At 37.7% G+C, this 131,241-nt stretch overlaps 2 protein-coding genes across 3 annotated transcripts; both read left to right on the top strand.

Annotated features, from left to right (window-relative positions):
- Positions 1–36,861: 36,861 nt before the first annotated feature.
- On the top strand, positions 36,862–43,603 carry LOC105226895 (protein unc-119 homolog). The gene is made up of 3 exons (XM_049454733.1): positions 36,862–37,441; positions 43,019–43,191; positions 43,336–43,603. Exons 1-3 carry the CDS (start codon positions 37,041–37,043, stop codon positions 43,452–43,454), a joined length of 693 nt encoding a protein of 230 aa, XP_049310690.1. The 5' UTR covers positions 36,862–37,040; the 3' UTR covers positions 43,455–43,603.
- A 22,160-nt stretch (positions 43,604–65,763) lies between these two features.
- Positions 65,764–128,960, top strand: LOC109580045 (protein ABHD11). 2 transcript variants are annotated; one of them, XM_049454720.1, is made up of 5 exons: positions 65,764–66,446; positions 123,437–123,610; positions 123,694–123,923; positions 128,266–128,398; positions 128,466–128,603. In XM_049454720.1, the coding sequence occupies exons 1-5, from the start codon at positions 66,225–66,227 to the stop codon at positions 128,469–128,471; spliced, it is 765 nt and encodes a 254-aa protein (XP_049310677.1). In that variant the 5' UTR covers positions 65,764–66,224; the 3' UTR covers positions 128,472–128,603. The 2 variants fall into 2 exon arrangements, with proteins under 2 accessions (XP_049310677.1, XP_049310676.1); XM_049454719.1 differs by having other exon boundaries at positions 65,779–66,446; positions 128,266–128,403; positions 128,466–128,960.
- Positions 128,961–131,241: the final 2,281 nt, after the last annotated feature.

Below are 131,241 nucleotides of genomic sequence, written 5' to 3'. Positions count from 1 at the left end.
GGCTCGGTTTTAGGCCCGCTGCTATGAAACCTGATGTACGACGAAGTGTTAAGAATACCGCAACCAAAAAATGTTAAAACAATCGCTTATGCGGATGATCTCATAGTGGTAGTTGTATCTAAACATCTGGATGACCTATGGATCAAATGCAATGACAGCATAAGTGGTCTGCGCCGATGGTTTGCTACCATGAGTCTAGAGCTGGCTGAGCAGCAAACAGAAGTCCTGCTCATAAGCTCAAGGAAAATTGAGGAGAAAATATCGCTGACCATAGGAGAGTGTGAGATTACTTCCAGCCGCAGTTGAAGTATCTTGGAGTAATAGTGGACTCAAGTACAAGGACCATTTGGAAAATTCGACAAGTAAAGCAAATAAAATATATAATGCGTTATCTAGAATGATGGCAAATAAAGGCTGTGTGCGTTCCAGCCGACGTTGTTTAATTGCTAAGGAAATAAGTTCGTTGATCCTGTATGCAGCTCCAATATGGATACAAGCGCTAGAAACAAAATCATATGCTAGAACAGAGACTTTCAGCAATACGTGTGATAAGTGGTTTCCGAACCATTTCAAATAACGCTGCTGAGGTATTAGCCAGTATGGCGCCGATTGACATTCAGGGAGACGAATTCGCGCGAATATATAACTTATCAGAGACGTCTACCACAGCAAAAAGAGAAGAGAGAATAAAAAGCATTATAATGTGGCAGGAACGGTGGCAAACTTCATGCAAAGGACGGTGGATAGGTAGACAACATGGAAACCTGGATTTCCACCTTATCCAAATACTCAGTATTGCTGCAGAAGCTTCGTATTCAAATATCGTCATGACTTTAGTCAATACTGTCCGACGTGTACAGAGTGTATAGAAGACTCTGAACACGTGTTCTTTTATTGCCGTAGGTTTTCAAGTATAAGGGAAAAGCGGAAAACCACCCTTGGAGGTAGTATCACGGTGGAAAATTTGACAGCACTTATGTGCGAGTCCTCTGTAAAGTGGAAAGCTGTCAGCGAAGCGGCAAATCTCATTATGACAAAATTGAGACATTAAGAACAGATGAAGCGTCAGTCAGTCCGTGCAATAGTAGAGACTTAAACGTCTTCGTCTAATGAAGTAATACGAGAACGTGAGAGCCAAGTCGCGAGTCCAACGACGGTTTGTTTGATGACAGGAGATATTTCGCCTTGCCCTCGTTCACTGCCAGGCCCATTTGCTTTGCTTCCTTGTCCAGTTTGAAGAAAGCAGAAGTAACGGCGCGGGTGTTAAGGCCGTTGATATCAATATCAGCAGCATATTGAAGAAGTAGCATGATTGGGAGTCGCCTCCTCTGAAACCTCGTTTCACGCATTTCGGCCTTTTTCTATCACAATATGATCGATCTGGTTGGTGGTTTTTCGATCCGGATACAGTGAGGTAACTTGATGAATCGTCTTACTTTGGAATCTAGTACTACAGATAACCATATTTCGGGCCCAGGCGAAGTCGATCAGCCTCAACCCATTCGGGGATGTTTCCTCGTGGAGGCTGAATTTACCGACCGTAGTACTCTGCGTCTCTTTCCCACCACAAATCCCACACCAAACTTGCGCTCCTTTATATGGCCACTGTAGTAAATGCCACAAGGACCTTCTCGTCTCTGTCCTTGTCCCGTCCATCGCATTTCTTGGACGGCGGTGTTGTCAGCCTTTATTTTCACGAGGACATCAACCAGCTGAACAGCGGCACCTTCCCAATTAAGGGACCGGACAATCCAGGTGCATTCCCTCAATTCGTAGTCCTCATTTGGGGTGTTTTTTTACCATGCCATGCCAAAATCCAATCGTGATAAATATGGTGATGACAGCTCGGCCTCTCCTGACATTAACTCGTTCCGAGTTATTCGTCATTAATAGCATCTTCAGGATCACCATCATCGTCTATCTGGAAACAAGGCACACCACGGTTTCATCTTGTCGGATATTGCAATTTGACTGTAGTGACGTGCATACATACCTTCGATATCTTCAACGACGTAACGATCGAACATCAATACTTTCTTAACCACGTAGGGGCCTTTGTATTTCGGGTGTAACTTCTTCGACTCGCCCGTGTTTGGAGGAGGAGCTTCGACCAGCACCAGCGCTCCCTCTTCGTATCTTACTGGTTTGGTGTGACGTGTATCAAACTTGGCCTTCCACTTAACTAGTGCCAATTTGATGTTTCGTATAGCTTCACTTCGTCGACTGCTTGATTAACCCTTTCTGCCAAACCATTCGAACGCCTTAATATGTTGTATCTTGTTTGCCTCGCAATAGTTACCAAATGCTGCGGACGTAAATGCGGTACCTCTATCTGTTCCAATTCGTTGCGGTAAACCGAAGAATAGAGTCAAATGATTCAATGCATCTACGACCGGTTTGGTTTTCGTAGATCAAGTTGGGACAACTACCGAATACCTGGTGAGTGCGTCCACGATGACCAGAACGTACTCATAACCACGTCGACTTTTCACAAAAGACCCAAGAAAATCCAAGTGTAAAGTGTGAAACGGTAATTTTGGAACCTTCATGCCATAGAGTTCGCATTCCTTGCGAATCGGTTCGCGACTGTAAAAGCATTCAATACACGACTTGATAAAGCCCTTTGTAAAGTTCCTCATGCGCGGAAACCAAAAATGTTGCATGATCCTTTTCAAAGTACCGTCGACACCGGGATGACCCACATCGTCATGGCAGAGTTTAAGTATCCGCCATCGCATGCCTTTTGGAACAACTAACAAATTACTCCAATTCTTAATTATTCGGAACAACCGGTGATTCTTCAAACAGAAACTTTTCCTTATGTCACTGCGTTGATTGTCATTGTCTTTACCCTCGATTACGCGTATAATTTCATTCAGCTTGCTATCTTGCCTCCCAATCGTCAACTGTCAGCGTCAAATCTTACTAGATACGTCTTCTACCTGTTCGTCCCCTCTTATTGGTGCACGACTTAGAGCATCAACGTGACTCATCGTTGACCCGGCCCGATGTATTATGTCATAGTCGTATTCCAACAATCGTAGTAGCCAATGCGCTACTTTTGTAATCACAGGTTTTGACATCTTTGCAGTCGTCATCGTCTGACAATCTGTTACGATGGTAAAACGTTTATCGAGCAAGAACAATCTGAAACGCGGCGTTGGAAAATGTTCAATCTCCGATGTCTTTACAATACCCGGTCTAATACCATTTTTATCTTCCTGATGCCCTAGAAAAGTAACCTCACTTTTCATGAATGAACACTTTGATAATCTTAGCATTAACCCTTCTTTCTGAACGATTTTTAAAAACTCTTCTAAGTAAAATAAATTTTCTTCTTCCGTATCAGTAGCTATAATCACCTCATCTACATAGCTTACAACTGCTTTATTCAACGGTGCAATCAGCTGAGTCATCATTTTTTGGAATGTACACGGAGCTTTCCGAAAACAGAATGGCATTCTATTGAACTCAGAATGGTAATTGTGCGTTACAAAGGCGGTAAACGGTTTTGCTTCTTCCTCTAACTCAATCCGGACATTAAATCCAACGTGGTAAAAAAATTTTTACCAGACAGTGTCGCCAAAACGCCATCAACTGTCGGCATTAACCACGGTTGTTTTTCAGTTACAGCATTTAACTCACGGAAATCGACGCACAACCTATCCTCCCCATATTTCTTACGCACCATAACTACTGGTGATGCATATGTGGATTCAGAACTACGCACAATACCCAACTGCATTAACTTATCTACGATTTCCTCAACAACACGCTGTTTAGGAATTGGAATACTATATGGTTTCTTATAAATTGGTTTCGTCACCAATTTGATATTCATTCTAAATCGCTTTGATATACCCAGTTCAGGTAACTTTTCACCGAAACAATTCGCATATACATTCACCATTTCAACTAATTTTTGCTCCATCCCTACCCTTAACTCAGCACCTACATATATCTAAGACATACTTTTTAATTTGCATGATTGTGCACATGTCTTCTTCAATGGCTACAGTCCTTTTGGATAGGACATCAATACCAACAATTGCTTCGTAAGTCATCACTGAGTCGTCTATTACCCATAATTCGACAGACCGTGCAGCTTTATTCATTCTAATATGCGCTAACATTTTTCCGTGGCAGGTAATCTGACTCTTAATCTTTCATCGCACTCAGTGATACACAAACCTCACTTTGTTGCTATTGATTTCCTAACCAGTGATCTGCAACTGCCTGAATCAATTAGTGCCTCGCACCTTACATTTTCGTTGCCAAAAATTTCAATGTCCATGCACAACTCTTTGCACTGATTTCTTTCTATTTCTCTTCAACTTCTACTCTTTTAGCACTTTCCTCACTTTCACTATCTTTTATTCGATGCACTCGCTCATTCTGTTTAACCTCTCTTTTTTCCGAGGCTTCACACAATTCCTTGCAATATGCCCTCTTTCCTGACAATTAAAACATATAGGGCCATTTACACTCTTGCTTACCCTACTTGCCACTTCTGGCGTTTGCTGTTGTTTGTAGTGAAATTCATTTAGCTTAAATTTATTATCCCCGCTCGGTGGTATACTCAACAGCGATTGTAATAAATCAGAACACTTAGTAAACTTCATTGCATTTAAAACCCTACTCAAATTATCGTACATTAATCCATTAATAATATATCGTATTATAGACATATCGTCAATATTATCTCGTCGGCCTATTGCTAGCATTTTATAATAAAATTCATCAATTTTCTCACCCTTACTCCTTTTTGTATTCATCATTCTTATATGTGTGTCTACAGAATTTCTAACGCACGGAAAATCTACCAAAAAGAAACTGCAAAATCACTCCACTCACGATAAACTGGCTGTGCATCAGCCCATCGCTTAGCCACTCCCCGCAGCCTACTGAGAACAAAGAATATGACGAAAGTGTCTTCCCAATGATATGCTGCTCTCAATTGCTCAACTCACTCTATAAATTGTATAGACGTATACATGTTGTCAATGGGGTTGAACTCAAGCAGAATCGCTGCTATTTCACTTGGTGTATAACATCTGCCTCTTGTTGCTTGTGCTCTCTCTCCCGCTCTCTGTATGCGTTTTTGTTTGTGGCGTAGTTAGCAAGTGCGCATTTGACGCATTAATTTCTTGTGTCGCAATTACTGATAACGGTTGTTGCATAATGAACGATTGATTCGGATGCCACGACGTAGGTGGTTGCTGCGTACTTCGCTGCGTTGTAGCGCGTGACCGCTCGTACATATGCAGATATGACGACGGTTGCATATATGCGTGCGGCTGTGCGTATCCATACGGCTGCGCAATTAAATTGCGTTCTTCTTGCGACGCAAATGATGCTGACGACGTTGGTATCGGCGCTCGCGTAACTGGGTGCACTGTTTCCCGAATGTCCGGCCCTGTTGAACGTAGGGTATGCAGTTGTGCAGTTAGCATTTCCACTGCGCCACATAACGCACTAACCTGCACCTCCAACTGCGTCCTTACCCGATCGTTGTTCAATGAAGGCCCACCATTCTCCTCCTGCGCTAACTCTGCGCCACATGATTCACCTGACGCCATAACTTGCTTTAGCAAATCTGTATTGACGTCTTGGCGTCGGCTTATTAATTCGGCTTTTGTCCCGCTGGTCTTTAAATTTAACTTTTTTAACACTTCTTTCAGTTGCACTACCGTTGAATTATTTAGTCCATCCCACTTCTGAAGTCTGTCCTTCAAGACAGAGTCAGATGACCGTTCTTTATTGAATTTAAAATGCGACTGACTCTTACATGTTAAAATGAACTTATTCAAAGTAAAAATGAATATACAGTAGAACAAATAAAAATGAATGTGTATTCTAATAAATTGCAGAGATGCCAATCGTGACAAATATGGTGATGAAACACACGATATTTTAAAAAGTATCTCTTTCTTCCGTAGTGTAGTCCGTACTATTTTGCCTGAACGGTGTCAATAAAAATTGCTGGAGTGGATAGGCGCTATCTCCAGCAGTCCACTGAGAGTTAGATAAACATCGTTGTGGATGTTTTGCAAGAGTGTTATTCAAGAAGATTTTGGCGTCATGAACACTTCCATGATATCCTATTGTGACTTGTTTAATTCGTAGCCTATAGTCACAAGCAGCTTGCATTTTAATAGCATATTGGCGTTTTCGTGAATAAAAAAGTTCATGTTTTTTAGCTGGCGCTTCAGCCAACTTTAATTCGGATCCTTCAATATATCCTATAAACCTGGCATCTCTTTCCACGTTGCAGTAACAATTTCCAACCGTTCACTTTCATTTGACCAAAACAGAAACTTCTATTGTAACCTCAATATTGTTTAGTTATATTTTGAATAGTGCCACCATCGCCCACGCCAAATAATAAAGCCACCTTTCGTATAGATAATATATCTTCGGAAGGTCCCAACCTAAATAGCACAATTTTTAATAGTAAATCTACAGAAAGTTGTGCTCCATTATCGTCCTTTATATAATCTAGGATGCGGCGAAATTCGTCCGGGCGAACACGAATCATTTCATTTAAACGGCTGTCTTCAAAGTTCCTAAGTACATCATGTCGCCATTGGGATGACTTTGGTATTCCCAGATAAATATTTAATCAGCAAATTAAGCTCAATGAGAAATTTTCAAACATTTCGTCCGACTGGAAAGCAATTTTTACGTAAATAAATATCAAAGTGAGACTTGCTTATAATAGTAAAACTTACTTGATCTTTACTATTTCTTGCATTATTGAGTGTACATTTTATGGTTGAGTGATAGCGATCATTATAGTTACCTATAAGGATCTGTACCTCATTTCTGTTGAAAGGCTTGGATCATCAACAAGGTTGAGTGCAGCCTCTCAAGGTCTGCATTACATGTATGAAGTTTGGTTTTGTTAAGTATATTTCGACTCCTTCTGTATTTAAGAACCGAATCAGTTGTTCGACCCTGAATTCGTTGTCCATGATGATCTTCTTTGGTTTCCCAAATTTCGTGAAATGTTCAATTATGATGGCCTTCTTTGCTTTCCAATTTCTGTCAGTTATATTGTATGCTCCTGCAAATTTTGTTAGTTTATCAATTACTATGACAAATGACCGTTTTTTTAAATGAAAAATGTTCACATGTATTACGAGTATTTCATTTTTATCTGAAGGTGTCTCTGTTAGTTTAAACTTCGGCTTTATCGGTTTCCTGCCATATTTAATTTGCTTGCATTTTTCGCAATTACCTATAATTAGCAATATGTTCTCCGCGTCTTGATCTCGATTACTTTCTTTCCAAATGTTATTTAAACTTCAGTTTGGGAATTATATGCTATTATAATTTGGGTCTTATACTTGTTGACAATTTCTTCTTTTATGAAGAAATGTTCTAACAGTTTCTCTTCTGCGGAATGTATTGTATCTGGCATTTCTAAATTGGATTCTTTATCATTGCTTTCGTCGATTTTTGGAGTGTTTTCAATCCGGCTTAAAAAATATGCTACTACATTATTTTTCCCTTTCTGATATTCCATTTCATAATTGAACTCTTGCAGTTTTAACAGTGTGTGTTTTGGCCGAGCTCTTTATCCGGCTCGAAGGACCAAAAAATGTTAATACCTCAATATAGCTTCTAACAATCCTTACCGCTGGTGGGGGGAATTGAAAGTCTTACATTGAGGGAGAATCTATTCATTCTGATTTTTATTTTGTATTTTTCTTGCTTATATACAATTTTTAAAACTATCTTAAATAACTAAATATATTTGTATGTGTGTATGTTTTTATGTATTGCAGCATATTATTATTGCTGCTTGACATGGGGTTGATTTCAAGTGTATAATTTATTGTAAGTGTGCGTGTGTGTGTTTAATGTTATCTCTGCTGTATATTTATGATTTTTGTCCCATGCATTTTTATTATTATTACTCGTAGATGTGCATTGCATGTAAATGCATTATGTCTATACATATGTATGTATGTATATTAATATATAAATAGATATTTCTATTTAGTAGAATTTCGGCTATGCTGATAAATAAGCATGTTCAATGATATTTGAACATATTGCCGAGGGAAAGAAATGATTATTTAAATCTAGTGGACTGTATTTTTTATGTTATTAATATTCTATCGGTTGGGAATATTGACAATGATTCTATCAGCATTATTCGCTTTACATTTATAACGGAAATATAGTATTAAAAGGCATAATATTACAATTACTACTAACACTAAAGATAAATGTCCGCTATGGTTTCTTAAATTTAACTCACTTAATTTTAATTCGTTGTTGCTGATCTTGTCAATGCCTTCTCGTAGCTTTCTCTGCTCTTCGTTGTCGTCTTTTGGTTTTTAGCTTGTCCGTTTGTTAGCTGCCATGGTATTAGTAACTCCCAAATGACTGTTACTACGTCCACTTTTCCAACTGGATCTATTTCGGTTCTCTCTTGCAATGTTCCGTCAGCGCATGCGCAACTGCCAACCAATTTGCATGTAGTATCACCGATGCAGGGCTGAAGTGTACAATTCGTCTCCTCCTCGTTGCTGGGAAAAAGTACAATATCGTCATCATCACCATCATCACTAACTGTGTTGTTGAAAGCTGGATTACCAGTGATGGCATTTTCGTCACTGCCAGTAGCTATCAGCTCAGCTTCGGTCGTGACCTCGTTTATATTCAGCGCAGTTACATTATTTATGGCGCCCTCACCGCTGTCGCTGCGCTCAGTACTGTTAGCCGTTTCTTTTATGTGGTTTAGTGAAGTAGTAAAATCTTCCTTCTTATATTCTTCAGCATCTTCTTCCAAAATGTGGTTTATTTCTTGAGCTTCGTTCTCATCTTCCATCGATTTATCTTGGACTTCACTGTCCCACATTTCTCCAAAATGTGAGCCTGCCGGAAGAGATATGAGATTGTGAGATTCCTCAGTTTTTGAAGGCTTACGAAGTTCTTCAAGTGATTCTTCTTCAGCTTCATTTTTTGGTTTATTGCCTTCCTCTATTGCTTCTGCTGTTTCTTCCTCAGCAGAAGATAGATATATACAAGGCAGATAAAAGATAGGAACTTTTGTACATTTTAAATCCGAGTCAAAACGGTACAAAATTTCTGGTTCTTCTTCTATCGTAAAATCTTCTAACAGCACATCACGCTGTAGAGAACTGTAAGTTATTTCGGGCTCTCCTTCTTGTAATCTCGCTTTACAAAGTTTGAGATTTTGGAAATACTCCGCCGTTATTTCAAAATACAAATTTTCAACTTCAACAAAAATGCTCGAAAAGTACTTTGTGTGAAAATTGTGCATTTGAAGAAATACAATTTTCAATTGTTTAATATGATCACTTTTTATTGTAGTGATTTTGTGGAGATCTTTCATTACTTTCCTGAGGAGTTCAATTTTCCTCTTGAATATGAAGATTCCAAGATCCAAATCACATGTATTTGATTTGACTTTATTTGTCATGATATTAATATGCGGAATATACACCCGTCTTACAATTATTTTGGTTTTAATTTGCTAATATGCGGGAATATACACCCGTCTTACAATTTAATTTTGCCTGTATATATATTAATTACAGGGCTTACTTTATTTTATTTGCCTGTATAATATCAGGGCCTTTTTTTTTAATTTGGCTGAGCTCTTTTTTTTAGGCTCGATAGGACCAAAAAATGTTAAATTTGTGTTGCTAATATGCGGGAATATACACCCGTCTTACAATTTAATTTTGCCTGTTTTGCAAGTACAGGACTTTTTAATTTTGGCCGATCACTAATCCGGCTCGAAGGACCAAAAAATGTTAATACCTCAATATAGCTTCTAACAATCCTTACCGCTGGTGGGGGGAATTGAAAGTCTTACATTGAGGGAGAATATATTCATTCTAATTTTTATTAAGTATTTTCTTGCTTATATACAATTTTTAAAACTATCTTAAATAACTAACTATATTTGTACGTGTGTATGTGTGTATGTTTTTATGTATTGCAGCATATTATTATTGCTGCTTGACATGGGGTTGATTTCAAGTGTATAATTTATTGTAAGTGTGCGTGTGTGTGTTTAATGTTATCTCTGCTGTATATTTATGATTTTTGTCCGATGCATTTTTATTATTATTACTCGTAGATGTGCATTGCATGTAAATGCATTATGTCTATACATATGTATGTATGTATATTAATATATAAATAGATTCTATATTAGTAGAATTTTGGAGCATGTTCAATGATATTTGAACAAAATATGCTACTACATTATTTTTCCCTTTCTGATATTCCATTTCATAATTGAACTCTTGCAGTTTTAACAGTGTGTGTTTTGGTGACGTTGTGAAACCTCCCTACCTTTATATTTATTATTTAAAAACACTATCGGGCTATTATCAGTTATAATTTTAAATATTGTGCCATATATGTACGGCCTGAAATAGGTTATTGAACATATAATGACTAGAAATTCTTTATCTGTTGTAGCATATTTCTGTTCATGTTCATATATGCTAATGTAACACACTGGCTGACCTTGAAAGCACTGCGCCTATTGCGTAATCACTTGCATCCGTTGTAATACAGTACACTCCGCGTATAAGAAACCCGCTTATAAGAAAAGTCCGTTTATAAGAAACAATTTTGAAACACCTTGGACCACTTAAGTATTTTCATCTAAATAAGACCGCTTAAAAGAAAAACCGCTTACAAGAAAAAACCGGATAAAAGAAATTTTTTCCCTCACGAAATTTATCTGCCCATACAAAAAAAAACCTCTTAAAAGAAATAATTTTCAAAACTTTGTGCTGGCAATGTTATATCTTAAATGTATTAAAATTTGTATCTGGCAACGCTAAAATTTGCTTCACAGCTGTTTTTAAAAAAAGAATATAATCGAAAAAGCAAGAAATAAAAATGGAAAAAGTTAAAAGAAACGCTTTGCCAATTAAAACAAAAATCAAAATTGTGGAAGAAGCAAAAAGCGGCAAAGCCCGAAGAGAAATCTCCAAAATTATAATATTGCAAGCAGCACGATTTCGAAAATTTTGAAACAATCGAAAGAACTCAGTGAAAAAAGGTATACCTGCCGGAACTTAGAGAAAAAGAGGACACGCACATCAAAATATGAAGCGCTAACAAATCAATGTCCATTTGGTTCAGGCAAATGATGGAGGCAAACGCTCGTGTAACCGGCCCATTGATCTTTGAAAAAGCGCAGCAATTTGCAATCAAATTAGGCATCCTTAATTTTAAGCCTAGCCCAGGCTGGCTGCAAAGATTGAAGAAAAACGAAAATGTGCGTTTCAAAAAACATCACGGCGAAGCTGCTTCCGGCTTTCGGCTTTAAACTTCAAACAAAATGTTCTTCCAGTTTTACTACAGAAATATTCATTAGAAGATATTTATAACGCCGACGAGGCAGGTCTATTTTATAAAAGTCTTCCGACTGGTTCATATGTCGCGGGAAGCCAAGCCGTAAGTGGACTTAAGACATCAAAAGAAAGAATCACATTGCTCTTTATAACCAATGCGACTGGTACAGACAAATATGCGTATGCCATCGGAAAATATAAAAACCCAAGGTGTTTTCGAGGAAAGACCATTCCTATCCCATATAAATTTAACAAAAAGGCGTGGATGACTGGTTGCATCTGGAGAGAAATTATAAAAGAGTTTGATGATAAACTGGCAGCAAAAAATAAAAAGATTCTACTCCTTGTTGATAACGCTTCATGCCACAAATTGGATTTCACACCAAAAAGCATTGAAATTGTATTTTTACCACCGTGTACTACAAGTCTAATTCAACCTTTGGACCAAGGTTTGCTATACCAGCATTTGCCACTTTTAAGTTTCATGTCTTTTTATTTGTTATAGGTATTATTCAGTCTTTCAAATCACATTATAGAAAGTGTCTAGTACGTGAACAGATACTAGCAGCAGAAGGTGGATTTATGGCTAATTTCTTAAAAAGCGTGACTCAAATGATGAGATTCAAGACAATAACTCTTTTTTCGAAAATTTAGCTGATTTGGAAAAGGAGAACTGTTTTGGGGCTATAAACGAAAATGATATAATAGTCGAAATACTAGAAGATGAGAGTGGAGATATTATAGAAGACTCTGCAGATAGTGCAGTGCCACCTAGCAGAGAGGAAGCGCTACAAGCCTTGTTTGTATTGAAGCAATATTTAAATGATGATGACAACATAGTAAATATTGAAAAAATTCTCTTTAATGAACCTGACAAATCTCTTGTTCAAAAAAAAAAAATAAATGACTACTTTTCAACGTCAAAAAAATGATAAATTTATATGTAAATAAACAAAACATGCAATATTTATTATAGAAAGTAACTGTAGCAAAGTGCCGACTTTTTAAGTTCCTATACATGTAATACAATTTGAATTTTCTATGAATCTAAAGTTTTGTTAATTTTCGTTAATGTTTATTGTTTTTTTTATTAAAAATATTGAATGAAATAAATGAAATCAAATAAAAGATTTGTTTTCGTGCAACATAACGCGATGTACGGTTATAAGAAGTTTATGCATGAAATTTGTAAGATATCCGCATATAAGAAACTTTTTCTTATATACGGACTCCGCCTAAAAGAAAAAACCGGATATAAGAAAAATTTTAGTGGCATTTTCAAAGTTTCTTATATGCGGACTATACTGTAGTAAACTCCTTATCATATTCAGGGAATTTTAAAATGGGGTGTGATGAAATTAATGTTTTCAAATTTTCAAAACTAGCTATGAACTGCGGCTCTCTTGGATTTATTTTATAACCTTTTTTTAAGTAATTTATCATTGGATAGGCTACTTTCGAATAGTCTTCAATAAATTTCCTATAATACCCTGTAGCTCCAAAAAACCTTTAAGCTGTCTCTTTGTTTTCAGAAGTTCCAACTCTTTTATTGCCGTAATGTTTTCTGTATTATGTTTAATTCCATCTTTTGTTAATGTATGTTTTAAAAATTTCGTTTCTTTTTTTAGAAAGCTACATTTGCTTGCTTGAGATCTTAAATTGTGATTCGCTAAAACCGCGAAAATGTTTTCAAGTGATAGAATATGCTCTTGTAAGGACGTGGAAAAGACCAAAATATCATCCAGATAGACAACACAAAGTTTATTTATGAATTCTCTTAAAATCTCGTTCATCATTCTTTGGAACATGGCTGGGGCATTTTTAAGCCCAAAAGGCATACGGACGTACTCATACAGTCCTGCCGGAGTAACGAAAGCTGTCTTTTCGATGCCCCTTTCTGCCATTAATATATGGTGATAGCTAAATCAATGGTGCTAAAGTATTGCGCTTTGCTCAATTTATCCAAAATCCCATCAATATTTGGCAGAGGGTACTTATAATCGACATTCAGTTCAACCACTAATCTCTATTTTTGAATATTTGAACCCTCCGTTTTCTTTGGTACAATTAAAATAGGTGAGCTATATCTGCTCCTACTGTTTCGGATTATTCCCTAACTAACTCATAAATTTGCTTTCTTCTTCATGTTTTGGAGGTAGTCTATAGATTCTTGAATTTATCTGTTGGTTGCTTGTGGTCTTAATTTCATGTACCACAGTCTTTGTGTTGGTGAGATTATCTCCCTCTTTGTAAAATAATTTGTAGAATCGGTTTAATAGAATTACAATCTTGCTTCTTTCATCTGATTTTAGATGATCAAGTGCAATATTTTTTTCTTCACTCACTTCCAATGAATAAACCTGTTCCTGAACAGTTTTTATATGAAAATGAATCATTGTTCCACTTTTCAAAGTTATATTCATTTTTTCTATATCAATAATTTTTAAATTTTTGAAAATAAAATCATTTCCTAATAACAAATCATACGGCTTGTCGAAATCTAACAATAGACATCTAATCATTCGATTTTTTTCGTAATTAAATTCCGCAGGGCAAGAAGTTTTTACTTTAATATTTCTCAATATTGTCCTTTAATGTACTTATAACCGTACTCTCTCGCTCTACAGTGGGTAAATTCAAATTTTCAAAGCTCTTTTTTTCATTATACTAATAGTGGAACCTGGGCCCGAATCGCGGCAATCGAGAGCGAGCGAGTAATAGTATCGAGTGAAATTTCGTAATGTGTCAAGTGTGCGGACCGTCGCACTCGATACGTAACGAATAGAAATTTTATGAAATAACTTCATTTTCGAATACATTGAAATACGAAACAAAACGAAATAAAAAGTATTTGAATTGGAATTGAACGTAAATATTCAATATATCGTCATCTGAAATGCAAAATAACGTATCATCAAAAAATTCGAAATTGAGTGTCTTATTGATTACGCTTCACTACTTCAAATTATATACATAATATCAAATATGTTCAACATTTTCTGGTTCTGCGGTCATATATAAACCAGTTTCAACCAATATTAATATTTTGTTTCACTCATGTTCCATTTTATTCCGTGTTTCATTCATGCCACTGTAAATTTCTGAAAATGTTGTTACGTTAATTTGCATTTCAGGTGACGATATGTATGTTTATATATAAATTTACTACATTTAGTTTTTGCATTTAATAAAATGAACCCTAACGTGATTTTTTATACAAGCTCATCTGATTCAGATGAAAAACATCACCAGATGGCATTAAGGTTCAGGATTCGTAATAAAAGTAATCCCATGGCTTTACCTGAAGCAGCGTTAGAAAATTTTTAATTATACCGTTTAACTTAGTATAGATCTTATTATTTTAACTCATTTACAGATTCAGGAAGCGGTTCAGAGTAACCAAAGACGCATTTACTTTCATCCGATCAATAATAAAATTTAACGAGCAATCGCAGTACCACCAATTCTTCAATTAGCAGCGACTTTGTCCCTTTTGGCGAGTGGAGGCTATCAACTCTAAGTTGAAAACGACTTTTTAATTGGAATGTGTCAAAGCACAAATGTAAAATTGTAGGGGACATAGTTAAAAAAATGGAAATAAAACTTTGTCCACATTTCATTAAGTTTTCGCCAAACCGTTTATCTAAGTGCACAGAATACTTTGTTGAAAAATACAAAGTTCCAGGAGGTAATCGTATGTTTGTCGACTAAATAAAGATGCTAAAAATAACCGTGCGATTCTGTAACTTGAGACAGTCTCAAGTCTCTAAATTTGAGATTTCAAGTTAGAGACAATTTTTGAGACTTGAGATAATATTGCTATTCTGTAAGTGACAGTCACAAAATCTATTACATTTCATTATTCAGAGATGTTTTTACACTTGAATGAAAATAAATATGTCGATAACAAATATTAAATTTTCTATAACATAGTCAAAAAACATAATTATCAATAAAAATAAAAATATATGTTGACTTTGTTTCATAATATTTACGAAATTTATGTAAAATTGATTTATTTTTCATGTTTTCGTGTTTGAGTTGCTTACAAAATATTGTTACAAAAGTAGTATTAAGTTGTATTTGTATTACTATATGCATCCCTGATTATGAACAATAGCTGTAGGTATATGGAATAACATTTGTCTTGTTGTAGACATCTGGCGCCACGGCTGTCTGCTTGTCGAAACATTAGACATCTGGCGCCGCACTGTCTGCTTGTCTAGTTAAACATTTGCTGAGTCTGGCGCCGCGACTGTCTGCTTGCGTCTGGCGCCGTATAGCCGTATGTTCTGGTAATTTCCAGACGCGATATTCTAGAAGGACACGTCGGCATCAGCGAGAAGTGCGTGGCTATATAAGCCGTGGCAGCGCCAACGTAATCAATCAGTGCTAAGAGTAAACTGTTATAGTGTAGACGAGTTGTGAAATAAAGAGTTGTTGAATTAAATTAAACAGTGTTGATTTTATTTGTCAATCCAGAGATACGAACCTAACAAAGTAAACTAGCAAGAGTAAATTCGTAACAATTGGTGTCAGAAGTGGGATTGTCAAATAATCCAAATTCAAGATGGTTAAATTCGGAGAATTGAGAATTCAGCAATTAAAAAAGGAACTGGAGGAGCGTAATTTGCCGATAAGCGGGCAAAAGGCGGATCTGCAGGCACGATTACGTGAAGCAATGGAAGCGGATGGAATTAATGTCGACGAATTCGAATTTGATGGGCCAGAAACTTCTACAAAGGTAGAAGAAAAAGTAGAAGAACAACGAACATCATCAAGTGTGGACATGAACATGCTGTTAGTGGCTATTAAGCAAATGGCGGAGAATGCAGTGCAAACAGAAAATCGTCTGGCACAGCAAATAGCACAAAATACATCACAAATAGCAGACAATGCAGTGCAAACCGAAAATCGTCTGGCACAGCAAATAGCTGAAAATACATCACAGTTAGAGTCTCGCCTTACACAACAACATCGTTTGGTACAACAGATTACGGAAAATACTACACAACTACAAAAACAAGTGCAAGAGAAAATTTCAAAATTTGAAGACGAATTAAGCACTTTAAAAAATGACGAAGAAAATTTAAAAGCAGAAGTTCTTCAATTAAGTAATCGTGTGCGAGAACTGCAACTGCATGGCCCTGCACCATCAACAAATAATCAAAGATTGAAGGCACCCACATTCGATGGAAGTATTCCATTTCAAATTTTCAAACTTCAGTTTGAAAAGACAGCAACGGCCAATAACTGGAATGCAGCGGACAAAGTGGCGTCCTTGTTTGTATCATTGAAAGGACCGGCAGCAGAAATCCTTCAGACTATTCCAGACTGTGAACGGGACAACTATGAGGCATTGATGAGTGCGATAGAAAGACGATATGGTAGTGAGCACCGGAAACAAATATACCAGATCGAACTGCAAAATAGGGGTCAGAAGATGAACGAGTCATTGCAAGAGTTCGCAACTGAAATAGAACGACTGGCTCATTTGGCAAATGCAGATGCACCTGTGGATTACATTGAGAGGGTAAAAATTCAATGTTTCATAAATGGAATTCGTGATGTGGACACCAAACGCGCCACATATGCAATGCCAAAAAGAACGTTTGCTGAAACGGTTTCGCACGCCCTCACACAGGAAACAGCTTCCCTACTAAGTAAACCAGCACCCAAAGTACAAAGGGTTGAAATGGAACAACCGGCGCTGATGGAGGAAATATTGAAGACTCTGAAGACAATTGCTGCACCGCGAGTAAATACAACAGGCAGATGTTTCAACTGTGGAAAAGCGGGTCACTTTGCCCGAAATTGCAATATAAAAGTAAACCCATCAAAACGGAAACAACCAACAGATAACGAGGACGGAGCATCCACATCCCACAAGTCGTTAAACTAAAACGGAACAGTTCAAAGGGGCGTGAGCTGGTTCCCACAACTATTTGCCCCGCCATCTCGATATCACAAATAGGTCGCCATGACAACAATCTTACTATCAACGGCATCGTAAATGGACGACTGTCAACGCTTACTTTGGATACTGGTGCCACACATTCAATTATCCGACCGGATGTGGTAAGAGGAACAGTTGAACCATTAGTCGGTTGCAAGCTTCGAACGGCCACCAGAGAGGAAGCAGCTGTCGCGGGAAAAGTGTTTTGCGAAGTAATGATTGGTACCCTGGAAGTTAATCACACCTTCATCGTAGCAGAAATCACGGATGAAATTATAATGGGAGTAGATTTCATGATTGATCACGGGGTTACTTTGGATTTAAACAAGCAAATGCTGTTTTGCCAGAACATGGAGATGCCTATAAACACCGGATATGTGACCAACGTTGAAAGTAAGAGGGTGATTGTTGATGATAATCAGAGTATTCCACCAAAATCTGAGGCGATTGTATGGGCTAAAGTGAATGGAGCAGGTGGGACTGAAGAATTGTGGATTGTGGAACCAACAAAAATAGATACACCCATATTGGTAGGAAGAACGCTTGTGAAAACTAGAGAAGACGCCACCATTCCGGTCAGAGTAGTGAATGAATTCAACACGCCTATAAGGCTGAAGAAAGGAGCAGTAATTGGACAGTGCCAGAATATAAGTGCAATAGCACGATGCGAACGGTCAGAACAGAAGCCTACCATTGAGCCACAGCAGATAAGTCCTACACTCCTAAACAATTTGCTGAACGAACTGCATGGAAATGAAAAATTAAAAGCAGAAAAACTATTAGAAAAATACGCATCCATATTTGCAAACGAAGGAAACACAGGAAGAACCGGCATTGTCAAACATCGCATAAATACTGGAGACGCTAAACCAATCCGACAAGCTCCGCGAAGGGTTCCATTAGCAAAACGTGAGGATGCTAACAAAATTATTGAAGACATGCACAAAAACGGTGTAATCGAACCTTCAATAAGTCCATGGAGCTCACCTATCGTCTTAGTTAAAAAGAAAGATGGTAGCACCCGTTTCTGCGTAGATTATAGGAAGTTGAATGATGTCACAAAGAAAGACAGTTATCCTCTACCAAGAATCGACGATACCTTAGACACCTTGTCTGGAGCGAAATGGTTTTCTACATTAGATCTACAAAGTGGATATTGGCAAGTCGAGATTGATGAACGTGACCGTGAAAAGACCGCTTTCAGTATGGGCGACGGGCTATGGGAATTCTCGGTGATGCCATTTGGGTTATGTAATGCGCCTGCAACGTTCGAGCGACTGATGGAACATGTGTTAAAAGGACTCAACTGGAAGACATGTTTGGTGTATCTTGATGACATTATCATCATGGGAAAAAGTTTTGATGATCATCTGAAAAATCTAGAGGAAGTCTTTCAGCGAATAGCATCAGCCGGATTACGCTTGAATCCCAAAAAGTGTTCATTATGGAAGAAGCAGGTCACATATCTCGGACATAAAGTGTCAACTGAGGGGATTCACACCGAGGAGGGAAAAATAAAAGCAGTTAAAGATTGGCCTCAACCCACCAACATACATGAACTCCGCAGCTTCCTCGGCTTATGCACGTATTACCGCCGTTTTGTACCTGGATTTGCGAACGTGGCTAGAAGTTTACATGATTTAACAAAGAAGAATCGCCCGTTTGTATGGCAGTTGGAACAAGAAAAAGCGTTTGAGCAGCTTAAAGAACTACTTTGTACGGCGCCGATGTTAGCTTATCCAATACCTGGAAAGAAATTCATCCTGGATACAGATGCGAGCGCTTATGGAATTGGAGGTGTCCTGTCTCAGTTCATCGACGGACAAGAAAGAGTAATTGGGTATTACAGCAGAGTGCTCGGGAAACCAGAGAAAAACTACTGTGTGACGCGAAAAGAACTACTAGCTGTGGTGGAATGTGTAAAACATTTCCACAAGTATTTGTATGGACAACGATTCTTGCTGAGGACTGATCATGCAGCATTAAAATGGTTATTACAGTTTAGGAATCCGGAAGGCCAAATTGCACGATGGATCGAAAGATTACAGAATTACGACTTCGAAACGGAACATCGAAAGGGGATTCACCACAAAAATGCGGATGCATTATCACGTCGCCCTTGTCCACTGGAATGTAAACATTGCTCCAAATCAGAAGGAAAAGAAGGTATAATCGACGTGCGATTACTGAATATAGAACCTGAAGATGATTGGACTCCTCACCGCATCAGAATCAATCAGCTGGAGGACCCTGATCTTGCAAAGCTGATAATAGCCAAAGAAAATGGGGTACGACCACCAAAGGAACAAATAAGTAGCGAGAGTCCAACGGCAAAAGCATATTGGGCCCAATGGAACAGCATAAACCTCGTTAATGGATACCTTCATCGTACCTGGGAAAGCGAAGATGGCAAACAGTCTCGTCTGCTGATCATAGTACCGAAGTCCATGATCCCGAAAGTATTGAAAGAATACCACAATGGACCTAGTGGAGGGCACCTTGGGATTACAAAAACTATAGAGAAGATTAAACAACGGTTCTACTGGATCGGTTGTCGAGATTCCATAGCAGAATGGATAAGTAATTGCGTAGAGTGCATGGCAGCTAAAGGTCCTAAAGCCAAAAGTCGCGGTAGGCTACAACAGTACAACGTGGGATCACCATTTGAACGAGTCGCAATGGATGTTGCAGGTCCGTTCCCAACCAGTACGGCCGGAAACAAATATCTACTGGTTGTCATGGACTATTTCAGTAAATGGCCAGAAGTATATGCCTTACCAAACCAGGAAGCGAAGACAGTAGCCGAAGCGTTTGTAGAAAATTGGATAACAAGGTTCGGAGTGCCCGTCGAATTACACTCAGATCAAGGCAGAAATTTCGAATCTTCCATTTTCCAAGAAGCCTGTACATTATTGGGCATCCACAAGACACGGACAACAGCGTTACATCCACAATCAGATGGAATGGTGGAGAGATTCAACCGAACGCTCAAAGAACATCTGCGGAAAATCGTTGATAAAGATCAACGGAATTGGGACAAGTGCATCCAGATGTTCCTGCTGGCGTATCGTTCAGCGAAGCACGAGACAACTGGTTACACGCCAGCAAAGATTATTTTCGGATCTGATCTGCGACTCCCTGCTGATCTTAAGTTTGGAACGAATCCTACAGCTGTAAGAAATGATGGAGATTATTGTTCTGCCTTAAAGGAAGAAATGAATGAATTGCATCTAATGGTAAGACAGCATACGCATCTGATGAGCAATAAGATGAAGGACCGGTTCGATCAAGCGGCAAATTCAAAAGGTTTCGAAGAAGGTGATCTGGTCCTGTTGTACAATCCACTTCGAAAGAAAGGCTTGTCCCCGAAACTGCAGACAGCCTGGGAAGGACCCTATATGGTAATGAAACGACTTAATGACGTGGTATACCGCATACAAAGAAATGGAAAAGCACGATGTAAAATGAAAGTAGTACATTTGGAGAGGCTCGCCCCATTTGGTTCAAGAGGATTTGTGCCTAACCGGGACGATTAGGCTTTAGCGGAGGGCAGTGTTACAAAAGTAGTATTAAGTTGTATTTGTATTACTATATGCATCCCTGATTATGAACAATAGCTGTAGGTATATGGAATAACATTTGTCTTGTTGTAGACATCTGGCGCCACGGCTGTCTGCTTGTCGAAACATTAGACATCTGGCGCCGCACTGTCTGCTTGTCTAGTTAAACATTTGCTGAGTCTGGCGCCGCGACTGTCTGCTTGCGTCTGGCGCCGTATAGCCGTATGTTCTGGTAATTTCCAGACGCGATATTCTAGAAGGACACGTCGGCATCAGCGAGAAGTGCGTGGCTATATAAGCCGTGGCAGCGCCAACGTAATCAATCAGTGCTAAGAGTAAACTGTTATAGTGTAGACGAGTTGTGAAATAAAGAGTTGTTGAATTAAATTAAACAGTGTTGATTTTATTTGTCAATCCAGAGATACGAACCTAACAAAGTAAACTAGCAAGAGTAAATTCGTAACAATATAAAGAAACGACAATCGATTAATATCTATGATGATCTCTATTCAGTATATTCAAAATGGCAGACAAGAGCTCTTTTTAGTTTTGTGACCTGCTAACTACCAGGTCTCAATATTTTGAGACTAACGCTAGAGACTGTCAAAATGTCTCAAATAGAGACTAGAGACTGGTTACAGAATCCCGCTATAAATATACAAATGTTTAGTTATCGGATGTATTGATGGTACACATTTTGGCCTTCAAAAACCAACTGTGAATGGACATATGCTTTTCAACAGAAAAAGATACGACAGTTTTATAGCGCGATTCTGTAACCAGTCTCTAGTCTCTATTTGAGACATTTTGAGGCAAGTCTCAATTTGAGACTAGTCTCTAGCGTTAGTCTCAAAATATTGAGACTTGTTAGTTAGCAGGTCACAAAACTAAAAAGAGCTCTTCTCTGCCATTTTGAATATACTGAATAGAGATCATCATAGATATTAATCGATTGTCGTTTCTTTATATTTTGTAAGCAACTCAAACACGAAAAGATGAAAAATAAATCAATTTTACATAAATTTCGTAAATATTATGAAACAAAGTCAACATATATTTTTATTTTTATTAATAATTATGTTTTTTGACTATGTTATAGGAAATTTAATATTTGTTATCGACATATTTATTTTCATTCAAGTGTAAAAACATCTCTGAATAATGAAATGTACTAGATTTTGTGACTGTCATTTACAGAATAGCAATATCGTCTCAAGTATCAAAAATTGTCTCTAACTTAAAATCTCAAATTTAGGGACTTGAGATTGTCTCAAGTTACAGAATCGCACGGTTAATTCAATGATAGTATGTCGCATATACGCATGTATGTATTCATAAATACATAACATATGCATTTTTATATTTGGATTTGTATACTAAATTCTTACGAATATGTATGTATATACAGTGGCGGACAAAAGTCTACATACACCCCCTGTTTTTTTCGATGTGAGAGTACAAAAACTTTTTAGAAGAATGTGTTGATACAGTTTTATTCTAATCTTCTTTCTAATAACAACAAACTTAAAAAATCCATTAATTAATATAAAACTACAAATTTATGGAATAAAAACTCAGATATTGTGTTGACAAAAGTCTACATACAGTACAAAAATATCTTAGTTCAGTGCGAAAAACTTTACAAAATGCTAGTTATTAAGACGTTTTAGTATTTAGTTGGGTCCCCATTGGTATCTATAACTGCTTGAAGATGCCGTGGCATTGATTCTGCTAAATTTGTCAACGCTGCAGATGTTATGCTGTTCCAAGGTCCCAATATGCGCTCTTAGAGTATAGCAGAGGTAGAAACTTCGTGCTTTCTAATTCTACGCTCCAAAATCTCCCAGACATGTTCAATAATATTCATATTTGGACTTTGAGGTGGTGTATTTAATTGCCTTGGAGTATAATAAAGCAAGCAGTCCTTAACAATTTGCGCCGCATGCATCGGATCGTTATCTTGTTGAAATATCCAACTGGAACCCAGCCCTAAATTATCCACCAAAGGCTTCAAATTAGGTTCCAACAGAGACTTATTCTTATAACCGTCCATTTCAACTTCAATAAAGTCCGAATTTCTAACTCCAGAGGCCGCAACAGCTCCCCAAACCATTACGCTGCCATCACCGAGCTTCACAATTGATACTATGTTCTTCGGTTCAAGCGTGGCGTTAGTTTTCCTTCAAATTTTAGTCCTTTCATCACTACCAAAAAGGGTGACTTTAGAATCATCTGTTAATGAAACTTTTTTCCAAAAATCCATTTCCTTTTCTTTGTGTTTTTTGGCGAACTTTAAACGAAGTTTCCGGTTTTTTCAGAAATAAAAGGTTTCTTCTGTGGTGTTCTACTGTGGAATCCGTTACCGTTTAGAGTTTTTTTTTTATAGTTCTTGGTTGAATACTCATTTGTGACGTACTTACTATGCGTTCGGCTATATTTGGAGCATTTACTTTTGGATTTTGGTCTACTTCGTTGAGAATCAGGCTGACGTCTCTACGAGATTGTTTTTTTGGGCGTCCACTGTGCGGTTTATTTTCGTTGGAACCATTATTTTTAAAGTTTTTTAGAATTGTCTGTACTGTTGCTCGACTCAAGTTTAAAATTTTAGAAATTTCACCATATGATTTTTTTTCTTTTCTTTCTTTTATCACCAAATTTCTTACAGCAATTGATATTTCATTTCGCGGAGCCATTATAGCTATTGAAATGTTTAAACCACAACTAAATTCAATAAATATCAAACAATAATCATATTAAAATGAAAGAAAAAGGCTAACGTTACCTTACTGTTAATATTACAATGTAAAAAGTAGGAGATTTGAACTGTATGTAGACTTTTGTCAAAGCAATTTTTGAGTTTTTCTTCCATGAATTTGTTGTTTTATGTTAAATAATGAATTTTTTTAGTTAATTGTTATTATAATAAATATTAGAATAAAACTGTATAAATACATTTTTCTAAAAACTTTTTGCACTCTCATATCAATGGAAATAGGGGGTGTATGTAGACTTTTGTCCGCCACTGTACATATATTTGCAGATTTGTGATTACGAACATCGAATTTTAGCTATTGATTCAAAATATGGTGGAGCCGCTCACGATTCCTTTGTATGGAAGCATTCTGCGCAGGGCAGATTTTTGGAGGAAGCATATAATCAAAACAATATGAGAAATTTCTGACTTTTGAGTAATACATACATATATGTTTCTTTTCCGATTATATATTGCATTTAATTCTAACAATTGTGTAATTGCAACTACACAATTTCCTAAATCCCTATTATTATGAGTCATTTTATTTAAATTGGTTTATCTTTCTTTTGTTTAATAAACATTAAAATATAATTATTTTCAGTTATTTTCACGTTTTTGTTTTGTGTTTTCGTTTTTTTTTATAATACTTTCTTTTTACATTTAGACCACACTTTTAGTGTCTTTATCTAAATTTCAGTATGTATCTTATTCCTACAGTTTTACTTTCACTGGGAGTACAAGATCTATCAAAGACTTGCTCCTACAATTTTGTACTCACTAGGAATTTAAGATTTACTCCATTTTTTACAATTTTAGTATTACTGGTTTTTAGTCTTCGATGACTTATCTTATTTTATATATGCATATATAATATAATATTATGTTTCAATATTTAATTTAATCTTACATTACTTCTACAAGTTTGAAAAGCCAACTTTATGAATATGTGATGGCTAATTCTGAGAAACGAAAATTAGTTGGTGAAATTTTAGTTTGAATGAAAAAACGAAAATTCCTACGTAAAATGTATGGGAACCTAAAAAAAAATAGCGACCCCTTAGAGTTAAGCTACAGCCCCTGGTTTGAGGGAGGATTTTTTGTTTGTCAATCACTAACATTTTAAGGGGTAAGAATTGAAAAAAAAAATTCAAAATTTTTGTTTGAAGTGCATTTTATTTATTTTTTGTTTTTTGTATAACTGCAGTTTTGTTGTGGTTCGCTTCGACTGCGCCAGTTATGTTTGTAAAGCTGGAAGCAAATTTTGTGTTCCAAATTAAATGTTATTGAAAAAAATTACTACACTGTTTGAACTCTGTTTAACAACTGTTTTATTAAAATCAAACTTAAGTCTTCTTAAGGTACATATTATTCTATACCTATTATTGTTTACATTAAAAAATGTTGACTCTTGACATTCCTTCACATTCAGCTTCTGATCCATGCCTCTGTGGGATGGTTGGTTTCAACGTACAACTATTAGGGAGGTCATACATGACTTGTACGTCACAGTCAAAGTGAGCTATGTAATTTTGTTGTTTTTTAAGTAGCGGTACTTTTTTATATTGAATTTGTATTTTTGCATATCTGTGCTTGTTTATGGATTAGTTTTGTTTCGGAAACCAATTCGTGAAGATGGGTCGGCAAACAAGTGTGGAAATTAGGCAGCGAGTGATAGAACTGTACCAAGTTGGCAAATCTCAAAGGGATATAGTGGAATATGTCAATAAAAGTCGGGGAACTGTGCAGCACATAATTCATCGCTTTGTTAGAGAAGATAGAATTGAAAATAAGCAGAAAATGAGCAGAAGGAAATCATTTACCGAAGTACGGTTTTAATGGTCGGGTGGCTCGTAACAAACCATTAATTCCAGAAAAACCGTAAGAAGCGTCTGGAGTTTGCGAATTAGTGTGTTCTAAAGGATATGAGTTAAATAATATCAATAACAAATAATAATAAAAAAATATACAATTTTTAGTGATATTTTCAAAGTTTCCGATAACACCATTATGTGGCTTACTTTCACTGTGACTCACTGTATATATTTTACTATGTCGGAGTCTTTTTGTTTTCCATTGGAGCGAAGTGCTTTTCGAAGGTTACAGAGGCGAGTACTTCAAACAACTAAACTCTCGATCGTCTTACTGCTTATGCCTGTACTCTCGAACCACACTCGGCGACAAGACGCTGTCGCCTAGCAATGTGTATTATTACACGAGGCGACAAAAGTTGCTAATTCTCGGGCGATTCTCTTTTGCTGTCGCCCATTACCTTCACACGAGCAACTTGTGTTGCGCAACTCTGTTCGAGTTTTTTTCTCATTCTCTTTCACTTTACTTTAACCCATTGTCTACTCTTTACTTTAACCCATTGTCGTTTCTTTTTCCTTATGGCTATTTGGGCCACTCTATCACATATATTAATCAGTTCTGACAATTAAGAAATACATTTTATTTATAATTCAAAATGAAAACAAAGATTATATGACAGAATTTCACATACATATGTCACCCTTTTCACTATCGTCTGAATCAATTTGTATGGCTTTCTCCATACATTTCACAATATCTTTAATTAATTTGATTTTTTCGTCATACTCCATTTTCTAAAATATTTAAATTATATTATGTATATTTGTATACATATTTGCAAATTACTTGCCAAAAGATGAAATTAAATTTTTTAAATATATTCAAAATATTAATTTCAAAAAATATACTCAAATGCAACTATGTACTACGAAAGAAAGAACACGAATGCCGAAAAACGTCGCAGCGAACTGCTACGAATAAGAACACAAAGCGAGTTGCTGAACACTGGAAACTCGGCACGATTCTCCTCTCCTCGTCGCCCCCTCGCCTATAAACCAAGAGTTACCGAGACAAAAGTTGCTGCGTGTAATAAGCGAGAATAACGGTTCTTCTTGAAGCGACAAAATAGAAACAACCAATCACAACACATTTAGAGGCTGATGCAACATTACCATAATGATAAAATTAGTTTTCTGGTGAAATACCCGGAACTGTACACTCACACATGCACACTCCCACTACGCTAAATGTGCCGACATATACATACATACGTATATAACAACTCAAATTGCATTTTTGATCAATTCATTTTATACAATTTTCATCATCACATCTTTGAAAATACACAATTCACCACGCATTATCTCACTCTATATGAGATACAAAATAATAGTGTAACGGATTTCTCGATAAATCGTCTACCTTGTAACTCAGTTTTCAATTCGATCACAGGACTGTTTAATAAAAGTCCCAAATTAATGGCTATAAACTTTTCTTTATTTCTAATTGCAGCCACTTAACGCTTTATTACTCATTATCCGAATTTAAAACTTGTTACTTATATCTCAATTACTCTTTACAAGACAGCACTCTAACTAACTATGTAACTGTCAGCTGCACAATCCGGCATTCTTTATATAATATATGCAGTAGATCTTAACAAAACTCGCCTCTCGAAAATTATGGCAACTAGAAATTTTGCTGTCTGGTTGATTTTGGCAATTTATTTTCGATTTAATTTTATTGGTAGGATATTCAATTGAGGTAGAGTTGTATTGGGGTTTTTCAAACCTTGCTTGATTCATCGTCTTTTCGTTTTGTTGTAAAAAATAACATATGTAGTTCGAACAGTCTGCCGGCTTTTTGAAATATACAATCCAAAAGTTTAAACCCAAATGTTTGCTAAGTATTCTTTGGTTTTTAGAACATTTCAGATGTTTTCGTGGTACACCGTCTTTCCACATTTCACTTACTATACATTTACGAACTTTTTAAAACATTTTTTGGATTGTCGTTAATATTTCCAAGTATTTTTTATTGGTTAAATTTTCCGTCACTTAAGTGCTTTAATTCTAAGCGATTTTATTTTTCAGTGCAGTTAATTAGATACCATACTTTTTATTTTTAACCGAGACTTTTCAGATAATTTTTTAGAGATGTTCTTTGGTGTGGTTAAAATAAACCAAGTGAATGAGATGTTAAATTCTTCCTAAGCATTTTTATTAAGATGATTTATTGACGATGTTAGCTGCAAAGAATGAAAACAATTTGTCTATTAATAAGAAAGACGCACACGCTTTATAATGTCGCTGTTCTATTAGCTTGTTTCGTCTCCCTTTTCAACAAAAGTTAGCATTTCAAAAAAATTTTACTTCAATGTTTTTAATGTCATTTGATTTGTTTCAAATTATGCTTTGGCTTTTGAAACCTTTTCTTTTAATACAGTAAAAGCTTTTTATTCGCGGGGTATATGTATGTTCCACAAATATGCCGCGAATACAGAAACCGTGAATACGGGATGGTAATATATATGGGATTATAGGGGATATGTTCCTAGGTGACAAAAAAAAAACAAATAGGTATATAAAAAAATGATTTAATTGAAGTTTTTAAACATTTTCATTAATTATCTTAAGGCTTAGGCAATGGTTTGAAGAATTTTATAACTTTTTCTTGTTTAGCAGTTTTCAAAAGCTCCTTCAATTCAGACTGATACACAGCAGTCGCATTAGCAATTTGTCTCTTAAAAATTAGACTTCGTTCCATAGACGGATCAATGCTTATAAAGAAATCGCAGAGCTCATTTGAAATTCTTAAACCTTCACTAAGATTTTTCAAAATGAATGTCACGTTTCCAGTGCTTCCATTCGCAATTTCGGCTACGTTTGCCGTCAAAATTTGAGCTTGCACAGTTTCTTCGTCATTTTCTGCAGTCGGAGCAGGCCACAGTTTTTTCCAGCATGACTTCAATGTATGTGGCTTCAGTTCTTCCATTGATTCTTTTATGTTTACGATGCATTTTGCTACGTCAAATTTCTTCCAGCATTTCATAACATTCATATCAGGATTACATTCCAGATTATCCAAAATGATTTTGAAGGTTCGTCTAATGTAATAGAGCTTAAAGGCCTGGATTATTCCTTGGTCCATAGGTTGAAGCAAAGCCGTCGTGTTGGGAGGTAAAAATGTCACTTTTATATTTGGATGCATAGTTTCAAGTTTGCGAGGATGACCTGGTGCATTGTCCAAAACTAGGAGCGCTTTAAAGTCTAAATTCTGTTTTTTTTTTTAAATAAGTTTCAACTTCAGAAACAAAACAATTCCGGAACCAGTCACAAAAAATAGCGCTTGTAACCCACGCTTTTTATTAGCACGCCAAAACACTGGCAGGTTGTCTTTGTTTTGATTTTTTAAAGCCCGAGGATTAAACGATCTGTAAAGCATCAGTGGCTTAATGACACAATCTCCAGATGCATTAGAAGATAGCAGCAGTGTAACTCTATCCTTTGCTGCCTTAAATCCAGGAGCAGACTTTTCGCTTTTAGAAATGAATGTTTTGTTTGGCATTCTCTACTAAAACAGTGCAGTTTCGTCTGCATTAAATACTTGCTCAAGTTTGTATCCTCCATCGGCTACTAGGTTTGCAAATTCTTCTGGATATCGTCCGGCTGCAGCAGTGTCTGCAGATCCTGCTTCTCCAGTTATTTTGATGTTATGCAATGATTGTCTCACCTTAAATTTATTGAACCAACCTTCTGATGCTTGAAATCCTCCATCTGTACATTCACCACTAAAACTACCATAGGTTCTTTAAAATGAGCGTAAAGACGCTTTGCCTTCTCCCGGACCATTGGACCACTCAGGGGCGGTTGGTTGCGGTATTCGACCTATAATGACAACGCCACTTCCATATTTTCTATTACTGGATCACGAACAATTTTAGCTGACAGTGAAGTTGAAACTACAGACGACCTTATTTTATCTTCGGACTTTTTTATCGATCGTACAGTTGATTCGTTGACATTGAATGAGCGTGATATGGATGCAATTGACTCTCCAAGGCGTAAACGATCAAGCATTTCTATGTTCACTTTAAGCGGTAACACAATTTTTTTTCGTGTCGAAACTCGTTTCTCATTTTTTTTAGTTGACATTATGAACTAGGAAGAGTGCTTTAGAGACGTGTTACTCGTTCACAATTTTGTAACTAATGTGAAAGACAAAACAATAAAACACGCAAAGCGGCTTTTACTATAAACGGATCAACAACATTTAAAAATATACATACATATGTACTTTATTTAGTGAGGTATAAGGTTGCTTTCATTCAAACGATCACGGCGAAGGCGGCTTGTATCAAAGTCCTCGGCGATATCATTTAACAACATTACTTTAGGCTAACTTGTAATAAGATCTATTTGACTTTTTTATTAGTCCATTTGACAAGCATATTGGGTTGGATACCTATTGGAATAATTCTTTATTATTATGTACTCAGTCATCGACTAAACCCCGCCGTGTGCATACGTTTGCTCTCTTTCGCGGATCTCGTCTGACTTTCTCACCCGCTTCAGTGCAGTTATCTTTAATTATTCTTCTTTTGCGCTCTATCCCACGTGTTTTTTTTGTTTGTGCGAACAAAGGTATACTCTACCAAGTGACAAGTGACTAATAACCTAGAAGTGCAACATGCACCCCGGGGCTACTAACCTTGGGGAAAACAGGTTTGCCCTGCTTTCCTCTAGTCCACAATCAAAAAGGAAAAAAGGCAACAAATCTGTTGAAAAGTTTCCTGATCTCCCTCTTGTAAACATTACAAAGAACGACGATCCTAAGTTCATTGTATTAAAATCGTGCGACAACAACAAGCCCCTATCACGTTTTTCATGTTTTTTGGTACATAAAGCCCTTAACGCCATAAGTAAATATGTGAAAATCACAGAGATGAGTGATGGAAATCTCTTGCTACTTGCAAAAAATAAAAAAATTGCCGAAAAGTTCATCAACATCAAAAACCATGAGCAACTCAATAGTGTCAAAGGCACAATTTTCGCTCCGTTCCTCAATCACGTCCCAGACAACGAAATTGTGGAAGGCTTAGAAGCATATGGTGTAATATCCATTTACAGATTTCAGAGAAAAACTAAAGGAGTTCTAACACCAACAAGTGCGTTACTTTTAAGCTTTGAAAGCTACAAACTTCCGGAAAAAATAGATGTTGCATGGAAGAAATGTGTATGCGCGAAGCAGCAAAGAAATACAGAGCGCAAGCTCCCTCCCCCACTCCTCTTCAATCATTCTCTGAAATTACTAAGCGACCTCCTCCCATAGCAACCAACAATATCAATATACCCACTGAAAAAACTACAACAACAAACAATAAAGCAAACATCATTCCTATATCTCCACCAATCTATACACCATCCACCTCTTCATTAAAATCAAATGCAATAAGCCTTACCGCTTTATCCCCATCCCCCCAAAGTACTAATACCAATCTTCCCACCTTTCTAAACTCTCAGCTCAGCGAAGCAATGAAATCCACCTTAGCAAGCGCTAAGTTAAATGACATTGCGCAATCCGCTAATAGCTCAAGTCTTAAACATTCGTCTTCACGCGACTAGACGCGCTATGCCAAGCATAGTTTACTCATAGTTGCCAAGATTCAATTTTCTCTCCCCACTCACTAACTATTTATATTTCTCCCTTCGCTGTTTCTTGTCTTTACTTTTTTCGGTATGCTGTCGATCATACAATGGAATATGAACGGTTATGCCAACAATTATCACGAACTAGAAATTCTTATCAATTCTTACACTCCATCCATGATCTTCCTTAATGAAACTCATATTCCACATAATCAACCTGCTCACACGCCAAAATCCTACGTAGGTTATTTTAACAATCTCCCGCACGTAACAACAAAAAAAACAAGGCGCTGCTATTTTAATAAGAAGAAGCATACCCCACAAAGTACTACCTGTTCAGTCTAATCTCTCAGTAGTTGCCATTGAAATTAATGCACCAACAAAACTAGCAGCAGCTTGCATCTACATTCCACCCACACAAGATTTTGCTTCTTCTGATATTCTGCAATTGATAAACCAATTAAATAAACCAGTTATTTTAGGAGGAGATATAAACGCCTGGAGTACAATATGGGGATCTACGCACACAAACTCAAGAGTCGAAAAAGTTGAAGATGGATCCGCCATACATTTTTCCACCCACAACACCTTCTCCAATATTGATGTCACGTTTTGCTCTACTAATATAGCGCCCCAATGCACATGGCAAGTGCTAAATTCTTTGTTTAGCAGCGACCACTTCCCAATATTCATACAAACAAATCCGCGCAACAATCAAAATACGAGTACATTTAAATTTACATCTAAATTCAAAACTGATGAGGCTGATTGGAAAAAGTTCAGACAAATATGCAACAATCTTTGTGAGACCACGCAAGTTTCCTTCAAATCGAACCAGGAGTCTGCTAAAATTTCGAGAATCATACGTACCGCTTCTCACTTTTCCATCTCTCGAACGCTTCCCAACAAAAGTAGGAAAAATATTCCTTGGTGGAACGCTGACTTGTCCAGACTACGGCTCACCAAGCAGAATTTATGGTATGAATACAAGCGTACACGCTCAGCTGAAAACCTGCTCCTTTACAAAAAGGCAAATGCGTTATTCCGACGTTCTGCCAAACATTATAAAAAGAAAAAGTTTGAAGAACTCACTGAGACCATATACCCCCGCACTAGCCCAAAGAAAGTATGGGATCATATCAAAATGCTAACCGGATCTCCTAAACAGCCTCTATTTTCCTACATTCAAACACAAAGCGGTCCATTAACGGCTCCGCAGATATTGCCAACCATTTTGTTTCTTTCCCGTCACTCTCTTCTTCCGATGCAAGCTTCTCAGACACGTTCCGCAACCTAAAATCTCAACGAATAAGTATTGAACCACCTATTTTGTACCGTTTATCGCCTCCCGCTAAGCAACTAGAGTCTGAAATTCTACTAACCGAACTCGAATTCGCCCTTTCGTCCGTTAAAGGCAAAACCCCTGGTCTTGACAAAATTACCTATCCAATCATTCAAAACTTGCCTATCCAGGCTAAGCATCGTTTACTCAACCTCTATAACAATAGGATGCTATTCTCATGCCTGGAAAACTTCGTGTATAGTTCCTATCCTGAAGCCCAATAAGTCAGCGCTTGATGTCAACAACTATAGGCCGATATCGCTCTTACCCTGTTTGGGAAAACTTCTTGAAAAAGTTATAGTTAACCGGCTGATGTGGTATGGCAACAAAAGAAAACTCATAAATTTGTCAAGAACTTCCTAGGTCACAGGCAATGCAAAGTAAAAATAAATGGTTTCCTGTCCTCCATAGCTTCACTTGACAACGGAACCTCGCAAGGGTCTCCATTATCCGCCTTCCTTTTTATAATAGCTTTCGAAGAGATTACTCAACTCACTTACAACCATCGCGGCATCGAGTGCCAGCTTTATGCTGACGATGTAATTTTCTACACAAAGAATGCAAACCTCACCAATACAGCCCAACTGTTTGAGAATATCTTATCCGAAATTTCGACATGGTCCCTATCATCAGGAACTACTATCTCTTACGAAAAATCAAAAACATTACACATTTGTAAAAAACGAACATGCTCAGGTTTACTAACCTATTCTAACAAGATTAATATTAGTATGGTAAATGAACTTAAAATCTTAGGGCTAGTACTAGACTCTAAATATAGCTTTAAGGCCCATTGTAAGCATATTAAGGACTGCCTTTTAACGTGACTAAATATAATCACATATCTAACGTCGAAAAAAAGTTTAATTCATCCATTAACGCTTATCAATGTCACCAAGGCTCTAGTGATTTCCAAGATCGACTACGCTCTACCTATCTTCGGCAACTGCCCGGTTTCTACAATGAAAATACTCTCCTCCCCTTACCATGTGGCCATGCGCAGAAGCATTAGAGCATTTCCAACAACACCACTAAAGAATCTCTTTGCTGAAACTGGCCTGCCAACTATAACAGACAGGAATATCAACTGCACCAGACGTTTACTACCAAAGCTTCTGTTCACGACCAACACTATTCTCGCCAAAGACGTCCACAATGCTCTCTCGAGGAAACGGAAACCTAAGTGCTTGTCCGCCATCGCGCGATGCGTTAACTTCGCCAGGCAACTTGAGTTACCTTCCTATAAATGTTCTCTTGGACCTGAAACTCGTCCACAATGGATGATAAAAAATTTTTCCTTTGCTATTAAGACCCTGCAACTGCCGAAGGATAAGACCTCAAGCGAAAAATACAGGCAACTCTTCGCTTCGGAGAAGTCAAAATACTCCAGCTACGGTTGGAACTTTATATACACCGACGGCTCAAAAACAGCAAACAGCTGACGTTCGCAGTCACAAAAGAAAATGGTGACTTGATTCGACACGGCACTCTCCACACAATATGTTCATCATTTACGGCCGAAGTCGTCGCTTTATTAGAAGCAGTTACTTATGTAAATTACACCAGGGGAAAGTATATCGTATGCACCGATAGCAAATCTTGCATCGAAGCCATAGAATCGCCGGAAAATACACAAAATGAAATAGTCGCCATACGCAACTATTTTTTGAAATATCCAAACAAACTGAAACTGATGTGGATCCCGGGGCACACAGCGATATCCGGTAATGAAAAAGCAGACGCAGCTGCGAAAAATGCAGCAAATACACCAACCATAACTTTCGGTTATTTCACAAAACAAGACATTATAACTGATATTACACGCCTAAGGAAAAAATCAGCAAAAGATAATTGGAGTGGATATATTCATCACTATTCTAAAATCAACCCGTCCAGAATTCAGCCGACCTACAGTGCCGACATCACCTTTCGCGCCATCAGGCCCTTTACCCGCTTACGTCTGGGACACACCATAATTACACACGCTTATTTATTGCAACGTGCCCCTCATGGAAACTGCCCATTCTGCGACGAAAACGCAACGTTAGAACACATATTAACCGCTTGCCCTATAACTGCAACAATCAGACATGAGATTTTTAATTCGGCCGATCCATTCCAGCTTCTGAATGAGCCCACCGCTAAAAATGTGAATATGATTTATAATTTTCTTAAGGAAACAGATCTAATTCGACGAATATAAAGATTTATAGCTACTCTAATTAACTCACTAACTCTACTTCCTAAGTACTAATCTATCCTTTCACTTCTGTTTTAATATTACATTAAACATACATATGTACGTACATATGTAGAAAAATCTATTATTGTTAATAATATAAACCTAAATCTGAATTTCCGTGTTATTTTTCTTATCTCAAAAATTAACTGACATATGGCACCCTGAGGCTATGTGCCAAAAGGTAGACAAAATTAAAGTTCCGACAGATAAAAGCGAAATTTTGACGTTTTTCGGGGTAAATTCGAATATAAGAACTTTACCCGTACTAGGTAGACTTACAAATATGAATACAGATATGCATTCAGGAATAAACGAATTTAAAGGTTCCACTTGTTATGTATGCACAAGTATATATGTTATTAATTCGCAATTATTAATTTGTTATGTTATTATTTATTTCAATAAATACAGATATGATACTCTAATTATAAAAAACAGTTATTGACTCCTTTTGAATTTTTATTATTTTGCCGAAATATTTATAACTAAAACAGACAGAATTAAGTAAAAATAATATTTTTGTAGTTGATTAAGAGATGTAAATGTATTTATATATACATAGGTATGTGTACCGAAGCTAAGTAGTACCTACAAGATGGAGAAAAGTTAAGTAACTGGTTACAGATAGGTTATCAGTAATTAATGCATTCGTTACCCGATAGATTACTTTTGTTCTAGCCTCGAGAAAAAAGTAACTATTTCTCCTCTTTCACTACACGTCGGTGTGATTAGCTTACTCGCTCTCTCTTTGATTTTGCGCAAATCTCCTTTACTGGCGCAGAAATCGCTTACGTGATTATAACCGAGTTAACAACAGCGCTCCAGTCGTTTCTTCTTTTCGCAAGGTGGAGATTCCAGGCGAAGCCTGCACCTATACAGCGTAGCCGCTGTCTCTTGATTCGCTGAACTATGTCAATGTCGTCGTTTATCTCATAAAGCTCATCGTTCCATCGATTGCAATATTCGCCGGGGCTAACGTGCAAAGGATCATAAATCTTTCGCAGGACCTTTCTCTCGAAAACTCGTAACTACGACTCATCAGATGTTGTCATCGTCCATGCCTATGCACCATATAGTAGGACGGGAATAATGAGTGACTTATAGAGTTTGGGTTTTGTTCGTCGAGAGAGGATCTTACTTCTCAATTGTCTACTTAGTCCGAAGTAGCACCTATTGGCAAGAGATATTCTGCGTTGGATTTCGAGGCTGACGTTGTTGTTGTTGGTGTTGGTTCCCATATAGACGAAGTCATCTACGACTTCAAAGTTCTTATATATCGTTTTGCCCTCATTCACCACTAGACCCATTTGCGTTGCGTTGCGGATGTTAAGGAAAAAGGGTGACATCAATATCATCGGCGTTCGCCAGCAGCTATACACTCTTATAGAAGATTGTACCAGCTCGAATTATTTTTTCCAAGAGCAGATTGAAAAAGTCGCACGAAAGGGAGTCGACTTGTCTGAAACCTCGTTTGGTATCGAACGGCTCGGAGACGTCCTTCTCGATCCTGACGGAGCTTTTGGTATTGCTCAACGTCAGTTTACACAGCCATATTAGTTTTGTGAGAATAACAAATTCAGATATCGTGGCATAAAGGCAGCTCATTTTCATGCTATCAAAAGCAGCTTTGAAATCGACGAAAATGTGGTGTGTGTCACAATGATAAGGTCCATTCAGATTGTTAACGGTTTGCTTTCATCTTTCACACAATACGCTCGATAGAACCTTATATGCGAAATTTAGGAGACTTATCCTGCGGTAGTTGGCGGAGATTGTGAGATCCTTTTGCTGGTTTTGCCATCGTTTGGAAAAATACAATTTTGAAAAAAAAAGCATTCGATTTCTCCGAAAATAATCTACTTTTGAAAAATCGTTTTCTACACATATTCTTGAATAGTTAAACTTTACTATTTTTTTATTTCAGAACCAAATTTGGTACATAAGACGCTGGCCTGGCCTCAAGCTAGAATTATACAGGTTTCCAACGGCTCAGTGAAACAATTAAGAAAAAAGATGGGTTATGTTAAAAAAAAACATAATGATAATAGATAGTACTTTGGTCCATGAGTAAATAATTACCGCTATACCTTCCACCTGCATATCGATAGTAAAAAAGCAACTGAATGGATACCTACATATATACATATGAACAATTCAGTTATGCGCATGGGCATACAAAAATATCTGTAAGTTTGCATGTATAAATAAATACCAAAATCAATTGGGACTATTATCTAAAATTTGTGTAAGGGGCAATATTCAAACTCCAACATCTATGATTTAATTTTGAAAATTGGCCAGTACAAGCCGATTTATCACCAAAGTTTTAAGTGTTAAATAAAAAAGTTTATACTTTTACACTATTTGTATAATGAGTGTCGTTGGTAAACAACTTAATACCTTATCAACTAATAATGATATAAATGCAAAAGATGTGCGAGAAACAAGCGGAAAAACATCGATGCTGGCGAAGTTTATATCACCAAGTGATGTACTTAATTTAAATGAAATAACAGAAAACTACTTATGTTCTATCCATGACAACATCTACGATATTGATTTTACACGATTTAAAATACGTGACCTGGATTCAGGTGCAATATTATTTGAGATAGCTAAGCCAAGTAATCGATTTTCTCCTAATTTGGAGGACAAATTAATTGAAGCGGCTGGAAGCATGTCCATTGATGATTCAGTAGATGCTAATGCTGGGCGATATGTCCGATATCAATTTACTCCAGCTTTTCTGGGATTAAAAAATGTTGGTGCAACGTAAGTACCTATGCACACATGCATGTAATATATAGTATAGTATACTCGTAGACATACATGCACAACCTTAATTAATTTTTGAAGTAGTGTTAAGGAGAATCGACTTAACATAATTATTCAAAATGAGATCCACATCAGAAAGAACTGGACTTAAAGTAGCATTGAACCATAGTAATTACATTTAGGTTACGGAATACAATCCCTTTCTGAATCTGAATACTTTTATTACTTGTGAATGAAGCCTCGCAGCATAGTATAGGAGTGCTATGCCGTCCCAAAATAAAAGCGCCAGCGTCAAATTACTGTCAAAAATTCCTTATACTCATAAATTTTATATGGCGCATACCCAAATAAACGCGGCGGTAAGGGTAAAGGTTAAAAACTTTCCTTAAAAATTTCTTGACACGCGTTGTTTAATGTTTGCACAGGCACGATTTGGCGCCGCGATTTGAAGGCACCGTTGGAAAAAGGAAGTCCTCCTGATTAAAAAATATACAAGGTTATAGGTACCGCAAACGCTTAGTTTACGAGATATTCGACCTTAAAGTTCAAAAATTCCCAAAATACGAACATTTCAACAAGCTATTTTACCACATTAAACACACTTTACTCACATTTTTCACTTCAAAATAATTAAATTGAACTATAAACTTTTAAATAAATCTACATACATTTTACACTTTCAGCAGTTTTTTTTACCTAAGAAATCTTTATTTTAAAAATTACATTTTACACTCGTAGTGATAAGCTGCCATGTGATAATAAGAAATTCGCTGAAATTCCTTTTTTCCCAAAAATTCCTCTATCCATGCATATGGGTACATACATCACATATTACACATATAGACATATAGAAAGTATCTTTTATTATAGTTAATATAGAAAAAAGAATCACGCGAAAAAACAAACAAATAAAAATCGTTAAAAATCCTACATATTTGCTGTTTAAGATGTGGCAACGCTCGTTTTCCTCATAATTGTAAATAATCTAACCTTTTCAACGATAAGGGTGCTAAGTGATTTTTAAATTAATAAGTTTAGGTAAAATATAGCAAAATAAAAGTGAAATGTGAACTTATTTCAATGTTTAGAGTGTATATTTAAATATGTATACAGAGCGAAAAACGTGAAAAAAATTTAGTGAAACATAGAGAAATACCATGTGTTATTTGTGCAAATTTTTGAACTTTTAATCGTGAATATTTTAAAAAATAAAAGTTATTTTTATATTATTTTTGGATATTCCTTCTCTGAAGAAGCTCCCTTATCTGCATAAATAGGGTATATACGAAAATTCGGGTTTTTTATCCCTCCACCAAAGTAATCGGAATCGTGCCTTTGTACAAATGAATAAAAGCATTATTAATAAATTAATTCGTTTTGCGTTTTATTTCGTTTGTAGTAATTTAAGTGAAAAAATTTATTTAGGCATGCCGAGTCAACGTTAACGCTGCTCAATTATTTATTTAAGTATGCCAGCAAAGTGTCAAAAATGTGAGAAAGGCTTTCAAAAAGATTCATAAGCTGGACGCTAATAAAAAAGCAATTAACAAGCAAACGCCATGATTTTTTTTTTTTTTTAACAGGAAACAATGTTTTATCAAAACACGTATTTTACTTCTACGAAAATATGCGGCGACTAACAGAAGGTTTCAAGATCGGAGCACAGTCTTGTAGAGCCCCAAAGGTCCAGACTGTTGCATGGCAGTAAAAATATAACGCCAGGAGAAGGCGAACCCGATTCCGCAATCGTTGACGATGAAGCAGAGGTTCCACTGCCTGACCAAGAAGAAGTTCGAATAGCAATTACCCGTGCTATTCAAACATGGCGGCAAAGAACTGTTAAGGAACAAGCATCATCTTCTTTGTAAAATATGGTCGGAATAAGCGTCCTCAACATCGCGTATAAGATTCTATCGAGCGTATTGTGTGAAAATTAAAGCTTACACGCACCACCTCTTCGTCGATTTCAAAACTGCTTTTGACAGCACGAAAAGAAACTGCCTTATGCCACGATGTCTGAATTTGGTATTCCCGCAAAACTAATATGACTGTGTAAACTGACGTTGAGCAACACCATAAGCGCCGTCAGGATCGAGAAGGACCTCTCCGAGCCGTTCGATACCAAACGAAGTTTTAGACAGGTTAGGTTTCGACTCCCTTTTGTGCGACTTCTTCAATCTGCTCTTGGAGAAAATAATTCGAGCTGTAGAACATAATCGAGCAAGTACAATCTTCTATAAGAGTGTACAGCTACTGGTGTATGCTGATGATATTGATGGCTTTAACACCAGTGACTGGCTTTAACACCAGTGACTGCTTTCTCTAGAATGGATAAGCAGCAACGCAAATGGGTCTAGTGGTGAACGAGGGCAAGACGAAATATCTCCTGTCATCAGTCAAACTCTCACGTCACTGCTGACAGTCATAATTCTGAAGTCGTAGATGACTTCGTCAATCTTGGAATCAGCGCCAACAACAACAACGTCAGCCTCGAAATCCAACGCAGAATATCTCCTGCCAACAGGTGCTACTTCGGACTAAGTAGACAATTGAGAAGTAAAATATTCTCTCGACGAACAAAAACTGAACTCTATAAGTCACTCATTATTCCCGTCCTACTTTATGGTGCATGAGTCGTCGTTACGAGTTTTCGAAAGAAAGGTTCTGCGAAAGACTTATGGTCCTTTGCACGTTGGCCGCGGTGAATATCGCGTTCGATGGAACGATAAGCTGTACTACATATACGACGAAATTGAAATAGTTCAGCGAATTAAAAGACAGCAGCTACGCTGGCTAAGTCAAATCGACTTAAATACTCCAGCTCTGAAAGTATTCGATGCAGTACCCGCCGGGGGAAGCAGAGGAAGAGGAACACCTCGACTCCGTTGGAAAGACCAGGTGGAAAAGTAACAGGAAACGACTGGCTATAACCGCGTAAGCGGTTTTTATGCTAGTAAGGAAGAAGAAAACTGTGAAATTAACATTAATTGAAGAAGAAGAACCCTATATAAATAAATAACTTTTTACTTTAACTAATTTAATAAACTACAAATATATATAAAAATTCTTGGCCTCAACAATAAATTATGTACATTTTATTTCCTCTAAACAAACACCCTTTAAATTGCCAATTTAACTGTGGAATTTAATGTAATAAAACCGTATCTTTGTGTTGTATTAAATTAAAAATGCAAAACGAAGTAAATAACACTCAATGCAGTACAGGAAACCGATAAGTTGGCGTCTTCGGGCAATTTCGAAGGGATATCAAGGTTGACATGCATAATTGGATGGATTGGTTTTCCTATAAAATTATTGATTTATGTTTCTTTTTAATATGTTTGGTATTATGTTATGTTTGCAAGGGCTATAAAATATGTTAGACCAAAACCCATGTTTATTTGCGTGCAATGTCACGCAAAAATATAATTGCAACCCTGTTTTAGCTGTCATTTTACATAAAGACATATTTTGACGTTAAAGTGTTGAGGAAGGTAAATTTAAAATAGATTTTATAATTTCTATTTAAATTATAAAGATTTGTTACTGTTTTTTTTTTTAAATGAATGCAGAAGGTATGCCAATTCCCAATAGTCTTTTACAATAAATTGGCCGAATCAGCCGTTCATATATCACTAGATTCTGCAATGGGTGCTCTCGAGCCCTTATGTATATATTTCGGTATGGGATTTTTGCAATTTGCAATCTTGCAAGAGCGGATTCTCTTGCTCTTGCAAGATTGCAAATTGCAAAAATCCCATACCGAAATATATACATAAGGGCACTAGAGCACCCATTGCAGAATCTAGTGATATATATATATATTATACTCTTTCCGTGATCCCGCCTACTAATAGATTTATTGTATATATCTCCCAAACCATTCTAGTTGTATCACCCAAATTTGCACAGGACAAATCCTTTCTCTACCTCTTACGACAATGGGAAAATAGGTGAAATCGGATAATAACCCCGTTCCTGCCGATATAACGGTTTGGTTAAAAGTAGAAATAAATATACATATCGCTCATTTGCTGCAAGACCGGCATAATTCAAAAAACGTGATTTTGGAGTTAATGCTGCAGAATTGTTCGTTATATCATACTTCATGTTGAGTGAAAAATTCATATGAATACCTCTTATATGCTCCGCTTGAGAAGAGGTGTAAGGTTGGAGTCACCGTGTAAGGTTGTAGTAAGTTGAAAACTTTAAACGCGTTTTCTGCCGGTCTTGCAGCAAATGAGCGATATGTAGCTATAAAACTGAATGAATTTATGACCTATAATATAATTAAAAAAAAAATACCAATTTTGATTGTAATCTATTCACGATCTCGTTGAATAATGAATTTTGAATTCTTCGCAACATATTTTAATATAAAATATTGCCATTACACGAAATTATTTCCCTTTGCGAGAGTATAAAATGCTCGGTTACACCCGAACTTATCCCGTTTCTACTTATTTTTATTATTAATAATGCCAAAGAACCCAAATATCATCATCAAGAGATCTTACTTTTACTTTAATTATCGCCATTATGATCCTAAGGAAGGACAACAACATAAATATCAAAGTTATAACATCATATGTAGTTCTCAGATTGACAAAAAATAAGTCGAATTAAAACTATATTTGTACTGTTCTAACAAAAAAGTAATATTTGCAATAGCTAAGTAAATGTAAGCCAATGTCAACCACTGTTGAATGAGTGACGATTATCTAATTAATTTCGCGCAAGCTATCGCGAGCCAAACGCCGCCAGCGCAAGTGAACTTGCTTGCTGCAATTATTTTGCGTGGTGTTGTTAAAAATGCTGTGTTTGTTGGAAAATATTTTTTTCGAAGCCAAAAATATCTTTTATTAGCTTTAGGTATTCACACAAACGGTAGGTGATGCAAATGGTCTTGCATCTTTGCAATTGCAAATTAGCAAGCATATTTTTACATTTACACTAACAAAATGTATAGCGGTGTACCTGCTACACCCTTGCAAATAAGCAACACTAAAACGCCATTGTATTATTTGCAATACTGGTTTGCAACTTATTAGCTGCTGTCAAAAATAAAAACATTGTAAATAAAGAGAAGAAATTGAGAAATTTTTGTAAATTAAAAATAAAAAAACTTGAAATTTGAAATTTGTGCTATGTGCCGCATATAAATATTTCTTACCATCAATGTCCATAATTTCTTCAGCAGCTTCATCAAATAAAGTGTCAGTTAATTTTTCCCTAAAACTTTTTTTGGGCATATTTTCCAATTTGTGTGAAAAATTTGTTTACATAAAAATGTTTTTTTCACTGATCAGCTGTGAATTAATGGTATTTGCAGGGGTTGTACGGAAATCACAAAAAATACGTTCATTGTTGACGGTAAATATTTGCAATTGCATAATTTTGCAAACTCATATGCACAAGATTCTGAATTGCCCTAGTATATTGTACTTCATACTATATGTTGCGTGAGGGTCATATCAAATTGGTAAAAGCAACTTTAACCCTGAAGGACGAAAACTATTTAATTGTTAGGCATATAAACATTTGAAAATATTTATCGATTCTCTTAAATTTCAGGGTTGAATTTACCGTTGGTGGTAAGCCTGTTAATAATTTTCGAATGATTGAACGACACTTCTTTCGGGAACGGCTATTGAAAACATTTGATTTTGAATTTGGATACTGCATTCCCTACTCAAGAAACTCCTGTGAACATATCTATGAGTTTCCTAATCTACCCTCCGAATTAGGTAATGTAATCAATATAATATAATATAAGAATAATTAAAGAGTGAAGAAAAAGTATTAAAACCAAGTTATTAATATTTTTTTAAATGTTTTATATTTCATATTTGATATAAAAAATTTGATAAGTAACAAATTTTTCTGTATAGTTTCAGAAATGATCGCTTGCCCATTCCAAACTCGTTCAGATAGTTTCTATTTTGTCGAAAATCGTCTCATTATGCATAACAAAGCCGATTATGCCTACGATGGAGGTTTGCTTTTATAAATGCATAGAAAATTGCAATTAATTCTCACCAGAAGCCACATAAGCCTTATTATTATTATTATTATATTCGTATAATTAACTGTTAATTTATGTATAAGAAACTATAGCTAATAAACATGTTTTAATTGCGGTTTATTTATTATTTATAATGAGTGCATTTCATTCCTCTAAAGCATTTCTATGTAAATGTGTACTTATGATATATCGTATTAAGAAAATATTATTCTTCACATCCAGAAGCATCTTCAAAAATATATACATATATAAATATATTTTTAACTATTGATCGAAGATTTTTATAATTATTAAGCTTACAATTTGAATTTATTTTAATTTTAAAGTTATTGAATAAATAGAGAGCCTGAAGTAATTTTTACTTATATACACATGTATGTTATGTATGTAAATGAAATGAAGATTATCAAATAAGAAAGATTTGCACTAATAATATTGTTGTCGTTTTGGAACACGACTTATAGGGGGATTCTGTAACCAGTCTCTAGTCTCTATTTAAGACATTTCGAGTAAAGTGTAAAAACATCTCTGAATAATGAAATTTAATAGATTTAATGATTCTCACTTACGGAATAGCAAAATCATCTCAAGCCTCAAAAATTGTCTCTAACTTAAAATCTCAAATTGTATCAAAGTACAGTATCGCACGGTTAGTGCGACATGAAGAGATAAGTACATATGTACATATGTTTCACAGTTGCTAAAGCCGTTATCTAAGTAATATATTATAACTTGGATGACCAATTACTTTTCTGTTATTTGGAAGCAAATTCACAATTGTTTCTTTATATAATTTATTCAATTTTGAAATTTATTTAACAAAATTTTAATTGCAATTTCTTGAGTTGAAATTTATTACATTGAATGTATATAATTGCAAAATCCACAGTGATTTTGCAAACAAGTTTTCTATATAACGAAATAGCGTTTAATTTTTATATACATACATATAAAAAGGATGATGAGGTCATGTGTTGAAGTTCACACAAGTGAGGAAAGTTCTCTAATCGCCATTCACTTGGGAGTGGCCAGAAACGATTCTTTTACATATGGCTCAAGCAGCTCACGACTTCTGGTCTTTGATCAAGTATCCTTTGGGTAGCCTAAGAACATCCGTTAGAAGGCGAACTAAAGTGAGAAAGCGAAATATCCCCTCCGCAGGGTTGTGTGCTGAGTTTGGGACCCCCCACGTAAACAACGCACCCAATGAAAAGAAACAACAGTCCTCGGATGAGTGACCCCCCTCTTGATGACGTCCATGGCAAAAGAATTAAGGACTATGATTTGAGGGCATGCACCAGGAATATCCGGTCTCTTAATTGGGAACGTGCCGCTGCCCAGCTGGTAGGTCCTTGTGGCATTTACTACAGCGTTCATATAAAAGAGTTCAAATTGGATGTGAGATTCGTCGAGTACTGTCATTCACCCCGGTGGATGAACTTCTAGCCACAATCCACATCAAAGCGAAGTTCTCAACATATCGCTGATTTGCGCCCATGATCTGAGGGTAGAGAAGAACGATGTGACCAAAGATGCCTTCTATGAGCGCTTGGAGCGCACCTGTTAGAGTTGCCCCCGCCACGATATCAAAATCGTGTACTGGCGATTTTTACGCCAGGGTGAGCAAAGAAGGTATCTTTGGCACTACGGTCGGTAAATTAAGCCTCCATGTTGAAATATCATCAAATGCCACCTGGCTGTCTCCGGATCGAAAAACCACCAACAAGATCGATCATGTTCGGATAGACGGAAGACACGTCTCCAGTTTTTTTGATGAGCGTGCGCTCCAAAGTCCTAACATCGACTCGTACCACTATCTTGTTGCAGCCAAGAATCGCACCCGCCTCTGTGCACCAAAAAACGCAGGTCAAAAAACACAAAGAAGGTTGGACGTCGAGACGCTGCAATTACAACAGATAGCCGAACGATTTTCTACTTGACTTGCGCTCCTGCTTTCTGAGAGCACTCGTCAACAACTAAGGGAACTGCAGTACGGCATTTCAAGCTCCTTACGCTCAGTTGCAACCGAAACCATTGGTTTTCGGAAAATGTAAAAGAACAGCTGGTACGACGAGGAGTGCCGTGTTGCAGCGGAGAAAAAACAGGCTGCCTACCTCGCAACGTTACAATCGACCACAACACGTGCGGAATAGGATGGATACCGAGAGTTGAAGAGGAAAGCAAGACGCATTTGCAGACAAAAAGAAGAAAGAGGCCGAAAGGCGTGAGTACGAAGAGCTTGATAAGCTGACCGACAGGGGTAATGCTCAAAAATTCTACGAAAAAATGCGGCAGCTAACAGGAGCATACTCTTGTAGAACCCCCAAAGGTGATCTTTACAAATTATGGAGGGAACACTTCTCCAGCCTGCTGAATGGCAGTGAACGCACAACACCAGGAGAAGGCGAACCCGATACCCCAATCGATGACGCTGGAGCAGACGTTCCATTGCCCGACCATGAAGAAGTTCGAATAGCAATTGCCCGTCTGAAAAATAACAAAGCGGCAGGGGCCGACGGATTGCCGGCCGAGCTATTCAAACACGGCGGCGAAGAACTGATAAGGTGCATGCATCAGCTTCTTTGCAAAATATGGTCGGACAAAAGTATGCCCAACGATTGGAATTTAAGTGTGATATGCCTAATCCATAAAAAAGGAAACCCCACAATCGGCGCCAACTACCTTGGGATTAGCCTCCTCAACATCGCGTATAAGGTACTGTCGAGCGTATTTGGTGAAAGATTAAAGCCCACCGTCAGCAAACTGATTGGACCTTATCAGTGTGGCTTTAGACCTGGCAAATCAACAACCGACCAAATATTCACCATGCGCCAAATCTTGGAAAAGACCCGTGAAAGGAGAATCGACACACCCCACCTCTTCGTCGATTTCAAAGCTGCTTTCGACAGCACGAAAAGGAGCTGTCTTTATGCCGCGATGCCTGAATTTGGTAAGCAAAACTAATATGGCTGTGTAAACTGACGTTGAGCAGCACAAAAAGCTCCGTCAGGATCGGGAAAGACCTCTCCGAGCCGTTCGATGCCAAACGAGGTTTCAGACAAGGCGACTCCCAATCGTGCGACTTCTTCAATCTGCTGCTGGAGAAAATAGTTCTAGCTGCAGAACTTAATCGAGCAGGTACAATCTGGTATCATCGGCCTCAACACCCCCGCCGTTAGTTCTGCTTTCTTCTGACTGGACAAGGAAGCACAACAAATGGGTCTGGCAGTAAACGAGGGCAGGACGAAATATTTCCTGTCATCAAACAGTCGTGGCACTCACGACTTGGCTCTCACGTCACTGTTGACACTCATAACTTTGAGGTCGTAGATAATTTCATCTATCTTGGAACTTACACCACCAACAATGTCGTCCTGGAAATCCAACGCAGGATAACTCTTGCCAACAGGAGTTACTTCGGGTTGAGTAGTCCTCTCTCGACGAACAAAAACCAAACTCTATAAGTCACTCATAATTCCCGTCCTGCTATATGGTTCAGAGGCTTGGACGATGACAACAACTGATGTGTCGATGTTGCGAGTTTTCGAGAGAAAGATTCTTCGAAAGATTTATGGTCCTTTGCACGTTGGCCACGGCGAATATCGCGTTCAGTACCCGCCGGGGGGAAGAGGAAGACCTTCACTCCGTTGGAAGAACCAGGTGGAGAAGGACCTGGCTTCGCTTGGAATATCCAATTAGCGCCACGTAGCGAAAAGAAGAAACGACTGGCGCGCTGTTGTTAACTCGGCTATAATCGTGTAAGCGGTGTCTACGCCAATAAAAAGAAGAAGAACATGTAAGAAAATTTAATTGATTTCTAGCTAGCTACTGAGTTCGATTACACATATATACACTTACCTTTTAACTTTATATTACCCAGCTCCTGGTACGTCCTTAGAATTAAAGCTGACTCGAAAATGCTTTTTAGGTCAGAACGTAAATCCATTAGAACACCGAGTCTTATTACCACTTTTTGATGAGTACGTCCGCTACTGGCTTAACTTCTTTATTAAGAATTTTGCGTACTTCTAGCCATTCAGTGAAATGGTCCCTGACTACCAAAAAACATTGTTTCCTAATTTTTTTGTAGGAAATGGGTTATCCACATTCATTATAATTCGTACATTTCTAAGCATAAGCATGTATTGAGGTTTAAAAAAAAATATAATATTACGGTAAATTTTAGAATAGCATCCCCCTATTTCGGAGATAAAATGGTATGTACGGATAGAGGAGGTCCTCCAGGTCAAGAAAATATATTTCCAGTCATCACAGCACTTGGAAAAATCCATCAAGCTTTCTTCGATTCGGCTTTTATATCCTCAATTGAGTCAAAACGGTGTCCTCAGAGTGGTCATATGAATTTGCTGAATAGCCAGAAGTGTACGAACGTAAATCAGGAGAATGCTGTGGTTGCGGCACGATATTAGTTGAAAATGTGGCAAAATGATCACGAATAACCAACCAGTATGGGTTTCAATAATTTCAGACATAGTAAAAATCGAAGAATTCACTTTTAGAGCCTCATAAATCGACGCGTATTTAAGATAGTAATGAATATTTTAAAAATTCATCTTTCAATTTGATCACAGTAGTTTATGTATAAGTTTTTTATCTGGAGGACGTTCTACTTATTTTAACCCCGAAATCTAGAGATGTTATTCTTAATCCCAGCCGGATATTATTATTATAATTTTAAGTTAAATGTCGAATACAATATTCATTATTTTTTCTATTGACAAATATTTGAATCAATTAGAGTTCTTAAGAATATTCGAATAATATGAAAACCAATTAATCGAAAGTTCAGGTTATGACAATTCGTATGAATATTAACCGATATATACACACAAGGGGGATTCTCTTGCTCTTGCAAGATTGCAGATTGCAAAAATCCTATATCGAAATCTACAAGGGCACGAGAGCACCCATTGCAGTATCTAATGATATATGAACGGCTGATTCGGCCAATTTATTGTAAATGACTATTGGGAATTGGCGTACCTTCTGCATTCATTCTGAACACAAAAACAGTAACAAATCCTTATAATTTAAATAGAAATTATAAAATCTATTTAAAATTTACCTTTCTCAACAATTTAACGTTAAAATATGTATTTAAGTAAAAATGACAGGGCTGCAATTATTTTTTACGTGTCATTGCACGAAACTAAACATGGGTTTTGGTCTGACATATTTTACATCCATTGCAAATAATTTTCTGCATGTGTTTGTTGTTGTTCCGTTGCATCAAGAGGAAAATTCTGCAATCTTTGCACCGTGCAAGGTTTTTGCAAGAGCTAGAGAATCCCCCTACAGTATTATTGTATAAATCCTAACATTGCACGGTGCACGAATTGCAGATATTTCCCCTTGGTGCACCGGCATAACAACAAACACACGCAGACAATTATTTGCAATGGCTGTAAAATATGTCAGACCAAAACCCATGTATATTTGCGTGCAATGTCACGCAAAAATATAATTGCAACCCTGTTTTAACTGTCATTTTACATAAAGACATATTACGTCGTTAAATTGTTGAGGAAGTGATGTCTCATGGGATCTGGTGCGGTGGAAGGTCCGACATTTGAATTTTAAAGCCAATGACTAGCTCGCGTCAACGGGTACAGAACTACAAAATGAAGCTGCGGCAGAACCATCGAAGGTTAGTATTATACAGATATTTTAAACTTATTGTAAATAAAACATTTTTTACTAATTTCTGCAAAAATTGCTAAAATGTGCTAAATGTACAACCAGCTGAGGAAAATATTTGGAAAGCGACCATGCAACCATTACTGGTTGAAAGTAACCTTCCTTCGCCTCAGTTATGTCCCGTTAGTCCTGCATCAGAATTCGAAGTTGAATTCTTGGAAGAAGAATGTGTACCTGCTGCGCCATTAAATGTCACACCTTCGATCGCACCAATCTCTACACCGGTATCAACATACCAACGGTCAATTCGGCCTTCGAAATCATCCGTTGGACAATTGGCGGCTATTCAAGCAGAAAAAAATGCTATGAAAGCGAAGAAACTGGATTTTGATAAGTACAAATTCGAGGAGAAAAAGAAAATTCAGGAAAAAAAGTTAGATATTGAGTCAAAAAAATTAGATACATATTGTTACAAAAAGTAGTATTAAGTTGTATTTGTATTGCTATATGCATCCCTTATTATGAACAATAGTTGTAGGTCTGCTTGAGAAACAATAGACATCTGGCGCTGCACTGTCTGCTTGTCGAAACAATAGACAACTGGCGCCACAGCCGTCTGCTTGAACAATTGCAGAGTCTGGCGCCGCGGCCGTCTGCTTGTCTGCATTTGGCGCCGTATAGCATAATGTTCTGGTAATTTCCAGACGCAATATTCTAGAAGGACACGTCGGCATCAGCGAGAAGTGCGTGGCTATATAAGCCGAGGCAGCGCCAACGTAATCAATCAGTGCTAAGAGTAAACTGCTATAGTGTAGACGAGTTGTGAAATAAAGAGTTGTTGAATTAAATTAAACAGTGTTGATTTTATTTGTCAATCCAGAGATACGAACCTAACAAAGTAAACTAGCAAGAGTAAATTCGTAACAATTGGTGTCAGAAGTGGGATTGTCAAATAATCCAAATTCAAGATGGTTAAATTCGGAGAATTGAGAATTCAGCAATTAAAAAAAGGAACTGGAGGAGCGTAATTTGCCGATAAGCGGGCAAAAGGCGGATCTGCAGGCACGATTACGTGAAGCAATGGAAGCGGATGGAATTAATGTGGACGAGTTCGAATTTGTTGGGCCAGAAACTTCTACAAAGGTAGAAGAAAAAGTAGAAGAACAACGAACATCATCGAGTGTGGACATGAACATGCTGTTAGTGGCTATACAGAAAATAGCTGAAAATACAGAAAATGCAGTGCAAACAGGAAATCGTCTGGCACAGCAAATAGCTGAAAATGCAGAAAAGGCAGTGCAAACAGAAAATCGTCTGGCACAGCAAATAGCCGAGAATGTAGTGCAAACAGAAAATTGTCTGGCACAGCAAATAACGCAAATAGCTGAAAATACATCACAGTTAGAGTCTCGCCTTACACAACAAATGACTGAAAATAATACGCAGTTAGAAAAGCGTTTGGTACAACAGATTACAGAAAATAATACACAAGTGCAAGAGAAATTTTCAAAATTTGAAGACGAATTAAGCACAATAAAAAATGACGAAGAAAATTTAAGATCAGAATTTCTTCAACTGAGTAATCGTATGCGAGAACTGCAACTGCATGGCCCTGCACCATCAACAAATAATCCAAGACTGAAGGCACCCACATTCGATGGAAGTATTCCATTTCAAATTTTCAAACTTCAGTTTGAAAAGACAGCAGTGGCCAATAACTGGAATGCAGTGGACAAAGTGGCGTCCTTGTTTGTATCATTGAAAGGACCGGCAGCAGAAATCCTTCAGACTATTCCAGACTGTGAACGGGACAACTATGAGGCATTGATGAGTGCGATAGAAAGACGATATGGTAGTGAGCACCGGAAACAAATATACCAGATCGAACTGCAAAATAGGGGTCAGAAGATGAACGAGTCATTACAAGAGTTCGCAGCTGAAATAGAACGACTGGCTCATTTGGCAAATGCAGATGCACCTGTGGATTACATTGAAAGGGTAAAAATTCAATGTTTCACAAATGGAATTCGTGATGTGGACACCAAACGCGCCACATATGCATTGCCAAAAAGAACGTTTGCTGAAACGGTTTCGCACGCCCTCACACAGGAAACAGCTTCCCTACTAAGTAAACCAGCACACAAAGTACAAAGGGTTGAAATGGAACAACCGGCGCTGATGGAAGAAATGTTGAAGACACTGAAGGCAATTGCTGCACCGCGAGTAAATACAACAGGCAGATGTTTCAACTGTGGAAAAGCGGGTCACTTTGCCCGAAATTGCAATATAAAAGTAAACCCATCAAAACGGAAACAACCAACAGATAACGAGGACGGAGCATCCACATCTCACAAGTCGTTAAACTAAAACGGAACAGTTCAAAGGGGCGTGAGCTGGTTCCCACAACTATTTGCCCCGCCATCTCGATATCACAAATAGGTCGCCATGACAACAATCTTACTATCAGCGGCATCGTAAATGGACGACTGTCAACGCTTACTTTGGATACTGGTGCCACACATTCAATTATCCGACCGGATGTGGTAAGAGGAACGGTTGAACCATTAGTCGGTTGCAAGCTTCGAACGGCCACCGGGGAGGAAGCAGCTGTCGCGGGAAAAGTGTTTTGCAAAGTGATGATTGGTACCCTGGAAGTTAACCACACCTTCATCGTAGCAGAAATCACGGATGAAATTATAATGGGAGTAGATTTCATGATTGATCACGGGGTTACTTTGGATTTAAACAAGCAAATGCTGTTTTGCCAGAATGCCTATAAACACCGGATATGTGACCAACGTTGAAAGTAAGAGGGTGATTGTTGATGATAATCAGAGTATTCCACCAAAATCTGAGGCGATTGTATGGGCTAAAGTGAATGGAGGAGGTGGGACTGAAGAGTTGTGGATTGTGGAACCAACAAAAATAGATACACCCATATTGGTAGGAAGAACGCTTGTGAAAACTAGAGAAGACGCCACCATTCCGGTCAGAGTAGTGAATGAATTCAACACGCCTATAAGTCTGAAGAAAGGAGCAGTAATTGGACAGTGCCAGAATATAAGTGCAATAGCACGATGCGAACGGTCACAACAGAAGCCTACTATTGAGCCACAGCAGATAAGTCCTACACTCCTAAATAATTTGCTGAACGAACTGCATGGAAATGAAAAATTAAAAGCAGAAAAACTATTAGAAAAATATGCATCCATATTTGCAAACGAAGGAAACACAGGAAGAACCGGCATTGTCAAACATCGCATAAATACTGGAGACGCTAAACCAATCCGGCAAGCTCCGCGTAGGGTTCCACTAGCAAAACGTGAAGATGCTAACAAAATTATTGAAGACATGCACAAAAACGGTGTAATCGAACCTTCAATAAGTCCATGGAGCTCACCTATCGTCTTAGTTAAAAAGAAAGATGGTAGCACCCGTTTCTGCGTAGATTATAGGAAGTTGAATGATGTCACAAAGAAAGACAGTTATCCTCTACCGAGAATCGACGATACCTTAGACACCTTGTCTGGAGCGAAATGGTTTTCTACATTAGATCTACAAAGTGGATATTGGCAAGTCGAGATTGATGAACGTGACCGTGAAAAGACCGCTTTCAGTATGGGCGACGGGTTGTGGGAATTCTCTGTGATGCCATTTGGGTTATGTAATGCGCCTGCAACGTTCGAGCGACTGATGGAACATGTGTTAAAAGGACTCAACTGGAAGACATGTTTGGTGTATCTTGATGACATTATCATCATGGGAAAAAGTTTTGATGATCATCTGAAAAATCTAGAGGAAGTCTTTCAGCGAATAGCATCAGCCGGATTACGCTTGAATCCCAAAAAGTGTTCATTATGGAAGAAGCAGGTCACATATCTCGGACATAAAGTGTCAACTGAGGGGATTCACACCGAGGAGGGAAAAATAAAAGCAGTTAAAGATTGGCCTCAACCCACCAACATACACGAACTCCGCAGCTTCCTCGGCTTATGCACGTATTACCGCCGTTTTGTACCTGGATTTGCGAACGTGGCTAGAAGTTTACATGATTTAACAAAGAAGAATCGCCCGTTTGTATGGCAGTTGGAACAAGAAAAAGCGTTTGAGCAGCTTAAAGAACTACTTTGTACGGCGCCGATGTTGGCTTATCCAATACCTGGAAAGAAATTCATCCTGGATACAGATGCGAGCGCTTATGGAATTGGAGGTGTCCTGTCTCAGCTCATCGACGGGCAAGAAAGAGTAATTGGGTATTACAGCAGAGTGCTCGGGAAACCAGAGAAAAACTACTGTGTGACGCGAAAAGAACTACTAGCTGTGGTGGAATGCGTAAAACATTTCCACAAGTATTTGTATGGACAACGATTCTTGCTGAGGACTGATCATGCAGCACTAAAATGGTTATTACAGTTTAAGAATCCGGAAGGCCAAATTGCACGATGGATTGAAAGATTACAGAATTACGACTTCGAAACAGAACACCGAAAGGGGATTCACCACAAAAATGCGGATGCATTATCACGTCGCCCTTGTCCACTGGAATGTAAACATTGCTCCAAATCAGAGGGAAAAGAAGGTATAATCGACGTGCGATTACTGAATATAGAACCTGAAGATGATTGGACTCCTCATCGCATCAGAATCAATCAGCTGGAGGACCCTGATCTTACAAAGCTGGTAATGGCCAAAGAAAATGGGGTACGACCACCAAAGGAACAAATAAGTAACGAGAGTCCAACGGCAAAAGCATATTGGGCCCAATGGAACAGCATAAACCTCGTTAATGGATACCTTCATCGTACCTGGGAAAGCGAAGATGGCAAACAGTCTCGTCTGCTGATCATAGTACCGAAGTCCATGATCCCAAAAGTATTGAAAGAATATCACAATGGACCTAGTGGAGGGCACCTTGGAATTACAAAAACTATAGAGAAGATTAAACAACGGTTCTACTGGATCGGTTGTCGAGATTCCATAGCAGAATGGATAAGTAATTGCGTAGAGTGCATGGCAGCTAAAGGTCCTAAAGCCAAAAGTCGCGGTAGGCTACAACAGTACAACGTGGGATCACCATTTGAACGAGTCGCAATGGATATTGCAGGTCCGTTCCCAACCAGTACGGCCGGAAACAAATATCTACTGGTTGTCATGGACTATTTCAGTAAATGGCCAGAAGTATATGCCTTACCACACCAGGAAGCGAAGACAGTAGCCAAAGCGTTTGTAGAAAATTGGATAACAAGGTTCGGAGTGCCCGTCGAACTACACTCAGATCAAGGCAGGAATTTCGAATCTTCCATTTTCCAAGAAGTCTGTACATTATTGGGCATCCACAAGCCACGGACAACAGCGTTACACCCACAATCAGATGGGATGGTAGAGAGATTCAACCGAACGCTCGAAGAACATCTGCGGAAAATCGTTGATAAAGATCAACGGAATTGGGACAAGTGCATCCAGATGTTCCTGCTGGCGTATCGTTCAGCGAAGCACGAGACAACTGGTTACACGCCAGCAAAAATTATTTTCGGATCTGATCTGCGACTCCCTGCTGATCTTAAGTTTGGAACGAATCCTACAGCTGTAAGAAATGATGGAGATTATTGTTCTGCCTTAAAGGAAGAAATGAATGAATTGCATCTAATGGTAAGACAGCATACGCATCTGATGAGCAATAAGATGAAGGACCGGTTCGATCAAGCGGCAAATTCAAAAGGTTTTGAAGAAGGTGATCTGGTCCTGTTATACAATCCACTTCGAAAGAAAGGCTTGTCCCCGAAACTGCAGACAGCCTGGGAAGGACCCTATATGGTGATGAAACGACTTAATGACGTGGTATACCGCATACAAAGAAATGGGAAAGTACGATGTAAAATGAAAGTAGTACATTTGGAGAGGCTCGCCCCATTTGGTTCAAGAGGATTTGTGCCTAATCGGGACGATTAGGCTTTAGTGGAGGGCAGTGTTACAAAAAGTAGTATTAAGTTGTATTTGTATTGCTATATGCATCCCTTATTATGAACAATAGTTGTAGGTCTGCTTGAGAAACAATAGACATCTGGCGCTGCACTGTCTGCTTGTCGAAACAATAGACATCTGGCGCCACAGCCGTCTGCTTGAACAATTGCAGAGTCTGGCGCCGCGGCCGTCTGCTCTTCTGCATTTGGCGCCGTATAGCATAATGTTCTGGTAATTTCCAGACGCAATATTCTAGAAGGACACGTCGGCATCAGCGAGAAGTGCGTGGCTATATAAGCCGAGGCAGCGCCAACGTAATCAATCAGTGCTAAGAGTAAACTGCTATAGTGTAGACGAGTTGTGAAATAAAGAGTTGTTGAATTAAATTAAACAGTGTTGATTTTATTTGTCAATCCAGAGATACGAACCTAACAAAGTAAACTAGCAAGAGTAAATTCGTAACAATATATAATTGAAAAAAATAGAAACTGAGAAAATATGCAAGATGTTAGAATTAGAAATGAAAGAAAGAGTGGCTATGTACGAAATTGAAAAAAAGAATATAAAAACAATTAGATATTCTAAATTACATTTGTATTTATTTATGATTATTTATGGCAGTTAGATTATTTCTTTAGGTTTTGTAAGTATGAACTTATATAAATAGTTATATCCGTATCAAAAATAGAGTTGGTATACCTAATATCACTATGTACATATGTGTATATTACTAATTAACATTTTATTGATCAGAAAACATTATTGTGTACAAAGATTTGCGCTTGGCTTCTGCCTCAATTATTTGCCGGCTATTTTCATGTGAAGGAAATACGAGTACATCTGATTCTTCGTCGTTATCGACAACTATATTGTCTACGTATTCAATATCGTTAGAAGTAGCTCGGAAGAAGTTATGCAATATACAGCAAACAATAAACCAGTTGGAACATAGAATATGACTTTGTTCGTCCTGAATATGTATTCTTAATTCCTTGAAATCCTCACTCGATAACTGCTATGACGCAAGTTGAATGCTTTACGCTTTGAATAGTCCATTTGTTGTGAATTTGTTCGAAATGGCGTGATAAGAGTGGTCAGCAATGGACAAACAGAATCTCCTGCTAGTCATTGAGAAGAGGAAAAAAGTAAGCCTTTCTGAGTGGAGAGAGCACTAGTATGAAAGTTGCGAGCATCGTGTGCACTACCAAAGTGTCCCGCTACTACATGTCTAGCTCTTAGCTGTTAATCGCACATAACTTTTGTCTTTATGGAATAGATTCGGCCTTTTGTAAAATAAGCCGAATGGTTAACAACTGGTGCTTCTGCAAGTTTCAATTCAGTACCATCAATATACCCTATGCAATGCGGCAGCTCATTGTATGTTGTTTTAACGATATCCATGTGATATATCTAGATTTTAACTCCAAAATTTACGAAAATACTCTCTTTAATCTTGTAAAGCGTTTCACCATCTCCTACACCAAACAATGTATCTACTTTCCGAATCGCAGCACTTTCACCCGATGAACCCAAACGATATAAGGTTATAGCTAACTGTAGTTCTACTGAAAATTGCCTAATGGATTGAGCGTTGTCAAACTGTGCACTGTCGTTGATCAGGACAATAGCAACGTTAATTGATCTCTTGAGACTCGGAGCATTTGTTGGTAACGTCCTTCGTCTAAATAGTCAAGAACAGTGGTCCTCCATTCCAAGCACTTAGGCACATTTTGATAATGGCGCGATGGTTCGATAAGATAATTGTAAGACTTTCATCCAATTCATCAATCACAATGTTCATTAAAAGATAGACATTCAAAACAGTTTTGCATAATTGTAGTTCACAATAAATTGACCGAATCAGCCGTTCATATATCACTAGATTCTGTCGGTATAGTATTTTTGCAATCTGCAATCTTGCAAGAGCAAGAGAATACCCCTTATTTAAAACTTACCTTCCTCAACAATTTAACGGCGTTGTTTAAATGAGTTAGGCATCCACCCCCTCTACACGGAAAAACTGGCTCATTCTAATGCATCAGCGCAATTCACCACAGCTGATGACACTTCAACGCAACTCACCACAGCTGTGCTCTTACCCGCTAAACAAAAGGGATAGACAACAGGAAAGGAGCTACAATTCGATATACACACTTTCGCAAGTCAACATTCGTTTACAAGACATTCATACATGTATACACTGCGCCGAGTTAACACCTCTACGTCGATATACGAGTATAGTTCACCGATCCGGAGTGCGTTAATTCGAGTCGTTAATAGGCCGGAGCGCTACATCAAGACCGGCACTTCAGTAACCACCGGGCTACTTCGATAAACACTGATCCTGTGCGATTTGGAAATTCATACATTTGTTTCGACAGCGGGGCCAAGTGTCACATCATCTTACCTGTTGATAAAACGATTTCTACTTACATTGGATCACCAGCGATCCCGCACGAATTTGTTCGAATACATAATTAAGTTTTCCATTCTGTGTAACTAAAAGTTGTGCTAGAAATAAATTATCACATATACTTATATGTACATATTTCCTATGAAATGCTTTTTACTATTAATATCAAACGCGAGTGTAAGTGACTCCAGGAAGACTTAAATACAATAGTGTTGGCTTCCCACTACGTTGAGCTCCCATTTGTTCATGGTCCTTCGAGCCTTTCCGAAAGGCACTTCGGATAATTAATAAAAAAAAAAATAAATAAAAAATAAAAAACACAAAACCAAATCAAGAATAATTTACATATAGTATGTACATATAAACCGTGAGAAACTGCTGTGAAAATAACATATATACATATATAAATGTGAATATCTACATTAATTATGGTGACAAAATTTGAAAAAAGTGCAGTAAAATAGTGCGGTAAACAAAGCAAAGCAAATGCTCAGTAAAACAATAAATTCACATAAAACAGAAGAAAAAAATTCCGGCAACAAAAACAAAGGTGCAGTGAACTGCCGAAATATATAAACAGTGGTGGTCTTATAAATAGAAACGACTGTGCTGCATAAAGTTTTCTTAATTTATTTTAAAAATTAGATTGCCAGATTAAAACTATAAATTGGAACCAATAAAATAATGCGTTTATTTGAGTTTTACAAAAAAGAACACCAACAACATTAATTTTATTTAAAAAAAAATACATGCAATGTGCGTGTATGTAACAAACAATAAACAAAAACCACATCGAGTTTAACAAATCAATAATTACAAACCGGGCGCGAAACCTAAAAGTAAAATATAAATAAAAAGTAATAAACAATAACCGGGCGCGGATAAACATATTTAAATGCAACAACACGCACAAGGAGCCCAGCAGCAAGCGGATGGATGCATAAGCAAAGGAATTGGAACAAAACGAACAGGCATACTATAAATAACATTTTGCCCTACAAAACTAGTTAAAGTGAGCGTATTTAGTTCATGTACTCTAACTTTATTATGCACATATGTATGTATGTATGTAAAAATTGGTGGTTTATACATATGTATGTATACGCAAATAACGATGAAATAACTAATTTTCGCAAAAACCCGGAAACCGTCTGGCATTTTATATATTGACGTATGTACATACATACATATATAACTAACTAATAACTTATTACCTATTTATGGTTAGCCATACCTCTTTTGTTTGGAAAAAAACAACAGTAAGCACTATTGCAATAAAGAAATAAGCAGAGGCAAATAAAAGGACAACGGAAAATACAATTTTTTTCTATTCCGTTTTCGCGTCCCCTCTCAACTGCGAAAAAATATAAGCATACGGCATACAAATCTCCCTATGCTATACCCTACATACATTGGGTCAATTAATTACAACAAAATTATTAAAAAAGTAATCATTCATTTTGGAATTCAATAAAAGATTTGGGGAAATTAACAATACAACAAATTGTTAAAACAGATACATAATATATTAAAATCTAACAAAAAATAAACAAAAACGCAGCTTAGCATAAATAGATATTATAATTGAACATATACACATTTAAACACATATTCGTATATACATAGATATTTACATATTCAAAGTCCACATTGGCAATTATCCTCTTGTTCTTTGGCAAACAAAAACAAGCAGGATTGCATACAAAAAGCAAATTGATCTCACTAACGAGCTCTCAATTGCTTGCAAAAAAGCATAATCATAAGCACACAAACAATTTGTGCATACTTACATACAGTAGAAACTCGATTAACCGGACTAATTGTTGTCGAGAGGCATTCGGATAATCGAAAATCCGGATAATCGAATGTATGAAGAAAAACAAATAGATATTCATATCCTGCAACGAAAATCAATGTATTAAGAAATGAAAACTTACTTATGTATGGAACTAATTTATATATTTATATTATAAATATTTGGTAATTGTCATTTGACGTAAGCAACTTTTTCTCTTCATTGCTGCTATATCACGAATTCGTTTCAGTTGTAGTAGACTCACAGTATCACCCTAGGGGTATTCTCTCGCTCTTGCAAATCCCTTGCACGGTGCAAGAATTGCATATATTTCCTCTCGGTGCACCGGCACAACAACAAACACACGCAGAAAATTATTTGCAAGGACTGTAAAATATGTCAGACCAAAAACCATGTATATTTGCGTGCAATGTCATGGAAAAATATAATTGCAACCCTGTTTTAGCTGACGTTTTACATAAAGTCATATAGCGTCGTTAAATTGTCTCTTACGCTTTGGCAGGTTTAAATATGTAGACGTGACACGCACGTCAGAGCGGAGTCACAATTGAAAATGAACTAAAACAATAATGAAACGCGCGGGGTAGCGGCAGCGACCCCACACTGCGCGAGCGGAATATGCAAGTTCCGACACGTTCATGATTCCATAATTTCTACGTAGGTACATATAAATTGGTCGCGATTGGTAGTCCGGATAATCGCGAATCCGTATAACTGAGGGCCGGATAAACGAGTTTCTACTGTATGTAAATAGCATTGATCTCTTCAACGAGCTCTCAATCGCACAAAACATAAGTACCTACATACGCATGTACAAGTACACGTATTAGGGTGTGCCTAATTACGCAACATTAGGACATAAAAAATATTACTTAATTAAAGCAAAAACCAAATTTAAAATACAATTAATTCTATCGCAAGTATTTACTAAAGCTAATAAAACTAAATTTTTTGTAAAATAATCAATATTCAAAACTCTATTTACGTAAAAGAGTATTCGGTTTGAAGCAATACCCTAGCGCCTTATTGAAATCAATTACACTGAGTGGGAAAATTTGTATTATTTACAGATAAAAAATTAAAATAAAACCAAAATGGTTAATAACGCAACAAATCGAAATACACCTGTAGGAGCTACACGCTCAAAACAGGCTATTAAATTCATTTCAGAAAGTGACAGTTTAACAGAATACTGCACTAGATTTGCCTCTTCACCGATTCACGAACACTCGGAATCGTTATTAGAAGTAAAAGGCCAAACTCTTAAAAATGTTTGGACTAGCCTCCAAACGGCTCATGACGCCATTGTAGATTCTGACGATTCAGATTTGCCACAAAATTTTAAATTATCTGCTTACGCCATATACGAAAACTGCTTAGATCAGTTCGAAGAAACAAAAGCTATGATCTCCGATCAAATAAAGCTCATTAAAGCAATTTCACCTACTCCCCACAGTAGAGTAGAGCTGCCACAAATAGATAGTCAAAAGGCAAGTTCAGGCATCCAACTCGAGTTGGCCGCATATGACACAGAAACCTTTTACGAAGGTTATGAAGAATGGCCGTCCTTCCGGGACATGTTCACGGCCGTGTACATAAACCATCCTCAATTATCACAAGCGCAAAAATTGTATCACCTCAGACACAAAACGAAAGGTCAAGCAGGCGTAATAGTCAAACAGTTCGCTCTCAATGACGAAAATTTCAATTTTGCTTGGGAAGCTCTTAAAGCGAGATATGAAAACCAAAGAATACTGGTCGATAAGCAAGTAACGACATTATTAAACTTGCCTAAAATCAAGAAAGAAACAAGTGAAGAATTTGTAACACTACAATCCACTGTTTCAAATTGTTTGTCGATTCTATCGACATTAAATATTCCCACAGACAACTGGGACCCAATTCTGGTAAACATTTGCACCGCCGCATTACCAGAAAAGTCGTTACTTCTAAGGGAGCAATCGCTCTCATCACGAAGAAAGTGCCCAACGTGGCAACAAATGAAAGATTTTCTCACCACCCAATATGAAAGGTTAGAAGAAAGAATACTCAGAACTTAGAACAAACACGACCAGAACGGAAGCTTAAATAGACCCCAAGCTAGAAGCAACAAAAATTTAATCAAAAGCTTTTACAAAACGCAAACGTTCATATCAGAACAAAGAAAACAAACGTCATGCGAACTATGCACAAGAGGGCATAAACTGATATCTTGCGAGAAGTTTAAAAAACTTAAAATTAATGAAAGAAACAATTTCGTGAGATCAAAAAAATTATGCACAAATTGCTTGTCACATGCGCATACATATAAAAATTGCAAAAGCAAATTCAATTGCATATATTGTCATAAAAGACATCACTCAATGCTTCATTACAGCACATATAACATCCCACCCCATAAAAGCGCTTATAAATCAAGAACCACAGGTTTAATTGCAAAAGCAAATCCCGAAAAACAAAATTCTAAAAATAGCCAAGAGACACCATGTCGCTCAAAGGCTCAAAAAGTTCAAACGCTACACAGCGAAATACAAAATGGACTAGTCACAGAACTAGTCACCACCATACCAACTCAAGTTGAGTATAATAAAAACAATTCACAATTAAGTGAACTGCAAATGTTAAGAAAACTTCCAATAATAAACAAAACTATAAAAGATCAGTATTGTGAGCACTTCTCTAAAGCCACAACTACTCGATCAAATAATGGCCGGTACGTCGTACGACTACCACTAGAGCCACAATTTTCCAATACTCCACAAATTGGTACAAAAAACAAAGTCACAGTTACCTCTGACAGTCCAAATTATTAAAAGCACATACAACTTTTCGGCCCCGCAGGATAGCCAATGAGGAAAAAATAAAAAATCCTAGAGCGGTAGCGGGCTACTAAACGCCAAATTAGTGCATAAGCACTCAAACATAAAATATAGCAAAAGTGTCTCAAAAAGTAAAAACACAAAAAAATCGACACTTTTCATACAATATTGCCCCACAGAGGCCTAATTGTAAAGTAAAAAAAAAAAACTAACAAAAGCAGATATCGCTCTTATCGCCCCTACATAAGCGCTCCTCATAAGGGTAGTTGGTGAGAATCTGTTGTAAAGCATGAACATCCCACTTAAAAAATTATAATTCTAATGAAGCCGTTCGCAATTACCGGCCACTCTCTCGCAAGATCCCTCTATTGGCACAGCCCTAACTCCAGGGCTAGGGAGTACCCATTCTGGCCATATCTCAGCCAGGCGTGGAGTTACTATCCTTCATAAGCCAAGAATTAATAAAATGCAAACCATTTCAGAAAAGGCAAATAATAAACAGCCGGTATTCCATACCGATGAAATAAGAAATTTTAAATAACCGCCAATGAAATGAATAAAAGCAAAACAACGCATACACTTGTAAACCGTAATAATGACTCCCAAAAAAGCAAAATCAAATAAACACTCAAAATAAAGTTGTTTTTTTTTTAAATCAAAATCCGTTCTCTGCACACCTGAATAAATGTGAGTATATTACAACTCTATCATCAGATACTTCGGCTGTCAGAATGTATTCTGCGCCTCGGCTACTCCATCAGCAGTACGCCAAAACACCGACAACAACATATTCGTGCAAACTAGGCAAAAGATTCGCCTAGGGGGCCCAGGATGTTTAAATGAGTTAAGCATCCACCCCGTCTACACGGAAAAACTGGCTCATCCTAATGCAACAGCGCAATTCACCACAGCTGATGACACTTCAACGCAACTCACCACATCTGTGCTCTTACCCGCTAAACAAAAGGGATAGACAACAGGAAAGGAGCTACAATTCGATATACACACTTTCGCAAGTCAACATTCGTTTACAAGACATTCATACATATATACACTGCGCCGCGTTAACACCTCTACGCCGATATATAGTTCACCGACCCGGAGTGCGTTAATTCGAGTCGTTAATAGGCCGGAGCGCTACATCAAGACCGGCACTTCAGTAACCACCGGACTACTTCGATAAACACTGATCCTGTGCGATTTGGAAATTCATACATTTGTTTCGACAGCGGGGCCAAGTGTCACATCACCTTACCTGTTGATAAAAAGCTCTCTACTTAACTTTGGATCACCAGCGATCCCGCACGAATTTGTTCGAATACATAATTAAGTTTTCCATTCCGTGTAACTAAAAGTTGTGCTAGAAATAAATTATCACATATACTTATATGTTTACAGCCACTGCAAATAATTTTCTGGGTTTTTGTTTGTTGCCGTTGCACCAAGAGGAAAATTCTGCAATTCGTGCACCGTGCAAGGGTTTTGCAAGAGAAAGAGAATACCCCTATTGTATTCATGGTCCGGTAGTTCCGAACATATTCCTACTTTCCCGTTTCTTAAGAATCCCCTGAATATGTCGGACATGCAATCCTACCGACTGCGCCAAAAAGGTAATTGAAAACAACTGTTCACGTTCGTGTCCAAATTAGTTCTGAATTTTTATTTAATACAAATTAAGTTTCTAAGACTAACAGCCGGTTTCACGAAACTGATTTAAGTGAAAATTAATTTATTTCAGTTTCACCATTTGACTTAATTTGTATGTATTTAAATGGTCACCCTTTCAGCCGGTTTCACGAAACTGATTTAAGTGAAAATTAATTTATTTCAGTTTCACCATTTGACTTAATTTGTATTTAAATGGTCACCCTTTGCCATTTAAATATTAATTAAATACTGTCATATGCAACTATGTTAACGTTTTCCAATCAGCTGATTTGCAAGTAGCAGAAGATAAATACTTATATTGTAAAAAATGGGATCTGACGACGAAAGTGATATGGAGTGCGAGGTTTTAATAAATATATTTATAAATCGTCGCTCTCGTATAATGAGGGAATATGGTATAATGAACAAAGTAGAAATGTCACTTGATGAAAAATTCTTGCTTCGAGCTACACTCTCCATTATTTGTACAATTTATTTGTTTACATAAATCAGCTGTTATTCTTACTAACATCCCTGCTTTGTCATTTTTGGGTTGCCAATTATGAATAATGGTGAAACGCTGCAAACTTAAGTGCAAAGTTAAATAAAAATCAAAATTAAAATTAAATGAAACTTAATTTTCAATTAGAAAATTTCGTGAAACCGGCTGTAAGTTTTCAATCACAAATTTTGTAACATGACCACCATGGGAAATAAAATTGTAAAAATGTGAAATTTGGTATGTATTGTGTTACTTGGCATGTATTTAAACATGCCTTGGTTGTATTTATGCAGACCAGTCAATGTGTAAGTTGGGGTTTATTGGTGACGTCGACGTCGACAGCGATTTGGCTTGCAATGTAACTTGCGCATGAGGATAAATTAGCGGTAAGTTATTGCAAATGAAAAAAATTTAACTGAGAAAAACATAGAAATATTATAATTAGCAGATCCGCTACAACGAAAAGATATGAAGGGTATTCGCTTGCTCTTGCGTGATTGCACAATGACACAAAGCAAAAATTTTGTACTGAAATATGCATGGGCACGAGAGCACTCATTGCAGAATCTAGTAATATATGTATGAACAGCTGATTCGGTCATTTTATTGTAAATGACTATTGTTCATGACTGTTGCGAATTGGCGCACCTTCTGCATTCATTCTTAGCAAAAAAATGTAACAAATTTACATTTATAATTTAAATAAAAATTATATCTATTTAAAAATTACCTTCCTCAACAATTTAACGGCGAAATATGTCTTTATGTAAAATGACAGCTAAACTGACTTATAGTTTTAAAGATATTTGTATTTAAAGTTAAAAAATTGACAAATTTTAAATTGATAATTTGTATATTGTGAATAACTTTTTCACTTATTCACTTAGCAACACTTCACTATAACGTTTCTGTGTATTGTTGCGAATTTACTCCTTGCTAGTTTTACTTTACTAGGTTCGTATCTCTGGACTACACTATATCAGTTTACTCTTAGCACTGGTTGATTACGTTGGCGCTGCCACGGCTTATATAGCCACGCACTTCTCGCTGATGCCGACGTGTCCTTCTAGAATATTGCGTCTGGAAATTACAAGAACATAATGCTATACGGCGCCAAATGCAGACAGCCGTGGCGCCAGACTCAGCAATTGTTTAAGTAGACAAGCAGACGGCCGCGGCGCCAGATGTCTACAACAAAACAAATGCTATTCCATATACCTACAGCTATTGTTCATAATAAGGGATGCATATATGTAGCAATACAAATACAACTTAATACTACTTCTGTAACAGTATTAATTTTTTTTAATATTTATTGCATATAAAGATTGATTTTAATTATTTTGTTTTAGTTAAATTCACTGAATTTGCACAATAAGAATAGGGATGCATACTGGCAAATAAATGGTATTGCCATATCTGCCTAGTTGGCAACAAAAGAAAATAAGCAAAAACTTTATACCCCAAATACATAAATGGAAAACGCAAAAATCTTAAGCAATTTTTATAAAAGAAAAAAAGTTGCAGAAAGGAGTTCTACGCGAAAAAATTCAAAACACCCCGGTGCTGGATCGACCAGAGTTATTTTTTTTGAAGCTCGGCGCGGCAATCCCAGCCAAGAGAACTTTTTCTTTACAACGGTACCTTCAGATCGCGCCGCCAAAGAAATCGCAAAGTTGTGGGATTTTTATATAACAATCCCATATGCGCTACAGTTTCGACGTAGTCCATTTTTATTTTTATAAATTCGTTACAATAGCTATTCTAACAATAAATTGTCACCATTTTACTGCGAGGCCTATGATACTTCTATTGTGTCTATCGGAAAGTATCGATTTTATGAATTCACAATAATCCACCTTGCGAAAACTAGTTGTGTAAATTTCTGACATTAGTTTCTCATTGTTTAAATAGTACATATACTTATTTTACTAATCAAATGGTTCCTAAATTATTATTAAAGAGATGCATAGAAAAAGCTTTATTTGCTTCTCCTATGATACGTTCCTTTTCCAACATAACTCCAATACAAATGGCGTATACACTTTATGGGGAAAATAACTCTTCACATTTGCCTCTAATAATAATGCATGGGCTCTTTGGATCCCAGCGTAATTGGAAAACTGTTGCTCGAACATTGGAAAGTAAGGTGGATAAAATGGTAAGATTGTCATTTGAAGTGCCATGATTGAATATTTTTTCTAGTAAAACATTTGTAATTTTGTTCATATAAGCTGTGCACAATTGGTGTCGTAATCAATGTCATTAATCTGTTATTGTAGTTTAGTTGTTTTTGTTGATTAAAAATTGTTGATTTGAGTAATATTAGCTTCAAGAATAAGACAAATACAGAATGCGAGTAAAGGCTGCGATTTAGAACAGCATCCCCGGATTTTGGGGTTAAAATGGGTATGAACGGATAGAGGAGGTCCTCCAGATCAAGAATATAAGTAAAAGATGTACGCTGTAATCACTGTATGAGCCGGTCGTCGGACGCGGCAATAATTATACAAGTTATATGTTTGCAAGTACTCTTTATTGGCCAGGCCCCGTGTGATCCGGCTTAAGCTCAACTAGCCCAATACCTAACTTAACCATTAAGCCCTAAGAACGCATATTCAGTAGTCGACGCTGCCGGCTTTGACGTCTGCGTCGTGCTGAGTCTGCTTCATACAATTGTTTATCCAATTGGTGATAGTGCAAGCAACGATCGCTGGTCAACTGTTTACGCAATTGGCTATTGACACTGTTTATGTAAAAACGCCACTGATTTATGGTTTTTGAGATACCGTGAGCGTCAAAAATAAGTAAACAGCTGTGCTATCAATATTAAAGTGCTTATAACAACTCAGTCTTTGGGTCGGCTTTAGTATGCCATCCCACGATTTCAGGGTTAAAAGTGGTATGGTTGGATAGAGCTGCTGCTCCAGATTACGAAAATATATAATTGTTGCCGCCGCAAACTTATAGTTTTCGAGATATTAATTTGCAATTTCTTGATTTCTAGTAATTATTTATCTCATATTATGCAGTTTTTATGCACTTATACTTCATTACATTGTTTATACATATTTATTTTTCAGTAATTATTTAGTTATTTGCTTAAAATAAGCATTTTATATTTACACAAATTTCATTCCATGCACAATAACAAAAGTATTCCGTGTTGACAGATAATAAGTGTTGCCATAATTATACATTTATCAATCGAATAAAAATGAATAAAAAAATAAGATTATACCCCAAATACATAAATCATTGCCCCTTTTCTTGATACATCATGATTTTTGATCGGGCCGCCAACGCAAAAAGGAGTTTTACTCAAAAAAAATCTGACACACCCCGGTGTTGGATCGGCCAGGGTTATTTTTTTAAAGTGCGGCCGAAGGCATAAAGAAGTGGGACGCGAATGGATTACCTGTTTTACCTTTGTTGTATTGCAAATAATCATTATGATCATTTCATTAAATTATTAGATTAAACATACTTACAAGCCTTAAAACTTTTTTTATTACAATGGAAAATTTATTTCAGATGGTATTTGTTTCCTTCGTTTGAGTTTTTTATTCATTCTTATTCGTTTGATAAATGTGTAATTAAGGCAACACTTAATATCTGTAAACACGCAATACTTTTGTTATTGTGCATGGAATGAAAATTGAGTAAAATATAAAATGCTTATTTTAAGCAAACAACTAAATAATTACTGAAAAATAAATATGTAGAAACAATGTAATGAAGTATAAGTGCATAAAAACTGCATAATATGAGATAAATAATTTCTAGAAATCGAGAAATTGCAAGATAAAATTTGCAAAATTTTCAACTTTAAATGCAAATATCTCGGAAACTATAAGTTTGCGGCGGCAACAATTATATATTTTCTTAACCTTTAACTGGTGACATGATTTTTGTGTAACTTAACTGGCGACGAGCGGCCTAAGAGGCCGCTGCTTTACATGGTCTATAGCATCGAAACTATATACGATAGCTTACTGCAGTCTTTTAATCCATTAAATGAATATATAAAATGATAAAATAAAACTACTCAATTGGCTCTAAATGTGATTTTTAATTACTAACTTTCTAATACAATCTATGTAGAAACTAAAATCAGGGGGTGAAATGATGTTTCACTGACTCCGCTCGGCCTGTGAGACCGCTTGTCACCAGTTAAAGGTTAATCTGGAGCACCAGCCCTATCCAACCATATCACTTTTAACCCTGAAATCGTGGGATGGTATACTAAAGTTTCCCCCAGTCTTTAATGCAACAATAAAAAGTTGTATTACAGAATTCAAAGCTTATATTATAAGAGTTTAACTTAGTATAAATAATAAACAAAAATTAAACACAACTAGGGCAGCCTCCTGAAAATAGTGTAAAATCGTAGTTTTTCCATACAATTCTCACTAATTATTATAAAATTTATGTATTTTTACGCATAGAGCGACTCTATGTTGATTATTTTTATTATTTCAATGAATTAAAGTGGAAATCCATTTTATTTAAATAATAAAAACACTGAAAATTAAAAATTTTGTATGTATCGGTAATAATGCATACAAGTAGTTGAAGTACCAAGATAACCCAACCCACCATTTATACAAGACCCCCTAAATAATAAAATTGGGTTTTCATTTGTATGGAGTTTTTATATTTCGTGTTATACACATGTTTAATAACACCCAGTAACGAAATAAATGGGTCTGTGTTTTTTTTTGTATTTCCCGCCTCCATAAAAATTCTACTATTACATCAGCAAAGTTTGCCGGATTATTATAATTATCCTTATAAAAAAATCTCTTCACTACACGCCAATGAGATTCGATTCTTTGGGTGTGTGTGCCATCCTCGGCGATGAATGGATTGCCAGGGTCACTATGGTTAACCTTTTCATGGATGTAACCATACTCAGGGAGGCATTCATATGCGCGCCAAAAATTCGTCCTTATGGTTGTTCCTTCGTGTACATGCTTACGAATAAGAGGGATGAGGACCTCAGCGGAACGTACATTGTCAGGGCATACCTCCAGTCTGAGGTCCTCACTGCCATCCTCTATCATTCCCAGCACCCAATGCCCTTCTACGCGTCTTCCTGAAAAAAAGAAAAGTATTTGAATAAACATAATTGCATTATATATAAATTGTTATTATTACCTTTGTTGTATTTGCGTTTCCCGAAATTATTTTCGTCAATCTGCACTACCTTACATGGACCATCAATCTTCCCTTTGACTTCTTGGTGGTCTAACTGAAATATAACTACCGATTCCCTGCAGCAGCTATACCAGTCGGAGATAGTGCCAGAAGACAATTTTTTTCCAACGCTTGCATAATCCTCCCTATAAATACCTTCCCAGGTAAAGCGGTGGGCAAAGCAATACATGAGGTAAAACACGTGGGGAAAGTTTAATTTGGCGCCTTCAAACCATGTGCCCGCTGCCCTTGAAATAAGGGACTTTGTCTTACAATTGCCCCTAGAGCATTTAAAGTACCCTACTGGGTGGCGTTTGCGCAATGCCATTTGGGTTTTGTGAACGGCACAAAGCCGACTTTTTGGCAACAGACCGTATACCTCGGCAAATGATACACACAATTCATGTGAGCCCAAGTATTTGTCCATTTGCACTATATTCCACTGCTGTATCATGGTAGCATCACGACACATTACTGCTGCAGCGCTCGTGGATGGAATATCATCATCTTTGAAAATAATTAGATATTACTTTATATAATACTGTTTTCAAAGAAAATTTCAAAGCTCCCTGAAAAGCGCCGCAGGCAAAAATTTGGAATAAAAAATCGCGCGAATTTTTGAATATATTTTCAGCATAATATACTACATTGAAACAAGCGCCGCGGGCGAAAATTTGGAATAAAAAATTGCGCGATTTTTTATTCAAAATTTTCGTTATATGGACGTAATATATTGCCCACTTTTCAGAGAGCTAAATAACGTATTATATTTACCTGATTGGTTATTTGACATCATTATAAAGTTTGAAAGCAGGGTTTTTATTTAATTATACTAAAAATTTCAAATTGCGAAAACACACCGGTTTTAATTAAGGCACGCGAATATAGTATAAAAAGTTTGAATTCCATTGAAATCAATATACCGTTAATACTCGTACAGAAGTAACCCAACCAATATTTTTTCTATAATACTAACGTATTACTCCATTATTAAAATATATAGTATAACCTTAATTGAACGTGGCCCTAAGGATCCACCCCACCGATCGTCCACCCCGATCCTCCACCCCTTTTCACATTTGTTAATACTTTCAGCCATCGGTCCGAAACGAGTCCTATGTAAAGTAACCCAAATGTATATTAGACCTACCATTTACATTCGTTGGGTTATTACTGTTTTCCTTTTGTGCTTATTTTCTCGTCGTTTGACAGTTCATATTCAGTAATTTTGCTTACATTTCAAGGAACAGTATAACACGTAATTGAAAGCTGTTTTATTTATTAACACATTGAGTGCCAAGGGGTTTTGACGAAAACCTTCCCCGGGTGCCAAGCACATTTTTTGCTATAAACTGGTGTAAAAGTAGAAAATATTCAGTTCTGCGCCAATCCCGGATGATTTTGTGGTTTATTTTGGATTTTATAACGGTTTTTTTTTGTCGCATGTTTCCTTACGACATGGCACTGCACGACGGAATTGCAATCGTAAAAATCGATGTCGTACGAAAATGTGCGACGCGATTTTTTTTGCTATTTTTTTCTTTTTACGCATTTTATACGATGAAGCACGTAATCCTGCAGAGCCTTCAACTAGTCAAGGAGCGAGACGTAAAAGACGAGCAACAGAAAAGCCACTGGCTGTGGTAGAATATTATAAGGGGAAATCAGGCATTGATCTTTCCGACCAAATGGCTTCATACGCAAATACCCTTCGCAAAGGGTTAAAATGGTACCGAAAGCTGGGAATTGAACTTTTACTTCGACTTTCCGTGGTAAATGCTTATACTGTGTATAAAGCAGCTACGAATAGAAACATTAATATACGAACATTCCGTGAACGCGTTGCTAAGGGCCTACTAGATCTCACATCCCCGCAGCCTGTATCGCAATCAAAACATATTATCACAAAAAGAGTAGATGAAAATAATAAAACCATCCGAAGTGCTAGTGTTTTATGCTACGCTGAAGCAAAAATAAAATTTAGTCGAAAGGAAGCAAGAAAGAATATCAAAAGGACAACTACGTACTGTCCGCAATGCTCCAACACTCCTCAATTGTGCATTGATTGCTTTCCAAAATATACACATCTAAAAAATTAATGTAAAAGTCAATGTAATTGAAGTTATCATATCCTAATTTTAATTTTTCAATATCTTTTTTACACTTTTTTTCCGAAATATCGAATGAATTCCAATAAATTTTCAAAATTAAAAAGAACCTCCGAGTTTTTATCATAAAAACCGCAAAAATGAAGATATCTCTTTGAAACTTTGACCAAAATTTAGGGCAAACATTAGGCTACTAGAAATACATTAAAAAAAATCCTGTAGCGTCAACCAAAAACACATGACAATACCTAAGGCCAGACAATGCCTGTCGCACGAAAACATGTAGCCATGGCACCCCAGGAAGTTTTTGGTGTCGCACGAAAACGTGTAGCCATGGCACTCAATGTGTTAAATTGCAACTTAAAATTCATAATTTATCATTAATTCAATTAAATGTATTTCAAAGAATGTGTGTGTGTGTGTTAAATAGGTTAAATTTTTTGCAAGCAGTGCAGCAAAAACTTCAAAAGAAGAGAGCCATTGTTTGAGCAAATGTGAAAATGTGCGTTTTTTGCTTACTTATATCTAAAAAACAAATTACGATTTAACAAGAAATTTACATTTAAACCAAAGTTTAATTCATTGGCTACCCGTGCTATATAAGGAAAAGGAGATACTGGAACGACCCCAACCCAATAATTCACTTAAACTAAAAATGCTCTCGTTTTTTCGCGTCAAAAAAAGTAAACAGAGTTCAGAAATGTTAAAATATATGTACATAAACTAAATTGATATAAAGTCTAGTAGTTTGTTTGCTTTCCTTTGGACTTCAGGACCTCAGTTAATCTTCTAGGCATAGATTCTGTAACATTTGTTGCAATTTCTGGGAAGATTTTGCTCCATTCTTCAATCAAAACCTTATTTAGGTTGTCCTTACTTGAAATTTCCTTCTGCCTAATTTTTCGATCAAGGCGCTCCCATAGATGCTCGAAAGGATTAATAGGATCGTTGTCCTGTTGAAAGATCCAGTTTCCGGATAGTCCTAATTTTTCAATGCTTTGAGCAACGTTATTTTTTAAAATGTTGAAATAATCCGATTTGTTAATCGTGGACTCAATAAAAACCAAATTCCCAACACCAGATGCTGTCACACAGCCCCAGACCATAACCGATCCTCCACCGTGCTTTACGGTGTTGGTAAACACTTATCATTAAAGGCTTTATTTTTGGATCGCCAAATTTTATGAGGTTTTCTTGGTTCAAATATTTCGAATTTGCTTTCGTCCGTATAAAAAATGTTTTCTCAGAAATTTTCAGCCTGATTTGTATACTTTTTTGCAAATTCCAAGTTGATCTGTTGATTCGCCTTTGATGTTTAGGGCATTTGGCGTAGTACTCGTCCATGCAAACCGCTTTTGTGCAATGTTTTGATTTGAGTTTGATTGTACTGGCACTTACTGGTTTACCCGATGTCTCCGCTATATCTTTTGATATTTAAACAGCGTTAGAAGCTGGATTTGTTCTTACTTCCCGTACTATTTATCGCGCTTCAGTGTCAGTAAGGCGCTTTGGTCGGCCCGGTCGTGACAAATTTTCAACAGCCTGATGTTTACCATGTTTATCAATAATTTTTTTATTGTGCAATAGTGTCTTCCAACTATTTCTCTGATTTCGCGCAAAGATTTACCTTTTTATGATTTTTTAACCGTTTCAGTGATTGTTCGCTTACCCATTACAAATTTTGAATTTTAGAGACTTAACCTCAAAAAAAAAAACCAATGATGACATAAAAAAATATGTTTTATTGCACTCACTCTCTTGAATAGAAACGGTTTCCGAAGGATATTTGGCGCTTACCCGAAATAAGTATTAAAAACAAACAACAGTTGTTGCCACTGTTTACTTTTTTTAACGCGAAAAAACGAGAGTATTTTTAGTTTAAGTGAATTATTTTTGGCTGTGTTTAGTTTTTGTTTATTATTAACCCTTTCGACCCCAATGTTGCCTGAGGGCAATTTCGCTAGTTCATAGGCCTACCACCAGCGTTATTTTTGTTTTTATTTATTGAACCGATATGATAACGGTAGTCTTATGAGTCAGCATGTAGTGTGATCAAAAAAAAAATTACTACTAAATCATTTAGCAAAGCAATTTGATAAAGACTGCAGCAGTGTCGGCGAAAATTTATTTCTGCATGAAGGAGGACTTTTTTAAAAGTGAGAATTTTTAAAATAATGGTAACAAAAATTATCAATCTGTAAATGAACTACTTTTCAGCGATTGTTAAGTGAAATATTTTTGCAAGAAAATTTCTTTAGTTTTAAACCAACATCAGGTGAGTATTTTTTACATATGCGAAGTTGCTTGTGAGCAACTTTGGGCGATTGTGGTATAAAATTTCTATGACTTTAGTTATGAGGCCTCAAGATAAAGGTTTGTCAAATGAGGACGAATTTTAAACTTCGATTGGGATGTTTCAACTGATGAAGAAAGTGGTGATGAGATAGAGGATGTGTCTGCAGTGCTGGAGCAGAATTTGGAAGGGATTATGGAAAGAGGGGAAAATATAGAAATCGGACTTCTTGACAATATAATTACGGAAGACAACGAGCATGAATCTTGTTCTAGTGAAGAGTTTTGCATCGAAAAAATTGATTCGAAGGCATTAAAATGGAGATCAAAGCCATTTGAAGCTCCTGAAAGTGTGTGGAAGGCAGACTTGGAAATTCACGACGTCATGATGCCCGTGGAATATTTTTCACAATTTTTTTACTTTCCTCGGATATAGTTCTCTATTTAGCGAAAACTATTCCCAAACACAAGAACTTTAAACTTTATTTTGATAACTGGTTTACATCAGTAAGCCTTCTGATTGCATTGAAGGAAATGGGCATATTCGCCACTGGTACTATACGTAAAAATCGAATAAGCAACTGCCAGTTACTTTCAGAAGCGGAACTCAAAAAACGTGGAAGAGGATCTTATGACATGAAATGTAAAACCAATCATAAAATTGTATGTGTAAGGTGGTTTGACAATAAGGCGGTCCAACTTATATCATCGCATATAAATCATCAACCAGTTGGCATTTGCAAACGTTGTAACCCAAAAGAAAAAACACACGTAGATGTCCAAAGATCAGCGATAATTGCTAACTACAACAAAGGAATGGGAGGTGTGGATCTAGCGGACATGTTGATGGAACTTTACAAAGTTAACCACCGCTCAAGGAAGTGGTATATACGAATTTTTTATTGGTGTCTGGGAATGTCTGTTACAAATGCGTGGCTGCTTTATAGAAAACATTTAAATTTGCTACATCCGAAACAGAAACACATTCCCCTAATAAAATTTCAACTGGAAATTGCTGATGCCCTTTTGCAATCTACGTCTTCTGCAATTTCTATGCAAAAAAAGCGAGGCAGACCGTCCAACGCAGAGAGGAATGATAGCGATACAAACTCTCCATCGAGCAGTGTGTCATCGCATAACACGAAAAAATACAGATTCCAGCCGAACCCTCCAGAAACGAAACGATATGATAAGACGGAACATTGGGTAGTATTCGGTGAAAAAGGGCGCTGCAAGTTGTGCAAGACAGGAACTCCAATGTCCAAATGTCTTAAATGTAAGGTCCATCTTTGCTGCAATAACAATAAAAACTGTTTTTTGTCTTTTCATACCTAATTTTTCCCCAATAAATAAAATAAAATGCGATTAGAAAAAAAAAAATATTAATAAATTTTATACCACCATTGCCCAACGTTGCTCACAGGCAACATTCTGTAGCGCTGGTGGGAGTGGCGAGTTGAAAATTTGACTATATCTTTCTAGAATTAATATAATGACTAATCTAAAAAATAAATTTTAAGATTACAGGAATAAAATCGGGGTCGAAAGGGTTAATATTAAGTTGAACTCTTATAATATAAGCCTTGAATTATATAATAAAACTTTTTATTATTGTATTAAAAATTACCTTGTAATAAACACTTTAATATTGATAGAATTGCTGTTTACTTATTTTTGACGCTCACAGTATTTGCATTTAAAGTTCAAAAAAATCAACTATTAGGTCTACAACTTTGCTTCAGCCGTTTTTTTTTTTTGTAAATTTAAGGCTATATTGTACAAAAGCGGCGCAAAAGTGTTTTCCCTTATTCCCTCAAAAAGCAATGCTTAATCAACACACGAAATGCATTATAATCCATTTTTCTGTAAACTAACACAAGTTGCTTTACAAAAATTCTATATTTTTTAATACCTAATAGAAATCATATACATAGATGGTAGTAGTAGAGTAATAGTATTATCTATGTATGTGTCAGCCTCAGTAAAGCGTGGACGGGTCCTCAGCCGCACTTTTCTTGGAATTAAAAAAGAAAAGCAAAATTCCCCGCAAATGTCGAGAGTTCGCCTCAAAAAGTGACATTTTCAGTTGAGAATAAGTTTGGGATGCAAACAGATCTCTACAAATATTTTGTTGGGTTAATGTTGACACAAATGTCCAAGATGGATATAAAACGATTTAATCGATTTATTTAAACCGAGTAAATTTTAGAATAGCATCCCCTGATTTTGGGGTTAAAATGGATATGTACGGATAGAGGAGATCCTCCAAATCAAGAAATTATATATATATATAATATGCATAGCATATACTTGCCGCTGACTTACGGGACATCTCGGCAGGATAAAAATTGTAGCATACTAACTGTCAAACGTATAGCTATTGCCATTGCCATAGCCAAATCTGTATGTGGACATTTCCTATCACAATATAATCATTTGCGCAAAAGCGTTGGGTAGGTAGGTTCGAGCTGATGTAGCGCATGCTTTGAGCTCTTGAAAAATTTATTTTATCATTTGCGAAGTGCCGTCGGGTAGGTAGCTGATGAAGCGCACGTTTTGAGCTCTTGAACTCCTTAAATCTTTTATGTGGAAGGATCTTTATCCTTTTTTTACAAATGTATTTCTGGGAAAATAAGAATTAATATTTTTGAACTACTACAATTAAAATAATAAATATAAAATGAGCAATGATATTTTGGTTTATGCTTGTATAAGTTTATTAAATTTAAAACTTCGCTCATTCCCAACCCAATTTGCATAATTTTTCTGTAAATTAACAATATTAAACTAAACTTTTTGAACTGGGAGAATCTGAACTAAATTTTCTGCCGCTAGAGGGCTACCGATCAGATGTGTATGTTAAGAACGCTCCGTTATAATAAGTAAAAATTAGTGAAAACAAGTATTAAATTATAATTGAAATTAATAATTAAACTTATAAGTATAATTTATTTACTTCTGCCCTTGTTGCACAACAATAGTTATCAACTCACGTCTGTTTACATTTATTAGTGCGAATACACTGATACTCAACATGCCTCCCAAGAAGCAAGTTGATGCTAGCGCATGCAGTAGCTGCTCTGAACAAGTACGAAAAAAACAAAAGGGGCCATCCATAAATTACGTCACACGAATTTAAGGACTTTTTAAACCTTCCCCCCGTTCTTGTCACAAGTTGTCACATTTTGAACTAGCACTGAGAGGTGCCATGCGTCCTTCCTGGGGCATTTGTAGCTATATAAATTGCATCTAATGAAAATCTTTAAAATGTTGTAAAGCTGAAACTATAACGCGGTAGACAATTTTGTAACTTTGATTAGGAGCCCCAATGTTTACAAATTTATTGTAACGAACCCTAGACACGGCGAGTATACCTCAGAAAATTATACTCGTAAGAAGCAGGGGCAGTAAAAAGCTTCATTACAACTTAAGTATTAAAAAAAAACAAAGATTGCGTTTATAAATGTTTAATATTTTTTTGTTTACCTAAGATGTGCATTATGTCAGAAATGGTACCACGCTGAATGTCTAAAACTGAGTAATGAAGAATTTAATGTCGTTGCTACTAATATCAAAAAACATGATGTACAGTGGAGATGCACCGTATGCAGTGAATTTAAGGTTAGTGTTAGAGACATCTGACGAAGAGTCAGATGATAGCGGAGATGACAGTATTGATAAATTCGAAACAATTCTCAAGAAGCAATTCGAAGAATTTTCCCAAATATTCAATAACAAATTTGATAACTTTAAACAAACCATCGGGGAAAGTATCGCTGGACTCAAGAAAGAAGTATACAAGCTTTCCAAGCAGAGCGTTGCCACTGAAATAAAATATTCCAACTTGAGCAGGATCTCCTCCGTAGAAAAGAAACTCAACTCCTTCAGGAATGTATTATTTCCGGAAGACATCATAAAGGAGATGAACGATCGAAAAAGGAGAGAGAGTAATGTCATTGCCCTTGGCATCACTGAATCTACTAATGCTGCTGGTAACGACAGACTGGAAGCCGACAAAATTTCGCTCTCGGCAGTCTTACCCCCCTAAATCTCTGCCAAGATACCTCAATTCAAGATTCGAAGACTAGGTCGTCCGTCAACCGGCCGTACACGTCCCCTGCTTATCGAGACTTGTTCAGCGACCGATGCTAAGGAGATTTTTAAGCTTAACCAACGTGACGGAATGGCAGTTATTTTCAAATCTGATCAGACTCCAGCACAGCAGTGTCATCTCTGTGGGCTACGATCCAAACTCGATACTTTTGGCAAACATGGTGACACAAGCAAAACCATCAAATACATTCGAGGAGTACCGCAGATAGTGAACAAGAATTTTCATTCGATCAGTAAGACAAAGAAACCTGAAGACTCTTCTGTCTAAATTTATGACAGTACCAGCGGCTAGTGGTTATGATCTTCTCTGTATCACTGAGTCGTGGTTAAATTCATCAATCAATGATGGCGAGGTAACTGATAACACTTATACTGTTTTTAGAAGAGATAGAGATCCTATATGCACTGGCCTAGTGGCGTCTTCATCGCCGTCAAACGTCATATCCAAGCTGATTTAATTACCACAGATGAAAGAGATTTGGAATTGGTCTTCGTAAAAATCAAAGGTACTGTACATGATACAAAGCTAATAATCGTAGGTGACTTCAACTTGTCCTACGTGGATAAAACTTTACCTCTCGTTCATGAGGACAAATATCATCCCGCCATCATCACAAATCTAAAATTTCAACTCAACTTAGAACATTTGAATTCAGCCACTTACTCATTTAAGAAAGCTTATTACGTCAGTCTCAACGCTTTCTTTCACCGAATCAATTGGACGGCACTGTACGAACTGGACACCATTGAAAGTAAAGTCAATTGGTTATACAATAGTCTTGACGAAGGAACATCACAATATGTACCTGTTCACAAAAAATCTATCAGTACCTATCCCTCTGATTCTCCTAAGAACTCATAAACAAGATTAAACTAAAAAAAAATCAGCACACATTCAATACAAGAAAAAGGGAAACCAACACAATTACAACCATTTTTGTACTCTAAGGCGGGACTGCAAAAGACTCAGTGCGGAATGTTACAGTAATTACGTATAAAAAGTTGAGAACATGGTCCAGTCTGACACCAACACTTTTTGGAAGTTTATAAAGGATAAAAAACAAAATAACATTGATATACCATGCTCAATGTCCTGGATGGACCAAATAGCTGACACTGGCCCGGATATTAGCAAACCCCATACTTCAAGGCTACATTTTCCACACATACTAACGGCAGTCAGCTCATTGATGCTAACTCAAATGGATCGTCAACCAACGTACACAGCTTAGAGGTCCAATACAATGATGTTCTCAAGCAGCTACTCAAATTAAATCCAAATAAAGGTGCCGGACCCGATGGGTTAACAAATATATTTTTTAAAAATTGCGCCATCGATTTTGTGAGCCCCTCACACATATTTTTAACTACTCTCTTCAATCAGGTAGTTTCCCTCGTACCTGGAAACTGTCGTATGTGAGTCCAATACATAAAAGTGGCCCAAGATCTGAAGTAACGTAACTGCAGACCCATCTGCATCCAATCTGCAATAGCCAAGCTCTTCGAAAAGTTGGTTCTTGCTCTAACCTTCAAGGATATTATCACTACAAAACAACATGGATTTGTGGGTGGCAGATCAACCGTGTCAAATCTGTACCTGTATGTAAACTATATACTCAACGCACTGAATGAAGGACAAAAGGTACATTCAATCTACACTGACTTCAGTAAAGCTTTTGATCGTGTTGACCATATGATACTCGTCTCAAAACTCAATAACTATGGCGTCAATGGCACCGCACTGGATTGGCTTAACTCATATTTAACTGACAGGTTCCTACAAGTCAGGGTTGACGGATATCTGTCTAGAGAATATGAGGTCACATCTGAAGTTCCTCAAGGATCGCATTTAGGACCACTACTCTTTAATATTTTTATCAATGACATTGTAAACAATATACAGTCTGAATGTCTGCTATATGCCGATGATTTGAAAATATTCAGAATTATTTCTAACGATTCCGATGTCATACAACTACAACAAGGTATCGACTGCCTGTCAACCTGGTGCCTTAAGGCCAAGTTCCTCTAAAAAGCGTAATTTTTTCAACAAATTTTATTTTTATTACGAAACATGTTGAGTAATAAATTTTTTTACATATATTAAATTTTGAAAACATTTTTTTTTTATTTTTTTTTCAAAATGGGCCGCCAAAACAAAACGGTTGCATGTTCTGTATCGAATTAGCTATGGCCTGAACCAGAATGAAATATTTTCAATGAAAAAAAAAAAAAATAAAAATAACGGACTTTTGATTTTTTTTAACTCTTTTTTCACTTTTAATCGTTTATAACTTTTATAAATAGCCAGACATCTAAAGAGTAAAATGCCGTTTGGTTCATATCTATAAGTGCAATAGTTTTAGAATGAGAGTGTCGTTTAAACCAAAGGCACGCAGTAGCAGCCGCTACCGAAGGCGTTCGAGCGGACGGATTTCCCGCAGCGCTCCTCACTCTTTTGTACCTGCTTTTCGGTCTTGCTGACCTTCGGGACTAATTCTATACTATTTCTACGAGTATACAGTAGCAATTTATGAAAAAAAAAATCGATTTTGTCAAAATTGTTTGGAGGAACCTGGCCTTAAAAATAATCTCGATCTCAATGCTAAAAAGTGCGTTGTCGTTTCCTTCTCACGCTCTCATAACAACATTGTCATCAACTACCAACTCAATAACGAGTATCTACAGGAATTAACCGAAATCAAGGATCTAGGAATTATAATAGATAACAAACTCACATTTATTTATTTATTTATTTATTATTACAATAACGCCAATCGGCAATATACATTAAGAGAAACAAATAAAAAATGAAAAATGTAGGTAGAAGGTAAATGTGTATATGCAGAGTACTATGGTGATGGTTTCTGGTTGTGGCGGGCAGCAAATGGAGTCCTTGGTTAAACAAGCAGATGTTTCTTAGTATTGTCTATGAAGGCAGAGTATGTACCTCCGTAGAAGTCAATCACACCTTGAAAAGAATTGACAGATTTGGCCAGTCTATTCAGAGGACCGTTGATCACATAATTTTTCTTGGAGTTAGAAGTTTTTAGTAGACGATTACGTCTAAGTAAAGTGCCTACTGGGGCAAATTCAAAGCAGCCAACAATGTCTGGAGCATCAATAATATTATTGACAACCTTGTAATAGAAACTAAGATCGGCAACCTGTCGACGTGCTGATAATTTATTGATACGAAAGCTCTGGTAAATTTCATCAGTGGAGTAAGTATGTGTAGACGATGATAATTTATAGGCTAACGACTTGCAGAGTTTACGTTGAACCTTTTCCACTTTGTCTATAGATGCATTAGTATATTGAGACCAGATGACTGAACCATATTCAAGGATAGGTAGGACTAGCGATTGAAAAAGTCTGGTTACAGAGTAGGGGTTGTTGAAGTCTTTGCTGTTTCTTAGGATAAATCCGAGGGTTTTAAATCCCTTAGATGTGATTCTATCAATGTGTTTAGAGAAGGAGAGCTTGTTGTCAACAATGATCCCCAGGTCTTTTATCTCATCAACCTCTATGATTTCCTGATCCTTGAGTTTGTATTTTGCAGGAATTGGTGAGTGTGAGCGAGTGAAAGTTATAGCGGCGCATTTGTTGATATTAAGATCAAGATTGTTCACAAGGCACCAGTTACCAAGAGAGTCAATATCATGCTGTAGAATTAGGATATCTGACATACTAGCTATGGGCCTGAAAATTTTGAGATCATCTGCATACAATAGGTGATCTGATATGATATTGTTGCCAATTTCGTTTATGAATATATTGAAGAGTACCGGGCCCAAATGAGATCCTTGTGGTACCCCAGATGTTACGATATATTCGAATGAAAGATGGCCATCGACTCTAACTTGTAGGCGTCTACCCGTAAGATATGAATGGATCCAAGACAAAACACTACCTCCAACACCATAGTTGCTCAACTTGTGCATGAGTATATCATGGTCAACACGATCAAACGCCTTGCTAAAGTCTGTGTAGATGCTGTGAACACAGTTTCCGGAATCCATAGCATTTAACACCTTGTTAATGTATATGAACAAATTAGTAGTTGTAGATCTGCCCCCAGTAAATCCATGTTGTCGAGTGATTATAACGTGTTCGAAAGACTGCAGTAGTTGTGGTAGCACCAATTTCTCAAACAACTTAGCAAGGGCAGACTGAATACAAATAGGACGATAATTGGTGACCATAGCTTTAGATCCATCCTTATGTATTGGAGTGATATATGATAATTTCCATGACGAGGGGAAGATACCACCACTAAGTGATTCACCAAATATATGCGTCAACGGTTCGCATAGACTGATCGCGCAGTTCTTTAGGAATAAGTTAGGTAGACCATCAGGTCCAGCACCTTTTCTAGGGTCAAGTGAAAGGAGTAATTTAAGTACTTCGTCATATGATACTGTCAGATCGTTCAGGAGTATGTTCTGAGGTCCCGGGTTGTAGGTAGCTGCAGCAGCGCCATGGCGATTGTTAGGTGCGTAAACACTATGAAAAAAGGAGGCAAAGAGATCACAAATGTCAAAAATTAATCCTTTTGCTTCAGCCAGGAGCATCCATGACGAACTAAATTTGTCAGTTAATACTGAAACTGTTCGTAGGCATTTGGAGCAGAACTAATTATTTGCCAAAAGTCCACGAAAAAGACCTCCATTAAAAAAGCAACACAAGGAAGCCCGCTTACAATTTGCAAAAGAGTATGGCTCCTGACCCGCGTCTAAATGGCGAAACATATTGTGGTCAGACGAATCCAAAATTGAGTTAATTGGTAGTACAGGCTTTAGGAACTTTCTCCGACGACCCCCTAGCTCAGAATATAATCCCTGGTTTACCACAAAAACCGTTATACATAACGATGCCAAATCATGGTACGCGGTCGTTTTTCATATTGTGGCGATGGTCCGATTCTTTTAATTGAAGGCATCATGGGCCAAAGGGCATATGTCAAAATATTATATGAGGTAATGTTGACACATGGCTCATGGAATATGCCATTGATATGGGTATATCAACGCGATAATGATCCTAAACATACCAGCAAGTGCGCAAAAAAATGGTTTAGGACCAACGGAGTTGAAAACCTGTGAACAGATATCAAGAAGAAAGTAGCTGAAGAGGAACCAACCAACATTACCAGAACGTTGCCAGAACCTCATAGACCCCATGCCTCAGGGATGTGATGCTGTGGTAAAAAAATCGAGGTTATTCAACGAAATATTAATTATTTTAATATTCTATGAAACTTTGGAAGCACTATATATTAAAATTATTGAACGGTCCCATATTACATAAAATACTCCTATTATTTCGTGGAACTAGTTTTTTAGTTTACTTGATATACTCTGCGATTTAAAATATTTTTTATGTTTGAAATAGGTGAAATCTGAAAATATTAATAGATATTTAGCAAATTACATTGTGCTAAAATTTTGATTTGTGGTCACTCCTATTTTTTTGTAGACAACTGTACATTGAACCTATTGTGTTTATATACTTTCCACATTCTTTTCTCTATATCATTTTTTTTTTATTTTTGGTATCTAATTTTGTATATTTTATTAAGGGGGTATTCTAGTCTAGAAATTTGAAAAAATCTAAATTTTTTTTCCATAATTCGATAGTTTTGATATTCAAAAATATCTCTAAAATAATTTTTTAAAACTCAAATTATTTTCAAAGTTATGGCAATTTTATTGACGTGGCAAGTAGATCGGTTGAGCGAATATCGTATAACGTAAAACCTTAAACGCGTTTTTCTCAAAACTCCTTTTTTTTGATGCGGTAGCCAGAATATGTCAAGTTCTAATCAATCGGTTTATTTGAAATTTCGCATGAATATTCTTTAAATATATCTCTATCACTAGAAGCAACCAAAAATAATTTTGAAATTTTTAATATTAAAAAAAAATGGACAAAATTGAAAAATTAGTGAAAAAATCGACCTTTTTTTTAATAAGTTTAATAAACATATGATAAAAAAAAAACGGATTCTAAAAATATCTTTATATATCTTTTGAATATTCACTTCGTTGCTTAAACATGAGTTCGGAAGTTGTTGCTTTACTTATTATGCATATATGACGCGCTCTCTTCGACAGCCGAAATAAAATAGCGAAATCGTTTGAAATCGCACGACCAATCCAAACACGATCCAACTAACACAACCAACTTGACAAAATATCAAAAAATTTTGATGTTCATCCAATCAGTTGGTACAACTCATTCAACTGCCTCATATACGTAACAAATAGTTGTACAATTCGATGAAATTGATACAATAATTGGTGCGTGTATGCCTTGCATTACAATATATGGCAAACTAAGTAAGCAATGAGCAATGTGGAGTCTCCACAGGCAATAGGCAGGGCAATACACAGGAATAAAGGGATGTTTAACTTATTCCAGTGTGAGAGCGCCTCAAAATAAGCGTTTTTTATAACATTTCCCATAGTAGCCAGATCAGAAAAAAAGATATTTTTTGGGCATTTTAAATAAAATACCCAATTCGCATTTTCCACACCACCTATGAGGTATGCAAAAGGGCGCGTTACCGAAGTTATTTTTGGGTGCTCGGTTCCCCAGTAGGCCTATATCACCCATTAAAAATTTATTTACATAAAAACACTAAAAAAACAAAACAATAACAATTCATATATAATAGTATAAAAAAATAACAAAAACAATATCACTTACTTAAAACTATACAAATAAACATACATATATACAAATGCCAATATTTAAACCCCAAATTCTAATTTGTTATTAAAAACTTTCTATTAAACGTTCTAACTTTAAAGCCTCTTAATGCGAATCTGCTTAAAAAATCTTATTTTAGTGTAAAATAATTAGCTCATTGCAACCACTAAAAAAGGAAGATGAAAACTACAAATGTGAAACACAAAATTTTATTTTTAAAATTGGGTAAAGATAAATCTCTATTTAAAAATTTCGTCACAAAATAAATTCTAATTCTAATAAATAGAGCAATAACTACCTTTGGGTCACAGTCTTCACAACACAAGAAGGGCCTAATATCTTTTAATTTAGCAAAAAGAATTTCTCCTAATCCTATTTTATGACAATTTCTGTCAAATTCCTCGACAAATCTTATTTCTAAATTATTAATAAATGCAACAAATTCTTGAGGCGGCTTCACTAAGTTGCATTTATCGATCTGGTTTTGATGTGTGAAGATGAATTCATCAGAAGGAATTTCATCTCCTAAATAGGGTAATGGCAGGAGGCATGTGTGCATTTTAAAAATTTTCAAATAAAGGTAGCCGCAAAAATAAATAAAAGCATTTTCCTTTAAAAAGTTAATTTCTAAACTACTATCTAAAGTAATGGATCTAACAATGGAGTGTTCGGGCCGTGGTAAACCCTGGAAATCCTGCCAAGAAAGGTCACTTAAAACGGAATCATTGCACACATTAAGAAGAACATTATGGCTATGTTCTGAAATAACTGTGGCTTCGGGTTCTAAAGGCAGCTCACAGTTACCTTTTGTTACGATATTTACGTAACGTAAACCCCATGACTTCCTAAATAAACTAGAGAACATGAAAGGTGTTACTCTAGTACCTCCCCTACTTCTAATCTGACCAAAAAAATGCTCTAAGCTGTCCTGACATAGTCGTCTTGTCTTCAGGTAAGGAAATCCTGAGTGTGAGAGCAATCGCCACAATCGTCTTAAACTATTAATATTAATTAACCACCCCTTTATAAAATTGAAATTATTTGTTGTGTCGTTTCCTAACTCATCTACGACCCGAATTGTTTTCAAAACTTTTTCTGCCTCATCTAAACCAGTTTGCTCTGGGGAACTTATAAAAACTTTTTTAGTGGTACAATGGCCTCAGTGAAACTACTATTGAAGATATCGAATAATTTATTGAAAAAAGAAACGAAATCCGCGGTTTTAATGAAGCTCATACTATTTGAGCTTAAGGCTCCCGAGCTGTAAAGAGAAAGCATACCTGAAGCGACCGTATTACTTAAAACTTGAGACGCGAATTTAACTTTGGGGTAAATATGAGCATCGGTTAATTTATGCGCACACCGATAACTCGACTTAGAGTCCTGTTTATAAAAATGGACTATGTCAGACCAACATACGCGACTATTTTTAAAATCTACTTTATTTTTTATATTTTGTAAACAGTTTCGACTACATTTTAATAAATGGGGGCTATCGTAAAAAAAACATATTTCCTTACCATTAACGTTGAAAAAAGGCCGTGACATTGAAACACCTAACAAATTAGCTAAATTTTGAAAATTGGTACCCTGGTCACAAACAAAATGGCCCTATATTTTGAAGTTGGGTAATGGCTTCAAGAATATATTTCTTGAGGACATCCCCTTTACATGAGCCTTTAATAAAAAAATAAGCTAACGGGTGGGACCAAGGTTCTCCACCTATACCTTGCATCATTATGGTCATTGTAATTGTGGCTATTCTAGATGTGCGATTTTCATTGCCATAATCTTCAAGACCTATCACCCTATCAAATTCCCTATCATACTGCAAATGACATTTCAGTGACATTTCATCACAAGAAACTGATATGAACTTTTGTTCGAAAGAAAATCCCTTACTCCTAATTTGTAAAGACTTTATGCTGCTTTGGGTGCAACCTGGGAAACGAGGCCAATCTGCGACAAAATTATGTAACGTAATTTCCGAGGGAAAATTAAGTTGGTGCTTTAGGTAGCGGTAAGCGATTGGTGACAAAAAAAATACACCCAAAGCTAAAGTTTTCAGAAAAGTGTCATATCGCCGACCGTGACTTTGGCGATTACTATTTAAAAAACTACTCCTAATACAAGCACCTAACTGAGGAGGAACTTTGCTGCAAACTGTCTCAAGAGGATCTGACTCTTCCCTAAATGAACTACTTCTTAACATTTCCCTACATCTTTCTAATTCAGTTGCCATTTGGACCAACTGAGCTTTTAAACTCCTATTCTCCTGTTCTTTTTCGTCTAATTTTATTTTTAAAATTCTATTTTCTTCTCTCAATTTTTTTTTTTCTATCTGTCCCTGCTGTCAGACCCCTACCTGTTTGCGCGGCCTTTTCACTACTCTTTAGTAGTTCCTCCTCAAGAAGTGGCAGAGGCTCTAAAATATTTTCCCGGTCTTCCCTTTCTAAAAGTGGAAGCAGCTGCCTCGATGCACCGGTTGCATTTGAGGCAGTTCCTTCCATTTGGGGAAAAAAATCTTCAACGCCTATTTCAATTATATTTTCAGAATTTGGCGCGTTAAATATTGGCTCATTAATTAAATGTATGTCCGGAACGGCTCTCGGACGCAATTTTTTCGCGTTACGCATTTCATTCGAAAAATGCCGCTCGCACGCAAAAATGTGTTTAGGTGTTTTTTCGCTCAGATCTTCAAAAACACCTAAACTTTGAGCCAACATTTACGCCTATTAAAAGAAACAAAATAAAATACAAAATGTTATATATAATTATAAAATATGTATAATAATAATAATAATAGCGCAAAAAGTGCATCATACTTAATGAATATTTAAAAGCACAGTTGTTTTTTTATGACTATCATAAATTCAAAGATAAATCGTTACTTATGTAACTTACTTAAATACACATGTTCTTAAGTACATAGTTATTGAGGTAGCTGCACGACTACATAACTGTGTCCATAAGAACGTGTGTATTTTAATATTTGACAGATGTCGCTTGCAGTCTGTCGCGCTCTACTTGTTCAGCACATCACATTTAAAAAGACACGGGAATTCAATTTCATTATCGAAAATTACTCATTGCACAATTGAAACACTGATTTTATCAAAATTTTTCACAAACACTTTTTGCACTATTTAATGTTTTTCACTCACCGTTCGAGATCCGTTCCACTGTTTGGAAAGCTAAATATTCTGCCTCCATCGCTGCAGCCAGCAACACATTTCTTCCAACTGCTGGTTGTTTTCGGCATTTTATCTGTAAAATACAATAAAAAAGTATTAAATAAATCCAAATTTACTTAATAAAAATTAAAATATACTCACATCTTTCAATCTGCCTGCTGTTTCGCCTTCGGTATTCTTCGAACTAATGGCCGTTACAAATGGAGACAAAAAAATGAAAAATTTCTCCATTCGAACAATAATTTGGCGGGATTTCAATCTGGCCATCGCTCGTTTCCAATTGCTAAACGTCAAAACCTACTGAACTCGATTAGCTGTCAAAGTTCAGTAGGTTTTGACTTTATCTCTAGCAATACAGGTAGTATTCTATAAACTCTATCCTGTCGAGATGCCCCGTTATGGTTTTTGAGACATTTGCTTTTAAAGTTCGAAAATTGGAAACATTTTGATATACCGTCCCAGGATTTCGGGAATAAATTGGGTCAAAAATGTATAGTTATAGCCGCAGGAAACTTATAGTTTTCGAGATATTTGCGTTTAAAGTTGAAACTTACCACTATTTGAATTACGATTTCGATTTCAAATTATATTTTTTACATTATGTTGTGCAAATATAGTTTATATCAATATTAAACTTATTGTTCAAATCTATTTATTTAACAACAACGAAAGGGTTGCAGTCTGTCAAATGCCACAATTCCGATTTCTTTGGCCCCGCGATCTGAAGGTACCGTAGTAAAGAGGAAGTCCTCCGGATTAAAAAAATATACATAGGTAATTTCCTAATTCGAATATTTCAATAGGCTATTTCCCTACATTTATTACACTTTATGCTCATTTTTCTCTTCAAGTTCATTTAATTAAACTATAAACATTAAAAAAAAAATCACAATTTACACGTTTTGCAGCTTTTTGAGTTGCATTTACTTATGTGTTAACAATAATGAGGAAATGAAGCGCTGCCATATGATAATAAGCAAATATGAGCAATTCCCTGAAATTTCTCTTTTTCGATATAATTCCTCTTTCCTTATTTAGCAATCTTAGTTCTAATAAAAACAAGCGTCTATAAATTATATTTCAAATTAAAATGACTATAAACAATCTTTCTAAGTAATATTAAATAATAATATTACGTAATAAATAAGTTAGATTTTTAAAGGAGTACAACGCAAAAGTACTTCAGTCACCCAGGGTATTGGCTCGACCAGGATAATTTTTTTAAAGCGCGGACGAAGACTGCCAACACAGAAAGTGGGCTACGCAAAAGTATTTCAGTCACCCTGAGTATTTGCTCGAACAGGGTTATTTTTTTAATTCGCGGCTGAAGGCCGCCAACGCAGAAAAGATTACTACGCGAAAGTACTTCAGTAACCTTGATATGATTTAAATTTTATAATAGTATAATATTGTCATAGAGTTTTATAAGGATAAGGAAAAAGTGTTCACAATTCAATTATAGCTTGAAAAATGTGGGAAATCATTTTTTATTATAGAAAAAGCGTTCAAAATTCTACATATTTGGTTTAAGATTTGGCGATGCTCGTTTTCCTCAATTGTAATCTAACCTTTTTAACGATGAGGGAGCTAAGTGATTTTTGAATTAATAAATTTAGCTAAAATACAACAAATTAAAAGTGAAATATGAACTTATTTCAATGTTTAGAGGGTATATATAAATATACAAAGTTAAAAATGTGAACAACTTTCGTGAAACTTTGTGAAATACCTAGTGCTATTAATACAAAGGCTTTAAAAAATATAAGTGTTAGCAACATCGAGGGATGATATTCTAAAATTTACCCAGTTATACATTCAGACAAATGGTTCAGTAACACTGTAGTATTTCTGTTAAATGAATGAGTTTTTCAGGAGTTCTTGCATGAACGATGTTGATTAACCTATTAATATTACAATTATCAATTATGATTTATTCATTATAATTACACTTATATTGTAGTTTGCAAATGCACAAAAATAAATATTCTACCTTAAATACATGAATGTCATGTGAAACACCAAATCTATCAGTATTTACCTTCTAAGCCAGAGAAAATTTAAAAGGCGTTAATGTATGCCAACTACACCTTATAAGTTTAAACTTCATTATAAATGGAGAAATTACATACAAACAATTGTTAGATTTTTGAACTTGATTTACGAATATAATAAAAAGTTTACAAGAGCGTCAGATCTATTCCAATTTTAACCCCGAAATCGGTGGATTGTGTTCTAAATCTATCTAACTTCGTCTAAGAAATAAATACATATCAAAATGACAGCATTGCGGTTCCCATGACGGCCAGTTCTACGCACTGGAATTGACCCGGATTTTATCCGGCCAAGGGCTGTTTTTTCGGCGATCTAACCCCGTTTGGTGTAATACATGCAATGGATGGAGGCATCTAAAGACCTGCTCAGGCCTTAAGACACATAAGGAGTGGAGCACAAGTTATGTGATCCCATTTGGATTAGATTAGATTATTACATGAGGATTGCACCGTTAACTTAGGTCTATTGTGCCTTATCCTAAATCACAGACACTCACATAACCCCAGCATATTGATAAAGTGCAATATTCTGCTAGGCGCGAAGCGATGTGATTGCTATCTGGAAAAATGAATCCAAGGGCTTTAAGCCTGCGTTTACAGACTGCTGTGCAGTCGATTACCAGGTGTTCTGGTGTTTCAGGCTTGGGCAATTCACGCAAGCAGCTAAGATTGTTGTAAAATGCGACCAGTTGTCTGAGTTTGTCCATATTAAAATTGATTGTACCCCCGCTTTGAAGCTTGACTATCACTGAGTTATGGTGGCAATATTTGCATTGAAGGTTTATCTCTGCACCGACTTGTGCCTGAAAAATGTTCGGAAAACTTTCTATAGGTATGGAGAGCTTGGAGCGTGGTCCTGCGATGCCTGCACCGTTTCCCTTCGACGTTTTCGAGCCGTCAGTGTACCACTTGATCGTACTATTCCTCATCAGCAGCTCGAGAGTGGAATCGTTCCATTCATGCTTGCTGCTAAAGGTAACGTTGAACTTCTTTATGAAGTTATCCCTTTTGGTAATGCTGTCCCTTGGAAGAAGGGCCAATAGTACCACTTAACTCTTTCATCCGCTGGGACGAGATTGCCTTATCTTTACCACACCCTTCTGCCGTCATTTGCAGAAGTGTGTGCTTGGTTATCTGGCCGATCACTAAATTAAGCGGTGCAGCTCCTATAGTTGGAGCCCTATCGAAGTCTGCGAAGCTTTTGTTGCCTATGCCACCGCCCCATCTTGATTATCGGCCGCACGATCATGGTGTACAACTACTTAACAATCCTTGATTTGCAGCCCGGGATTTTCCCACTAGCCGATTGCACAGCATTAGTGCTTTTGTAGCGTACCCTTGGCAGCGGATCCCATTGTCAGTTATCAATACTAGAAGGTCGTCTACGACAAGACTCTATAGCAGGGTAATAGCACTCCCCCCTGTGGGCAGCATCTTTTGCCAAGACGAATCCTTGTATATCCTGCACCTTGGTTTCAGCTTTTCTGGTACCCAGTACGGGCTCCGTGTGCACCGGGCACCGGTGTTGCCACATTCCTTTTCTCCAGTGCCCTGGCTACGATCTTGTGAGACGTATTGTCAGAAACACTTCCCCTTCTTCCAACGAACTCTCTATCTCCGAGGTGATCTGGTACAGAGCATCTGTGGTCATCTTTAGGGCGCAGCTGCAGTTGTATGTGTCTATGATGGACTGATTTATCGCAAACAGCCTGCTTTCCAGTCCTGGACTTGTAACGCTATTATCAGTCTACCCCTCCCCGCTCAAATTCCTACTTAGCATATCCCGGAAGGTATCCCAGTTTACGTCTGGGAGGGAGTTGCTTGACCTCTACCTTTAGCGCGAACTTAGTTTCTCGCACAGCCTGCCCGCACGTGCCAGACCGTTATACGCCGGAACGTTACAGCAGTTAAGTGCAATTCTTGCACTGCCTGGTGTCACTTCCTGGCGTGTTTCGGCCTGCCCACCACCGTGAGTATGCTGTGTCGTATGTTGTTGCAGGAATCTGCAACATAGGGCCACTCAACAGTGGCGTGCCAAATAACACCACAGTGCGACAACCGCCTCTGCGGGTTCTACAGCTGCAACAAACACCACCTACACGACACTCCCTCACCCCCAGGATCGCACACAGACACCCATGACAAATCCGAATCCTACAATTCAACTGCAACGGATTCCAAGTAAGATCGAGCAGATAGTTGTTCTCATGCATCGGGAACGTGAACCGATGGCTACGGTCCAAGAAACCAAGCTACGCGGCCGATCAGATCTTCTGAGTTGAGCCGGTTTCAATGTTTTGCATAAAGCTCGCGAGCGAGATAAAGGTGGAGGCCTAGCCGTCATATTGCACAACACCGTGCAATATTATCTAAACGATGGAGACATCGACCGCAGGGATACTACCCAAGAATATCTACTACCCTAGAATATCAAGGTATAGCTATTCGGTCAGGCAATGTCGAGCTCGAAGTGCTCAATATATACATCCCCCAGTTACATGTTGCCCTACAGAATATTACCCGAATATAGGTGCGCTACTTCGTGGCGAAAATCGTTTAGTACTAGGCGATTATATCGCGCCTGTCAAACGATCGTAGGTGGACGATTTGACATTCTGCGCAATGAATGACGAAGTTCCCACCAGAGTTATGAGAACCTGTAATAGCTTGCCCGATATTATCATTCCTAATGGTAGTCGGATTAACAGCATAAAGCATACACTTACAGACATATCTGTGATACATGTGAAGTATTGCCTACCGTCGTATCGTGTATAGGCAGGTGTGCATACCAAATTCTAGATATGCATACAAGTATGAACAAAATTGAATTTCGGATGATGTTTAAATATATATCTATAAACCCTAGAAATTTTGCTTCAATCAATTATTTCTTTCTCTTCCGAAAAAATCCTAAAAAAAAAACGATTTTTGAAGCCTCTAAAGCAAGCTCCTCCCTTAATAACATGCGAAATTCCTATAGTTGAGAATTGTGCAAAATTAAAAAAATCTGAAAAGACTGGTGCTGGTGGAGGAGACATATATGAGCCAATGCTTTGGTACTTAAACCACATAGACTTCCTCGAGAACACGAAGTGACAACAACAGGAATAAGTACGCTGGAAGACCCCAAAAGCATTGCTTTCGATTTTTTTTGCTTCTCATTTTCCGCGCACACCGAAATTACAAGTAGCGCTAAAACTTCCTCTTCTGAGGCCATGTCCGTTCACTTCAACGATCACAACGAAATGATGTCTGAACAACATGTCGCCCAAGTGTATAGTGAACTGACTTGCGACACGGTATGCATACAAGATTACAAGTGTATATCTCGTTTAACCTGGCGCCCTATGCTAACTCTCGCATTAGACCACCTGCCCATATTACGTCGAATTCGCTCCGATGAGCAGCTACCGCTCGCTTCGTATCGGCTGGAAGAATTGCCAAATCCTGTCCTAATATCCCAGCCGAAGCTGCTGTTTTAGCTAACGAGCGCGATACCTTACGCAATGCCAATCCCGGTGATCCGCGAATAAGGGATCTCAATTTGGAGATTCGGCAATTAGTAAATCAACACCAGCGGACGAAATGGATAGAACACTGCGGGTTACCGACTTGAGATTCGGCAATTGGTAAATCAACACAAGCGGACGAAATGTATAGAACACTGCCGGTTAGCGACTTGAAGATTTTGTTGCGGCTGCGTACTTTGGCGATATTCGCGGTCGTATGAGGAGTGAAGGAGCACACACTATCAAAAGTCACACCTAAATTCTTAGGATTGCTGGCAGTCGGAATCTTGATGCTATCGACTGCAATTTTAAGGTCAAGTCTGTACTTCTTCGTCCAGATTGTGAATATGGTCGCTGTGGTGGGGAGAGTGTTAAGTTCCGTGCAGCGAGGAAGCGAGAAAAGTTGGAGAGATAGCCATTTATGTTTGAGCACGTATCATCGATTCCATTGCCGGACGTCATTACTTTGCAATCATCAGCGTACGAGGTGATAGAAATCCCCTCTGGTGGTTGCGGGAGTTTCGAGATGTAGAAGTTAAACAATAACGGGGAGAGACACCACCTTGCGGAACCTTTTGTTTAACTCTTCTCAGTTTCGAGTTTTTACCCCGAAATAGTACGGATGAGTGACGGCCACTCAGGTAGTAGATAGTTCACCTCTTCAGTCATAAAGGGAGCGTAGATTTTTCGATGTCCTCAAGTAGCATTGTGCGATTGACTGTGTCAAAGGCGTTTGACAAGTCCAACGCTACGAGAACTGTGATTTTGTAGGGTTGTTTTTGGTTAAGGCCACTAGCTGTCTGGGCGTTTATGACGCTAAGTGCTGTGTGGTGCCCAAGTGCGGCACGAAATGAAGCATCACCCGGATTAATTTTATTTTGGTTAAAATTTCACCTTTCACTATATGGTATGGCAAAATGTAATTGATAGCACTGGAAATATACGACTGCTACGACATCTATTAACAAAATACGAAAAGACTTTTTTGGCTACCCAATATGTTAAATGTATTAAAAATAGTGAAATATGATAATTTTTATTAGTTATAAATTATTAAATTTTTTAAACTTACTTAGATTTTCCACTACCGTGCAGTTTGTTATTTTAATTGAAGATTAGGTTTTTTGACTTTAGGTCAATATAGGAAGGAAAAATAAATATTTTAAATAAAGAAAATGCAGTTGTAACTTAAGAAGGAAAGTTTTCAACGCTTTTCGTGAAAGAAAATAAAATATTTACAAGATAAAAAAACTGGGATATTTAAATTTTAAACATAAACGTTGAGGTGCATAAATGTTATAGATCTTTTCATTGCCTACAGCATAACCATATACTTTTTTCTATAGAACTACTAGTTTGCCGGAAATCGACATAAACCATTCTTAAAAATCAGCCACGCCCCTTCCATTCCTTTTTCCGAACTAAGTTCGCCCGTAAATTATTTACATATGTACTAGTGGATCCGGCCACGCGTTGCTGTAGTATACATTTTATACTATTATTCATATCACAAACTATTCAATACTATGAAAGTTTTATTTACGAATAAAGGTGAAAACGTTTTCGACGGTATAGGTATCCAAGGAATTGTACTTGAGATTTAATTTTGAATATGTTTATGCAAATAAATTTCATTCGAAAAAATAACGAATTTAAGGCTGCTTTCTCAATGTCTGGTTACCAGCCTTTCTGTCCAGTTAATAGAGTTGTCCGCTTAATAGAGTTTTCACTGTATTTTTTACTTGAAATATTTTTTTACCATCTTATCTTTTAAGTTGGTTCGAACTGGACACAGTGTGCAAAATTTTACTAAAATCGGTTCAGTTGTTTAGGAGTCCATCGCGGACAAACAACGTGACACGTGATATAAAGATATGTACGAGGTGTGTTCAAAAACTATCGCGAATCGTAACTGACAGTTTTTTTCGATTGCAGGGGCGTGGTGCATCATGAGTTCTTGCCACAGGGAAGAACGGTCAATAAGGAATATTACCTGCAAGTTATGCACAATTTACGCGAAGCAATCCGCCAGATGTGGAGGATGGAGTCATGTGTAGAAATTCACGCAAGTGAGGAAAGTTCTCTGATCGCCTAAGAACATCCGTTTGAAGGCGAGCTAAAGTGAGAAGGCGAAATATCCCCTACTCAGGGTTGTGCGCTGGGTTTGGGACCCGCCACGTAAAAAAACACCCCCAATGTTGCAGCCAAAATTCGCACCCGCCTCTGTGCAGCAAAAAACGCACGCCAACAAACACAAGGAAGGTTCGACGTCGAGAAGCTGCAATCACAACAGACAGCCGAACGATTTTCTACTCGGCTTGCACTCCTGCTCTCTGAGAGCACTCGTCAACAACTCGGTATAAGGGAACTGTGGGACGGCATTTCAAACTCCTTACGTACAGCGGCAACCGAAACCATTGGTTTTCGGAAAGTGCAAAAGAACAGCTGGTACGACGAGGAGTGCCGTGTCGCAGCGCAGAAAAAACAGGCTGCCTACCTAGCAACGTTACAATCGACCACAACACATGCGGAATGGGTTAGATACCGAGATTTGAAGAGGAAAGCAAGACGCATTTGGGGACAAAAAGAAGAAAGAGGCCGAAAGGCGTGAGTACGAAGAGTTTGATAAGCTGACCGACAGGTGTAATTCTCGTAAATTCTACGAAAAAATGCGGCAGCTAACAGAACAGGAGCATACTCTTGTAGAACCCCCAAGGTGATCTAGTTACCGATGCCCAGAGCATACTTAAATTATGGAGGGAACACTTCTCCAGCCTGCTGAATGGCAGTGAACGCACAACACCAGGAGAAGGCGAACACGATTCCCCAATCGATGACGATGGAGCGGACGTTCCATTGCCCGACCATGAAGAAGTTCGAATAGCAATTGCCCGTCTGAAGAACAACAAAGCGGCAGGGGCCGACGGCTTGCCGGCCGAGCTATTCAAACATGGCGGCGAAGAACTGATAAGGATCATGCATCAGCTTCTTTGTAAAATATGGTCGAACGAAAGCATGATTGGAATTTAAGTGTGCTCTGCCCAATCCATAAAAAAGGAGACCCCACAATCTGCGCCAACTACCGTGGGATTAGCCTCCTCAACATCGCATATAAGGTTCTGTCGAGCGTATTGTGTGAAAGATTAAAGCCCACCGTCAACAAACTGATTGGACCTTATCAGTGTGGCTTCAGACCTGGTAAATCAACAACCGACCAGATATTCACCATGCGCCAAATCTTGGAAAAGACCCGTGAAAGAAGAATCGACACTCACCACCTATTCGTCGATTTCAAAGCTGCTTTCGACAGCACGAAAAGGAGCTGCCTTTATGCCGCGTTGTCTGAATTTGGTATCCCGCAAAATTAATGCGGCTGTGTAAACTGACGTTGAGCAACACGAAAAGCTCCGTCAGGATCGGGAAGGACCTCTCCGAGCCGTTCGATACCAAACGAGGTTTCAGACAAGGCGACTCCCTATCGTGTGACTTCTTCAATCTGCTGCTGGAGAATATTATTCGAGCTGCAGAACTGAATCGAGCAGGTACAATCTTTTATAAGAGTGTACAGCTGCTGGCGTATGCCGATGATATTGATATCATCGGTCTCAACACCCGCGCCGTTAGTTCTGCTTTCTCCAGACTGAACAAGGAAGCAACGCAAATGGGTCTGGCAGTGAACGAGGGCAAGACGAAATATCTCCTGTCATCAAACAAACAGTCGTCGCACTCGCGACTTGGCACTCACGTCACTGTTAACAGTCATAACTTTGAAGTTGTAGATAATTTCGTCTATTTAGGAACCAGTATAAACACCACCAACAGTGTCAGCCTGGAAATCCAACGCAGGATTACTCTTGCCAACAGGTGCTACTTCGGACTGAGTAGGCAATTGAAAAGTAAAGTCCTCTCTCGACGAACAAAAGCCAAACTCTATAAGTCGCTCATAATTCCCGTCCTGCTATATGGTGCAGAGGCTTGGACGATGACAACAACCGATGAGTCGACGTTGCGAGTTTTCGAGAGAAAAGTTCTGCGAAAGATTTATGGTCCTTTGCGCGTTGGCCACGGCGAATATCGCATTCGATGGAACGATGAGCTGTACGAGATATACGACGACATTGACATAGTTCAGCGAATTAAGAGACAGCGGCTACGCTGGCTAGGTCATGTTGTCCGGATGGATGAAAACACTCCAGCTCTAAAAGTATTCGACGCAGTACCCGCCGCGGGAAGCAGAGGAAGAGGAAGACCTCCACTCCGTTGGAAGGACCAAGTGGAAAAGGACCTGGATTCGCTTGGAATATCCAATTGGCGCCACGTAGCGAAGAGAAGAAACGACTGGCGCGCTATTGTTGACTCGGCTATCATCGCGTAAGCGGTGTCTACGCCAGTAAAGAAGAAGAAGAATGAAAAAGCAAACACAGCCTCGGATGAGAGACCCCCCTTTTGATGACGACCATGGCAAACGAAATAAGGAAATAAAGGCTGACATCACCGCCGTCCAAGAAATGCGATGGACGGGACAAGGACAGAGACGAGTAGGTCCTTGTGACATTTACTACAGTGACCATATAAAGGAGCGCAAGTTTGGTGTTGGATTCGTGGTGGGAGAGAGACTCCGTCGCCGAGTACTATCATTCACTCCGGAGAATGAACGTCTAGCCACAATCCGCATCAAAGCGAGGTTCTTCAACATATCGCTGATTTGCGCCCACGCCCCGACGGAAGAGAAGGACGATGTGACCAAAGATGCTTTTCATGAGTGCTTGGAGCGCACTTATGAGAGATGCCCCCGCCACGATGTCAAAATCGTGCTTGGCGACTTCAACGCCAGGGTGGGCAAAGAAGATATATTTGGCACTACGGTCGGTAAATTCAGCCTCCACGAAGAAACATCCCCAAATGAGTTGAGGCTGATCGACTTCGCCGGGGCCCGAAATATGGTTATTTGTAGTACTAGATTCCAGCATAAGAAGATACATCAAGCTACTTGGCTGTCTCCGGATCGAAAAACCACTAACCAGATCGATCATGTTGTGATAGACGGAAGACACGTCTCCAGTGTTTTAGATGTGCGTGCGCTCCGAGGTCCTAACATCGACTCGGACCACTATCTTGTTGCAGCCAAAATTCGCACCCGCCTCTGTGCAGCAAAAAACGCACGCCAACAAACACAAGGAAGGTTTGACGTCGAGAAGCTGCAATCACAACAGACAGCCGAACGATTTTCTACTCGGCTTGCACTCCTGCTCTCTGAGAGCACTCGTCAACAACTCGGTATAAGGGAACTGTGGGACGGCATTTCAAACTCCTTACGTACAGCTGCAACCGAAACCATTGGTTTTCGAAAAGTGCAAAAGAACAGCTGGTACGACGAGGAGTGCCGTGTCGCAGCGGAGAGAAAACAGGCTGCCTACCTCGCAACGTTACGATCGACCACAACACGTGCGGAATGGGATAGATACCGAGAGTTGAAGAGGGAAACGACACGCATTTGCAGACAGAAGAAGAAAGAGTACGAACAGCTCGATAAGCTGGCCGACAGGGGTAATGCTCGAAAATTCTACGAAAAGGTGCGGCGGCTTACAGAAGGTTTCAAGACCGGAGCATACTCCTGTAGAACCCCCCAAGGTGATCTAGTTACCGATGCCCAGAGCATACTTAAATTATGGAGGGAACACTTCTCCAACCTGCTGTATGGCAGTGATAGCACAACACCAGGAGAAGGCGAACCCGATACCCCAATCGATGACGATGGAGCAGGCGTTCCATTGCCCGACCATGAAGAAGTTCGAATAGCAGTTGCCCGCCTGAAGAAAAACAAAGAAGGGGGCACTCCCCCTAATTATCAGGGGTAATATTCCCCACTACGAAGAAATTAATATAAGTGACCCAGAATTCCAAACCACAACCCTATCGGTTGAATCTAGTTTCGGAAAAATAACTATTACAGAAATATATACACAATATCAAAATGGATGGACTTCATGTCTACTGGCAAGCCGACTTACTGGCCTTCCGACACCAGAAAATGACCTGAGCCTATCGACTTTTTCATCACTCGACAAATATCTTAAGACCTTCATTACCATGGGAAATGGATTGGGCCTAAATTCGGACCATTCGTCGGTATATCTAATCCTAAATGGCCATCCCGGCTTCGAATTGGTGACTGCTGATGTACTGAGAAATAATAAACGCTTGCTTAAATCTCAGATACGTCCCATTGACATGGAAGTTATCTGAAATCATTATAGTACAAAAACCTGGCAAAAGCGCAAGTTAGCGACGCGGAATATAGCCTAAATAAATATTACAGTTAACCTAATCCAAAGTGCAGCAGACAGAATGCTATGACAGATAATCTAATAAGTGTAAAAAAACTATATTAGTTTTAGCAAGTAAGCAATCATTCTCATAGATATAAACAGCTGTAAGATTGTAAAAAGTAGTCGGTAATATAAGCTATTGAAAAAAAACGAAAAAAAATTTTTTTTTTGAAAGTGTCACACTGGTATAGCCCCTTAAAGTACAAACAAGAAAATAAACCTTTTACAATAATTCAATATTTATTTTATTATTAAACAAAAAAAAAAGATTTTCGAATTTCATTGTGTTTTTGCTAATATAATAGTGATAATACGATATACAGGTGCGAATTTCGTTTAGCCGAATGTTTCAATAATACTAAATAGAGACGAAATTAAAAAAGTTAGTAAGTAATTAATATTTTATTTTGCCTCCATTACATTTTATTAAATCGAAAATGGGATTTGTCATGCTTTGTATTAGTTTTTTTTAAGATATCTTCATGTATTTTTTTCCCAGCTGTCCTTAATTGCCCTCTTCAGTTCAAAAACACTGTTAAATTGTCGACCATTTTTATAAACGTTTCTTGCCAGAATACCCCAAAGGTTCTCGATGAGATTTAAGTCTGAACTGCGTGCAGTCTGTTGAAAAATTGGTTCTTCTTGATGGCAGTCCTCCAGAAATGAGATTAGTTCTGATTCCAACATGTCCGTGTAGATTTCGCTATTCATTTTTGTTGGAACATAGCATATTCTTGATCTTCCATAATAAGAGAAGGCTGCCCAAATTATAACACTTCCACCACCAAAGTTCCTGCTCAACCTTGGTTTTTCTTTTGCTTTTAAATCTTGCCAAAAAAAGTAACTTAATCCATATGGACCGTCGAGATGGAATTTTTTTTTGTCGAAAAAATTACATTTTTTCATTTTGACGTCCATTTCATGTGCGTTTTTGCGTACTACATCCTTGCGTCCTTGTGGGCTTTTGTCAGCGCCGGTGCTTTTGCTTGTTTTTCATAAACAACGTTTTGTCTTGTGTTTAAAATTTTCTGGACACGACGTTTTTTAATGGGAAGATCAAGTTCCGTTATAATTTGTTAAGCGGTAGGTAAGCTTTTATTTTGTTGCCGGGTCCTTAATTTGACCTTTTTGGCGCTCTGTATTTTTTGTTACCTTTGGTTTTTTTTCTGGCCATAATTCTTGCCCAATCTTAAATAATTTCTGATAACTTTTTCAGACATTTGAAGTTTTAAAGCAATGTGAAGATTACCCATGCTGTTTTCTTTATGTGCCGTTTTAACAGCTTTCTCTTCACTTGACAAGTAGGGTCCCTTCAGCACGGCTCTAACCCCTTGATGTATCAATTAGGGCAACGAAATTCGCTTCCAACTGTTCGCACACAACTTGCACTAAACAAACCAGTTTTGATGCTTACGAACTGTCGCACGCTTGTTTTACAAATTTACAAAAAATAAAATACTACGATTTAATTTTAATGCGTAACATAAATATTATACAGTAGATAATGCACTCAACTGCAACAATGTTTTTTGTCTACATTATTAGGCACAGAAATTGTACCATGAGTCAGATTCGTAGAAATACGTCAAGGGGTTATAGGGTAAAAAAAATAAAATAAAAAATAATAACTAAGATGACCCCAATAAATCCATGCGGTGTTAGTTGTAATATTTTGTCTAAAAAAAATACAAATTATCTCTTTATTTCTTTATAAAATGACTTTTACGATCTTTTCGGCTAAACGAAATGCGCACCGAAATTAACACTGATTACCTCTTTTCACTAACAATTTTTCAAGTATGATATATGTAAACCAATTACAATAAAAAAAGAAATAATTACGAAAGCTAAATGCAAAATATTCGCAGCCGGCATAAAGTACCGTAACAATTTTCAAAATAACGTTAAATAATAGGAACAACTAGCCATTCCGCTAAACGAAATGCACTCACTGTATACAAGGTGTTTTCCAAAGTAAACACAGAAGAAATGATTTTTGCGGCAAAATCAATTTATTTTATTCAAAATAGTCTTCTGCTTCAATACAGCTTTTTGCACGGTCCAAAAGCATGTCGAACGGGTGTTTTAGTTCGTTGGCCCGTATGGCAAGCCAACGTTAATGGTTAAAATGTGATTTTTGGTCAAATAATCGTCCTTCGAATATTGGATTCTGAGCGATTTTTGGTCGTCAGTCAATTTGTGCGAAACAAACCGTGCACATACCTTTCGTAAGCCAAATGTTCGGTCAAAATGCGATAAATCGATGTTTTGGGGAAAATCAATTCCATTTCCATGAATTTTAATGATGATTTTGAGAGATCACGGATTTTGATTGGCCCACTCGTGCACTCTGCTACGGGATAGGCAATCATCACCATAAACTTGTTTCATCAATTGAAACGTTTCGGTAAAAGTTTTACCAATTTTAAAACAAAATTTAATGTTGGTTCTTTGTTCGAAGCTCATTTTCGCACCGATAACACAAACATACTGACACTTAAAACGCAATAACTTCACTTCTAATCGATGAAATGCCATGAAATTCTCACTGGACAATCGATAAAGATAGCAGATTCTAACGCACCAGACTATCGACATATAGATGGCACCACCAGGGAGCGCTAGATTCAAAAAGTCATTTGTTGATTATTTTGTACAAACTACTTGAAGCTGTAATTCATAAGAAAACTCCAGAACATAATTGAAGAAAAGGGACCTATATACCAATTTGTCAATTTGGATTTAGATCTCAACATTCCACAGTCGATCAAGTGCACGTGCATAATCGGAGATGCGATGGAGAAATCCCAGGCGTTCGATAGCGTATACCACCATGGCTCACTTCACAAATTAAGACTTCACTTTCCACATTGTCTAACCGATCTAGTTGATTCTTACCTGAGCAACCGTTACTTCAGAGTCAAGCAGGGACAATCATATACTAAGTTATAGCCAACAAAAACAGATGTACCGCAAGGAAGTGTCCTGGGACCACTCTTATACAATTTGTTTACTAGCAAAAAATACCTGCAGATAATACCTGTATCATTCTTCTTCTTCTTTACTGGCGTAGACACCGCTTACGCGATTATAGCCGAGTCAACAATAGCGCGCCAGTCGTTTCTTCTCTTCGCTACGTGGCGCCAATTGGATATTCCAAGCGAAGCCAGGTCCTTCTCCACTTGGTCCTTCCAACGGAGTGGAGGTCTTCCTCTTCCTCTGCTTCCCGCGGCGGGTACTGCGACGAATACTTTCAGAGCATGACCTAGCCAGCGTAGCCGCTGTCTTTTAATTCGCTGAACTATGTCGATGTCGTCGTATATCTCGTACAACTCATCGTTCCATCGAATGCGGTATTCGCCGTGGCCAACGCGCAAAGGACCATAAATCTTTCGCAGAACTTTTCTCTCGAAAACTCGCAACGTCGACTCATCGGTTGTTGTCATCGTCCAAGCCTCTGCACCATATAGCAGGACGGGAATTATGAGCGACTTATAGAGTTTGGTTTTTGTTCGTCGAGAGAGGACTTTACTTTTCAATTGCCTACTCAGTCCGAAGTAGCACCTGTTGGCAAGAGTAATCCTGCGTTGGATTTCCAGGCTGACATTGTTGGTGGTGTTTACACTGGTTCCAAGATAGACGAAATTATCTACAACTTCAAAGTTATGAGTGTCAACAGTGACGTGAGAGCCAAGTCGCGAGTGCGACGACTGTTTGTTTGATGACAGGAGATATTTCGTCTTGCCCTCGTTCACTGCCAGACCCATTTCTTTTGCTTTCTTGTCCAGTCTGGAGAAAGCAGAACCAGAGTTCGCAAATACTCATCACTGAGAAGTAAAATTTCTATCTTCCTCCTCAGTACAACACAATTGAGGAGCAATAAATTTTGATTTCCTCAATTGTGAGTTCAAAGGAAAGAGTGCTCTTCTAGAATATATCTCTTTAATACTTATCTTATCTTTTCGCTCTAATATTTACCGCAAACGTACGTGCTCCTCAAAATAATACTCCTCACAAGAGCGCTAAGTTTCTTTTTCTCATCTCAGGTTTCAGCACTCAGTATTTTGTATCGCTGATAAACTCAGTGATGCAGCAGAGAGTGCTCTTGAGCAATTTCTTATTCTCTTAGAGTATGTATATTTATAAATTTATGTTAAAGTTTAATTGTTGTTGGTGTAAATATTAACAGTTTTGGGTACATGCATGATTAACCGTTAATTTAAGTTGTATTGTGTGTATGTAAATAATTTAAAAGATGAGTTTTATTTTTCGCATCACTTGAACACTCAGAGCGATAAAAATAAAGATGATGCGTTAGGCAAATAGTTATCTTTTAAAAATGCTCGCTCATGCTAATATATGAGTGAGCCAAATACGTGAGGAGTTTTTTTGTGATGAGAATGTTAGTTAAGCTTGCGCTCCTGAGTATTTGAAATGATGTCTTCTTGCGGAATATTACTCATCAGAGCAAGAGCGTATTTTGATGGTTTTACGAACTCTGAGCAGAACTAACGGCGCGGGTGTTGAGGCCGATGATATCAATATCATCGGTATACGCCAGCAGCTGTACACTCTTATGAAAGATTGTACCTGCTCGATTAAGTTCTGCAGCCCGATTAATTTTCTCCAGCAGCAGATTGAAGAAGTCGCACGATAGGGAGTCGCCTTGTCTGAAACCTCGTTTGGTATCGAACGGCTCGGAGAGGTCCTTCCCGATCCTGACGGAGCTTTTCGTGCTGCTCAACGTCAGGATACCAAATTTAGACATCGCGGCATAAAGGCTGCTCCTTTTCGTGCTGTCGAAAGCAGCTTTGAAATCGACGAAGAGGTGGTGTGTGTCGATTCTCCTTTCCCGGGTCTTTTCCAAGATTTGGTGCATGGTGAATATCTGGTCGGTTGTTGATTTGCCAGGTCTGAAGCCACACTGATAAGGTCCAATCAGTTTGTTGACGGTGGGCTTTAATCTTTCACACAATACGCTCGACAAAACCTTATATGCGATGTTGAGGAAGCTAATCCCACGGTAGTTGGCGCAGATTGTGGGGTCTCTTTTTTTATGGATTGGGCATAGCAAACTTAAATTCCAATCGTTGGGCATACTTTCGTCCGACCATATTTTGCAAAGAAGCTGATGCATGCACCTTATCAGCTCTTCGCCGCCGTGTTTGAATAGCTCGGCCGTTTTGTTTTTCAGGCGGGCAATTGCTATTCGAACTTCTTCATGGTCGGGCAATGGAACGTCTGCTCCATCGTCGTCGATTGTGGTATCGGGTTCGCCTTCTCCTGGTGTGACGAGTGCTCTCAGAGAGCAGGAGTGCAAGCCGAGTGGAAAATCTTTCGGCTGTCTGTTGTGATTGCAGCTTCTCGACGTCCTTGTGTTTGTTGGTGTGCGTTTTTTGCTGCATAGAGGCGGGTGCGAATTTTGGCTGCAACAATATAGTGGTCTGAGTCGATGTTAGGACCTCGGAGCGCACGCACATCTAAAACACTGGAGACGTATCTTCCGTCTATCACAACATGATCGATCTGTTTGGTGGTTTTTCGATCCGGAGACAGCCAGGTAGCTTGATGTATCTTCTTATGCTGGAATCTAGTACTACAGATAACCATATTTCGGGCCCCGGCGAAGTCGATCAGCCTCAACCCATTTGGGGATGTTTCCTCGTGGAGGCTGAATTTACCGACCATAGTGCCAAAGATACCTTCTTTGCCCACCCTGGCGTTGAAGTCGCCAAGCACGATTTTGACATCGTGGCGGGGGCATCTCTCATAAGTTCGCTCCAAGCATTCATAAAAGGCATCTTTGGTCACATCGTCCTTCTCTTCCGTCGGGGCGTGGGCGCAAATCAGCGATATGTTGAAGAACCTCGCTTTGATGCGGATTGTGGCTAGACGTTCATTCTCCGGAGTGAATGATAGTACTCGGCGACGGAGTCCCTCTCCCACCACGAATCCAACACCAAACTTGCGCTCCTTTATATAGTCACTGTAGTAAATGTCACAAGGACCTACTCGTCTCTGTCCTTGTCCCGTCCATCGCATTTCTTGGACGGCGGTGATGTCAGCCTTTATCTTTACGAGGACATCTACCAGCTGGGCAGCGGCACCTTCCCAATTAAGGGACCGAACATTCCAGGTGCATGCCCTCAAATCATAGTCCTTATTTCGTTTGCCATGGTCGTCATCAAAAGGGGGGTCTCTCATCCGAGGCTGTGTTTGCTTTTTCATTGGGGGTGTTTTTTTACGTGGCGGGTCCCAACCCCAGCGCACAACCGTAAGTAGGGGATATTTCGCCTTCTCACTTTAGCTCGCCTTCAAACGGATGTTCTTAGGCTACCCAGAGGATACTTGGTCAAAGACCGGAAGCCGTGAGCTGCTTGAGTCATATGTAAAAGAATCGTTTCTGGCCACTCCCAAGTGAATGGCGATCAGAGAACTTTCCTCACTTGCGTGAACTTCTACACATGACTCCATCCTCCATTACGACCGGTAAAAGAGAAGTCGTCGCAAAGAATGCAATCTTCACTAAATAAAATTGTAGAATGGACACAGAAATGGTATATTACTTTAAATGAGTTGAAGTCTATCCATCTAAGCTTCACTATAATATATTGGGAGCGAAGTAATCCCGTACTCCACCTCGGGCATATAAAAAAAAGTTTCTGAACTAAAACTAAAATACAACAAAATAAACTGGTTAATCGGCAAGAAATCACTCTTAACAACATCAAATAAAATCCTAGTTTACAACCAAACGTTGAAGCCTATTTGGACATACGGAATTGAACTATGGGCATGTACCGTTATACCTCGTTGTACCGTTATACATCGAATTGGTGCAAATATTCCAAAATAAAGTTCTGCGAAAAATTGTAAATGCCACGTTGTACATACGCAATTCTGATCCTCATCGTGATCTTCATATTGTATAAAAATGGTTCGGGAAGTCATTCGAGAAACGGCGTCGAAACATGCCAAAAGGTAAAAAAACATGCAAATACTGAAGTCCGACAACTAAGAAAGAGTAGAAACAGCAAACGCAGACTGAAAAGAACAACGTTTCATATTCTATCATATTGTTACGAATTTACTCCTTGCTAGTTTTACTTTACTAGGTTCGTATATCTGGATTGACAAATAAAATCAAAAGCCGTTTAATTCACTTCAACAAAATCTCTTTATTTTACAACTCGTCTACACTATATCAGTTTACTCTTAGCACTGATTGATTACGTTGGCGCTGCCACGGCTTATATAGCCACGCACTTCTCGCTGATGCCGACGTGTCCTTCTAGAATATTGCGTCTGGAAATTACAAGAACATAATGCTATACGGCGCCAAATGCAGACAGCCGTGGCGCCAGACTCAGCAATTGTTTAAGTAGACAAGCAGAGACTACGGCGCCAGATGTCTATTGTTTCGACAAGCAGACAGCCGCGGCGCCAGATGTCTACAACAAAACAAATGCTATTCCATATACCTACAGCTATTGTTCATAATAAGGGATGCATATAGCAATACAAATACAACTTAATACTACTTTGTAACAATATTAATAATTATTAATGAAAAAATATTGAAAAACTGTTAAATTGAAATTGAAATTGAATGTATTAAGTAGTAATTAAATAGAAGTAGGAAAATAATAGAACATCCGTTTGAAGGCGAGCTAATGTGAGAAGGCGAAATATTCCCTACTTAGGGTTGTGCGCTGGGTTTGGGACCCGCCACGTAAAAAAACACCCCCAATGAAAGACAGCAACAAGCCTCGGAATACTCGCAAAACTAATACGGCTGTGAAAACTGACGTTGAGCAGCACCAGAAGCTCCGTCAGAATCGGGAAGGACCTCTCCGAGCCGTTCGATACCAAACGAGGTTTCAGACAAGGCGACTCCCTATCATGCGACTTCTTCAATCTGCTGCTGGAGAAAATTAATCGGGCTGCAGAACTTAATCGAGCAGGTACAATCTTTCATAAGAGTGTACAGCTGCTGGCGTATACCGATGATATTGATATCATCGGCCTCAACACCCGCGCCGTTAGTTCTGCTTTCTCCAGACTGAACAAGGAAGCAACGCAAATTGGTCTGGCAGTGAACGAGGGCAAGACGAAATATCTCCTGTCATCAAACAAACAGTCGTCGCACTCGCCACTTGGCTCTTATGTCACTGTTGACAGTCATAACTTTGAGGTGTAGATAATTTCGTCTATTTAGGAACCAGCATTAACACCACCAACAATGTCAGCCTGGAAATCCAACGCAGGATTACTCTTGCCAACAGGTGCTACTTCGGACTGAGTAGGCAATTGAAAAGTAAAGTCCTCTCTCGACGAACAAAAACCAAACTCTATAAGTCGCTCATAATTCCCGTCCTGCTATATGGTGCAGAGGCTTGGACGATGACAACAACCGATGAGTCGACGTTGCGAGTTTTCGAGAGAAAAGTTCTGCGAAAGATTTATGGTCCTTTGCGCGTTGGGCACGGCGAATATCGCATTCGATGGAACGATGAGCTGTACGAGATATAAAACGACATTGACATACTTCAGCGAATTAAAAGACAGCGGCTACGCTGGCTAGGTCATGTTGTCCTGATGGATGAAAACACTCCAGTTCTGAAAGTATTCGACGCAGTACCCGCCGCGGGAAGCAGAGGAAGAGGAAGACCTCCACTCCGTTGGAAGGACCTAGTGGAGAAGGACCTGGCTTCGTTTGGAATATCCAATTGGCGACTCGTAGCGAAGAGAAGAAACGACTGGCGCGCTGTTGTTGACTCGGCTATAATCGCGTAAGCGGTGTCTACGCCTTTAAAGAAGAAGTAAATAATAAGGAACAAGAACTTATGTGTATAAAACCTAAATTAATCCTTGTCTACGAATAAATTAAAATTGTCTATAGCACTATCTAAGTGAGTTGAGTTAAGCTTTGTTCAGAAGTGTAAGTATTTTCCAAGAGCTGTAGTACATGAAAATTTAATTACTATGACTACGCACAACACTGCACTCCATTTTTTTACAATTGCTATAGCTATAGTTTTTTACCTAACAAAACTGCAAGCAGAGCAGAGCACATAATTTTACATTGTTATGCTACGGCTAACGTCAAAGTGAGAGCGGTAGCAATATCAAATGAAATGCTACGGGAGTAGCGTAGTTTTTCAAACGCTGCATAAGAGGCAAGAGCGTTTTAAGCGTTGCGATCTTAAACTTCTCAGCTACAGAAACAAAAACAACATTCAAAAATTAAGAATTAGGTTAAAAATTATTAATTAATATTATATATTATTATTATATTTATTATTATTAATTATTATTATTTTATTTAATGGTAAAGAGTTAGTTTGCTAGATCCAATATGCTGGGAATGAGAACAGAAATCGTGACATATATGGCGTAATGGTTCCTTTAATGAAATTGATTTAAAGCAAAAATTAAAAATTGTTTTTGAACGGACTCTAACGTCTCGGAATGCGCACTCTAATATAGGCTTCACCAAACACGTAAAACTAATTTCCTTAGACAAACGTTTAACAAAACTAAGAGCGCCTTTAGCTTTATTTAGCATGGAAGATGTATGAATATTAAAATTGAGTTTGAGGTGCATGGTTACTCCCCGATCAAAAAAACTACTTACTTGCTTAAAGCTAAAGTTCCGTATTAGGTATAAGAGAGGATCTACAGATCTACGGAAAATCACATCGTTTTACATGTTTTAATGTTCAATGGCATATAATTTCTAACAAACCAAATAGTTTCATTAAAATAGGAGACACTAAATTCAATATTGTCACTGTAATCTGGATAAGTTACTTTAGAAAGTTCTCAATTAATCTTCTTAATTAAACTTTTGCAAAAATGAAACGAGAGCAAAGATATTGTGTGTTATTACGAAGTAAGTTGGCCTCTGGGAGTGCCAAACGAACAACGGAGAATATTGGAACGTTATCAACGTAAACCAGATCTAAGAACCTACCAGAACCTTATACAGATAAGTCCGATTTAGGCGGTATATATGATAAAGTTAAGTAAATATGACCACTATTAACGCAAATTCGAATGACCTTAAACTCAATGAAGTCTGCATAAGGAACATCGACTTCTTCAGAAGCATTTGAAAAATATGCAGCAAATAAGACACCACCTCCTATTCTGCTCAGATTGTCATATCTAAATATTTCAAATTCGCTATCGAATATCTCATTGAAAAAATGTGTGGCTTTAGCCAAGTTTCTGTGAAATCGACGATTTTAAAATTACAGTTAATGCTATTTAAATACAATTCAGTTAGTTCTGTATCAGAGTGGAGGAAGTTTTTGGACTCTCTTCTTGACCATTTAGGCATTTAAATGATTGAAAAAACATTTCATAAGGCCTAAATTTTTCCGTAAGGGTTTCAATTTAAATAGATCAATTTCTGTCGGTCTACATTTTATGCAAGACCAGCGCGAACCCTTACTATCAAGAATAGAATTTAAGATCCTGCCTGTCAGTTCAGCACATTTAAGATAGGCAAGCCATAGCCAGCAAGAAGCAAATCATTCAGACTCATCTTTCACAGAAATTACATGTCATTAAATAAAAATTGAAAAAATTTAAATAAATAAAAGTAAAAAGGGCAATGATATAAATATTTATAAGAAATAAATGCAATAAGATAATATTTGCTTATCAAAGGTCGAAACCAATGTAGCGACCAGAGAACTGCAACGAGTAATAATAATAATAATTTTTTGTTCATACTCGAGTATTGATCTGTTACTCTGTGTTATGTCTGTTCGATTCATGTACACGAATCGAAGAATTTGTCTTAAAATCAGCGATAGAGAACAACTTTGAATCAAAAGCGATCAGCTTATACATGATTTGCTTATGAACGTTCGCATTAGCAGAAAATACCCGTAAATGATTCATACTTCAATGATTGAAATGTTCAACAGTTCAATCGTCCCCTATACATTTATTTACTCGCGCACTTCTGTTCTATTTCAAATACATAAGTATGTACATGGGCCATATGCAGACACATTTTTTTTGTAGGGCGAAGCATCGAAAGCCGAAGTACGAAACTCTAATCCGGTAAATCTAACCTACTCCCAACTCAAGACTCTCACACGGAACCACCGATTAAGGGACAGGACATTTAAGTCTCCTCTATTGTGCTTACTGTGGATTTTAATTTTTCCCTTGTATCTCAGAATCGAGAGCAATAAAATAGTACATGTTCAGAGTCTTCTATATACTCTGTACATGTCGGACAGTGCGGACTAATGTCATTGTGGAATCTAAAAAGGCAGCTTCTAAAGCACCCCTGTCCACTAAGTACATGGGTCTGATGGAAATCTAGGTCCCCATGTCATCTGTCTATCCACGTGTGGAAGTCTGGTATGAGTCGATGGGTTCAGCGCCCTTTAGATGAGAAATTAAACCGCTCCTGCCACATTTTAGTGCTCTTATTCCCCTCTGACTTTGCCGATACTGTTTTAGGCGCTGATAGATAAGATAATCGCTCGAGTTTATCTCCCTGGATGTCAGTGGGGGCATACTTCAGCAGCGTCGGTTGATATAGTCCGGAAAGCACTTATTACTCGAATTGGAGAAAGCCTATGCACTGCAATTATTTGTTTAGCATACGCCTTTATATTCATTGCCTGTATCCATACTGGTGCTGCGTACAGTATTACAGAACTCATTGCTTTCGCTATTAATAATCGCCGGCTGGAACGAACACAGCCTATATTGGTCATCATTCTCGAAGGTATTCCTTAAATTTTAATTTGGAATCCAATATTAATCCCAGATATTTCAGCTGCGTCTATGAAGTAATCTAGCACTCCCATATGGTGAGCTCTATTTGTTCTTCTAACTTCCTGGTGCTTGTGAGTAAAACTTCAGTTTTTTGTTCCAGACTCACAGAAGAGAACCAATGCCGTAGATCATTTACGCACTCCTTCCATACCGCATATGCTATTAGTTTCACATCTTTTGGTTGCTGTCTTCTTAGCACCCCGTCATAAATAAGCTTGCATAACAGCGGGCCTAACGAGTGGGGTACTCCACTCGAGATAGAGTAGCTCTTGGCTCCTTCTTTCATATCGTAAAACAGGCCTCTATTTTTAAAATAACTTGTTATAATGTTTATGAGGTATTCTGGGACGCGAATTTTATCCAGGGCTTTGATTATGTGTGCCCATTTTGCCGTGTTGGACGCATTCTTAATATCCAGGGTAATCAGCGCGCTTACTGCATATTTCGCTGTATCGACGACTTCTCGTAGTGCGCCAGTAGTGGATCTCTTTTTTATCTTTAATGATCAGCCGGCTTCCTGGATTGCTAACTCTAAGCGGGTCCGCATTATATTTTCGTACACTTGACCCATTGTGTCGAGCATACACAAAGGTCGGTACGATGAAGGTTCAGGTGGTTTCTTTGGTTTTTGGGAGCAGAACCAAACGCTGTACTTGCCACGAGTCGGGGAACACCTCTCCCTTCATTCAAGCGTTGTAAATTTTAGCAAACAGTTGGGGTTTTGAGCTTATAGCTTCCTTTGCTGATAGATATTTTTACGCATTTGCTCATACATGTTTTGCCACACATGATTCAAATCAATCCAGCAGAAAATTCGCTGTACTCGTAGCTTACCCGCAGTTACACATTCGTTCAGTTCAAGCAACCGTCGCAATGCTATCATCTGACTTGATACGATTTGAACCGAAGTCAACCGTTTACTCGATCGTAATTGCCGAAGAACAGCTTGTTCATGTTGTATCATATCAAGAATGTTGTCTATGAGTTCATCATATGATTTGATTGTGTTTTTGGCACGACTGTTTGTTCTCATTTAATCATACTCGTTGCAGCTCCCTGGTAGCGACTAGTTTGAGGTGCATTATGACACAGGAAGAATAAGAACTTGCAAGCAGTTGTGAACAAAGATAGAAAACGAATGAATACAAGAAAGAACTTTAAGTAAACTGTCTAAAAATGTCGGCGAAGTAAATTAAAATTTAAAAAAAATTTCAATTGCTTCAATAGTAATTATCTTAACAAATCACTTAATCCAAATAATTTCGCAATAAAGATTTGAAAAAGTATTACAAAAATTTGCAACAGCACGAAATTTCGCAACTGAACGCCAGAAGGGTTACCACCTTTAACAGAACAGCGATGAAATGTACTTCTGTATACGACTGTGTTGAGTGTGACGCGTAAAGGAGAAAGAACATCGACCAATGAAAACGCGCCACTGCGTTTGTTGTCGGTAGATTGGCGACAACGCATTTTTACTTGTGTTCCCGTTGACGTACATGCGAAAAATAACGATGTACACTCTACACGTCTATCCATATACTATTCGTTAACGTCAACACAGTCAAAAAGGGAACGTAAGCTTTTTTGTTAGCGTAATGATATCCTAAATTGACAGTTTGTCGAAATGAAGCTGGCGACACCGTTACTATCAATGGAGAGCGGTATATGTAGATGGTAACCAACTTTTTATGGCCGCAATTCGAAAAGTTTATCTTGACAACATCTGGTTCCAACGAAACGAGGGTACGTCCCAAACAGTAAACCGAATTATTGCAAGAAAAGTTTGGAGATTCGTATATTTCAATAAGTTGTGATATTAAATCTCCTTCAAGAAGTTGTGATTTAAAACCATTATTCTTCAAAGATTAAAGAATCACACTAAATAAAAAAACAAATAGTGTGTTTTTTTTAAGAATATATCACTCTTATTGAAAAACCCTGTAGATATAAATGATCAGGATAACGAGACCGAGAGACTGTCCATCCGTCCGTGTAAACGATAACTTGAATAAATATTGAAAATCTTTGTATACATGTCTCTTGACGCACAAGGAGGGTTGGTATTGCAGATGGGCGAAATCGGACCATTGCTACGCTCACAAAACACCGTTAATCCTGTAAAGAGCCATAACTAAGCTTCACAATAACAGGCTGTTACTAAGTACAAGAAATTACATTAGCGAGGGATATTTATAGTTGAAAAAATGTTAAAAAGTGGGTGCAGACCCGCCCTTTAATAAGTTTAATGTAAATACTTATATCCTAAACTATTCAACCTCTAATAACCGAATTTCCCTAATGCTAATATTTTTGGCCTTCCTATCATTCCCGCGAAAATGGGTGAATTCGAAAAACTACACACTTCGTTAAATCCTATTCTGATTATAGTATCGTGCTATGTGAAAAATGGTTTGAATCGGATCAACAATCCCTATTGTCCTCATATTGTCCAACGCCATCAAAAGAGCATGTTTCTTGGGGCTTCCGTAAGACGATCTTTATGACAATTAACATATGTCTTACAAGATCTGGATAATAATATTTGGTTGTCAAATATCCCCCTTCCTCTTTATTCAATGCTCTATAAAAAGTGTTACAGTGATCGAATTTAATTCAAATAAGCGCCGTTTCGTTCGTTAATCTGTTTCCATCTAGACGGCAACTTCAGTATACCCCCTCGTAGAAGCCCCTCTCCTTCAACTTTACACCAACAAGGGCGTTCCCCATGGACAGGGATAGGTGGTATATGGTGGATGCGATAAAATCTCCCATCCGAGCTCCCGTAACTTATGACGAGCCATCAACGAAGTTTGTGGTCTGGCGTTGTCCTGGTGGAACACTACACCCTTCCTGTTGGCCAATTCTGGACGCTTTTGATCGATCGCCTGTTTCAAGTGGTCCAGTTCGCAGTAGACGGTAGAATTAAGCCTCTGGCCATATGGGAGCAGCTCACAGTGGATGATTTCATTCCAATCCCACCAAACACACAGCAGAACCTTCCTGACCGTCAATCCCGTCTTGGCCACTGTTTGGGACGATTCACCGGCCTTCAACCAACCAACCGTTTTCGCTTGATATTGTCGTATGTGATCCATTTTTCGTTGCCAGTCACCATCCGCTTCAAAAATGAGTCGAGTTCGTTCCGTTTCAGCAGCATATCGCAGGTGTTAATTCGGTCCAGAAGGTTTTTTTGCGTCAAATCATGCGGCACCCAAACATCAAGCTTTTTTGTGTATCCAGCCTTCTACAGATGATTTAAAATGGTTTGGTGACTAACTCCCATCTTCCGGGCGATGTCACGAGATGCCACATGCAGGTCTAATGCGAGGTTTTCCATGAATTCAAACTTCAGACAAGCAGTGAATGCTATTCATAGGGGAAAAATTAACACCTGCATTGATTCCCTCCTAGTATGTGGTTTTCTTGGTGTTTATACCATACGTTGCAGAATAATAGCTTGAAATGCCGCCTGAAATCAGAGTTGGGAGTGCCACAAAATCCCCCCCCAAAAAAAGAGAGTGTGCTTATGACCGCACGACTGAAGTAAAACTTCTTTCTCTCTATCTATATGTATATATATGAATGTGTGTGTGCAATATATGTATGTATACATGTATGCACATATACATATATTTATTTCCTACAAATATTTAAATTTATTTTATGTTTTCATTAGTAAATTAATACTTTTGCATAGATCTTTTATTTTTTTGCATTGTTTTATTCGTTATTTTCATTATTGGGTACATCAGTAATTACTGTGGTTGATTGTAAAACCGAGACAATAGGCTTATGATACGAGAAATACGATACATATATTTTAGAATTAAAATTAGACAGAAATCTAGAAAAAACTGCATCGATTGGTGTTCCATGTCTTGTAGTTGGCTCATTAGGGTCATTATTCATTTGTAATTCTAATTTATCTCGTAGAAAGTTTATCAAGAGTTGTCCATTTTCGGATGCGAAATTGATATTGAAATCTCCTGCTAAGATTAGTGGCAACGTATGATAGTTTTCTCCTAGTTCTTCAGAACCTACTCGACCATAAATCATAAGTCTTCTCTATATATATTATTTAAATAAAGTAATATTTCAAATAAATTATATTTATTTCCACTATTACAAAGTGAAGATGTGCAAAATGAACTTCATTTCTTCAAAGAAAATTGATGACCTTCATGAAATGTGCATATTCGCATTATTTCGTTATCATTTCCATATTTGTACCAATAGAATTTCTATGGCATATACATATGTACATACATATGTATATTATTTCTTTGGCACATTTGTCTGTATGTTACGAAAACAAATGCGAGCCACATACATATGTACATATGTACATACATTCATAATAACAAGTGTCGCACGCATCTCCGTTGTCACGGACAATCAATGGCCGAAACTCGAAAGAGTCACGCCCGGAACACATAGAGTGGGGCAGGCTGCAAGCGACATCTGTCAAATATTAAAATACACACGTTCTTAAGGACACAGTTATGTAGTTGTGCAGCTGCCTAAATAACTATGTCCTTAAGAATGTGTGTATTTCAATATCAGATTCAGATGGCGCTTGCAGTCTGTCGCGTTCTATGTGTTCAGCACGTCAATCTGTCGAAGCATTGACGCGACAAGACGCGAAAGAAACTAACAAACGATCGCCGATTATTACCGCTTCCCTTGCCGCTGTAACAGCTTCGCCGTCCAACGTACGTAAATATGTATTCATATGTATGAACTTGCATAATGCATGCATGTGTTTATGTCTTCATATTCATATTCATGCATACATATATTTATGTCTCTTCATATTCTTGCGTATGTGAGACAGAGAACATAATGTATTTTGTACACATTTTCGGTGTCAAAATGAAACAAAATATAAACTAGCAAAACGAAATTCTTCGTTGGGAGTCTCTTCATATTCTCTTCTTCGGCATATATGCCTTGTCATCATATGCCGTAAATACATATATTTCTGTCTCTTCATATTTTTGGTTAGAATATGTGAGAGAATTGTAAACAATGTTAAAATTGCGATCCGCTAAACCTAACCTACTCCCAACTCAGGACTCTCCCACGGAACCACCCATTAAGTATTACTTCGTGGGAGGGACAGGGCATTTAACACGTTCCCTGTCCAATGTATCACATGTGATACAAAATTATTTTCTTGTACCATGTCTACAGCGTCCATGTATCATATATGATACATATGATATATGATATCCCTGTCCCCATACAAAAATTAATGTTTAATTTTAATTCATATATGATACATAGAGCGTATGCAATTCAACTTCGTAGTGACACGTTCGTGTATCATAGCTGATACAATTTTTTTTTGTTACCGTTATATCGCTGTCAAGATGTGTGGGATAGTTCAAAAATACATCGATAACCTCTAAAAACGCCTACAGCAATATAATTTCAAAAATAAGTGTTGCACGTGTACAGTTAAAAATTAATTTTTGTATGGGGACAGGGAACGTGTTAAGTCTCCTCTATTGTGCGGACTGACGGACGCCTAACTTGTTCAAAAAATCTCAGTTTTGTTATTATGGATGCTGACGCTTCGCTGACAGCTTTCCAATTATCAGTCAACTGACACATGAGTGTCGTTAAATTATCGACCGTAAAACTACCACCGAGTGCGGTTTTTAGTTTTTCCCTTGTATTTGAAAATCGAGGGCAATTAAAAAATACATGCTCAGAGTCTTCTATATGCTCTGTACATGTCGGACAGTTCGGACTAATGTCATTGTGGAATCTGAAAAGGTAACTTCTAAAGCACCCATGCCCACTAAGTATTTGGGTCAGATAAAAGTCTAGGTCCCCATGTCGTCTGTCTATCCACGAGTGGATGTCAGGTATCAGTCGGTGGGTCCAGCGCCCTTTGGATGAGGAATTCCACCGCTCCTGCCACATTTTAATGCTTTTATTCCTCTCCTCTGTCTTTGCCGATACTGTTTTAGGCGCCGATAGATGATATAAACGCTCGAGTTCATCTCCCTGGATGTCAATGGGCGGCATGCTGGCTAATACTTCAGCAGCGTCGGTAGATGTAGTCCGGTAAGCACTTATTACTCGAATTGCAGAAAGCCTATGCACTGCAATTATTTGTTTAGCATATGCTTTTATATCCATTGCCTGTATCCATACTGGTGCTGCATACAGTATTACGGAGCTCATTGCTTTCGCTATCAGGAATCGCCGGCTGGAACGCACACAGCCTGTATTGGTCATCATTCTCGATAGCGCATTGTAAATTTTGTTTGCTTTACTGGATGAATATTCCAGGTGTTCTTTAAATTTTAATTTAGAATCTAATATTACTCCCAGATACTTCAGTTGCGGCTGCGAAGTAATCTCGCACTCCCCTATGGAGAGCTCTATTTGTTCTTCTACCCTCCTGGTGCTTATGAGCAAAACTTCAGTTTTTTGCTCCGCCAGCTCCAGACTCACAGAACCAATGGCGTAGGCCATTTAAGCACTCATTGCATTTGTTTCTTAGGTCGGCTAATTGTTTGGCCACTGCTACCACCATGAGATCGTCCGCATACGCTATTAGTTTCACGTCTGTTGGTTGCTGTCTTTTTAGCACCCCGTCGTACATGAGGTTCCATAATAGTGGGCCTAACACTGACCCTTGGGGTACTCCACTCGAGATAGAGTAGCTCTTGGTACCGTCGTCTGTATCAAAAAGTAGCCTTCTGTTTTTAAAATAGCTCAATATAATGTTTATGAGGTATTCAGGGGCGTGTATTTCATCCAGGGCTTCGATTATGTGTGCCCATTTTGCCGAGTTGAACGCGTTCTTGACATCCAGGGTAATCAGCGCGCAGTACTTTTTTGTGCCACCTTTCCATCTTTTGCCACTTATTGCACATTTCGCAGTATCAACGACTTCTCGTAGTGCGTCAATAGTGGATCTCTTTTTTATAAAGCCGTATTGTCTCTCTGATAATCCGCCGGCTTTCTGGATTGCTAACTCCAGGCGGTTTCTTATTATATTTTCGTACACTTTACCCATTGTGTCGAGCATGCACAGTGGTCGGTACGATGAGGGTTCTTCCGGTGGTTTCTTTGGTTTTGGGAGCAGAACCAATCGCTGTATTTTCCATACGTCGGGGAACACCTCTTCCTTTATACACGTGTTGTACATTTTAGCAAACAGTTGGGGTTTTGAGCTTATAGCTTCCTTCAGGGCCCTATTGGGTATCCCATCCAACCCAGGCGCTTTGGTGTTTTTGATTTTCCTTGCTATTGCCAATAGTTTGTCTTCCGTGACTAACGGGGGTGACTCTACAGCTTCCTTTCGTCGTTTGGCATATGAAATCCGGTCGTGTTTCGGGAATAGTGTTTCAACGACCTTTCCCATAAAAGAGGCATCTTTAGGTTGCTGCTGCTTGTTTTTAAATCTAGACATACATATTTTGTATGCAGTACCCCAATGGTCAAGGTTTGCTTCCTTATACAGCTTCTCAAAACATGATTTTTTGCTTCGTGTAATTGCCGACTTCAGGAGCCTCTTGTAGCTTTTGAATTCCTCCCTAAGGCGATTTTCATTCGTTTCGCCCCAGTTACGCTGTAGACGCCGTTTAGCTGAGTGACAAAGCTTTCTCAGCATGGAAATTTCATCATTCCACCAATATACAGGCCGCCGCTTGTGGTGATGTGACGTTCTACGCATTGTTGCATCGCATGCTGCGAGTTCTTTTCGAACTGCTGATACCAAGTGGGCGGCGCTGTCACCGGATGCCTTTGATGCACTCTGAACTAGGTCAAACAGGTCTGGGTCGAACTCTTGTTGTTTCCAACTTCGCCTTCGGGAGGGGTTTCTGCTAAGAAGCTCCTGCTCTCGGGAGTACAAAATATGTTCTATAATTGCCATGTGATCGCTGTTTGTGTATATGTTGGACACTTCCCACTTAATGTGCCTGCTCAGCGAATCGTTTGCAAACATATTGTCGATTATGGATCCTTTGTTTCCTTTTTGGTACGTGTTTCGCGTTCCACTGTTTATTATTGTTAGGTTCGTTTGACTTAGGAATTCTTGGACTAGGCGCCCGCGATGGTTTGTATATCTGCTGCCCCATGCAGTCGACCATGCGTTAAAATCCCCCGCTATTACAATTGGAGTTTTGCCTATGGTTTCTAAAAAGAGCCGTAAGAGGAAGTCTTCAAATTCTGTAATAGCTGCGCTGGGACGAGCTTAGCAACTTACAAGATATATCCCTTGTATATTGGCCCATGTGAAGCAGTTATGAGCTTCTCTGGAGCTGGTCTTGAAAGGTTGGCCTTTGCAGGACCATATTGCTGCCTTACCAGATTTGTCTGCAATCCAAGTGCTTTCCGGACGCTGGGAGTATTGTTCACTTAGTATAGCGACATCAATGTTCTCTTCTATGACTGTCTGTTCTAGCAAATCCTGAGCCGCTGCACAATGGTTAAGGTTTAGCTGTAGTATCCTCATTTATTTAGAGACTTCATCATCTCGATATACTTTGGGCAAGTCGTGCTCAATACTGAGTGCTCTCCTTTGCAGAGCATGCAGCTCGGAGCGTTTGTGCATGCCATTGCTAAGTGTCCCGCGGTTCCACAGCGTGTACAATGGGAAGATCTGTCTGTCGAGCTGCAGCAATTTCGCGCCATGTGACCCAGGTGGAAACATTTATAGCATCTGGGGACAGGCGAAAATTCTCGAAGGCGACAGATCGACCACCCAATTTTTATTTTCCCTATTTTAAGTGCGGCCTTGGCATCTTGAGCACGCATGCATATAAGTGCTATTTGCGTGCCACTGCGCGTTTTTCGGAGACTTTTCACACTCGATATCTCCAGACTTTCGATTCCGCACTCTCTTTTTAGTGCTGTGCAGATTTCTTCGGGAGTTGTAATTTCATCGAGGTCCTTGCACGTAATCGTGACGTTGTGGGTCTTGGGCTGTATCTTAGCCATTTCGCCAACCACCCCCTCCAGGGCGCTTTGGAAAGATTCGGCTTTCGTCTCTGCTCGATTTTTAAGTTCAATAAGTAGATCTCCTTTTAACGTTTTACGAATATGGGTTACATTTGAACCCAGTACTTCAAGCCCGCTGTCACTTTTAATTTTCCGCAGAATATCTGCATACGACGCACCATCCTTCTTTGTTATGATTATCGCATCTGGTTTTGTTTTGATCTTCCTTTCCAAAGGTTTCTTCTTTTTTATAACGTCTACCCATCTAGTCGTATTATCCTCTTGGGTTAATTTTGCTGCTCCACTGTACGACAATTGCGGCTTTTCGTTTACACTTTTTTGCTTTTTGGTAAGTGTTAAATCGCCTGGTGCTTCTCGCGTTCTTTTAGGGGTATTTTCATCTCTTCCAATGGTGGGTACATGCGATGGTTTCCCTATCATAACTCTTCTCGCTTGATTTCCCAGTTTTTCCATTTTGGCATGTAAAGTCACTATGCTGCTTACTAAATCGCGCATAGCTTGATTTATATGCCTTTGTCCGGCCATCATCATTTCTAAATCTTTGATTTTTTTGCTCAGGTTGCAAAAGATGCTAACCGTTTCATCTTTTTCAGTCTCCTCAGGTTTGCCACCTTTGCTTTCTTGACCAGCAGTATCTCCACGCTTATTTGTGCAAAATGAACTTCATTTCTTCAAAGAAAATTGATGACCTTCATGAAATGTGCATATTCGCATTATTTCGTTATCATTTCCATATTTGTACCAATAGAATTTCTATGGCATATACATACATACATAGGTATATTATTTCTTTGGCACATTTGTCTGTATGTTACGAAAACAAATGCGAGCCACATACATATGTACATTAGGCATATAACAAATTTTGACGAAAAATTTGGCATACCACCACGTGGTGGCAAATATTGTACAAGTAATGAATATAACTTTTTTAGGTGATTTCGGTTCAAAAACGTTCCGCGCAAAAATGGATTTCTAAAAAATGTCAACATTTTTTTTTTGTGTCATTATTACATTGAATCAGAATTTTCTGAAGAAAAATTAGTTTGGGGTGGGAGGGGCACTTCCCTTAGGTCCATTAAAAGGCGTTTGGAATAATAGGAAGATTATTAGTTAAATAAATATCTATTATTATGAAGAAAAACGTGTACAGTGTACAAAACTTTTTTTGTTTTTTTCAGCAGTTCTGATAAAAAAGTAATCTCGTTTTGCGCGGAAACTTTTTTGCAATTTCGCAAAAAAAAAAATAATGGGGTTCATACTTTTTTATTCTCTGTTCGACTATGGTATGCCGTTTTTCGTATTTGCAAAAATTGTAATAAGTTATATGCCTAATGTACATATGTACATACATTCATAATAACAAGTGTCGCACACATCTTTCGCATCTCCGTTGTCACGGACATATGTATGTACGTGAATATGCGCGACCGCTTGGTCTTTTAATATGTACATATGTTAAATGAAATGTCGTAAATTTGGCAACGCGGTAAGCCTTCTCTATATTATACGTTCTCTGCGTTCGCCTCGCCTGATCACACTTTTCGTTGCGCGTTCGTCAGCTTACTCCCCAAGCTAATTACCGTTCGCCTCGCCTGATCACACGTTCGCCTGATCACACTTTTCGTCACGCGTTCGTCAGTTTACTCCCCAAGCCAAGCGCGCCTAAAGAAGTTTTACTTCAAAAAATCCCCAGCTGAAAAAAAATCCCCAAACACATAATCCCCAAAATTAAAATCCCCTAACACGAAATCCCCATCTTTTTTTTTGTGGCAGTGTCACAAAATCCCCATTTTTTTATTTTTATTAAATATTATTAGAGATCATACAAAAAATAGTAAAACCGCTCTTTAGTTGAGTTTTAAATCGTGGTTACATATATATGTACCCATATATGACAATATATAGATATAGTCGAGAACGCATGACGGATTTAGAGGAAAAAAATAATTATTTCATCAATTTAGCGACTAAAAAGCTAAAAAAAAATAGTATTTAAAAAAGCGGCCCAGACCCGGATTTGAACCCAATGACAGCTGCAGAGGACAAGAAAACTTCGGTTTTCAACAGCATTGTTATCGAGTAGAAAACAAAAGAATATAGAAAATCAGAGCATAATATAACATTGTCATCCATTAACCAATATATGTACATACATATGTATGACTTAAAATACAAATAGTACCGTTACCTTTTCTACAATTATTTTATCATATGCATTTTTTCATATTATTTATCACATTACGTGTAATTAATTGTGATTAAAAATGTATAGTTATATTTTTGATTAAATATCGTGTTAAAAAATATTTAAATTAAAAAAAAAATGGAAGTCGTCGTTACTGTGTCAAACAAAGGAAGTAATAATATAATAATAATATTTTTGGATGGTTTTGATTACCATTTTCATTCCAAAAAAGGAAAAGAAGAAAGAGTTCCGCTGGTTGTGTGCGCAAAGAAAATCCCTAATGTGTAAAAGTGTTGTTGTGACAAAAGAAAATAGTGGCGATCATGAAATACAACGCGCTCCTACTGCCCATAATCATGATCCAAAGGCCCATGAACATAAAATATCTCGTGAACTTCAATTTAGATATAATATTGAGTATAGAATTCCCTTTTTCGCCGCGATTTAAAACATAATTTCAATGTATTTCATACAGAAAAAGGGGATTTTGATTTGGGGATTTTGATTTTGGGTATTATGTGGTACACCCAAGTAAAATGATTTCAGTCCTGAAATAATATTTTATTACACTCAACCCATCCAACTGTACAAAATTCAACAGTAAAAGGATGGTTTACACTATAATTTCTTTGATAAAATGTTCTTTTTTTTACAGATATTTACTGTAGATGCAAGAAATCACGGGGATAGTCCCCATACATCTGAGCATAGTTCTGCGCACATGGCAGCAGATATTTCAGAATTAATGAAAAGTAAAGGAATTACAAAAGCATGTGCAATGGGCCATAGCATGGGAGGTAGAACGATGATGCATTTAGCTCTTAAGCATGTTAGTATCCCATATTATATTCGTTAATAGAATTTCGTCCGCTTATGCAACAATTAAATTGTTTTATATTTTTTATTTTCAAGCCGGAACTTGTGGACCGGGCAATTATTATTGACATATCTCCCATTGCAGTTCCGCGAGACTTTCATCAAATGGATGAAATATTTAAAGCTATGGAAAATGTTGATATTCCTGCGAAATATTCATTAGGACAAGGGCGCAAAATAGCTGAAGATCAAATTAAAAAAGCAGTGGGAGTCCAAGCAACTGTTGAGTTTATATTGATGAATTTGAGAAAACGGAATACTGGAGAGTATGTATAACAGGAAATCAAATATGTAGGTCTATTTGCAAACTAGAATTTCAAATCAATTCCGCTTTCAGAAAATGTATCATCCTTCGTAATTTTCATATTTTCATGAAGTTGTAATTTTTTCTCATGAAGTTAATGTTGCTTGTTCAATATAGGGTCATATAGTTTTTAATTGGAATCGAAGGATAAACCAATTTAGAACAAAATGACTGATGAAGAAATTATTTCTAGAGCTTAAAGTTTCTTTCAACTGGCATTCCATTCACACACCTAATTTTATTTACGGTCGGTATATTCGATTTATTTTTGTACAAACCGATAAGTGGTAATAATGAACGATATTACACTACCGCTGATTTTTTTTACTGTGACTGAAAAATCGCATATCACTACTACGGTCACGTTTTGTAAATAGCAGTTCACACGAATTCCAATTGCGATAGTAGTTTCATCCTGTGAATTGTGATAGCAATTCGATTCTGTAAATTGCAACAGCAGCTCGATTATGATTCCAATAGCATTCCACAAAAAACTTGTACAGTTTAATAGCGTTACTTGTGATCGCAATACCAACATAACATAAAAGTAGCAGGTATGGTAAATACGGGCCGGCTTTAGTATACCATCCCACGATTTCAGGGTTAAAAGTGGTATGGTTGGATAGAGCTAATAAAGATTAAGAATATATATAATTATTGCCGCCGCAAACTTATAGTTTTCGAAATATTATCATTTAAAGTTGAAAATTTTGCAAATTTTATCTTGCAGATTCTCGATTTCTAGTAATTATTTCTTTCATATTATGCACTTTGTATACACTTACACTTCACTACATTGTTTCTACATATTTATTTTTCAGTAATTATTTAGATATTTGCTTAAAATAAGCATTTTATATTTTACACAAGTTTCATTAGATCCACAACAACAAAATTGTTCCGTGTTGACAGATACATAAGTGTTGCCATAATTATGTACATATTTATCAAACGAACAAAAATTAATAAAAAATAAGTTTACACCCCAAATACATAAATCATTATCCCTTTTCTTGCTATATCATGGATAAAAAGTAAAAAAGAGATTTACTCAAAGAAAACTTGACACACACCGGTGTTGGATCAGCCAGAGATATTTTTTTTTGAAGGCCGCCAACGCAAAAAGGAGTTTTACTAAAAAAAAAACCTGACACCCCCGGTGTTGGATCCGGCAGAGTTATTTTTTTTTTTTGAAGGCCGCTAACGCAAAAAGGAGTTTTACTCAAAAAAAAACCTGACACACCCCAGTGTTGGATCAGCCAGAGTTATTTTTTTTTGAAGGCCGCCAACGCAAAAAGGAGTTTTACTCGAATGAAACCTGACACCCCCGGTGTTGGATCCGCCAGAGTTATTTTTTTTGAAGGCCGCCAACGCAGAAAGAAGTTTTACTCGGATAAAACCTGACACACCCCGGTGTTGGATCAGCCAGAGTTATTTTTTTGAAGGCCGCCAACGCAAAAAGGAGTTTTACTCCAATAAAACCTGACACACCCCGGTGTTGGATCAGCCAGAGTTATTTTTTTTGAACGCCGCCAACGTAAGGAGTTTTACTCAAAAAAAAAACCTGACACCCCCGGTGTTGGATCGGCCAGAGTTATTTTTTTTTGAAGGCCACCAACGCAAAAAGGAGTTTTACTGGAATAAAACCTGACACACCCCGGTGTTGGATCAGCCAGAGTTATTTTTTTTTTTGAAGGCCATCAGGACAAAAAGGAGTTTTACTCGAATAAAACTTGACACACCCCGGTGTTGGATCGGTCAGGGTTATTTTTTTCCTGCATTTGAGTTTTTTTTTATTTATTTTTATTGTTTTCGATCGTTTGGGATATGGTAACACTTATTATTTGACAACACGGAACACTTATGCTACCTTGCATGTAGTGAAATTTGTGTAAAAAATAAAATGCTTATTTTAAGTAAATATCTAAGTAATAAATATAAAATAAATATATACAAATATTGCAATGAAGTGTAGGTGTAAGTCTTAAGTCTGGAGCATCAGCCCTATCCAACCATACCACTTTTAATCCTGAAATCGTGGGAAGGTATACTAAAGTTTCCCCCAAATACATACATACATATGCATATGCCATTTTTCGTCTCGACATTGTAAAGTTTTTATGATTTTTAATATTGTCAGTAAATTTATCAAGCAAAATAAATGGAGTATAGTAGATATTTGAAGTGGTACATGAAATGTACCAAAAATTAGCAATAACTGAAATTACAGGTATTGAAAAAATCACTCATAACCAATAAATGATGATTGATGGATATTATACATATAATTTATTTTATCAATGATATTAACAATGTACGAACATAAAGGCTATATGGAGGGCTACACCGGTGCGCAGATGGATTGAGGCCGTGCTGCGCACCAGGATAGCCGAGACCAATATAGGCGATACAACGATTCGTCTTGGTGCGACAAGAGGCTGCCCACAGGGAGGTGTGCTATCACCACTACTATGGAGCCTTGTCGTGGACGAACTGCTAGTATTGCTAACTGACAATGGGATCCGCTGCCAAGGGTATGCGGACGACATTGTGATATTAGCAAGAGGTAAATTTGAGGATACTCTCTGTGACCTTGTGCAACGAGGTCTAAATCTGGCAAAGGGGTAGTGTAGGGGAGTTGAATTAAACATCAACCCCTCAAAGACAATCATAGTCCCTTTTACAAGGCGCAGGTCTCTATCCGGCCTGAGGAATCTCACGCATGCGGGCAGAGAGATCAAAATGACTAACAAGGTTAAATACCTAGGTCTCACGCTGGATTCTACCCTGCGGTGGAAGCAGCACGTGAACCGAACGTTAGTCAAGGCAACAAAAGCACTGATGGTGTGCAAACGGCTGGCGGGTAAATCCTGGGGCTGTAAGCCAAAGATCGGTAGGTGGTTATATACCATGATTGTCCGACCGATAATTACGTACGGGGCGGCGCAGGCTTCGGTGGTAACCCAACTATCTAAGCTTCAGCGGCTAGCATGCGTGTGCATGACGGGCGCCATGCGGACCTGCCCTACGGCGGCTCTGGAGGTCCTGATGGAACTCACACCGCTCCATATAATAATAGGTCAAGCAGCCAAGCACTCACTTCTGCAGATAACAGCAGAGGGTTGTGGCAAAGGCAAGATAATTTCGTCCCAGGGGATGGAGAGGATAAGTGGCGATATTCCTATTGCCCTTCTCCCGAGGGACGGCATTAGCAAAACAACCCATTTCACGAAGAGGTTTAAGGTTACCCTCGGTAGCAAGAGTGAGTGAAACGACCCCACTCTTGAGCAAATGCTGAGGGATAATACATTGAGGTGGTACACCGTCGGCTCGAAGACGTCGGAAGGAATAGGTGCGGGTATTGTGAGTCCGTGTAACAAGCTCTCCATTCCGATGGGGAACTTTCCGAGCATCTTCCAAGCCGAAGTTCTGGCCATAAGTCGGTGTATAGAGATAAACCTCCAACGCAACTATCGCAACGAGCGAATAGCTATACTCAGCGATAGTCAAGCGGCACTAATAGCGATCTCTTCCTACGAGATAAAATCGCTACTAGTGGAGGAGTGTAGAGGAAGGCTGGACAAGCTAGCCGAAAAGAACCAGGTATACCTGATTTGGGTGCCTGGTCACAGGGGAATAGCCGGTAATGAACTGGCTGACGAGCTTTCCCGCTCCGCAGCCTCCACCAATATGGTGGGGCCCGAACCGTTCAATGGAGTGGGTCCCCATACTGTGAAGGAGCTGCTCCGCAAAGAGGAAAGAGCGTGCAGCGAGCGCACGGGATGCGTCATGCCAAGCTGTTAGTTGGGGGGTATAACCAAAAGAGGTTCTAGTCCATAATAAACCTCCCAAGAAATAAACTCAAGCTCAAGCAAGTTAAAAAGGCATTTAGCGAACATGGACCTTTCATCTTTCCGGATAGGGATCACATTGCCTCGATAGCACCCAGCAGGATATTGGACTTTATTAATATGCTGGGGCTAAGCGAGTTTCTGTGAGTTAGGAGAGGGCACAATAGACCCATGGTCGCAGTGCATGCCTCAATTATTTATCTATCTATCTATCAGGGTGTCTGATATGAAAAAGCTAGTCTAAAATCTTACAAGAATCACGATGCTTTTGTTCGTTTTCCCTAACGCCAACAGATTCACAATGCCAACTAATAAATAAAAGATTTAAAGAAACTACACAATTTTTTTCTTAAGTTTGATTCAATCCAATATTGAATATCTAAAGTATTTTAATAAAATGCATTATCGTTAATTTTAAATTAAGTAAAATCGTATATGCTATCTCTGTTTCAGATTCTATTGGGTTCCTAATATTGGTACTCTTCACAAAAATTTAAGATTATTCAACGATTTCCAGGAGCATGTAAAGGATTTACCACCTTTTAGAGGACCAGTGATGTTCATCTGTGGAAATCAATCCAATTTTGTTGAGTAAAGAAATTATACATATATATATTAATATTTTAGTAGAAAACATTATGTCTTTTTAACAGTCCTAATACTTGGCCGGATATTCAAAAAATGTTTCCTAACTCGGAACTACATTGGCTTGATGCGGGTCATTTAGTCCATTTTGATCAGCCGGAAATGTTTGTTAATTTAGTCATGGATTTTTTGAGGCGATAATTTTAAATAAACTTACGAAAACAAAATAGAATCTACGACAGAGATAAAGAGATGTCCAACTCATCTCCCATTGGAAGAAAGAGAGCAATTCCTAAACGCCAAAACCTCCTGAACTCGATCAGCTGTAGAAGTTCTCGATATATTAAATGACCACTATATAGTAAGTTTCAATCGTAATAAATGTTAGTTGTTTAAATTTAAATACCCAAAAATTATTATTTTGTCCGATCTGGCTATAATGGAAAATGTTATAAAAAACGCTATTTTGAGGCGCTCTCACACTGTAATAAGTTGGACATCCCTTTATCCCTGGCTAAGTTGTTGGAATTAGAAATAAAGATAAATGTATGTATAGGCATTAACTTGGGACTTTTATTTAACAATTCAGTGTTCGAACTCAAGAGTGAGTTACAAGGTAGAAGATTTACCGAAAACCCGTTACAATTGATGTCAGAAGTGGGATTGTCAAATAAATTCCCAAGGAGATTTTTTAAATATCATTGAACATGCTTACTTATCAGTAAAGCCGGAAAACTATTAAAAATAAATATCTATTTTCAAACATACATATAATATGTACATGAACAGCCGCATGCATTTACATGCAATACGCATCCAATAAAAATAAAAAGCATGAGAACGCAAGTCATAAATTTGCGGATGAGATAACATTAAACACACACACATGTACACTTGAAAACAGCCCCATATCAAGCAGCATAAACAATATGCTGCAATACGTACAAACATACACATATACTCATATATTAAGTTATTTAAGGTAGTTTTCTAAAAAATATAAAGTAATAAATATAAATAATAAAAATCAGACAGTTCTACAGCAGACAGCAAAAGATAACGCTTTCCTTTCGTGGGCAAATGCATTTTTCCGAAAAGGAAGAAGTCGCACGGTGCCATATCAGGTGAATCGGGGAGTGGTTAGTGGTTAAAATGTGATTTTTGGTCAAATAATCGTCCTTCGAATGTTGGATTCTTTCGTAAGCCTAAGTGTTCGGTCAAAATGCGATAAATCGATGTTTTGGAGGTATTCAATTCCATTTCAATGATGATTTTGGGCTGATTTTTGATGAATTCACGCACAGTTTCCATGATTTTCCCACATGTTGATCGTCATTGATGTCCTCACGACCCCTTTGAAAACGTTGAAACCACTCGTGCACTCTGCTACGAGATAGGCAAACATCGCCATAAACTTTTTTCATCAATTGAAACGTTTCGGCAAATGTTTTTCCAATTTTAAAACAAAATTTAATGTTGGTTCTTCGTTCGAAGCTCATTTTCGCACCGATAACACAAACATGCTAACACTTAAAACGCAATAACTTCACTTCCAATCTATGAAATATCATGAAATTCTCACTGGACAGTCGGTAAAGATAGTAGATTCTAACGCACCAGCCGACATATAGATGGCGTCACCAGGGAGCGCTAGATTCAAAAAGTCCGGTTTACTTTGGAACGTACCTTGTATAATGGCTTAGCAAGGCCATAGGCAGACACATGTCCGCATATGATTTCCGAAACCCTCTTTCCTGAACACCCTGAGCATGGATGAACTTACCGCTCTCGCTCAATCCCTCCGTTCGTATCTGCTATCAATAGATCATCTTCTAAGGACCGAACCGGTAGCGGAAGTATTTATAAAGAAGTGGTTAACGAAATATGGGTTTCCAATAAAATTACGTTCTAACTGTTGCGTCAAGCGACAAAATATATATTTAAACCTAAAACTAAAATTAAGAGAAATGAATTATAAAAAAATATAAATATTGAATTATATTAGTATTGTATACTTACCCTAATAATGTTATATATACTTACCTTAATCTATTACTATAAGTTAACAAAATGAACTACTCACCTCTTTGTACATACCTGTATACTTCCATTCCAACTGTTTTTTCCCGTTAGCTTTAAGATTTAGGCTAAGTCATCTAGTTGCTAAAATAAAGAAACGAATTGTAATAAGACAGCAATCGAATCCGCACGCGTTTTCTTTCGTTCGCTAATTTTCGTCACAGTATCGTGAGTTTAAGTGCAGGCAATTGGTTATATTTTAATTTTAGTGATTTCACGTGTCCCGACTATTATTTTTTATCTCAAAAACTCTTGAGAAATTTCATGGCGCCCGAGCAGGGACATGAGCGTGATTAGAAAATTAAAATAACTACATATAATTATAATACAATATAAAATATTTTTTTCGAAACCAATTGCCAAATATCGTTTTCGGATCTTCGGTTCTCACGGTTAAGTGAAGTGACAAGTTAAAAAAAAAAAAAAATTATAAAAGGGATTAAGGATCCAACTATAAAAACATATATATGTACATATATGTACATACATATAGTTAAAGTATATTTTAAGTGCGTGTAGTCCAATACAAAAATATATACCGACATACACATATAGTGCGTGCAGTGGAACCTATAATAAAAATAACAAAATATACATTTACATACATACATATAATATAAGTGCAGTGGAAATCTGTGGAAAAAATATATATATGTACATATATACATACAGTGTTAAATCGAGTGATAAAATACTTACCCGTATACCAACCTTAGCCTAAAAAATCATAAAAGAAGAAAAAGGAGAAAAATTGTGGAGTGTGTG

This window comes from Bactrocera dorsalis, chromosome 4 (assembly GCF_023373825.1).
Source record: "Bactrocera dorsalis isolate Fly_Bdor chromosome 4, ASM2337382v1, whole genome shotgun sequence".
Lineage (NCBI taxonomy): Eukaryota > Metazoa > Arthropoda > Insecta > Diptera > Tephritidae > Bactrocera > Bactrocera dorsalis.
This window is presented reverse-complemented; position numbering and strand designations above follow the sequence as displayed.

Coding starts and splice junctions, on each gene's coding strand:
- LOC105226895 (XM_049454733.1), top strand. CDS start 37,041: ATGAGTGTCGTTGGTAAACAACTTAATACCTTATCAACTAATAATGAT. Junction 37,442..43,018: donor TTAAAAAATGTTGGTGCAAC/GTAAGTACCTAT, acceptor CTTAAATTTCAG/GGTTGAATTTACCGTTGGTG. Junction 43,192..43,335: donor TAATCTACCCTCCGAATTAG/GTAATGTAATCA, acceptor TTTTCTGTATAG/TTTCAGAAATGATCGCTTGC.
- LOC109580045 (XM_049454719.1), top strand. CDS start 66,225: ATGGTTCCTAAATTATTATTAAAGAGATGCATAGAAAAAGCTTTATTT. Junction 123,924..128,265: donor AGAAAACGGAATACTGGAGA/GTATGTATAACA, acceptor TCTCTGTTTCAG/ATTCTATTGGGTTCCTAATA. Junction 128,404..128,465: donor AATCAATCCAATTTTGTTGA/GTAAAGAAATTA, acceptor TCTTTTTAACAG/TCCTAATACTTGGCCGGATA.